The following is a 144,179-nucleotide window of genomic DNA, read 5'->3' as shown; positions in this document are numbered from 1 at the left end:
CTGGATTTGTTTAGGTTCATGTTCTTTATTTTAAAAGGCATACGGGTTAATGATGGCAGAGCTGATAAATGTTTATCAATGCTGGTGTGATCCTCTCCCCAGGAGACAGAGCATCCTTTTGTGGGGTGCTTTCTAAAGGCAGTGTGAGGGACCCCAGGGATGATGAACGTTTGCATCTCCTGCCAGGTCTTCCATTACCTCCACCCTCAAGGGCCCAGGAAGGGTCGAACTGCTCCAGGCTCATCTTTGCAAGATAAATAAATAAGCAGCAGGCAGAAGGCTCCGGGGGCTCTGCTCTGCTCTGCTGGAGGCCCTGCGCAGGATGTGGCACGGTGGAGGTCAGCGCTCGCTCTCCACTGCAGCTTGTGCAGTTCCCCACCGAATGCCCCGGGCCATCAGAGCACTACCTCAGCAGCCCCAGCGCCTGTGTGAGGAGAGCAGCCCAGCGGCCACGTGTCCCCACAGGGCCACCCCCCCTCCACCACCACTGCCTTGCTGCAAGCACTGGGATGGGGAAAAGCAAGGAGCCCCAGGCAGGGGCCAGCCCCTGGGCTCAGCAAAACTGCTCCCAGGCCTGCCTGTCTCTTGTCCCAAAGGGCTTGGGGATGCTAAAGCTGCATCCCTAACTTGCCAGCCCTAGAATGCTGGCAGGTTTTTGTAGCTTCAGGAGGTTGCTCGTCTTTGCCTTTCTGTCAGTAAGAGTCCCACAGTAATGGCCAGGAAAGACACAGAGAAACTCAGAGGAGTGCTCTGCTTGCTGTTCTTGTGGAGAAGCATGAGGATTTATGGGGCAGATTTGTTTACATTAACGCTTCTCCTGAAATGGGATGGGATGGGATGGGGTGGTGGTTCCCACCTCCTGCATCAGCTGCCTCCCCAGGGACATGTTTCTGCCCCCCCCAGCCAATGCAGCTCAGTGGGGGTCTTCATCTGGTGGCCTGGAGATCTCCTGCCCTGTACAGTGTTTTCATAGCTCAGGTAACACCATCCTGATTTGATACTAGGGAAACAGAGGCAGCAAGATTGTGCTTAACTATATTAATTGTCCTTCCCCTTTGCATGCCTGTGTAACCCCATTTCAGTGCCAGCCCTGAGGTAACCATCCAGCTCTCCTTTACTGGGGATCTCTGTTTAACCCTTTCCTGAAACACAGGCTTCAGCTCTGTCTTTTCAGAAAACATTACACAGACCTTAGCTTTTGACTAAAGATGTCAATAGTCCCCATGAACATCAGTGAGGAAACACTGTAGAGTTCCTTAATAAATAAGCATTTAATATACTATAAAAACCCACATTAACTACTATTTGGTATACCAGTGCTTTAATTTTAAGTAAAGCCCATTCAAGCAGTAAATCCTTTGCCTTTTGTCATGCAGAATTTCCCCTTTGTTACCCTTACATATACTTGCTGTGCAAGGCTATACCAAAACAGTTGTACTTCCATACTTCAGCACACACGTATAAACATAGTCCCCTCTGAATGTCTTTCAGAGATAATTTTTCTGCCTTTGTAGCACAACCATTATTTGCAGTGCAGTACCTGAATTCCTTAGACTTGGACAAGAAAAGCACCATCTTGCTTGTTTTCTAAACGCTTCAAAACCCTTTCAGCAAACAGTCTGGGGCATTATTCTGCTGTTATGATTTTACTCCCCTCTTCAGCTGCAACAAATCTCTGAGGCTCTGCTTGTGCACCTACACCAATATGAAATCATTTGGCCAATTTGTGCACACAGCTGAATTTAATTTTAGATCTATAACCTCTCTCCAGGCGGAGGCCTGGTTGTGCCACCAGTGCAGTGGTCAATGAAGAGCAGGTGCATTCACCTGGTTAGTTTCCTGAGCTGGACAAACTTGTTAGAAATTGGATAGTATCTTTACTTGGGCCCTTCCAGATGAATTGTCCTGGCAGCCACACACTCAAATAAAAATGCCTCAAGTAGTGGGAGCAAAAGCAGCCATTGCTGTGTTTCTGTGAATGGGAACATCATGAACAGGAATTTTTAAGACAAATTAACCTCTTCCTTTCCTTTCTCCAGCTGAAGCTTTAAGCTAAGCACCCGTGAGCTTCTCTTTAATAGTAGAAACCTACTTGGCAGCCACCTTTTCTTGTCCAGTTTCCCATCCTGAGTATTTAGAAGAGGATGCCATACAAAGGGTAGAGGAAAGCAGTCACTTTAAACTTTCCTTTCTGTATTCTATTTGTCAACAAAAGCCAAAGCAAGATTCTTGTTTACTGTCTTGGGAACAAGGAGGAGGAGGTGTTTAGCCCAGGTGCTGTATTCTGTCTACATAATTTTAAATCACCTGCATCAATAACTTTATGATAATAAAGAGCAATTTGTGTAAAGAAGAAATTCAGTCTGCTTTGCTCTTCTCTGAAGTGAATCACCCAGCATCTCACAAACATATGGTCTCTTAGGTGTAAATGATACTCACCTGCTTTAATGTCTTTAACAGAAAGGAACTAAATATACAAGAGATGCTCAAGTACCTTGAAATTAATGCCTTGTGCAAACAGAAGTGTCATCACACCCCTTGCAGTCACATTCTTCACCTGTTGTATGCTTGTTTACTTGTAGCTTGCTTTGACAATATGTTACATGTTTTTTTAGTAGTTTGGAAAACTTCCAGTTTCAGAGCTGGGCTCATATGTGGCATTTTCAGATGCAGATTATTCACTCGCTACTTAAAAACCAGATAAATGCATTACACTGCTCCCTCTTTTTTTACACACTTTTTAAACTGGGTTAAACTCATGCTTGGCAACAGACAATTTGGCAGATAAAGGTGTCTAATCTTCAGACAGCAGAAGACTTAGTCCTTTTTAGTTTTACTTGCAATGGATCCAAATATAAAGTCTGGACCTGAATTTAAATTCCTTGCATTTCAGAAACTCTGAGATCAGACTTCAGGTTTAGACCATCACAAAACACAAACCAAAACATACATTCTGGCTCCTGATGCAGATTTGTTTTTCTTTCTCCTATCACTTCCAGCAAGTAGGGTTTGGATGAGAGTTTTGCCTCCTCTCATGTTCCTCTTTGCTGAATTAAAGCCGTGTCACATCAGCAAGTGAGCAAGGGCCTCAACACACAGGCTTCAGAGGGTCTTGTATGCTGTCAGTTTTCCCTGTTTCATTAAACTTCTTCATAACAGAAGGAAGGCTCACTCTGGTGTTTATGGCCTTGGTTCTTGTGACCCTGCTTCAGTCTGAAAGTAGGTTGGTACTACAACTGTCTTGGCCCTTATGACCTCCTGTGGATTGCTTTCCAAGGTCTTTACCATTGCTGGGATGGCAGTATAAGAACTGGACCTATCCCCTCCTCCTCACCTGTTTCATGGCTGACACAAGTTCACAGCTGTTGGCTGTGCTGCACACAATGTGTGACAAGTGTAGTACAGGGCTTACCCACCCCAGGGCTTCTCTTGTGGAAACAAAGAGATAGGGAGATTTGTTTTCTCTCTATGTGTATAAAGCTATGATGGAAATGAGGCGTTTATGGCTAGTTTACTCACATGTAGGGCAAGATCTCTGTCCAGATGCCCAATATAAACTGAGAGGTGGCAATGAAGATTTTGGCTTGCCTCCTCTCTAGAGAATGTCTGAAAGCCTGTCTCCCCAGTGAAGCCAAGTCAGAAGAACCAGCTTTTCCCCAGGTGAAACAGTTCATTCTGATAATTAAATGGGTGGAGAAGAAAAGCTCGGTGAAATCTGACACAGAGCTGCTGTACTTGATTTACTGAGTAAATTTTCTGTCTTTTTGGTCCACTTTTGCTCCAGCTTTCCAGCCTTATCCTGTTCTTGTGCTGCAAAAGAAGTAGCTCTTGCTACAGGGACTATAAAAACCGCATTGCTCCCACATCTGATCCTCACTGGAAGAGCACCTGGGCATGTCTGAAGCCGTGACGGCTAGAGAGAGCTGTACCTCTGCCTCCTGTATCCTCTGTTCATCAAACAATGTGCCATTACAGGATTTATAAAAGGGTGCAGACAGCTGTGCCTAGAGGGATACGGGCGCTGTAGCTCCAAGGGTATGAATGTCAGATGAAGATAAATCACTCCTTTCACTGCAGGAGATGTTTTCTGAGTACACAGGGAGGCACAAAATACAGTGTCCTGAGTGTTTTGTAATTGCTGTGCAGGGTTACTCCTTACCCTGCAACTTGGTTTTCACCACTTGTTATTCATAGGTGCTTGACTCCCTGCAGTCATATAGTATGCAGAGAACTTAAGGACATAACTCGATGGGTTCTTCTAGCTGGCAGGTAGGGTCTTAAAAACCTTTTTTGTGAATCTAACCCTGAGAGATGTGTGCCAAATGCATGGTGTTAGTAGGAGTTCATTTTTCATGCTTACAGTCTCCTGATCCACAGCTGGCTAGCACTCAGCATTAATGCATGCTAGGGTAATTTTTAAGCACTGTACATTGTGATTGGGACACTTAGTCCTCAGCACAGGAGGAGGCTGCCAGAGTTCTGCTCACAGGGGAGATGGCACCTCATCTGCTTCTCCATGTACCCACCAGATCGATCAGGTCTCAGAAATGGTGCAAAGGCAGCTCTGCACCCACGCAGTCACTGAGACAACACTCAGATGTAGTATCTGGGCTGTGGAGGAGGAAAGATCTAATGTTAGCACACCTGCGGTCCAACTCCTCTTTAGCTGCCTCAGTAGCTTCAGTGGAAAGACAAAGTGAGCAGAGTCTGGCCTTTGAGGTGAGAAAGAGGCATGTCTTAATCCCAGGCTTTCTCCTGCTGTTCTGTGTGTCATCTGAGAAGATTCATTTGCATGGCATGAATTTCCTCTTATAACTTGTTTCTAAACAATGCCAGTTTCATCTTAAAACGTAACAGCTTCCAGGGCCAACCACTGCCACCTCTGGCATGAGGAATCTGGTGAGCTTAGAGGTGCGGATCAGGAGCATGGACCACACAAGAGTGGTCTGTGGGCAGAAGGTGGAGATTTTCTCCCTGCAGCCCCCTGCTTTGGGGCTTTCTGTGCTCAGGTGGGCTTAGGTGTCTGTTGAGGTTCATTATGCAGTGGGCTAGGAGCCTGAATTTTAACCATCTGATGTGTGACAAACAAATCACAGCTTAGGTACTGAAAGTTTCTCTGTTTAAACTAAAAGGACTGTGTGTTTTTTCCAGGGATTTGTTCTTTTGTAAGACTTGAATGTCTAGAAGTAACATAATGACTGCGCACATCCTCATGCCTTGAAATACTTTGAGGATGAGATAAAACAGAAAGTCTTCTATTAGTAAGAGAATATTTTTAGAAGCCAGAAATTTTTTTGAGAGGAAAATGGAGATAATATTCTGTGTGTGTGCTTTATAAAGAAATTTTCTAAGAACAACTCATATTTGGAAAGCTGTTAAGCTATAGTACCGTAATGGATAGTTAAGCTTCAGCCAACTTCCAGGCATATGTTACACCGCAGAAATGCTCACCTGTCTTGGTGCCTGGCCTGTGCTCTTTCAACTCCTTCAAGTTGCATCTCTCCTGGGTTTTGTGTTCTTCATTAAAGGCAAAACACTCTGAATCCCTCTTGATTTTGAAGAACCCATGACACCTTACTGCAGTTTTGCAAATAAGCAGAAGTGTTAATACTTCTTTATTGTAAGACCACAACTGTAGAAAATTGGGAACATTTGTAAAGCGCATTATATTCTGGATGAATACAGCTTCAATGGGTGATTCTAAATTCAAGTAAAAATTACATAACTTAATCTGACCCTCATTCTCACCTATAATTTGCTGCATTTTTCCAAATGTAGATTTCTGTGCCTATAGTTTAACAATAAATTAAGGCTAATGTTGGACAACACAGGTTTGAATACCAACAAAAATATACCTAAATACAACTCTCTGCTAATCCTGAGGGGCTGCAGCTTGCAGATGCCTTACTGTGTTGGCCTGATGTGATTTACTGGCCTGAGACCAATTTAATGAGCAGGGAGTAATTAAGTCAGCTCTGACAGCATCAGCATGAGTTTGATAGCAGAGCCTGGCTGCTGAACTGCATAGCACCCTCTCGTGGGAACTTGCACTGCTCCTCTACTCCCTTCTGACGAACTGGTGCAAGCATCGTTTTGTTTGCAAACCTGGAGTTTGATTTTTCATCCCTAACATGTCTAATTTTCAAAACCCATTATGGTGCACCTGCAGATGTCAGTATAGCCTAAAAAACATATCCTTAAAAAGGGGTCCTAATTCGTGAAGGTTAAGCAATTCACACAAAGCTCATGACTTCACTTAAGACTTGGGGTTTTCATAAGGGAAAGGGCTCCTGCAGCAAGTGTCCATATGTTTCAGTCCACAAAATAAAGACAATTGAAAGGGGTCAAATGCGGCAGAGTCTAGATAAAGTGGCTTGCACAGCCCAGGTAGGAGTGGGTTGGGGCTTTTAAGTGTATGGAGCAGTGGTTGCAGCTCTGGACAGAGCATGCTTGACTTGCCTTCACCTCTAAGGTCTAAGAAGTTGTCCATCTCTGAACCTAGGATTGCTCTTTTGGGCATATTTCTAAGAGGAGCACATGCTGAAATAATGCTTCAGGACACACTATTTGCTTTTAGAACCCATACCCAGCTGGGTCAGCCTGTATTCTCAGCCTAATACAACATTTGCAGATAAAATATGAACATTTTGCATCATCTTTGTGTGTTTGCTGGAGATTAAAATCATGCCTTCGGGTGAAAAGCTACCTCAGCTTTATTTCGTATGATTTCTTCCTTAGAGAAGGCAATTGCAGAAGTCAGGTTTCATCCTCCACTCCAAAATTTTAGGAGAATAATGAAAATGGGATTTCATAATTCATGAATTTAATCCACTGTGCTTGAGGCCACTGCCTGCCTTCTGAGCTGACGGCTGTGCATCAGAAGTGGTTCTTTTATAACCAGCATGTGAACCGATTGTGGATGGACATGCAAGGGTATTGCTAGCACAGTGGTTCAGGGAGGACATGGGAAATAGGACTGCATGAGAGGCAAGTGGAGGAGAGGGTGCCCACATGAAGAGGTTGTCATGAAGGCTGTGATTATGTCTTGCAGCAAGGAGGTGGCTATGGCACTGCACCAGCCTCGAGGCATGAACATGGCATTCAACAGTCTGCCAAAGCAGCAGTCTTGTCTCTGCCAGGGAGGACAGAGCACTTTGCAGGAGGGTTGCAGAGGCATTTGCTGGGTTTTCCCTGCAGGCCCAGTGGTGAGTCCCCAGGCAGGGCTATGTTAGCTCTGAAATGTAAAGCTACACGTATTTACATCATACCTTTGCAACCTACCCAAGGTAACCTTCCCTGGAACAGAGCAGCAGATGAATGTCAAATAACTTTCTTATAATGGACTTCAGGCTAAGCCTTTTAGGAACCTAGCTTATAGCAAATACCATGGGGATGTAATACAGAAACAGACAGCCTGTGTAAAGAGCTGGGACAATTTAAGCATGGTGTCTCCAGAGATTACTCAGAGGAAAAAGAAAAAGAGCATATCTGGCTGAGCCCCTGCCTGGACAAGAAAGTGCCTATGTATGTACATGTGTCACTCTTTCCCTTCCCCCAAAAAACCCAGGGCTTTTGGTTTGTCTTGGGTTTTTTGTTTAAAGGCTGGGGGGTTGTAAACATGAGTGTCAGCCAGCACCCTTATCCTGCCAGCAGCCCGCACACTAGTATACGGTCTTTTGCCTGTTTAAATCAGTGCAGGGATGCCTGGTAAGGGTTTGTCTCATACATAAGCTCCACCCTATGCCAATTGTCTGTTGTTGGCTAAATGGGGCCCCACATAAATGTACGACTCATAAATGTCTGTGTGTCCTATTTATAGGTTTTCGTGTCACAGGCGTTGGGCTGACTTTGCCTAAGGCTTTTGCCAGGACACATTGCAAGTACTCGGTTGGAGTCTAAAATTATGGCAGGAGATCTCAATGTAGATGCAGACACAGACCAAACAGGACAACAGAAATCTAGAAGAAGGTGAGTCCAGGGAAACAGAACACAGATATAACTTCTCATCCAGGTGTGTGCAGTGTTGCTTGCCCCCATGAGTGTGATGCCCCAGAGATAGCTAAGACAAACCCATCTCTATACCAACAGTAGTATGCGCTGGGAGGACCAATGCTCCCAGGTATGGAGGCCGAGCTGGCATTGTGCACTACACCACCATCTGCTCCATCCTTGCGGAGTTCTATACTTGTTTGTGGATTAGTTTATCCCCTTAATCTGTGTGTTTTAATCCACTAAACCCATACATGCAGGAGCCAAAGACAGCTGAGGAGTGAAACAAAAGCTATTTATTCGACCCAAAACCAGTCACACTGAGCAGTTTCAAGTGGACAGCACAACAGTAAACAGCCAGTGTCTTTGGCTCTAGAGTTTGCTCTAAACAAAATGGAGCTAATAGGAGTCCCCTGCAACTGGGTTTGTTTTCTGCTTTGGCCACCATCTCTTCATGGGACAGAGAGTTAAAACTTTGTGGTTCCTCTTGCTAACATCTGTCCCCTGATGTGGGAGATTATCAGCCCCTGCTGCTCTCAGGCTGAGTTGAAACAAAGAAATGACTGCTGTAGAAACAAGAATCTGAGTATGCCTTGCCTTGCTGATCTACTTCAGATCCCCGTTTTGCATATGAATAACATCCAGGTGTACATCAGACCTAGGTCATACCCCTGACCCCAGATCTATTTAGAAAAGCAACCCCTTTGCTCTCTTCTAGTACCCACTGCCTTATCGTTGAAACTGCTCTTGTTGAGAGTTTCTGAGTTTGTAAGAAACTGGGGACCCACTGCACCCTTGTGCTCGAGGTTGGGGCAGCAAAGGAAAGGATGTCAGCGGAGGCTGAAAATACCAGTTGCATAATTCTCCGAAAAGTATCATTTTCTCTCCCTGAGCCCCAGCAGAGCAGCCGGGACTGTGCCTGCAGCTGAAATGGCTTTCTGGGAGACATCTCAGATTTATGCCTTAGAATAATCCCTGCCTGAATTTGCCAGCTGCTTGTGGTTGGTGACCAATAGTAGATGCTGAGGGTAGGAATATGATGAATCTGTCTATACTGCAAGCACTTGTCATTTATTCCTACCTGTTATTCCCTCCCTGTGTTTGGAGTCCTCCTTGATGTCCTCAGTAAACTTCAGTTTCTGTCTCTGAAATCATCATTTTTTTTTCTGATAAACAACATAATTTGATGAATACCAGCAGTGCCTAGAAGTCAGGTTTTGCTTGAAGTGCAGCAGATCAAAGAGGCAAAGGGGTGCTAAGCTGTTGCATGGTCTTGTGTGTATAATGCCAAAATGCCTCACCCTGGCTGCTCTCTGATGGCTCAGGTCCTGACGGGACCTCCAGCAGCTCAGATCCTACCACTCTTGCAAGCAAGACTTGAACCAGAAAAGCTGCAGACAGGCGAGAGTGGGATTCCCAGAGGAGCACTTCCCAGCATGGGAAAAAATGTGCAAAAGAGACATTCCTAATTGGAGCGCTTTCCTCCTATTGGATTTTTGAATAACAGCTGTTTCCCTCTGACATTTCACAAAACCTCCTCTGTGAGGTTTCTGTTGCTTTCAAGACAGTTTCCAGTTAGAAGAAACTTACAGAATTGCCTACTGTTTAACACCTGTTTAGTATCAAGGCTAGTGAAAACTCATGAAGACTGTGCTAGTGCTAAATGACCACTCTTTAAACATGTCACTTCCAGTTTCAGCTCCTGCTGTGCTGTGAACCAGGACACAGCAGCGTCTTTGATCTCAGATAGGGATGGCGGGATAGTAAGGATGTGTGCAAATACAGAAACTTGCAGGAGAGTGAATTTGCTGTAGTGAGTGATCTGGCTATGCCAGTATGTGTCTGTAGCAGCAGTCAGATGTTTTAGAGTTATTTCATGGCAGATAATTATGGAATAACCTCACTAAGCCTTGTCACTCAAAACCTGTTTGTATCTTAAAATACATAGGCTTAAATACCATGAATGAAGTGGCCTTTTATTTCTTTAATGATATAAATATACAGCATGTTAACTTGAAGGGTTTTGGCACAGCAAGCCTGTGACTTTGTGGGTTAAGCCGCAGGGAACAGAAAAACACTGTTTTCAAAATACAGTACTGGCATAAGAGCAAAATGACAATGTAATTGCTACAGTCTGCTTTGTGCTCTGCTCATGCTTATTGATCCTTCCCAGCTCCATTTGCCATTTTCCTTCTTTGTTCCCAACTCATACCCACCATGATCTTCTATTGCTGTGTCTTAGATACTAATTTCTAAGGCCAAACATGTCAAAGCCTTTCTTTAAAATCCCATATCTAAAGCAAATTCTTTTGCATGAACATAATTTCAAAGAGCACCAGCACATAGGAAAGACTAAACTCTTCTTTGAATAATTCAGTGTTGGTAGGGCCTTTTCTTTCATAGAATCAGAATGGTGTGGGTTGAAAAGAGATTTATGCTCATCCAGTTCCAACCCCCCTGCCATGGGAAGGGGTACCTTTCCACTGACACCAGGTTGCTCAAAGCCCCTGTGTCCAACCTGGCCTTGAACATGGCCAGGGACAGGGCAGCCACAGCTTCTCTGCGTAACCTGTGCCAGTGTCTCACCTTGCTCACAGGGAAATGTTTTTTTATAATACGTAAGCTATATTATTTCCTTTTGAAGCTGTTGAATCTACAGCCTTACTACTCCTCTTCCCCCTCTCACCCAGTGTGATCCTCCTTCCTGAGGGTGGGGTTTGTGTACAGGTAGGGGTTTTGTGGTATTAGATCATAATTAATGCAAGATTTCATGGCTTTTGTATTGCCCTTATGCTGACACATAACTGTCTTCCTTTTTTAAATCTAACAAGTGGTAGGATGTTCTGTGGGGGTCTCTCCAGTGAGCTGTTCTTTAGACCCTTCTGAAATACCCAGAAGAGGCAGTGAGACAGTAACTGAAGTCTCACACCTTTCTGCAGAAGATTTGTCATTTTGGATTTGTTCTCCAGTTCACCCTGTGCCCTATACATCAGGAGCTCTGAAAAAAATGCAGGCTTAAAGTCCAGCCATGCTTTGGTGAGGTTCCCAGTGAGCTCCAGTCTGCAAGCATCAGCCACGTCTTGCTCAGCTGGGATCTGAAGAACTTGGACTGCTGCATAGCTGCTTCGAAGGTGCTTAGACAGTTCTCTGACAACCTGCCACATCTAGACACATCTAGCAAGGTGAGCTAAGGATAGCTTAAGATAAACTTTCATTTTCCTCTTCCCTTATTTGGACTTACAGCACAGTCTTCACTTTGCTAATTACTTTCTTTGGCTTGGAAGATTACTGAGTGGCACGGTGCCAGGATGACATTATATTAATCTCAGTGAAAGACCAATTTAGGGCTTTATGTATTTTCTGAGATGTTCCCAACATTTGTGAACAATTTGGGCACGAATGTTCATTTTGTTTTGGCAGTGGGTACAGCCGCGATTCCAGTAGTCAATGAAGTTGTGATGGGAAAGGAGGATGCTGGAGACTCACTGCCTGCTAGCCACCAAGGAAGCCCGAGCAGGCTGGGTTTTATTCCCCTCTGCTGCTGCTTCTTTGCAAGAACCTAAAGCCTAAGTGTTCAAACCAGTGCCACTCCTTGCAGTAGTCAGTTGGCAGCCCTCTGCAATGTAAAGGCCTTGTTCAGGTCTCCTTTCCTTATGGTACTCATGTGGTCACCATATAAAAGGACAATCCAAGGAAAATTGCATGACCTGGCACTCAGAAGGTGTATTGCTTAGGGGAATGGATCCTGCCATTTGGGGGGTTCACTGCCTAGACTTTTCCCTGAAGTAGTCACTGACGAAGGGCTGAATGAAAGACTTTTCTTTACAGATCTGGCCAAAGGAAGACAGGATGGCTCCAGCACCATGCTGCTGGTAGAAGCACCAGTTGAAGAAGTGGGGTTTAAATGATAATTCCCCCTGTCTGGAGTGGCTGCTGTTGTTCCCCTGTGCTCTGGTCTATACCAAGTCATCTGCCAAGGTGCCCCAATCCCACAGGCAGAGCACCATGGCTATCTAGAGAATGGATGAGGAGCAAGAAGAGGCACCATGCTATGTTGTCTGTGATTAAAGATGACCACTGTCACTGCAGCTGTGGCCATCACATGATCAGCAAGTGGAGAGCATTCCCAGCATGAGGGCCTCTGGTACTTTCTGGGCCAGGCAAGGAGCTAAATGACAGGCTCGTCCGTGCTGCATGAGTGCTTTGATGGCAAAGCTGGAGGAAAAGGGAGGGAGGTACCAGCAGGACTGACATTGCCATGAGTGCTCATTTAGTGGGAAAGGGAACTTTCATGCACTGATTTCACACTCTGTTTTCTGTAGGATCTGAACTGAGTGCAGAGCAAGTCTCCTAGGAGTAGCAGCTGTAGAGGGGGAATGCCAGGTTTGGCACCATACTCTAGGTGTCCCTGCTTGAGCAGGGGACTATACCAGATGACCTCTAGAGGCCCTTTCCAACCGCAGCTTTTGGTGATTCTGTGATTCTGAGACTGTTTCTAGCAGGGCAAAGCTCCAGAAACCCTAAAGCCACAGATGGCAGTGCCTCTGAGGGGTACCTGTTTGGACCACCAGGCTCCTGTAATGCTTCTATGGCTCTTAACCAACCTACTGGAGTTACAGCTGTAGCAGGAATGCTTCCTGATGACCATCAATGTGACTGGCGTTTCCAGAGCAGCTCAAGTTAAACATGCCAGCCCGGGGTTACACGCAGGGCGAATGCTCAGGAATGTCCCTCTGGGTCTGTGTGTTTCAGTGCAGCCTGCAGTTTTTTTGTTCCTTTCTAATTTTTGTAACGTGGAGAAAGCAAACATGGAAAATCTTGCTTCAGTGCCCCGTCTGTTGTAAAAGATCAGGAATGTCAAGGCTGTGTAGCTGTAGCTGTTTAGAGGCCTAGAGGAATCTATGCTGACTTAGAGGTTTATCCTCTTTCTTCTAAAAGTTTTCCTTCTGCTCTGTTGGAATTAAATAGAAACAAATTAGGAAAGGAAGCTTGCAAGGAGTACAGCAGGGAACTTTTCCTTTTGTAGTTTTTCTGTAAGTAACCTTGTGTTAACTGTACAACATTTCTTCAGGTGACTTACAGGCATTTCTTTACCTGGGCTGAGTGGGACCTCGCACTTGAAGGCTGTGGCTCTACCTCAGCCAGGCACCTTTCACCATCCCTGCTCAACCTTCATATACCTGACATTTCAGAGGGTGGCTGTGGCAGACTGCTGTGCTTTTTAACCCTTTTTTGCAGGCCAATTTCTGCAGCAGCCGTGGTCTCTGTAAGCTGTGAAAGCAGCACATCACCCTTCCTTCAGTCAGGGTAAACACAGCCCTCGCACAGTCAATGCATGAATTGCAGGGTGCAGGGGTTGGTGGGTTTTGTTTAGTGAGCTGTCTTATCTGCAGAAACATTTCCTGAGCTACTCTCTCATCCTGCCTTGGAGATACATTCACTTCCTGGTGCGGGTATTTTTGGTTTGTTTTCTATTTTTTTGCCTTGTTATTTTTATCTCTCACTTCACTTTTACAGAGTTTTGCTGTGCCTGGTTTCCAGGCTGCTCGTGTGGAGAAACTCGTTTCTGCGAGGCTCTCACCCTTCTTGGCATTCCCCACCCCCAGCTTTAGCCTGCTGGGGTTATCTCCTCCTGACTCCATATCCCGGTAATTTAATATTACAGACAATCTGACAGAGTCCAGCCAAGATGAGGCTATGCCAATTACACAGGCTTTCTCTATAAAGACCTCATCTTGCTCTGTAAAGCAAGTCTGTTCTTTGAACAACTGTGTAAATCTCAGCAATGCAGTGTAGATCTATAAATAATTAAACAATTATTTTGATGAACATAAGACATTCTTTGTGACATGAACATGTTTCTCGCAGAAGCCTTAATTTTTGCATATTTTAACTCTAAATACATTCAATACTAACTTCTCCAATGGCTCAATTACAGCGGGAATTGTCTGTCCGCACAGCTTCAAGTAGGGTTGTTAAGCCAAGCACTGAAATAAAGGGAACTCCAAAATTCAGGTTGCTAAAATAGCTCTAATTTGTCCTTTGGCCCCCAGTGCTTTTGTCCCATGAGGGGAGATGTGGAAAGCTCAGCTAGTATTTCAGCTGGAGCATGTTCAGTGCAAAGATATTTTAGCTGGCAAACTCCAGCTGGCATTTATTGCCTGTGTGCAGTCTGAGAGTTTTTAGAGGCTCAAAAATTGGCCAAATTTGGTCAGGCTGCATGGAGATGACAAAGGCCTGTCACTAAAGTGAGGGTGATCTCAGCAGGTTTCTAAATGTCTGCCCCAAACAACTGATTAATGTTCCCTAACAAAGGATCTGTCACCCCCAGGTCTTCCCCTAAGCTCCTCCTGAGGTTCTCAAAACAGGTTTTGTGATGGCTGCTCTCAAAGATTCCAAACCAAAGCAGAAATCCCACATTGCAAACCTTGCCAAACTTTGCCCCTTTTGATGGTTTTATAATCCACTGGAAAATGGTCTTGTATCAAAGAATTTTGGACAGCCTGAACTGTTTGTAGTTTTAAATACTGAGACACTTTGGGAAAGGGACGGGGGAAGATCAATGATTGTTGCTCAATCTTGGGGATCGTAAAATGAAAAGTGAGGAAAGAGAAGTGGAAGGAGATGGAGAAAACCAAGAATTATTAAAAATTACTAAAGGTGAAGGCAAATTGTAGCCTTTTCCATATATGAAAAAGCCCAGTGGCTGAGCTTGAATGAAACACCCCTAAGCATTTCACCTGTGTCCCACTCTGTAGCCCTGCAGCACATTCAGCTACTGCCGGGTGCTGTGATGTTAGAGTAGTATTTGCCTACTCTGATGCAAAGCTCATTTTAAGCCCTGTGTGTGAGCAGAGGCTGCTTTCAACCCCCTTCTAACTAGATAGCTGCTCCTTAGCCCAAGCTGGGTACTTCCTCCTGTAAGGGTGAGCTGGGATGTGAGGAGGATGCTCTGCGTGTGAGACATGAACACGCTTCACAAGCATAGTCTGTGTCTCTGTCACACTCCTTCTTTCCTCCTTGTTTCTTTAGCTTATCATGTTGAACAGTACACACATCTTTTTATCTATTCTTCCCTTCCCTGCAAGCTGCTATTACTTTGGTGTCTCATCAAATACCCCTGTTAAGACTGGCAGAAGGTGATGATGAGTTGCTAACTGGAGTGGAGGGAGCAATGTGCACAAAGTATTTTCTGCCTGAAACAATCTGAGCAGCACTAACCAAACCAGGGTTCATTCCTGTCCAAGACAGAAACTGCCTCTGCTTGGCTCTGCACAATGGCAGGGTGTTACCAGAGACCTCTGTTAGGGACAAAGATGAGGGCCAGAATGTCGTGGCCGCTGTGTGGAGAGGCAGCATGAGCCTCAAGGGATCCTTTTTGAACTTGATGCAGCAACTAAATGAAATGCCTCCCTACAAGAGCCCCTTTATATTTCCTATTCCTGCTGACTCCTGGAGCTGATGCAGTACCTTATTTCAAGCAGGTCTGCTCTGTTAGGCTGCCTTTCAAATACATCTTCCCTACAAAGATAAAAGATGTTAATAAGTAAGCCTTACAGCTGCCTTTCAGATTCCACTCTCTCCCATATTAATCCAATAACATGTAGGATGCTAGATGGAAGTTCTCAGGAGATGTCATACAAAGTGTCCACTTTAAAACAAACATAAACCAGTTCAGTTTTCAAAATGAAACTGTTGTAACTCACAGCACCTCTGGCCCCAGGAGCTCTGGCAAGCCTAACTTGAGCAGAGATTAAAGACTAAACAGTGTTTAAATACAATGATACATGAGGTGCAAAATGTGGATCTAGATTGTGTGGCCACCCAGACCCAGGGCCCAGGCTTGGGAGGGATGGAAAAATCAGAACTGGGTAGCTGCAGTGACTTGAATGGGCCTGAAGCTGTTATTCTTCCTTCCTGACTTTTGGGGCCTTTTAAGTATGCAGGAGTTTAAATATAATGCTTTGGCATCATCACACTATTTTATTACTAACCAGTTGGAACGGGTGGTGGTTGTTTATGACCATAATGAATCTGTTCTTCAGGAAGGGAGGACTCCATGGGAAGCTTAATTAAAATTTGAAAGCATTTTCTGCCCCTGAGGCCCCCGAGCTGCTGGTGTGATGGAGAAGGGACAGAGTGGCCTTGCTGCCGACTGCAGATGGTGGAGATGAGGTGCGGAGGGTAACACCCATCTGGAAGCAGCAGCAAGCTCAAAAGCAACCCAGTGGGACTGTAAATGTGTTAACGTCAGAGCTGAGGCTGCTTACAAGGCGGGGCAGATCCCAGGTAGCCAATCCAGCACAAACCTTTCAGCACCAGCCAAGGGCAACTTGTAAAAAGCTTGGTGTTGCCGTGCACTGCATTAATGCACTTGCACGTCATCTTCCGCCAAAAGGGGAAAGAAAGGGACAAATTTTTAAGATGTTCTCTATTTTCCATATTTGCTCTGGGAATGGACAAATATTTCACATTAACTATGCTCTTCTGCCAATTTTTGTCATGAGAGCAGGGTCTCTGAATTGTAGAGCCTGTGAATTACAGTGGTAAATGCTGTATTGCTTTGACCTTTCGAAATGTCTCCGGCATGATTGGCTGCCTGTCCTCCCCTTCCCCCAGAGGTCAGGCAGGTTGTAAATATAGGCGAAATGGAATAGCCAGATAATGAAATTGAACCTATTTCACTGCAGTGTGGTGCAATCACAGCGCAGTGAAATTCCATCAGCTTCGAAGGCTGCATTTCGAGTGCCATGGAAATCGCTTTGTAACTGTCCACGCGACTCAAGGAGCAATGTTTACCGTCTGCAACACTGTGGGCTCTGCATTTTTAAGCTTCCTTTAGCAAAGAAAAAAAGAAATCCCAAAGACACATAAAAAAAGGAAGGAACAGGCTGCCATTTAAATAAAGCACATTACCTGGAAAAAAAATGCCTTTGACATATAGGATGATTGATAAGTTTTATTTGCCTTTGTTTGTTCTTTTTTCCTTTAAAGACACTAAATGATTCCTCTGCTCCAGCACAGATAACAGAATTGCTTGCTGCATCACCTGAGCTCAACTTTTTCAAAGAATAAGTACGTTAGTCGTTATTTTAGCAACAGCATTGAAGTAAACTACTGAAGCAGTGGTATAAAACGCACCGTAACTCTAGCTATGTATGGGGGTAATGTTTAGGAGAAATGTTCTCTGACTAAGCAAGATGAAAATCCGTATAGGGGATTTTCAGAGGTGGGAATCAAATGCAGCACTGTGCTTCTGTTGCTTGCAAGCCCAACGATGCTAGCAGTGGGGTAGCAGGGCATAATTAATGTTTACTTATAATCAGCATCTTTCTGTGCCAGCAATCATGGCAGACTGAAACTAAGCAGGGGAACCAGAAACCCTGCTGCTTTCAGCTGTCTGGAACAATAATTACACAGTGCCACGGCACCTCTGGGAGTCTGGCACCATTTATCCTCCCTGACTCTCGGCGTTGGTTACCTGCCACAGAGCAATCCCCAAAGCAACCAATCCTCAGCATCATTTTCATACAAAAGGTGGAGAGAATGATAATGGCTATGCTATTGCTCTGCCTTCAGAAAGCGGGGCTGATGGCTTAATTGAGGTTAAAATAAGCTCCAATCAGAAAGTAAAAACTTAACAGGGCTACTTAATCTTATATAAATACAAGAGAGATACAAGAGCATGAGAAGAGAATAATAACTGATTCTGGTAGGGTTTCTATGGAGAATAATCATTAGCCAGGCAGTGAACAGATTGGACTCGAAGCAGACTATTTAGCATTCATGCCCTGGTGGTAAAGGCTTTGAGCTGTAGGCTAATTTGAATTTTAGGGTTGGGTTTAAAAAGGAAAAAAAGAAAGCCCCCTGTCTGGAGCAAAGCAGCATCATACTTGCTTTTGCCCTAGACTGTGCTAACAAAAATTGACTGACTTTTACTCCATGACTAAGTGCAGAGTGTCTAATAAAAGGGAGAAATAATTGCAGGACAGAAAGGCATTCAGTTGACTCAGGAGCAGGGATTTACTTTGCCCACGGCAGTGTCCCCAGCCCTGTTTGTAACCCCAACCCCACTGTACTCTTTGTAAAGGGGAGAAGCAGCCCAATAGCCTGTCTTTCTTCAGCACCACTGGGAATGCCACCAAAAAAATAAATTAAAAGAGAACTTTTGGTTTTTGCTCTGCAATTTTGTTCTCAGAGCTCATTCCCTCTAAGAGCCTGAACTAAAATACTCTTTGGCAAATCACTGGACAGGTTTGGCAAAACTCAGATGTTTTTATTTTTCAGGCTTGTAGGTTGTTGCTCATCTGTTTTGGTACGTTAAATTAGATGTTAGGTTTCAGAAGTAAGTACTTGAAAACACTTCTTGTTTGCAAAAACATTTCAAATCCAGACTAAAATTTCAACCCTTTTCTGCTCTGTTTGCTTACCAGCTGTTTGCAAGAGTGGTTTCTGTTACAATTACTTACTTTTAAACAGACCATGTGAAAGAATGCAATAACTAGCTGGAGATGTGCAGATCCTGCCAAAGTACAATTTCTAGGCTCTGTTTTTCTTAGTGTGCATCCCAGAGATGAAGTGATATCTTTCCTCCACCAGCAGCTTAGCTGACACAGTCTCATATCAGCTGCAGTGGGGTTGTGGCCTCTAGATCTGTAGCTGGAGACAGATAAAGTCAGAGGCATGCATGATATTGCTGACTGTGTTTTGGAGTTCATTTATTTTAATGTAATTTGAGATCTCCTCTCTACTGCTACTTTTTGCTTACAGATTAGTATTTGGTAAAGTGTATCTTCTTGTTGTCCAATTTCAAAATCATGTAGAATCTACCATGAAAACTGGTTTGTTATGAGCTTCTGCAATAATTTGCTTCATAGCTTTGCTTACACCTTCCCAGTTTCCCAGTCTGAGCTGGAAGTCCTTTAGCATGCGTCCATCAAGAGATAAAAATGAACTCTATGCTGCAGCTCGGTGCGGCTGGATGCTCCATTACCATTGTGAGGTGCAAGAGTCCTCAGGAAAGCAATGAAAAATTACACCTCTCCAGGCAATGAAAAATGTCAGGAGCCTCGCTGCCTCTGAGGCTTTAACGGAGAGCAATTATGCTGTGCACAGATTGCTGCTGGTGGAGACCTCACAGCACTCTCAAAGAGAAGACTATGAGACCCCTTTAAAGGGGAGACCAGAGAACTTGCACTGCACTTTTGTGAAGAAAGCAGATGAGAACAAAGAAACCATACATCCAGACGAGCTGGCTTCGCTGAGGTGAGTGGTCCTGTGCCTTCCAGGACTACTTGCGGCCAGGAGAATAAAGAATTAATATGTCCCAACAGATAATTGGATAGGTATTTTTAACAGACTGATCTGTGGCCTTAATTCTGCTGGTAGCCAAGTCCTTCAAGACAGTCAGACAGACAGAAGTGTGAGGTCTCAGGCAAGGAGAGGACTTGGACAGAATTTCCCTGGAAATTCTGCCTCTCCCTGGGCTGGTGAGCATCTCCAGTCTTCTTCAAAGCACTCTTCAGTCAGGGGATCCAGCCCAACCTTGGCCTGGACTGTTTCCTCCTGCTTATGCCCAGTGTGGCAGGGGCTGTGATGGGACGAGCCATGGCCACCCCAGGAGTCTTGTTGCAGGTTGTCATGGATAGCTTGGCAAGCAGCCGGGTCCTTCTGCCCATGTGGAGCTGCATCCAGTGTATAGCTCAAGGAGAGGGATAAGAAGGGGGATTTTTGCTTTCACGGTAGCATTCATGCATGTGTTGCTCTGAGGAGAGGTAATGCGGATGATGCCCAGTACTAAGGACTACTGATGTGATCAGGTCAAGGCAATTCTGAAGTGATTTGTGCTTAATGGGTAACAGGGGCCAGAATCTGTTGGATATTTCACCTCCCTAGGAAACAGTCTGCCAGACCCCAGTTCATTATCCTGGGAGAAGGTGACAGCGCTGTTCTGCCACATTAAACAGGAGCAGGCTTAAAGTTGCAAAAAGAGGACCAGAGTCCTCCTAAATATGTGTTCCCTCTATTTTCTGCCCTTTAACTGTAAAGGGTGACTGTGCAACAGTGTGAGATGCTCTTGGCCAACTTAGCGGGGAGTAGGGCTGCAAGGGAGGACATAAACTTCGCCAGGGCTTGTTTGCAGGCAGGTGGGAGGGGGCCCAGATGGTGGTATCAGAGGAGCAGTAACTCAATCACTGTGACTCCACCATCTGCTCTGCCCTGGATTGTAATTTCCAGCTCTTCCAACTTCACCCAGAGTTTTGTGGCTTGACTGGAGAAACACTGTGTGAATAAGTAGGGAATTGAGACTCTGATTTTGCAGACCTTGAGCTATCTGTCAGGAAGGGGACTTGGGCGTATCTTCCACTCAGCAATGCATTGAGGTAAATCATTACTAGTCTCCAAACTACCACTGCATGGTTTTATAATACTTGCTTCTCAGGGTTTAAATCACAGCTTTTCAGTAGTGTACAGCCTTTTATGGGTGTCTGGAAACAAAAGGAAATCCAGGCTTTGCCATGTTCTTCTCAGTGATGCAGCTGAACACCAGCTCAGGTGAAACAGTAATAGGTATGTGCTTTTAATTTGTCAAATCTGCTAGACTAACCCAAATCTGCCAGTATCTTCTTTTTCCTTTAACCTTGGTTTTTAATGTGCAGAGCCTTGATCTTTTGTACATAATTATAAGATGCTCAGAACCTCTCCAAGTTAAATAATTCGTTGTCACAACAAGCTTTGTCTTGAAAATTATAATCAAGCTAAATGTGTTCGGTACTTCCGTCTTGAAAAACCTCTTCCAGCTGCCACAACATAACTAACTGTCTTTCAAGTGTTGGCTTTCCTGCCGTGAGTAGAAATGTAATTCCAGCTTTTCCTAGTCTCCCTGGTGCACAGCTGGCATGGCAGCTCTTGCATAGACAACCTGACTTATGGAAGCTATAGGTTAGGGCAGGACAGCATGACAGCAGCCATGGGTACCACAGAGGCACAGAGGGATGCTGTAATGATGGCAAGCCAGGGAGGGAACTCCCAGGGTCTGCCCCAGTTGGTGGCACTGATCCTATCTGGGATGTTTATGAATCTTTGCTCTAGAGACAGCAGCAGGTTGTGCTGGGGCTGCTGTTTGTGGTGACAACTTCTGAAAGCAATTCTTCTTCTTCCCTCTCCAAAGTCTGTATTCTGGGGGTCAGTGCGGTCCATCTGCTGTGCCCTGGGGACAGCTAGGCAGGCAGCTTCTAGTCTTCCTTTAAGCTACATGGCCCTTGCACACAGCCCAGACCCGGCGCAGTGCTTTCTACCAGTGCTCTGGTCCCTGGCTCTTAAGCAAAGCTTTTGTTCACAAGGACAGCAAGAGTTGCAGTTACCTGGTATTGATATCACCCAAACCTGTAATTCTGGAAAGGAGTAAGAGTAAACAGCTGCCTAATCCTAATGTTGCTGCCCATGATGGTTTTCACTTTCCTCCCTGTTACTTGACTAAGGCCAGTTTTCTTTGCCAGCACTTCTGAGCAGATGTGTAAGTTTTGGAGCACTTTGAATTATCAGCTCTTAATCAGAGCTTTTGCGTCTCCCAGCGATGCGTCCCTGCAGGTGTCAGGCAGATTGACTTGCACACCTCTCTCCCTCAAAACCCCATCAGGGCAGGCCTGGACTCCCAGCCTGGGGTGTGGTAGCTACAGCACATGCCCTTAAGCCACCCTGCTTTATCTAAAACAGGGTACAGGGGCCTACTTGCTGGTGAATTGCTTCAGGAAGCAAAATGTGCCTCGAATACTGCATAGCTTCAGGGGTTGTAAGGTCTCTAGTTCCATAAGTAGCTGGAAATCGGGATTCAGGGATGGATCCAGGGACACCCATACCAGAGCTTCTGAGTCAGCCAGCAGTGGGCTTGGACAAGCACATAAAGCAAAGGCTGGGGTTGATCTGGAGGGTAGGTATCAAAGAGTGAAGAAGTGCAACTTATTTTTATTTAATAGGAGGATGCTGAAGGCTTCTCCTTGAGGGGACATGAACTCACACTTCCCTGTGCCATGCAGGAACCAGCAGGCTGCTTGACATCCAAGGAAAGATTAGGAGGATTGAGTTTGCTTAGTCTAGAGAAGGAGTAAGTGAGACACAGTAACCTTTCATAGTTCAGTGGACTGCTATTGCATACATACTGATGCAAGGAAGAGTAACTTGCAGAATGGGATAAAAGCAATGGATAAGGACAGAATAAGGAAAAAGATGAAAGCAAACTGCAGCAAGGGCTACTTAGATGTGCAAAAAGAAAAGCTTTCTGAGTGGGATGAAGATTACATGCTAGATAAGACTGGGAGACTCTACCCTCTCCATCAGTAGAAGTCTTTAAGAGCAGCACAAACTGCTGCTGGGCCTGGGAGAAATACAGCTCTTTATCTCCCAGCCCTGACTTCTCTCTCTGCAGTCTCCTTTGATGCCCATGCCTATGGCCAGGGACTGCTGCATGCTGGCTGTGCCCAGGCAGGGATGGGCAGGAGTGCTGGGTGCTCTGCAGGCTGCCTTCTAGCGCATTCTGCCTATTTATTCCCAGAGAGGCATCCATTGTTGGGCTGGAGGAGAAACTGCAGTGCTGGTGCCACATCCCATGGCAGGACTGTGCTGGTTGGGGCTGCAAAGGTTCATAGCTTTGAGGATTTCTTTGTATCTGGTGTGAAGCACTTACAAGACTGAAGCCTTGGTGGCTACAAGCACCCAGCTGGTATTTCAGGCTGTGGTAAAGAAAGAGTAACTTTAACAGGGCTTTACTGAATTCATGGTCACTAGCTGGGACTGTGGCAGTACCTGGTACCACCACAGCCATCCCAGTCCCCAGGAATGCTCCAGCACAGTGAGGCTGCCAGTGCTGCAGTGGGTGATAAGACAGGTTTGTTCCATTGAGCAGCATCACGTTAGGAGAGAAACGGGAATGAAGCTTTGGCCAGGAAAAGCGCTTTCATTTGATATAGGTTGTGAATGGCCAAGTAGGAGCAAGGAATGACTAAATGGAAAGCCACGCGCCAACTTCATTCATAGATTCTTTAAACCAGAGGACCATTGTAATTGTGCTGTCTGGCCTGCAACATGCCACAAGCCTTAGCTCATAACTTAGTCAATTAGAAAGGCAGCAGGAAGGAAGGAAAGGCGCGAGTCCCCACCTCTGGCTTGCACAGCACAGGCATCGCTTCTAAGACCTGATGATGGCAAAATGGAGTTTGCCTTGACAGCAACAGCAGCACTCAACCTTTCATTGTGCAGCATCCTGCCCTCACATGCTCAGGCTTTCCTTTTATCTCAGGGATGCAAAGAGCCCAGAGCACATTAGGACAACCACCTGGGGAGTTAGTTATGATATTTAAGAGCTAATGATGCCACCCACTGTTCAATGTTTATAATAAACTGTCTTCTCCCCCTCTTAACTAAATTGTGTATATACAGGGGAAGAAGCTGTACCCATGGACACCCTGAGCACCTGGCTTGCTGGACACAGCTTCTGTAATCTGCAAAGAGAAAAGGTTGAGAGGTTGAGAGAACATTACTTATTTTCATGCATTTAAATGGGGCAGGCTGCGAAGCTCAGGCACAAGTATGACCTTCGCCTATAGCCGCAGTGTTTTAATGCAAACCTGGAGATTGTGCCATCTTCTTGGCAGGTGGCTCACAGCTCAGCCTACACAAGCAATACGGATGGTGGAGGTTGCATAGAATTACATTGCTTTCCTTTACTCTCATGCCAAATATAATACCTCATTGCTAGGCTTATATACATTGCTGCAACACACAAGAAGAATGGGCACTCTGGGAAGTGGGGGAGCAGCACTCAGCCAGCTTTAACTGTTACCTTGGAAAGACCATTATTTTATTCTTCTAGTCTGTGAGGTTTTTCCTTTTTTAATTTCTTTTCCCCTATTTACATCACCATTTGGCATTAACGCTGCTGACTGTGCCTTAATGAAGTGTCTATGGCAGAGTGGCTGCTATCTCAGCCTCCGTAGGCGAAGCGGCACTCTGGGCAGAGCACAGCGCATTCCAGTCCCCAGGCTTCAGGCTGTTGTACAAATAAGGAAGCAAATGATCCAAGTCGGATTGACTTTCAGTGCAGCAGGAATAGCAGGTGGGTGGATACAGAGAAAGGGAGACATTAATAGGAAAAGGAGTTTTCTCCTTAACACTTCAAAGAGAAAACTTAGAGCAGGATTAGTATATTGATGAGAACAGCACCTCAGCTATGAACCTGCCATTACATAGCAGGGAATATGGTGGCATCCTTCTTTGTATATTATGGTTTAAGGGCATGCCAGAGGACCTCTTGCACAGCCATGTCCCCATTTTGTTTCACAGAAGCAAGCACAAAGTTGAGCACGTCACATGTGTGTTGGCAGGGGCCTTGCCAAGGCCAGCACCCACAGGCAATATACTCAGCCTCAGGGAGAGTGTCCCTGCAGCAGGAAGGTGAATCCTCTTGGTAAAGAAAAGGCAGAGGGCACTGGCACATTGGTGGCCAGGTAACACACCAACAGTGCTTTGATTCAGCCATCGGGCTTCAGCACATGATGAACAGGAGATTGATGTGAGGGTGGTGAGGCACTAGAACAGGCTGCACAAGGAAGATGTGGCTGTCTCATTCCTGGCAGTGTTCAAGGCCAGGCTGGACAGGGCTTTGAGCAACCTGGTCTAGTGGAAGATGTCCCTGCCCGTGGCAGGGAAGTTGGAACTACAGGATCTTAAGGTCCTTTCCAACTCAACCCATTCTATGATACTATGATAACCAGACGAGCTGATCAACTTTTAACAGTTATCTTCCAGTGCCAGATATAAAAAATGACAACTTTAATTAGTTTTGTTTGGTTTTGTTTTTTGTTGGTTTTTTTTGTTTTTTGTGAGGACAGCTGTTTCTTTCACACTATGAATTTTCAAACTATTCTGAGCAGATTGATACCATACATGCAAATCTAAACTCTTTGTGGGGATAGTTTAGCTTTGGGATTTATTTTTTCTGCATACTCCCACTGTTCAGTTTCATACATTTCTTTCTTCCTGTGTGCTGAGTTTGTAACAGACAAACTGGTGCTCTTCAGGATCTGGTTCTCATCTTGGATGGGGCACCCAGTGCCACCAGCACAATGCTGCCAAACTGAGAACAAGTTTATTTTTGTATCACGCAGATGCTAGTTGTGCATTCATGATTATATTGAAGGAACATACTTCTTGAACCCCATTAGCACTCAGGTGTTTGTGTCAATTGAACCTGAACAGAAGCACATCAGCTGACACAGAAGCTGCTATGGAAAAGTCTAGAGAAGGGTGGGCACTGCTGTTTTGCAATGTCACTTGAACTCCACCTGTTTACAGAGCAACTTACCCCTACAGAACATAGCCAGGCCTCCATCTGCATTGCGTGAAGTGGAAAAAGAAAAAACCCAAACCCACTCTCTTGGCAGCTTGGCTTTTTCACAGGTCTCTGGCTTGGATTCCTGCAGATTTTCTAAGTGACTGTTTCTTTGCCATCTTGCTTGTCCATCACACCTGCTTTGTCTAGTTGCCTTCAGTGCTTTGCATTTACTTATTCCCACACTAAGGGGCCACTCTCTGCTTCCTTAGCCAACTACGTTTTGGTGCAATAAGCTGCAAGATGGGCTTCTATGAGAAATAAACCCTGCCTGTTCCAGTTTTCAGTTCCAAGGTTGCTAAATGAAACACAAGACTTCTTCTGAAAGATATTAGTGAAATTCCTTAACAAACTCAAATCCAGTTATGGAAGTTGTAGGGAACTCTAATATTAGAGCTGCTATTTAATTCTCAAGGCAGTAAAAAGAACCAAGAGGCCGGCTTGCCTCTGAATGTCTTTCATGTTGGTCTGTTACACAGTGTGATCTTGTTTTACAAGTGCTCTGTTTACAAGAATGCTGGGGGGGGGGGGGGGGGGGGGGAGATGTTCATTTAAGTCCCACACTCACATAGGGCTACTTTTGTAAAGGTCTGATCCAGTCCTACCAGCTGCTTGCCCACAAAACTTTGCAATTGTGGAGGCTAATTAAGATTCTTCAGAGAAGCTCTCCTCTCCCCAGCGGCTGCAGAAGGCCTCATTAGACATGCTGTACCTCCCCCCTTGCCCAGCAGAATGCCCCACTGTGTTTGGTTTACGTTATGCCTTATGAATTAACCAACTGATTCAGAAAATATCATTACTTTGGGGCTAAAAAAAGCTGTTCTTCACTACGGGGAAAAAGTCAGGGCTCTGCATTGGAGTAAACTGATGTTGTGTCACCTACAAACTCCCTTCTCTCTCACTCTGCAAGCCAAGGATTCCCTTGCCAGGGCAAAATGGGTTCAGTACAAAGGGAATTTATCATACCATTCTGTGAAGATGGAAAGTCTGGGCCTAGGTGGTCAGGGTGACCCCGATCCACTTGCACACAGGAAGCCTCACTTACATGCAAGTCTGATTTAAAAAAAAATTAGTTTACACAAAATGACTCTATTTGCCTTATCCTTTTTGTGCCCATTCTCTCTCAAGTTTTAAAGTGAAGAAACCCACAACTGGTATAGATCAAGTACAAGTCTGAGAATTTCTTGGTACTAATGTTGTGTAGCTGATCTACAAACACAGCTAGAAAAGAATTTCAGCTGGCACTGATACATGACATTGGACCTCCAGTATCTTTGAGTGGTTATGGCTGCAAAAGTTTGTATTTACTATATATTGGTTTTAATGCAGAACCAAACCTGATTTAAAACAAACTGAGGAATATATGTTTCATGTAATACAAAGAACTTTCCCCTGCTATCTTTGTGCAAAAATCTGGGTTTGAATTTTAAAAGAAAGCTAACTGCAGGAACAAGCAAGGTATTTCGACTAGTGAATAAACCCAACGTGCTGATACACACAGTTTCAAGTTGGTCACAAGAAGCATATCATCAGCTTGGAGAGCCTCCTCTTCCTGACTGCCTCAAATGTTTAGCTACACCTTTCAGTTAAAAAAATACTCTCCCCACCCCAAAGTAAAAATGAGAACATGAAAACATGACAACTTCACTGCACAAAACCATAAATTGTCATAACAGAATACTTTATTTTGGGGGAATACAAGGAAATGTGTGACATCCTCATTATCAAATTGTTCTAAAAAGGCATTCTTTCTTTGAAAAACATAGCACTCATACAGAAAAGGTGACCTGTGGATAAGCCCCCTCATTTAGCAGTGGGAATTCTTTTTCATTTCACAGCTGAAGCTGGGATTTGAATAATCCGCAGCAACAGACTTCAGCTTTGCTGATACTTTCTGGTAGCCTGAGGCACACCTGCCACTCGGCACTGCTCCAGTTTGACAGCCTACCAGGAGCTGACAATGCAATGGGAGACGGAGCTTTCACAATTCTCACCCAGGTCGCTTTGCAACAAACCACAAGACTTCACCATTACCACAAGAAGACAGTGAGAAAGCCACAAGGTAACTCGTCTTCTCTTTAATCTCTGAAGACTTCTCATGCAAGCCCTATGCTCATGAAATTCTCGTACCATTCAACTGGTTACACCTCAGTACTTCACTGCACATCCCCTCTGCTGTAAACCAGAACTGTGTTGTGAAAGGAATGCAACAGATCAAAGGCAAATACAATTCTTTCCCCAATGTACCTGCTTTCTGTACTTGGAATCTACTATAAGCTGGGATAGGTTTTAAAGAATTTATATCAATAAATTACTTCTGCCCTCTCCAAACCTTGTGTTAGAATTTAAGTTGTTAAAGAAAGTGACTGGGAAGTTCCTAAACTGTCAGGTTACAAAGTAAGCATTCATCTTTTAATCTAGAAAGACAACCCTTTGTCACAAGTAGTATCCATGCCAAGCAGTAAGATACATTGGTCTTACTGTTTAAAGGGGTTCATGTTGTCTGAAGCGGGAATGGCAAACTGTAAAAGAACTAATGGTTTTCTTTATTCAGGTTAGACATAACAAATATGTCAGATACAGCAGTTAGTCTAGAAAAATACATTTAAAAAAATCTTCAGCAGACCATGCTCCCTGTAACAAAATCTTTCAAAACCAATTTTACAAATTATTCTACATTAATGTAAAAAGAAAATCTTAAATTTAGCATCATGGATTCCATCGAACATCTATCTACCAAAACATGAGTTTCACTATTTGTCAATGTTAGAATTCATAATACGTTTTTTCTAACATATCCTGTACATATTAAATAACCTAAAAGGCTCCTCTTGTAGTGCATTAACAATGTAGCAAGCACACTCAGTATTCCTCCAGTACCATTTGCATTACAGTTATTTGCCCGCAAATGTAATTAACATCTAAAAGTGCACACAGTTAGCCCCTCCCTCCCCGAAACCTGTTTCCCCGCTGAAACCCAGACATCCACTGGTAACATTATGCTACTGTAGCTAATCTATCCATGATTAGAAATGTGTGACTAAAGTGTTCTTAAACTATACAGGACCTGAATTATATACAAGAATCAAAAGGACATCCTGTATTTACATCAAGAAACTTCCACTAGCACAGCATTATACCAAGAACTCAACACTGTTACAGTCCGTATTTACTTAGGATTTTAGCTTTAAATCAGTATAACACAAAACTAAGCTCAGGAAACACCCTGAAAAAAAATGAACATGTTTATTAAATATGACTTCTATTATGCCACAAAACAAATATCCATTGCTGGATATTCTTACAAGTTCAGTGTTTGAAATAGTGTGCTGTTTTATAAAGAAACTAAGAAGTTTCAAAAAGTTTGCTGGGGAATAAAGGGTAGAAAAGAAAAATGGCGGGGGGGGGAGGGAGAGGGGAAGACAGCAGATATCAAGTGAAGAATTAGATTTGAATAACTAAACCAAACTGTTAGCACAAGTTTGAGACAGTCACTGCATGCAGAAACCCCTTGGAAAAGTGTTATGCAGATCTGAGTAGGTTGTAATACACAAGGTTAAGATGTAACTTCACAGAATTCTTCCATACCAGTTGGTAGGAATTTTCCCTCTAAAGTGGAAGAATTTTAAGATTAAATTCCAGATTATCCAGTTTGAGATTAATAGCTTTACTCTCCAAGAAATCCAGTGTATGAACCTATATTACATTTTTCCAATGCTACTGTAAAAAAGGCAAACTATAAACTTTTCTATTCACTTTTTACATTGAACTTTTCAAAGAAAATCAAAGTGATGTCTTTAATTTGCATTAAAGTGGTCAAACATTTCTCCTGTTTCTCCCCTCCCAAAAGTGCAAAAAACAAGTTGCTGCTTGGTCCACAAACATAATACATCATATACAGCGAGAGATTTTCCTCCTGATGGAGTACTGCTGCCAATCCATCACTTCCAGTTTCTACTCCAAGAAAAATGTCAGCGTCCAAAGATGGAATTCAATTCCAGCAGAATTAACTCTACAATCTGATTCTGGTATACTGTATGGACTGCTATGTTACCAGTCTCTTTCTCTGGTTTTAATAAGGTTGGACCAAAAACTATTGCTATACTTTGATATGTCATTCGGTTCTTTTCTCCATTTTCTACAACTCTGAAAGAGAAAAAACAGATACATAAAGAGGGATTTATCAGTGCTAGAGTAAAAGGATAATAGAAAAAGACACAGTCCTAAGCAAATGAATATTCACAGTATTTATTTAATGAGTAGTCTTGTTATCAGGACCTACAGCTGCTGTGATTTCCTCTATGGAAAAGTTTTATTTTGAAATGCTATTCCTGATCCCCTCACAATCCCTCAAACACAAGGGCTTGGCAGTGAACACCGCAACCATGATGTTTTCTCTGAAGTCTGTTTGGGGCTCTGCAAGCTTGTATAAATACAGACTGATATACTGGTTTCATCAAATCAAATACAGGTAAGAAATATGCATTAGGAACAGTCACCTAGTACTTTTAATTGGACTAGTCAGCTTTAGGAGATGCTTCACAATACAAAGCCTTTCCTTCTATCTGCTACTTACCTCTTCAGATGTTTAAAGAGTACCTGCATAGTGTCCTGATTTGGTTTTGGCAACTGTTTGATTAAATCTTTAACAGCATGGACACGCTGCCTTGGTTCTTGTTCTATAAAAGGATGAGGTGCAGAAACAAAAATTCAGTTTGTTTAAAACTTCAGCATAAAATTTAACAGACTGAGAATAAAAGCAAATGTTTTGCAGTGCTAATATGAGATAAAATACTGACACCTCCTGGCAGGACTGTGCATTACTGACAGGCAAATTTAGGGAAGCCTTACAGATGTCCATAACCAAAACATTCTTTTTACTGTTGAAAGTTATATGTATCGAGCAGAACTTATATAGAAATCAAGTACACACAGGTTTTCCAGACTTACTAATTGCATTGACAAAGTCATTGAAGTGATTGTAAGTGAACAGTGGCTCCGGCAATTCTCTGAAAAACATCTTTAGAGCTCCTGTGATGACATGTATGTCTTCCCATTTACTGTCATTCAAGTCTAACTTCTCATCTGAAAGAGAAAAATGAATGGTGTTAACGTTAACAATTTAGCTATAAAAGCTTTTTTACAAATAAACTGAAATACTCTTCTGTTCTTATGAAAGTGAAAACTCACAGCCCTGCTGCAGTGTAAAAGGGGATACAAAGCTCAATCACTACAGCTCAACCATGGCCAAGGTCTGCCTACTGCACTGCATGTAGCTCCCCTACACGAAGGGCATTTTTCAGAGGGGAATGGAAGCTGCTGATGCAACACAAAATTTACTGTTAGATCCTGTTAATCAGGAAATGAGAGGTCAGATTGTAGATGGGCTAGTGTCCTCTTCCTAATTGCAAGCTGTCTATTGATTCTCACTGAACACTGAAATGTAGCCGTATGAAAGGGTTTCATAGAGTATGGCAGAGGAGCTAAACACCCACATATTAAAAAGGAGTAGCAAACCTTGCTACAAAGCATTAACTTAAAATTTTAATGCTAGTGGATGTTTACTATGCTTACTGGTTTTCCAGTCACTTCAAAATAATCCCCTCCCTTCAAATTCAAATATTAGGAAGAAGTTCTTCACTGTGAGAGCGTCGTGAGGTACTGGCACAGGTTGATCAGAGAAGCTGTGGCTGCCCCATCCTGGCAGTGTTCAACGTCAGGCTGGAAGGGGCTTTGAGCAACCTGGTCTAGTGGAAGGTGTCCCTGCTCACTGAAGGGGGTTAGAATTTGGTGGTCTTCAACACCCCTTCCAACTCAAACCATTCTGATTCGAGTTCTATTAGCTTCTATGCTCCATAGAACACTAAACCTCCAGGATGCAAGGTTTTTCAAATGATGTGTATTACACACTAAATTCTGCAATTCTGAAGTAATTTTACTTTAGAGATGACAATCACTTCTTATGAAAGACAGCAGTTACACATTAAGAAAACTTTTCCCTGAACTTTCTATGAACTTCAATAATCCAAAAGCATATGCAATTGTAATACAGTTGAAGGAAACTTACCATGATTGACTGCAAATCTTAGCTTCTGTATCACTGCAAGATTGCCACTAACTCGGTATAAGCCATCAACATCTAATCCTAAAACAAAGGGATTAAATCTGTTTTAATACCTTGCTCATGCATGAATTCTGGAATCATTATGTTGCTTCTTTATAGGTCTACCCATGAAAATTAAAAGAAACACATCTTGTAATAAAGAACACTCAGTTGAACGACAAAACAATAAAGTTAAACTAGTTGTTTTAATGGGGAGGGCATATCAGTGGAGGTTTAGTTTGCCTGCACAGGTCTGGCAGCATCAAGCTCAAAGCAATTTCTGAAACTTCCTACACAGTAGAACAGTAGTAATGAGGCAACAGCTCTAAGTTTCCCCAATGAGACAAGGGTCTCTAAGATGCTCTTGGTGGGTGGGCAGGGAGTATATGGGGCTCCAACATGCAAGAACCAAGTATTTTGTGGATGTTCAATTTTTTAATGTATGGTTAAGAAAAATTAAGTCATGCATAGAGAGCATCTCAAAGTTGCCAAGTGACTGGTCTGCACAGAAAAGTAATGATGTGCATGCATACCCAACAGCCTACAAAATAAAATGGGTAGTCCTTTGCCTTTACAGTATTGCACACTCTACCAGAAATGAAAACTGTGTCTGTGGTTGCTACTGCAGTTACTCAGAAGTGATTAGGAGGTAAAGAATTTAATTGAAATGCCACTTGAATGCAGCATGTGAGTCAGTGCCACTGAGAGGGTGAGTGTTGCCAGAATACCTGCAAGTCCCTGTAGCTCCTCAAGGAGTTGTCTGATGCAACACAGCACAGTTACCAGCACCATCTGACATATCCCTTTTCCCCATAATCCACTAGTCATTCCTTTACAGAAAGAACTGATTTGAAGTGTATTGGCAGTAGGAAGAAGAGTTGGAGAAGCAGGGGGGTAAAGCTGTTCATTTCTGTCAGCTTCCCCTCAGGTATTTAAAAAAGGAAAACTTCACCACTATCTTCACTGCAGTCCTGCCTTTAAAATAAAAAAGAAATAAAAAAGAACAAAGCAAAATATCCCCTTTCTCACAAACTGCAGATCACAAACGGAACAAAGCCTGCTGTTACAAACAAGGGGGCAGTTTGTTGAACTGGGGTATGGCAACAGAAGCAATTATTTTTCCCTCCCAGGCCATAAGACAGCAGCATTGACAAAGAGCACTATGGGCTGCAACAAAATCCTAAATGAAGTTCCCATGGAAAATGCCTTAAAATTCTCATGTAGTATCCCCCTGTAACACTTACCCTGATTCTCAAGACAATATTTTCAGATTTAAAGACTGGTATATATCTGAATGATGATTATGGAGATTCCATAATCGCCTCTTGGTCATCTTTTCCAAGAGATAGGGCAATGACAACAGCAAGAAAGAAGCAAGAAAACCAGCACAGAGTACAGCCATATCAGGAGCCATAACCAACGTATTTTCAACAAAAATGTGGTGATGTCGCTTGTATCAGACAACCCTGGAAATCACATGTAACTTTCAAATAATTTTCTCAGTTATTAAGTAGGAGTTACTTATTTTCAATGAAAGCAATCAAAAATTGAGTAAATATGTGGATACTGATAATGTCCAGAATTGCACAAAACTTCACATAGCAATCGGTGTAACTGGCTGAAGGGCATCAAACCAATAGATTTGTCTTCTTCAGGGCATATACAGAGCAGGAATACGACTTTTTCCTAGAAGTTTGTTTCAAGGAAGTTTTCACATAAACGACTGTTAGTATGCTTAAACCTTCCAAAAATGAATGGTTGTGTTCTGACAGTCTCTCTCTTTTCATCTGGAAAAACGCCTTGATGGGCTGAGCTCTTCTATTATTTCTTGTAATCCCTCTTTCCTTAGATCCTTGCTGCCAAGGAGGCTGTCCTGCCTTCTCCCGAGTTTGAAATATACCGAAAAGGATCAGTTTCTCCAAAATGAGATTTCCTTCCCTCTCTCCATTTTGGATCACACAGACACCCCCCCACCCCTCCTCATTGCTAACTACAGGTGCAAATTTCAGATTATTTTCCCCAAATAAATCTAAAGCATTTTAAGGATTGAAACTTTCAAAATTAGATCGTGTGGTGAGCAAGAGAGATTTGGAAACAAAAAACTTCAGCCATACCATGTTCCTCAACATGCTCAATACACAGCTTCACGAACTTTGGCACCGTGCTGTTTTCTCTTTGACACAAGCTGGTGAGATTGGAACCAAACACTTGATCTGGAACCAAGTAAAGAGACTGATTTACAGTGGAACAGGACTCAAGTGACAGAACTAGTTCAGATTAAAACAAACCTCTACACAGGGCAAAGACTACTGGATACAATTGTCGCAGTATTAGAGAGAAAATAGGAAAGTTCTGAAAAGAGCTCCCAGCAGTTCCCAGCAAGAAAAAGCTCCCAGCAAGAAAGAGTGTCAGCAGTTAAACATGAGTCTCTGAGTAAGGAACTTCTGCTACTGAAATTACTTTAATCCTGCAGAAGACACCTGTAAGAGTCATACAGTCATTACAGTAATAAGAAATACAATGGATTCAAAGCCTTGTTACACTCCTGTTCCAAGTTCAAAATATATTTACTGTAACTTTTGTTCAAAATCTGAATAGAGACAATAAACTTTAACCATAGTGAAAGCTGTTGGCATTGTTTGGTGGAAAACCCTGTAAAATTTCATCTTTCATTGCACCTGCTGTTTAACTCAGCATTACATATTTTCTTCAACATAGTCTTTAACTAATAGAAGCTCTGACATGGATTTGTAAATGAGAGACCTTTATATCAAAGAGCTCTGAATGGACTGAAGTATGACTATGCATAGGCAACCTGGCCTCAAGGTTGGAATGTCAATATAGATATTTATGGACAAAAGTAGCTTTGAGTCTTGTTTGCAAAACTACACAATTCAGTGGGAGTGTTTTCTGTCATAAAGTGGAGCAAATTAAAAATCAGCTTGGGCAGAGAACAGGTTCTTGCAACATTTCAGTGTATTTCAGTAACATGTTAACTCCTCATGTTCACATTTTGGTATCACCAAAGTCCTTCCAAGACCCATTTCTATGGTTTTCATCAAAGATGACCAAATAATAGATGTCCTCCCCTGTTCAGATGCATGAGACTGAAATAGCTCACACTCCTAAATGGAAGAAAGTTTTTACCTTATTTCAGTATGTTAAATAAGGTAGCAGGTAAATAAGTGGCAGTCTTTGCAGCATCTAGTAGATCTTACTTCAGAGCTTATGCAAGATAGAAACTGCTCTTGCATTTGCATCATGCATAGCATCTAGCCCATTTTTCATGTTTAGTAATCTAAATAGATTCATTAACAACACTTGCATCTGACTACTGCTTTGGGAAATGCAAACAGCACACCAAACCAATTATACAGTATGAAAACTGGCACGTAATGGCATTATTAGCTGTATGTGTACAAGGTTGGTGACCCAAAACACCTCAGTGCTGCTGTTGCTACTCCAGCAGAATCTGTAGCAAAGGACTGGAAAAGCCCACACAGTAGAAAGCAAGGCTAGCATGCATATAAAGCAGATAGAGCAGATAAAGCAAGGCAGATTAGACAGCACAAGAAAATACTAGGTAGTAGCAAATTGATTTGCTACAATTACTTCCGACTTTAATAATTTCCACGTAAGGAATCATACTTTTATCCCTCATTTTAAAGTAACCTTTTGTAATTTTGTGTTCCCACAAAACTTCACCACAGTTACTTCTCTGCTTAGTGCATGCTGTTTCAAGTGGGGCTTTTTTTCATTATTTTTTCTGCTCAGACTGTGTTTGCCAAGTTTTCTGTGTACTAAGCTTGTTCTGCAGCAGCCACAAAAATACACTGGGCTTTTAAATAAATACTTCTGAATTAATTTTTCATTCATACAGTAAATGTAAAACTGTACAGCACAGATCCAACTTTTAAAATCTACACCATGCTTTTAAATAAAAACAAACTCTTAATTCCTTAATGTCTTTATTTAAAAAAATCCAATCATCAGCACGCACGCGTACAAATTAAACTTGGCTTTGTGTTCACTGTTGCTTATGTCAGAAGTTATGTCACTGAGCAATGACATGAATATTAAGCTGTAAAGCAGAGCAAAACGAAGTTTTGAAATAATACTTCCTTATCCAAAACAAAAATTCCATAATTTACAGTTAAATTATATTTGCAGATACACAAATATATCAAATGCCACATGCAACAGAAGCACACCTGTTAAAGTATGTAGTTAGGCAAATCACAGTAAGATTTGGTCTGATATTTGCCTACCAATACACTATTCTGACCCTAGTAGAGCACCACCTACAACTCCTGCCAAAGCATACAAATAAATAAATAAAGCTTTACAATGACTACCAAGCCAATAATTTACACAAATACATTCACTTAAACCTGTGCAAATACTGTTCTCAAAATTTTAACAAGTGTGACAAACGGAAATCAATTCTTTCAAGAATATCTTTAAGACTCATTGTGAAACAATTAAAAAAGGTACACATTCAGAAAAGGTTACGGGAGAAAAATATTCAAGTTAGGATTCCTTTACCCTCATCCTGGTTTGCCTAAATATTTCCTTTCTTAGGAGATGGCACATGATTGTCTGGTTCTACTCAGACAAAAACATCCTTGTGAAACAGGTGGGCACAATTCAGCTTTGTACCCAAAGTACTATGCTTTCCCTCATATGGACACATGATTATCACAATAAAACACCAGTTCCACTATACATCCAAGATTTTTGTTAAACTAGCTATGTACATGTGTTTTACTCTAAAGCTAGACCATTTCAGCCCCATTCTACACAGACTCCTAAATCCAGTTTTCCAAATTTTTTCCGTTGTTAAAAAGGTTCATTTACCCTTAATGTAGCCTTTTTCACGGACAGCTTGTAATGTAGGGCGCCGTGTAAGGAACTTCTTGAGCTTTGTTTTGGTCTTTTTCTGATCTGTGGAATCTATATTGCTAGGTGCTTTCACTGCTGAAAAGAGAAACACATTTAGCATGAATATCCAAAGAATCAACACTGCATTTATCTGTCAAGGAACCAATATCAAAAAATTAAGCTCAAAACTACATAAAAAACCCTATTCAAATTTGCAATACATTCACTTTTTTTCCTTTTGGAACTCCAAGTAAATAGCATCCATTTTTCACAGCACCAAAAGACAACTCTCCCACAAGAAACTTGCAAACCAAGTGCTGCCTATGAAACTAAGTAAATGGTAGCTGACATATGGAATTGATGTGGAATTTTTAAAACATAGCTATGTTTCAAATCCAGTCCTGCCTTTCCTTAAGTTAGCCATTTTGGAAGAAATAGACACTTCCTTGCAAACTACATATGAGGCCTGGAAGTAAAAGACAGAAAATGGTCTCACTAATATATTTCTGTGCATAGGAAGAAATTTCTGCAGGTAAGTTAAACTAAGCTCTAAAACTCTGAAGGTGCAGTTAAAAATGCTTAGCTTCTCTAAATAAGCCAATATAACATCATTAGCAATTTAGCAAAACTGTAGGTCCTGTTAATAGTGCAAACATTTACAGACATTGTACCTCAGACAAAACCCAAGCAATCCTTTCACATGTTCCATTTAGAACATGCAAAAGGACTAAACAATTCTTAATCAAAATCACAGAAGTCAAAAAAACCAAATGTTTAATTACTTCTGTGCACTTGACAGCACCTCAAAAATAATCTATTTCATCACTGCCTATTTTCTCCTATTTTTCATGCATCATGCAGTAGGAGCTAAAAACGTGTATATTTTTTTTCCTTTCTATTTCCTTTGGGTTTTTTTTAATGATTATTAAAACATGGAAGAAGACCTACTAACTGGCATCAGGATCTAGAATAAACTATATAAAACCCTGTCCCAAAACTGAAGTAGTTTCATTTCTAGCTGTCCTTTTGAATTCTTCTCTACTGACATATAATGCTGAAGATGCAAAAAAATGAAAGTGGGCATTGCAAAAACAGTTAATGGAAAATTTTTAACTCACAACGAAGTTTCTTAGAGTCTTTATTCTCTTTCTCTTTGTCTTGTTTTTCCACCCCTGGGGAATCTGGAATCTCCTCTTCTAATGCTTCATCAGACTCCACTACCTGTTAGATTTAAGGAGATAAAGAGTGATCAGTTTCTCAATTCACAAAATAGAGCATTAACAAACATTTCCTGCAGGCAGTTCTAAAATATATTTTTTACCCTATAACGATATTCAGCTGGTTCTTTCCTGAACTCTAGATGGCTAAAAATATCATCAGAAATTATACTAATTCTCACTGGCAGAGTAAATAACTTTGACAAACACTATTTGACTATAAGACCCAATAAAGTAAGGTCTTCTGGACACTGAACAAAGTACAACCAGCCTTTTAAAATATTACTTAATTACATCAACCAATTAGCAACAGAATTCTTTTTTTTTTCCTAAATCCAGACTTTGCTACAGAATCACCTGATTGGTAACAGTCTAAAAAAAACCCCACAACATTTCTAAAGCATTTACACTATTTCTGATCTCTACAACTCAAATTTTCTTAATAGAAAATAGAACCACCAGCTGGAAAATTTCACCACTGTCAAAACATAGAATGAATTCACTTTGAGAAAGTAGATACACTATCTATCACCTGAAATTCTTGCCGTATGTAATTGCTGTCAGCATACTGTCATTAAACGCAGTCAAGTGAAAATGTAGATCATGTGGTAGTGTGGCAGCAGCTATCAGAGACTGTTAAAACTCCCCACCTGCAGGCTCATACCTGTGCTACACACGACTGCAGGCATATCGGAAAATAGGGAAAGAAACTTCTTCTGGTCTCACTGCATCATATTCCCTTCCAAAACTGCATATTTCTTACTTCACTTCTTCTAAAGTAAACTTGACTTTATGCAGTTACAAAAATCTGACTATCCAGTGTCATCTGTTACAAGGAAGACATTTTAAACGCAAGGCAAGGTAGTGTATTCCAGAGCACTGAACAAGCAGAAGCATGACTTCATCAGCTCATTCTCTGTTGCTTTTCAAATGTATTGGATAGCCTTTTTACACATCAAAGATCAATATGTTCAACTGCCCAGTTAACATCCCCTCTAAGGATCCCCCTGCAGCTGAGATCATTTGGACAGTATTCTCTTAAGAGGCTCAAAGCTTTTTCAGACTGATAAATTTCAAAACCATTCATTGCCTTGGAAAAAAAATAATCTGGGATCTAGTTTGCATCACAGAACAAGTCTAATCTAGTAATTTGGACCTTCTTTATGTAAAAAAGAGCAGCCACATCCTTCTCAGATAGCTATTCCCCTTGTACAGCATATTGTCACAAGAGCAGCCTGAAAGAACAGAGATCTGAATCCAATCTGTACATTCTTTTGAGGAAGATCTCATCACACTACAACTACTGTCTCTGTCCTGGGAAAGATTCATAGCCCCTGTTACCATAAAGATCCCAAAATTGAAAGCTTGCTTCAGATCTGATGCTTCAGTGTTCAGAGCTTCAGTGTTCCAGCTTATCAGATGGTCTGATAATGTACTTATTTAACATTTTCCTTGTCATCTTGGGTCTCTTGGCTATCAGCTCCCAGGAGCAACATCACTTCCTCCAGAGTGTTGATAAACTCTCCCTACTCCACCATTTACTTTCTCAGCCTAACATGTAATGCCTCACTTTCACCTCAACATATCTCAACCTTTCTAACTTCATTTGTATTTAAGCAGGGAAGAAGTGGCCCCAGTTGCCTTACACAGCACAGACAGCAGGAGGGCACTGCTGAGTCACTGCCTTGCCTGGTTATTAAGAGTCATGACATTTTCATACCAGGAAAGGGCAGAAGATAGGGAGCCTAAACTGTGAGCACTCAAACAAACCAAAACATTCATATTAGCTGCCTGTGTTTGGGTAGAAAACACCCATATGTGGAAAACACTATCAGAGCCAACGGAAACCAAGGTCACTACATCAAAAGCAACATAAATGCAGGATATGAGCAGTAACCAGGCTTGTGACTATAAAAATTAAGAATATACATGAAGTCAACTTGGTATGAGAGGAATATTTTCTCCAAGATCTCCTCCAACTCCTGAATTCGAAGATGGTAAATCCTGTTTGGCAATATCAAAAGCAAATGCTTGAACACTTTTCTGTTGAATAAATAGTTGGCATTATACTGCCTGATAAGAAGAGATAATACAGTGTTTTGCCAGGGCTGCTAATTTGCACTTCAGTGCAGCCTTATTAAGTGAACAGCAGTATTAAATGCTGATTAACACATGTCATGAAGCACTCCCTTGGCCATCCTCCCCCCCTTCCTCCCTCTTTGTCAGAGATAGAGAGTATCCTCCCTATCTCTTTCAGGTCACTGAGACAGAACAAGTATTTGGCCACAGAAGGAAACTCATTTCCAAACTGGAGGTCAGCCCACATCTCCTGCTTCTTAATGCAGTGCACCATCCTTTTTCCTTTGATGTTGTTTAATTGTATTTCACTTGTCACCACCAGAAACAATCATATCCTCAACCCCCTGCTGCACCAAGAATATCAGAAAATTAAGATGCATGCAAAGCACTAGGAGTTGTTACACAATTATTTTACTAAATAACATCACCCTGGAAATAGAGCCTTCACAAGTCAAACACGTACCTGATTGTTAATGGTATAGTTAAGAACTTTATACCATTCATTAATAAAGCTGTCATTATCAGATTGAATTAAGAGCTCAGTTCCTTGGCGGGTTTTTAGCTTTAAAGAAATAAAAACAGATGATCATCAGAATTGATAAACACACTAGAATTCAAAAGTTAAATTACCTAAATCAAATTTTTTCCATGGCATAACTTTTAGGTAATATATAGCCACTCAAGAACACTTCCCAAAGAAAAACAGTAAATAACAGTCTGCTTAGAATTTAAAGACATATCCAATGCAGACATAACAAAAATGGACATTTCTTGCAGGTGCTAACATACATTTACATTTTAGCAGGAAGAAATGTAGACAACGCTAATGTTTTTAGATAGATTATATATATGAATACACAGAGAGAGTGCCAGAAGGGGAGGGAGAGAGTGACGGAGCGAGAGAGCGACGGAGCGAGAGAGAGAGAGAAAGAGAGAGACGGAGAGAGAGAGAGAGAGAGAGAGACGGGGGAGAGCGAGAGAGAGAGAGAGAGAGAGAGAGACGAGGGAGAGAGAGAGAGAGAGAGAGAGAGTGAGAGAGAGAGAGAGAGAGAGAGAGAGAGAGAGAGAGAGAGAGAGAGAGACCGACAGACAGAGAGAACAGAGCGAGAAAGTGACGGAGCGAGAGAGATAATTCTGCATGTAAATCACATAATTCACCTCAATAACATTCTTTTTGCTGGATTTGTCTTTTGAGGCCCAGTCAATCAATGCTCCTTTGAGATCCACTGTAAATTCTGGTTTAGATTGATTGACACCAAACTTCTGGAAAAAAAGGAACAATGATGACAAACTTAAAACAAGCAAAGAAACTCCTAATAGGTACACAAGTCTTGCAGTCCTCTAGTTAATAACACATTATTTACAGTCCATACAACTTAACCCAAATACAATACTTCACCACAAATCAACAGGCATGATACCAGGAAAACAAAATCCAAACAGAAACCACAAAAAACACCCTTTAAGCATGCCTATTAAAACCTGTGCAGCTTAAAGGCTTTAAAAATCCATAACATTACATGCCAAGTTGCAGCAAAGTTTTTTTTCTATCATGAATGGTAGAAGTCCATACAGCATTTGGCTGTAGCTTGACTTTAGTCAAGATAGTCCCAAGCTTTAAACAAAACTGGCTCAGAAGTATCTGTACAAAACAGCCCCATTCTGTCAGTTAATCAATGGCTCTAGATAGAACAAAAAAAAACCAATAAAAGAAACAAACAAAAAAATCAAACCAGAAATAATATCTTTGCTAGAGACGAATCACATCCCTCCTGCACTGGAAGAGCACTTTCAGGTTTTACATATTTGTAGCATCTATATATTTTGTGCATGCATATGTATTTCCAATAATGCCTTCCATGTTATTTCATACTTTTCTGTGATTCTTCTACTGCAGTACTGGAGTACAGCCTACCAAGTTAACAGAACTCAATTTCAGTGTAGCTACTAAATGAAAAAGCAAGTAACTAAATAAAATAAAGCATCTAGCCCACAAGTAACCCTTCAAACAATGTGGAGGAAGACACCTGGGAGCTATTTTTACCAATTACTTTTACATTTACACTAAGTATCACAAAGTAATTGTATTGGGGTTTCCACCTACACCACAGAGCTCTGAAATCATTCCTCAAGGAAACCAGTTCAGTGACCCATACAAACAAAAAGCTGTGAGTAAAACGAGTAAAACACAAAATGGGGAAAGCCATAAGTCACTTGGATGTAGGCACAGAAATTTCATGCTGTAGTTCTAGGGGAAGCTTGTAGCATCAGATCCACCAGAAAGGTTCTTTTCTATTTATTTAAAGTGTCTTTGATGTGCAAATGCTGTTCATGTGACAGCTCTGGGGGACATGAGCCCCCGGACAAGCTCCTTGATGCGAACACAAGTTTCCAGCCTGTACAAGAACATCCATATCCAAGGGGAGAAAAAACAGTTCAGAAAACAGAACTAATCTGCTGCTTCTGATTAAATTCCCAGCATGTATGTTAATTAATGCTAATTGTGCTTTAGAAGGGCTGTTTACCACTGGAAAATCTTCCTGTCTTGAGTCTAAGAGCAATTAAATGCTGAATGGAAAGTAGCATCTTAAGTTCTGTATTTTGCCCATGAAATATTAGAATTGGGGAATATTTCTAATTTACCTAATGCCAACTAACACTTGGGGTCCGGAGGAGGGGGAAGATATGGGAAAAAAGAAAAACCCCACAAAACCAAAAACCAAACAACCACCACCAAAACCAAACCCCCACAACCTTTTGGCTTTCTAACTTAATTCTCAGATATCTCATCCAAGAACATTTCCGATTAATTATAGCAGAGCTTTTGAGAGGCCCAGCTCAGCAGTGGAGACCACAGGAACCACCTCTGGGCCTCTGGCTCTTACAGTTGTAGGTGGCTATGCCTATTTAAGAGAGATTCACATAAATACTACACATACAGACAAGGCGCCCCAGCCACACACTTCCTGACAGCCTGGGTCAATCTTGCTGCATGTTGGGAGGAGGAAAAAAGATGAAAAATAAATAAATTTTTAAAAAATTTAAATAACCCCCACCACATTCCTAGAGTTTGGCACTGGAGACAGTTGTGAGACTAGTGCCAAAATCAAGTCCTTTAAGTCCTCTGCAGGATCCAGGGGGATTCATTAAAAACACCACTCAGATGATGCTGAGAAGCACAGAAGACCTGCTACAGGTGAAATCAGCTAACAGTGACCAAAAATACCCATTAAATCTAACAGTCATTTCTGTTCTGAGCAAAAGGAAAGCCCTCCAACACATTAGCTTGCTGAACTCTCCACCTTACAGATCACAAAACAACCCCAAACACCTCTGTACCCTCCCCATGTTTTTGGCCTGACTCCCTTCAGCATTTCAGAGAAGCACAGAACAAACAAAAAACTAGAAGCTAAATTCTTCAGAAGGGAAAACATCTTCCTTAGCTCCTTCACACAAATAGAGCCGAAGTTTCCATGCCAGATCCAAGGATGGGGAAACTCACACTAATAATCCAGACTCTCTGTAAAACTTCTCTGATATACCAATATGTTTATCATAAACTTAATTTCTTTATTCAAAGAAAATCTAAATTTAGTATGCTGCCTGTCTTATAAGCTTTCCTGTCAAGGTTCTTTTCTGCTCCTGAAAGAAAGATGTATGAAACAAGATATCAGCAGCAAGTCCTGTACAGGGCTGCTGAGACACTGCATACAAAGGTTAGCTAAAGGCAATCAAATCCTCCTGAAGCAAGTAGATTCTGTTGAGAGCAGCAAAAGGAAAACCTTTTGCTTTGGCAGTGTCTGCTTTCTCCAAACAAGAGTGAGCTATGAAGTCAGCACTAGTCAGGTTAAATTTAGGTCTCAGTGAGTAGACACCTTATTCTTACTGGATTTCTCTTTTGAGCTATCTGGGAAGTTTGGAAAGGGCAGCAGTGTGAGATGGAAAGAAGGAAAGGTCTATACATGGTGCTGCCAGCTGCCCTAGATTTGAAGCTGCCCTAGATATGAAGCTGTCGTATCACCATTTGTTGTATTTTATGAAGCCCTGCAGCTTAAGTTTGGCAATTGCTATTGCAACTCATTTATATCAAAATGAGAAACACCTTCTTTCAACAGTCAAAAAAGGACATTTTTGTGAAAAGGGATATTAAAAAAAAATAAAAATTTATATTTCCTTACAGAATGTAGCCCTGTAAAGGCAACCAAACTGTGTATAAATTGCCTGTTTTAGGCTTCCACATACATAGCAATGAATTTGATAAAGTGGTCACATCATTTTTAGCACAAGGTTAATTGAATAAGCCTAGAATTACTTCCCTTACAAGAAAAAAAAAAGGTACTGGTTATTAAACCGGTCATTCTAGAAGTCTTAGGAATCATAACTAAACTCAAAACATACAGCTCTCCCACCACCCTTCAGGAAATACAAGCCAAGACAACAACATAGTTTTAAACATCACTGACATACTAAAATCCTCAAAAAGTTAAACTATTGAAACATTGCTTTTAATATCTTCAGCATATGATTTTTTTTCCATGAAATCTTTAGTTCGATTCTGACAAGAGTGCCGAAAAAGCAGCATCAAAAACCAGTCTGACAACCAGTCAAGCCTGTTTGTTTCTTGTAACATGAGTATCATGATCTGGATTCCTCCTCATCCACCTTGAGCAACAAGCTAACATACTAGCTACTAACGTTTTTATCAGTTTCTGATAAGCAGCACTTCCATGCTTGGCATCTATACTTCAAAATATGACTAACAACAGACACTTAAATTATTTACAAAGAGTCCTACAAAGTTACATCAGCTTTCTGTTTATGGCATCTAGCCAGAACATCCTAAAGCTCTCTTCCTTTCAGCTTTTTATGCATAACATTTACATTTTCAGATATTCAAATTATAGCTAGAATTAACATGTACATCATTGTATCAAAAGTATCATGTGCACCTTATAAACATCCCAAATTAATTGTGTTAGAAAGAATTAGACATAAATATCTGTTAAAAAACTGATCATATCATGCTGTTTATTAGTCAAGTTACTAGTGGCTCAAATAGAAGGTAAATTTGGGATTATAAATCTGGCACTGATGAACCAGATACTCTTTCTGCTTTGTTCCATTGGAACAATTACACAGTTATTGCACTACACTTATGTTAATCTGCATCTTGGATGACTTCAAACAGCAAACAGGATATGCAAGTTGTTATAGAAAATGACAAAATATGGACCTTGGAAAAATTCAAACTGACTTTCAAGATTAGTGGCAAATAGCCTTACAGCAACAGGAGGCATGCAACAAGAACACATACAGTGATAGCTGAAACTTGGTCAGAGTTTACATAGGTGACAGCAGGTCGCCGACTGAGAACATTTTTCCAAGAAGAAAGCAGCGAGAGCAAGAGCTCAGGAATTGAGCTCCCTTGGCAAAATGACTTGATGAGAAAAAGGAAAAGAAGTGATGAAGTCACAAAATGCACAAAAGAAGATATGGTTATATCAATCACTAGACGAATGCTAAACACATTCTTCTCTTAAGATGAAGAAATGTGATGCTTACCACATGTCAGACTTGACATCACCTTACTAAAATATTGACACAGATCAATGTTTGAGGTGAAGTGGAATTTTTGAGACCTACCCCCACAAAAAGAAAAAAATCCTATACAGACAGCAAGAGTGTGTGCTAGATATTAAATTATGTATTTCCAAAGCCAACTGCAAGTATGCAGCTATACAACACAAAGTCCTTGAAAGAGATTATCCCTTAGTATATCCAGCTTCACTTTATTCTGTCTATATTGTTGATATTTTTCTGACCTTGCTCCAATACTCCACAGTACTTAATGCCTATAAAACTAAAGTATGTTTTGGATCCACAGCTATGAAAGTAAATAGCAGAAGTCACCAAGTCCATTTCCTACCAGACAGCTTAATTTACCTTATCTCACACTTTTGATCTTTATTCTTTTTCCTTCCCTTCTCTTTTCCTTCTGCTTGACCATCTTGCCCAATTTCACTCTTTCATTCTCTTCTACCCCAAATGTTATTTACTCATCCTCATCCATTTTTTTCCCCAACCACCCCTTCTACAGCAACAGTAAGGCAAAAAAAATTCGTTTACAGCTCTGAAATAGACTCAATGCTTTAGAAAAGAATTGTCAATACCAATTCACTACACAAAAGAAGCACAGCAGGAAAAAGTGCGCCAAGCAGAAAGACCAGCAAAGCACAGCAAGATAGCATATATCTGTAAGATGCAATTTTGCTGGAATTCACATGATAATACACTGAAATAATGAATACTGATTTTGACCTCTCCAGTTATTATAGGAGATCCACACTGTTTAAAGTCAGACCTCCAAATTTAAACAAGCAGTAGATAAAGAACCATTTTTATACCTATTAATTTATAAATAGCTGGATAAATATAGCACAGTTAGTTATAGTGCTATTAAACTAGAGGTGATATAAAAATTGAACAATCATTATCTTCAGTGTGATGCTTCCCTCGAGAGTTTCATTAGACACCAAAATAGATACAAAATACTTGTCAAGCACTACACAGACATAAAACAATGTAAAGAATCTGGCCAGGCAAAGACTAAGACAATAATACCAGATTATTCAAAGTCTAATGCAACTAGGCAAGTGTCAGACTGTTTTCTTCATTATATGTATTACATTCAAAATTACATGGACTGTATGAAAAAAAAATGAAAAAGTAAAAATGCAAGAACAGTGAAACAAATGTTTTAGATAAAAATACTAGTGAGGAACATAAATATACAGCTTGGAGCAAAAACTTAAAACTTACAGGATTTCTTCTCATTGTACATCATAACTGTTACATTAAGCTTTTTCCTTGATAACTCATTTTTTCTAAATTATGCATGCATATCAATATTTCTGCTCTATAAACAAAAGGACTTCATTTATTGTATTTTATGCAATTAACACTTAAATGAGGATGTGGAGTTGTTCCTGTGCTTACCCAGCCAGTTCCACTTCCTTGGGTTTTTGTGAACAACAGTGATGAACCTTGTAACACTGCCCATGATGACATCCAATTCTTTCTGTTAATATTGGTAAATAAAAATTAGATAAATTGACCTTGACAGCAGATATTTAAACTGTCAATCACCGTTCCCCAGCTGACCTGTATGTTAATATACTTAGCCGTATATACAGTCATTTGTGCCATCAGTAAGTCTTAATTGCTATTATATTTGTAGAAGAGACATGTTACCAGTCTCAGCCTGACCATCACAGTCTAAATCAAACAAAGCTAATTAGTAGTGGAAGCAGTTCACAAGGAGAAACACCATACAATTACAATTTCAAAGGGGCTAATCTGGAATGCTCAGCCTGCTGTGTACTTAGTAAATTATGCCAAAGTACTGCATAACTCTAAAACTGATTGTTCACATCTAGCTGGGATGCGAGTGTCCCACATCTATGGAATAAGCTCATTTACACTGGCAATAAAATATATGCTACACATCAAAAATTTGCAGAAAGAATAAGTAAGTTGTTCCAGCTGTCTGAGTATTTGATTTTATGCCTGAGTACCTGTCCTCCTGAGGTTAACAACATAAGTCTTGACAAGCTCTGACAATTTCCATTGTCCAAACATGAATTATTATTCAACAGCTCTAAAAGCGACAGGATGGCCATGTTGCAGCTTTCTGTACAGCAGGGCAGTAATCCAGATCAATGATTCCAACAGATGCAACATAAATGGTGAGAGCACACTACCAGTAGCAGCTTACATGAGCCACTGTCTATCCTTTCCTACCAAGATCTTAGAAGCAGCAATGAGAAACCAAGCTGGTGGTCAGATGTGCTGCCCAGCTGCACTGGCCTAGGTCAAGGGGGTCTGGAGTATCAGCTAGGTGCCAATTATTAAAGCCTCAGGGAAAGTGCTTCATATATAGGAAACACTGAAGTAGATAAATATAACACAATATTAGATCCAAAATATTAAATCTTTTAAAAGTAAAAAAAACTAAATTAAATCTGAGGATATGGCACTCTTGCACAGTATTTAGCACTGACTCTTTTCAAAATACCAGAAATCTAAGTTAGACAGCATTCCTTGATTATATGTTACGATAGATAATGTAAATGCCTGCCTGTGAAGCAGAGAAAGGAAAAGTTAGAAATAAGGTCACCCATCACCTGTAGGGAGACCCAGATTGGTCAATACATTCTGCTTTAAACCTTTCACAAGCAGAGTGAAGGAAGAACTAGAGAGTATGTGACACATACACTCCTTGGGAATGAAAGATCAAATGAAAGCCCCTCCTACACTGATTCTATCCAAAGAACAAGACTATCACCTATACAGATCTTCTCTGCAATAAATCAATCAATCCCATTTTAAAAAGCTGCCTCTCACCACTACATCTTCATGAAATCACTACCCTGTGTTGAACCCTGGCATACATGAGCCACTGTCTCTCTGAAGTCCATTATCTTTTGCTCACCAGGAGAGACACATACTTTGGGGTAAGAAAATGTTATGCCCTACATGAAAAACTTTAAGCCAAATTAAGACAAAAAGTAAGAAACTGTAAAACCCGGTACGCTAAACTAATACTGAAGTCAGATACCTTACACAAACCCTTATGCACATGTATTTCTGGAAGTCCAGACTTACCGAACTTTCTTCCCATTTTCTGTAATTTTTGTCACATTCAGTAGCCCATACTTCTCTTGACCCTGTAAGGTAAGAGCAAGACATAACAAATATAAAAGAAAATCTGCTTTATTGCTATCATGGCACTGAAGCAGTCCTCAAAATAATCAGTTTCTGGCAATGAGCCGTCTTTGTTATAACAAGAAACTGTCTTATGTATATTTAAATATGCTGACATCAGCAAAATCAAAATTCCTCTGGGGAAGCACTCATTACCATTCAGAGGGTAAAAAGCTTTCCTTCAAGGCCTAGGTTATTTGGACAAGCCTACCTAAAACATCTGTGGTACTAGACTGGAAATTTCACAACATAAATGAGACTGATTTGTGTAATAGCACGTTTATGTTTGTGTCTTTTACTGAAAAAGGAGATGGCTGACAAACAGCCTAAATTCTCTGACAAAATTTTTCCAAGTTATTTTAACATAACTGCATACTTTAAATAAAACATGGTTGAAATGCATAAAAATATTAACATATTCATTTTAAGAACAGATAAGTGAAACGTTTCTTTGATGTCCTATGTTTTTCTATCCCCAACCAAAATGCTAGAATTTTAAACTACTTCATTATGTCATGTTGATTAAAATAATTTATATTGGCATGCCTCTGTACAAATTTGGTGATCAGTCAGTGAAGTGGTAAAAGACAACTGACGAACAAGTTTCAAATATTGGAAAACCATCAATTTACACATTTGCGATTCTCAAGATGAGGTAACAAATTCTATCATTTGCTCCCGTCACCTCAGCTTTGTCATACCAACGAACAGTGTTGAAAGAATATTAAGTTATTTTTCCAATCAATTCCTTGTTAGTAACAGCTTGTAACAGAGCTCCCAATTTAAAAACTAAGCCATTACTTGAAACAATCAACTAGGGAAAGGAACCAAATTAGTTTTATCATAACAAAAATGTCCTCAATTCTCGATCTGATGAAAATAGAAGATGTATTCTCTTCAGCATTCTCCTCAATCTCAAATTTAACTGGACCATAACTGCAGAATACAATATCAAAGAGAACTTTTTTTCTGGAATACTGAGACAACATTCTTACCAAAGACATAGATCTGGTTTTCATGAACCTTAAGAATTTTGCCCACGTGTTTCAAGCACAATACAAAATACAAAAAAGACAAATATGTTTCAAGGATAACAGTGTTTAGTTGGTGATTAAGATGTTACTTCACTCCAGTGGTAACTGCTATTCTTACTCCATCTAGTATCTCCATTGGGCTATCACACTTTCCCAAAGCCAGCAACATATATTTATTTTATATATATATATCTCACATATTATATATATAGCAATATATATATTATTTTCCAAAAATGATACTTTTAATAGAAGAAATTAGTCACTTTCTTCCCCCACACCCCAAAAGCCCCTAGCCTATTCTTTATATTACTTTATTTGTGATCCATGTAGACCACCACTAACAATCCTATGCACTGCAGCCTTCCAACAACCTTTGGCTTTAGCAAGTGGAACAGCCTGTTACCATCTTTCACAGTGACTGAGCAACCCATGCCCACTTTCTCAAATAAATTATGGTTTTAATAAATTACTCATGGTGGAAACTGTGCAAATGCTCCAATAAAGAATTATTCAGAAAAAGTATCATAATGCCCTACTTCGCAGCGACACTAGGGGGTACTAATGGGAAAATTACAGTAATCAGGGAAATGGAAGTAGAAAGCAAGTTAAGGATGAAAAAGACACAATTCACCAGCTTGCTTTGTAGTACTTAAATCCTACAGGACAGCTGAAGAAATCACAGATTATTTTTTTTCTATTATCAAAAGCAGCAGTGATTTCTTCTGAAAAATACAATTTTAATAATTCAAGGTCTGAACCATATTTAAAGAAATCAGAATATATGCAGCAATAATTGCTTGTGTATAAGGCTATCAACTATGCTTGCTTAATAAACAATGTTTGCTTTATTGTGGAAAACTGTTTTAAGTGCTGTAAGGATGGATTAGCATGAATAAGCCAGACAAAGATTCCTCTGCGTGCAGAGTAAGCATGAAATGGAAGTTGTGCCTTTAATGCCCTGAGCTACCTACTAAAGGGTTGCTAAAATTGATCAAGGCACATATTTCAATGCTACTGTAGCATTGTACAGTTCAAATTTTAAATATAAAAACTATTTAACTATTTCAAACTGTTTAAAAAGAAATAATCACATTTAAAATATAAACTGAAGCAAGAAAGTCTATGAAAAGTTCACAGCACCTTTATCAAGCTTAAGTTTTTCTCCCAATAGTTATTCTACTAAATCAAAAAAGAGATAGTTTATTTATGCGAGGTTCTCTATGCCTCTTTAAGAAGACTGAAACAAGAGAAAAATAGAGATATCAAGTCCTAGAAACTATTACTGCGTACTGACAGTGAGGAATTCTATAGAAATGGGGAGTTTATTTCTGCATTGACCTTCCAAGTTGCTAGATGAGAAGACGTGGCTGTTGGAAGAAGCAAACTGAGTTCTAAATAATCTGACATAACTTTATTCTACAATAAATTTTTACTTAATTTCCTATCACCAAGCTCTATCTAAACCAAAGACATTTAATTTTTTTTCTGAAAGCACAACTGGATGCAATGCATTCCTTTTAAAATGTAAAGCCTTCAAATAGCTTTATCCCATTATTTTTCTCAATACCAAGCAGGCTTACCCTCAATTCTCTGATCATGAATAGCCTAGTTTCTACAACACCTACTTATCTATTCAAACACTTTGCATACTGACCGTGGCTTGATGCTTTGGTGAAGAAGGAGAGGTCTCATTTTCAGGAAAACTGGCCTTAGAAGCAGTTGATGATTCCTGTAAAATTCAAATAGACAACATAAGCTATTGTCTTTCTTACAATTATTTTTTTAACCTTAAAGATATTTCTCTTTATATACACACATTACAAAAATAATACACTTTCATCAAGCATTTGTTGTATTCTTAGATAGTTATATTATAAACCTGCTTACTAAACAGTAGTTTTATGCATTAATGTAAGATGATTACGTTTATTAAGGTGCAGATTTTTTTATGCCACTGCTAGCAAATTAAGAAACACACAGCTAGTATTAACTTAATAGAGGGCACCATACAAAAAATACTAAAAATAAACAAGAAATTTTAAAAATAGATTATGTGTCCGTGTAGTCAGTAAGTAAGATTAGTACAACAAATTGGTTTATATGTAGAAAAGCATATACCAGCTCTATTAATTTCTGTGAGTCATGATCATTAGTTTCCTTATAATTAAGCACTGAACATTTCTATAGATTCAGGTATTTCTTTTAAACTAGACTAACTACAGACCAAAAAAAAAGCACTAAATCTCTGAAAACTAGGAAAAATTGCCCATCTGGAACAAAAAAAGGCACGTGCATTTCCTCTCAAGTAATGATTGCTTTGCACAAATACACCACTTGAAAATCTGGTGAAGAATTTAAAGCAGAATAAAAACATCACTTGTTCTCTGTTACTGTTAAACCATTTCTCTCCCTCTTTCTTCTTAATCCTCTTTGTAGCTATCCCAAATTCAGTTTGCTTTTCCAGCATTACATGACATTCTTCACATCCATGCTTTAACATACACTTGTAAATCTCCCTACAGAAGTGGCACAATAGTTCCTTTTAGAAGCGTAATAACAGAGAACATCAGCAGTTCTAAGAACAGCCTAAATGCTTCCTATGTTTGTAATAATTTTAAAAGTTCAAATTAAGGAAATCAACATTGTCTTCCAGGAAGGTATTTTTTCCAAATTTTTAGCGGACTGCTATGTACAGCCAATAAACAGTTAACAAGTACACTTGATATCATCAAATTCTGATCAGCCATGGGAGCTCATACTTTTACCCTGACACATTTCAAGCACTCTTTTGACAACAGGACAATGTTGATTTTCCAGGAAAAACAAATAAGTAAGTATAAACAAAATAGCTTTCCTAGGAGCCAGCTAAAAAACTAACTTGAGGCTGATGTACCTATCCTGACAATCCCACCTGTTTTTCTTTCTGTCTCATTCTCAATTTGAGATAGCTTTCAGAAACTGAGCAACTCTGAAACAAAAATAATTCCCTTTCCACATACTAATTTAAAGCAGGATGTATAACAGTGTGCCTGACAGTGGTAATAAAACAGGTGCATCAATGCACTAAACAAATCCTATCTTCCCACAGAACACTAGTTTATTGTTCCACTACACATTTTTAGTATATTTTCAGAGCATTAACATTGTGCTGTTATATAACTATATATAGTCTTTACCATTTAAAAAAATGTATGCTGCCTGCACATCTTGAAGCTGTTAAAAGTAACTTTAAGCTACTGACTTAGAATTAACAAATGTGGCTCATATATACAGTTTGTTTTGGTTATTACACTAGGCATTTGTATGCTTTCATGTTTGCTTCACTAGGTTTAAGGTGTCAGTGTCTGAATATTGAGTCTTGAAGAAAAGTAAACCAACATGTTCAGTATTTTAAAAGAGCTTCTTCATTCACTGCAACACTACATAAAAGTCGTTCCAGAACAGAAGTAACTTTTTTATTTTTTGGCATAAAGTTAAGTCTTCAGAAGTGAGGCCAAAACTTTAAGCCATCTCCAAAACAGAATTGTTCATTCTCTTTCTTACTTACTCCTCATACCTATAAAGAGTAAGGTGCACCAGCCTGGAAGTGTTTACCCAGCTTTGATTTATCAGGACTCCTCCATCTAGACTGTCTCTCATGCAATATCACAACACACTTGATAGAGGATACATAAGGACAAGTAGGGAGGGGAAAGGAGCTGTATAGGGATCTCAGAATCACTCAAGTTAAACTAATATGTACAGGTGCAAAGCCCAAAACAAGCATGGTCCACTGCTCCTCAACATCACATTTGATATCTTCTAAATGGACAGCTCAAAAGCTTAAGATCAAATCCAATAAATCCTATTCTAGGAATTAAGTCAGCTCATGACAACCCGCTCTCCAGAAGCAACAGGTCAAGCAAGTAATATTCTGGGCAGCAGATCCATTTTCATTACAAGTACTGTGTTTTGCCCATTTAAGTTTTCTTTGACATCTGTGATTATACTGTCCCACTTCCAGGCTTTTCTTCATACTCCCAAATCTAGATTCATCCCATTTTCCCCTGTATCTTTAGAAAAGGGGAGCTGCAATGCTGTTTCCTGGTATCTCATTCTGAGTAGTCTGTGATATGATTTCAGCATTACAAAGTGTGTGTTTCCAAGAAACTCAGGAAGGATTGCTGAGAAGCTACAGAAGCCAGCAAGTTACCACCCTACAATAACCCATATCAGTTCCTCCCCACTCAGCTCATATTGACCCTCCCCACCCCCAGGCTGAATGTCTCAGCAGAAGCAGAAACAGCTGGGACAAAAATCAAACTGGAGAGAAACAGGCAAGGGAGAGGCTCTGTCTTCTTGTTGGCCTAAACAGTATCTATTACTGTACAGACTATCAAGAACATGGCGTAAGAATGGGCAGAAAACAGCTTTTGTTGTTACTAACCAACAGCTCTTTTCAGACTAAACTCCCAGCTCATCTCCGGACAGGACCAAAGCCAAGTGTTTCAGCACTTTCAGTACTCTTGTCTGTCCTTCAAAAAAAATATTGCAACTCTGCGTAACCACACAGAGCTTTTCTTCTTTCCTTAAGATACTACAGTGGAGGTCAGTGAAACAGTCATTAATGGGATAAATCCAGTATGTAATACTAATACTTATATCTTTTAGGCATAGTTTTTAGTTTAGCAAGTGCAACTTTTATTTCAATTTATGAATATTTCAGTTATTCATCTGCAATCTTTCAAGTGTATTCCTACTTGGTGTTTCCTATAATTGAAAAATTGAGGCATGACATTTCAGCATACTTTACATGAGCACCTCGCCCACATCCATAACTCTTGAATTCAAATATTAGTTACACTCCATAGCCTAAACTGAATTAGGAAATTCCAAATTATAAGTAAAACAGCTGTGCACACCAAACCCTGAACTAACACCACTTAACATACTTGAAGAATAACAAGAAAAGAGCTACTACTCACAAAGTAATAGTAGCAAAGTTGTTGAGCAGCACTTGGTTGCAGTGTATATTATACATAATGATACAACAGAAGGAAAATGGTATTTCAGAAATACATGCATACTTATTTCTGTTACATTAAATATTTCACATATCAAAAGCAGTTGGTATTCCAGGATGCTGTTTAGCTTGCTCCTACCTTATCGTTGGTATCCAACACAATTGTGCTGTGCCTCCATTTTGTTAAAACTATTGGTTCTTGTAGCCTCCTGTCCAGACTCCTACTCTTTATTATATCTCTCTGCTGCTGTGGTGAAGCATTATACTAAATAAGAGAAAAAAGAAAAATCAAATTATATGTAGAATCTAATTCATGTAAACAAGACTTGAACATACCATTCATACATATTAACACTGCAAACTTTCAGATTCCTGATGTCACTCAAGGCTGTGAAATTGGCCTTGGTTTGAAGGCCACTGAATTTTGCATTTAGTCTTGAAGAACTGTTCTTTCTGCTGTAGTCCTCTCCAATGCAGTAACCAAGACTGGCCTATTGGGATAATACTGTCCATTGGCAGATAGAAGTTTGATTTCTTGTGCAACAGCTTACTGCTGGATTTGCAACCAACCAGTGTATTAAGAACTACCAAGGAATTAGAGTAAATAAAAGATTTTAATGCTCATTCTTTGTGTTGCACTGACAGTACCATACCACCTGTGCAGCTCTTGTGCAAGATAAGGAAAACCCTACTATCCTGCAGCAAGGTGTTTAGATCAAGTTTAAGATTCAGCAGAGCTGTAATAGCCAAGGAGAGAACGGATTTATCATAACACAGGCTTTCTAATAACAGAGGAACATCCAAAGTACAGTCTGAGAAAATGTGAAAGAGGTCACAAGAAGGACCCAGCATTTGATTAGATACCAGCATTGCAGCATACTTACTAGCAGCATCGCCATTCTAAATTATATACAATTACAATGAATTACACAATAAAATAATTAATTTTTAACAACTCTGCTAACAAAGTTTAATACTAAAAACACAAACAAGACAATATCAGTATATGGCTTTTTCAAGTCATCAGAAATTCTTTCTACTCAGCAACAGAAGACTAAAATCTGCACAAAAAGAGAAACGTAAGGCAGCATTTGCATAATCATGTAAAGGACAAGAATCCACTGGGTGAGAAGTAGCAAAGGAAAGTCAAGTGTCCTTTTTACTTAAAAAGGCTAAAGCACAATCTTTGCAAACACACTGAACTCCATAGTTTTTTTGCTGATTCCTACCATAAGCTCAGAGCCTCACGTCTTAAAAGACAACCCTAGCCTATACTTACACATACCAACAAAGCATGGCAAGGTTTAACATAATTAATAAATGCTAAACTTAAGCTAAGTTGCAGAACAGAGTTACATTTATTGCCCAAATAAAGAACCAGCATTACTACCATGGCAGTAGTACACTTGTACTACTACGTAACTATGCTTGTGTTAGTTTGTATTTTGCTGTGAACAAAGAAAGTTAATGCTCCAGTACATCAATAAGATGCTGAAAAATTAAGTAACTTTAGCATTTCATTGAATTATTTCAATATGCATAAGAATAGTAAAATATTCCTAGGTGAATGAATCAAGCAGTACTGAGAATAAAACCTGGTAGATCTTGTACATACAGAAACGTATTGGTTATCATTGCAGAAATTCACTTCTGAGATTGTACTGACTTCATATTGGGCTCAGCACATCTACACCCACATGACAACTGCTTCCTTACAGTGGTGAGGATCAGTAACTCTCTCTTTGTCCCCTTCTTATATCAAAAGCTGAACCATCATACATGCTGCAAGCAATCTAATACTAGTGTACTTTCTTGTTATGGAAACATCCACTCTGCAGATGCTCCTACAACTCAAAACTGTGGCAGAAAGCTAAGCAATATGCAGCAGAACTGCCCACTGGTATTACAACTAAATCTAAACAGTTTTCAGTGAAACCGTATCCAAATCACAGAAGGTTGCCACAGTGTTCCTTGCAGCAGTTCTAACATATTTAAGTGGGCATTTCAAACCTATTTCTTGCTATGAAACAGAACCATTTATTTCAGAAATAGACTTACACTTTAGTGACACCAGTGAATATTATTTATGAAAATCTTCTACACACTTTTCTTTTGAGTAACTGGAGAAACTGAAGTTTAAATAGTCAAAGATTGTTGTCTTGAATTTAAATCTATGTTAGCAGTTAGGATATTGACACAGGCCTAATTTAAAAGGTGCCTGTGATAACATCACAAGCTGTCAGAGTTAACTTATCTAATAGACAACCCCATCTTGAAGAGGAAAGGACCTATAAAGTAATACAAAATCCTAGTTTTACAAAGCATATTTAACAAGAAAGCAAATCAACAGTGTGTGGAGCTCATTAACAAAGCACTGCTAACAACTCAGGAACACTGAGCTATATATATCTTAGCAGTTTAAATAATTTGCATTGGCAATATAAACAGTGTTAATAAACTGATGAGTCTTTAAAGGGAACATTTGACATTTTTGCCCCATTTTTCACCACAGAGGTGTAAAGTAAACATCTTTCACGCAGGTGTTTATGAGGGTTTTTGGGGGATTTTGTTTTATTCATTGCAAATAGTAAAACAGTACTAAGCGGGGGGGGGGGGGGGGGGGAGAAGGGTGGGGGTGGAGGTGTAGACGAAGCCTGTGTATTTCTGGGCCCAAGAGAAGTCTCCACTTTTAAAGTAAATGGACTGATCCGTGATCATCAAAGAGAATCACAGTGAGATACAGATACTGTTGCAGGCTCTGCATTATCCGACTGAACTAGCCATCCTGTTGATCAGATAGAGTCTTCTGGCTAATGAGAAGCAGCCAACACCAGTAGCCCAGCCAAGTCAGATGACACCACCCCTGCTACTCTTTGGTCTGTCGCCAATCATCTTAGTTCAAAAAGACTTTCAGAACAGTTTCAAATCAGGTTGACTTATTGACACTCCATACTACTCCACCTGCAGACCTGTTGCCTCTGCTACAGGCATTTACAATATTTCCCACTGTTTATCAGTAACTATAAACAACTAGGCTGGGCTCTTCTTCCCTCACACAAAAAACTTGTTTTTCATAACTCCAAGCAGGCTTTCTGTGCCTAAGCCTTGCTGTAATCCTGAAAACAGATTAGGCAAGGGCTGTACACTGCAATAAAACTGACCCATTCAAGACTATGCACTGTCTGATAGAACAATCTCTGCTACACTATGTACCTTAACATCACATCTGCTACACCATGAATGTTAACAGCACCTTTTAAGGGTCTGGCATTGTTTTCTTAATTCTAAAGCTTTTGATACTGCAGCACAAAACTTCAAACATACATACTACCGCTCCTTGAAAATCCTCCACAAACTCAAATTTGTCCCATTACATGAACCCATTACTGGCACATCCCTTCAATTTGTTCCCCATTTCACTGGGGGCATCTCCTGTCAGGAAGGGAGGACACAAGTCAGTTGTTTATACCCTGACTGCATACATCAAGTTACAGAGAATTCTTGGTACAACAGCTCTTGGTGTAGGGTAAGGACAGTGGTGGGATACATTTAGGTTACACGGGGTTATTTTCATTGCTGAATTTGTCCAATGCCTTCACCAGCTACTTAAAAGCTTTCTTTGCTTTGGTATAAAATTTTCTAACCCTCTCAATTGGCCGAGTGATTTATATTTAATTTTAACCTCATTTGTGGATGGCTCAAGGCTCTGTCCTAGCCCAATTGTGTCTGAAATAAATGTAACAGCCCCAAGTTATTTGTAGCAGTGACACAGATCTGTCAGCTTTAAGAAACAGAAAAAGATTCTTCTTAGTTTGCATTAACAACATCCTCAGCCAGATGAAAGGAAATGGGTGGGTGAAGGGAGAAAAGAGTGGGAAGTAACAGATACACAGTGAAAAGTTTGTAAAGCATTTTACGTTCTTGCGATCAAAGATTGAAAGAGCAGCATTTAAAAATACTCTGGTATCCTAGTATGTTTATCATCTTGTACACTCTAACATGTTATTTGCAGCTGTCCCAACAAACTGCTTGAAATCAAAAGATTTAGAAGGAAAAAAAATTACATGTTGCTTCAAAACAAAACCACTCTTTAGTGCTACTGCTGTTACTGGCTTTGAATAACTTTCTTGGTGCTGTGATGAACACAACACCGATGTTACAGCTTCTGTTTTTCTTACCAGCTAAATCAAAAACACTTTTCTTACACCTACATAAAGAAACAACAACAACAAAACAATAATTTTTGTCTAAGGACTTCATTCCCTTTTTTCTCTAGGGAAAGAAAATTCCTTATTCTCTGCCATGGGTTGTCTGCTGGCAGCAGTTGGAGGAGTCAGCTACGCTGAAGGAACAGAACCTAAACAGAACACATGCAGAATGAGACCACTGGCACCAGTAGGTTTGTCATATCACTTGCACTTTCTTCCTTAATAAACATCTAGATCCTCAAATCAGATGAGACTGTCTCAACTTTCACCAAGCAATCCCAAATTTTATGACAAAAATGTGAACAAGATTCACTATTGCTAATGATACTGTTTAGTGCATAGACTTACAGTGGGTATGAATGCCAACACACAGTATATTACCTTCAAACCAAGTAGCACAGCTCAGAACAAGACAAATTTATTGTAAGACAACTAGGCCCCATTTACATGTTTTCATCTTTATTTTCTTTTCCCATTTGATTGCACAATATCTTCCTGGTATTATCTGCATCATGTTCTCATGGTTTACTGAAATTTTTCAGATAGCATGCTCTGTTTGACAGCATTCAGGTCTCCAGCAGGAAGATAATTCACCTGAATATCAGAACTGAGTCCCTGAGCTCATACTCAATATTGATAGTGCAGAGCGAATTAACAGACTGCTGGTCTATTAGGACTGCCAAAAATTAAGCTCTTCTATCTTTTTCTGTGGATACAGCAAGGAGAGGTAATGCCACAGGAACTTCTGAGAAGAGAAAGTGTAATTGCAATAGAACACTATATAAATATTAACACCAAAACTATGAGTTCAGTCCAGAGGCTTAGAGTATATGCATTTTCTTTCAAAGTCTCCTCTTGAATCAGAGAGCTCATCACAGTGCTGGCCAAACATCATGCTAGATATCAGCCTAGGAACACATTTTGAAAAACAGAGATATTTAATTTCTATTTTTTATTAGCTTGTCCTCTTTATCTCCCCTTTGAGCTATTTAATTCAATACTTATTACATAGTTTTCCACACTTTTTTGGTCACCTTGGTATATTACCTTCTTTAGATGTTAGAGAGGTCTCATTCCTGAGATCAATTTAACTTTCTCCCCACTCCTTAATACAGATTCCTCATTCGCTTAAATTATAAAACTCTCATTAGAAAAAAGTAGGTTTCTAGAATAGGGTTGTAGCCTCTCAACACAATTTAGGTATTATTAATTCACTACACAGGAAATAAATATATTTTATCATAGTGAACTATGCAGGAATGAACTTCTATTTGCTGGTTTATTTCTTTTTCTTTTTTAAATAATTGGCAAGAACCAACAACTGAATGTAGCAGAATGCACAGACATAGAAACCTCAAAGTCTTTTGTAAGATATAGTATAAATTATGGTTAAAGATTATTATCCATTTTAAAGAATAATTCTGTATGTTGTTCTCTGTGTCACACTCCTTATGATCCTTAATAGACTTTCCAGCAGTTGTTAAAGCTACTCCATCTGAGACATTATTTTTAGCCAGAAGCATTCATCTATCCCTAGATGTTACTTAAATATACATGACTAGAGAGCTTTCTATGAGACCGTCTACAATAATTTGTTTTGCAACTGTGCCCAGTGCCTGGTATATCACCTCACCATTAAGACATGTTCAGGAATATCAGAAATGTTTTTCCAAAGCATGTTCACATTTACAGTTAATGCTGCTACAGTAAAAAATTTTTATGTTTTAGTATTAGCTCAGTTAACATGCTACTTCAATTTTTAAGTTCTAACAAAGTCTAAATTATTAAGAAACATCTAAGGAAATTATCTTCTTTTTCTGTTTTAACAGCACTGCACAACCATGCAATTCCATCACTTTATTTCACAACAAGTATTGGAAGACAGTATTTGAACTAAATCACTGGGGAAGAAACTGACCAAAAGTAGGGGTTTTTCTCTAGTATCCTCGTTTAGGCCCAGTTGGTAACACAGCATCATGCAGCCATTTGCTTACCTACCTCACACACCTCCCCTCCTCCATGCAGGATGGGGAGGAGAATTAAAAGAATGTAAAACCCACAGGTTTAGATAAGAACAGTTTAATAACTAAGTACAAAATACTACTACTACTACTAATAATAATAGAAATGACATGGAGAAAGAATTTAAAACTAAAAGAGGAAAGGGAAAAACCCCAATAAATGCAAGTGATGTATAATACAATTGCTCACCACCCTCCAACCGGCACCCAGCCAAATTCAAGCAGCCCAACCTAAGCAGCAATCTACCCTTCTGGGTGATGCCCCTCAGTTTATATATTTGGCATGGCAAACTGTGGTACAGAATACCCCTTTGGCTAGTTTGGGTCAGGTATCCTGTCTCTGCTTCCTCCCAGCTTTCTGTGCACCTCCCCACTGGCAAAGCATGAGACTGAAAAGTCCTTGATCAGGGTAACAATTAAAACACTGGTGTGCTATCAGCATTGGTCTCAGACTAAAGCCAAAACACAGCACTGCACCAGCTGCTAGGAAGAAAAAAAAAAACCAACAAAACCAAAAACAAACAAACAAACAAATCCAACAAAACAAACAAAAAACACAACCCACAAAACTGTTACATCTGAAACCAAGACACTTAGTAACTTAATTTTTATTTAAACAAGAGCTGAAGTCTTCCTACAATTTTCTTTCAGCACTCACAAGTTTTCAATATGGATTATTTTAATAACTTTTCTATGGTTTACATTGTCTTTTCAATTCACTTGTTCCTAAGCACTTCTGGAACCAGCTTCAGCAAGATTTGAGATACTAATCTTCAATCATGCTTTAGTTAGAAGAAGTGTAACAGTTCTGCTGGATGTTCTCCAGGTACAGATACTTTAATTAATGTTGTATTTGTTGCCACACAAGATTTACTCGTTTCAAGAAGTACATTCTGCCCAAATACCTCATGAGAAGTAGTTTTCAATGAAAATTTGTAACAGCAATACACGATGATTTTCATATAAGCAAGAACTAAATCAGAACTCCAAAACAGATGTTATGCTTCATTCTGTAAGTAGTTATTAATACAGTGGAGCTCTGATGTTTGTTTAGAACCACTGTTCAGTTAGAATTTCATGTACTAACACACAAATACTAGCCCTTATGCTAATGTGCCTCAAGTAGCAGTTCTGGATTACCTTTATGCTTTACTGTAGTTGGATTAAAGCAAACTTAATTTGCTGTTTAGTTCAAATCAAGTCAAATCTATTTTCATGGAAAGTAACTTCACAGTCAAAATTTTCTGCATTGCAGAAGTCACAGAATGAAGTAGCCAAAACATTATTCCCCAAAATTAACTGCAGTTATACAGACAGAACAAATAATTGCTTCTGGTAAAACCTGGTCTAGCAGATTTTTCAGACTTTTAATCTAATAGCTAATCAATAAATAAGGAACCTTTAAAGCCAATAGTTATAGATTAAATTGTTAAGTTTATGTATCTTACAAAACTTAAGTTACTTAACAAATCATATGAACACAGGAGAATTCACAAATCTAACTCTTCAGTAACTCCAATACAAATTCTCTTACTGACATAATAAAACAGCTTAATTTATAAATTTCAATTGTAAGTATTTTTGTATTAAAATTTTATATTAATATTATGAAAGCACTGTCTGCTGAAGTGGGTCCTTTCTAAGTGCAAGCCACTTAGGACACCAGTTTTGTACTGAAGGAGCAGTAATTGAGAAACATGTTCTTTGTATACTTAGACACACATTGTACTTGAAGCTTTCTTTTTAATAGTCATCTTATTATGTAGGATTGAACTAACAGCCTAGTGACAGGAAAGACATACACAGTTACATCATTATGAAAAACATCCAGTACTTTTTCAAAGTCAAAATGAGAACTAAACCATATTAGGTACATCCTCACATACCAAGTGTCCCTAGCTCTGTTATTTTCCTACAAATTGCTGGTTTACTTACATAATTAATAAATACCAGAACACATTTCTGGTGAAACTGTGTCATCCTCAAAAATACCACAAAACTCTACTGAAAGTTTTGGTTTTCAGCACCTGTCTGTATGAACATAAATAGACTACAGTTTCTCAGGAACATTTTGTGTTTAAAAAATAATAATATTTTTTCCTACAGAACTTTATCACAGCTAGATCACATACATCATTTTGCAGCCTTGCATGAAAAGCTCAGCAAAGATAAGATCTTCTTTGACATCTGAATAGTTACATACATCCATTTTTCATGGTCCTTGAGAGTATTTTTTTTTCTTGATCAGAAATTCCACAGATAATGCAAGAACTAACCAAGTGCAATATGTAAGACCTCTTCTTGTGAATAACTCACATTAAAGGCCCTAGGGAGCATTTACTGAAGAGGAGCTGAAAGTCCCGAGTTGTCAAAGTTCCTTTTTTAAGTCACTCACCTTAGGTAATTCCCATTCTGATCGGGAACCATCAGCACTGTAGTAGTATGGTCTCCCTTGTTCATCTGCATGTTTTATCCACTGTAGGGAAAAAAAAAAAAAAGAAAATGTACAACAGGAAATGTAATCAGCATGACAGTCGTAACACAGTAAATTTCTGACAATTGGGATTTAAAGTTAATTTTCAATGAAGTGCCATCCACTTCAGCAGCATCTAGTGCACAACCTCCATTAGCTAACCAAGGTTAGTTAGCAGTGACAGCAACACAATTTTCAGCTTCCTAAATTGGTTTCACTAATATTTTTTCTCTATAACTCTTCAGAAAATAGTCCTGCAATATCACCCAGAGATTGTCATAAATAGGTATTTTTGAAGATGCCATATCTCATTCTTGTACAGAGGCACAACCTTTGCATCAGATCTGCATAAGGATTTATGCATCCAATTACAGAATTACAAGAAGCTCAGCCAGCAACTGCTGATAATTTAAGTAGTTCACTTCGTGAACAACTCAATTTTTAATATGTCAACAGGAACATGAGATGCAGTTCCTAAATAAATCATGAAAAAGATATTATTTACTTAACCTCTATATACAGCTCCCACAATTAGAGAGTTAAAACTACAAAAACTGTAACTAGTTATGCAGAAAGGGAAAAACTGTAATGAGCAAACATCGACAAGAAGATTACACAAGAATATGAACAGAAACACAACAAGGCTCTTGGGTGATGCAGACTTCACAAGACTGCCTACCAATAAACTGTGATAGGAAACACTATTTTCTATCAATCCCAGTGCAATTTAAAAAAAAAAAAAACAGTTTGCATGCTTGCTAAAACATAGGAAAGTGACCTACAGATATTCAGCAGTATGTTAAGCAGGATAAGATTCCCAAATGGACATAAAACACAATTCTTTAAAGACTTCAAAACAAACTTGCATACATCAACTGCAGAAGAGGTGGTGCTATAATACAATAAACTACTGTTTCAGTGACCACTTTTTGAAGTTAAAAAAACAAAACTAAACACAACTTTGGTGAACAGTTACAAAAAACTGACTGCTTACAAATATAAACAAGAAGTCATTTATCCTATGCGGAGCAGATTTTAATGCCATACCCAGAATCACACTAAGTTGTCAGCAGTAATTAGATAATTAGAACAGAACATAAATATGCTGATACAGCTGTAGTTCAATTAAGAGGTTTGCCTACATCTGAAAGCAGTACTGAAAATCTTTGGTAAAGGATGAAACTGATAAAGCAGTATTATTTTCATCTCGAAACCATCCTAACAAGAACAACTTTTATAAGACAGTAAGAAAAACATTATATTGATATGAAGCTCATTCCTGAAGTGTAACTAAGAAGATGAGGAAGGGCAGGAATCAAAAAAAATATATATACATAATATGTTCATTTAATGTAATTTAATACCCAGCTGAAAATAAGAAAAATTTCCTAAGTAATAAAGAACATACATTAAAAAAGTCAGTTCAGTTGCTACAGTTTCATGCATATTTTAAAAAACAAGAGGATACTGCTGAGGTATGCACTTCTGGAAAAGAAGTCTGTGAATTAGTGGAAAAGATTTAGAACACATGATGAGAAGAAGGAAAAAGTACCTTTTCATTAGTATAGTCATTGGTATATAAGGTTTGACCATGTTCATCCAACTCTTCTGACCAACCCTTTGGAGGAGAACCATACTGACTATCTGACTGGCTGTAACAAGAACTGTGGTCGTTTTCTTCTGATGAAAGATGCTACAAGTAGTTGGAAACATACAAGGCAATTTTGAGAATGAAAGTGTTTAAAATCTGAAAGATCAAATGTTATTTGACTAGAAAGAGAATAGTAATAAATTCAGGGAGTTCACACTTTTATACCTTACATCAGAGAGCAAGAGATGCATTTTTACAGTACAGAAATATTTGATAATTGCTAGGCAATTCAGAGTATTTTCAGAACAACTGGTTTATACCGATATCATTTTTAATTCTAATATACCGGATTTCAGCTACTCAATTTTAAACTCTGATCTAAATTTTATTCCCACAAATTTACATTACTGAATGAAGAGACTTGGCTTTAGTAATCTGGATTGCCTCAAAAATCTTGGGAGACATGCTACCTTGGTTTTCTGCCAACATCATAACTTTATACCTAATCCCTTTTCTTCCATTCCCAAATAGTATCTGGAAACACAATAATCATTAAGGACAACTTGAAACTCCAACTGCACCTTTGTAGAGCCCAGTATTTTACAGTATTTATACAACAGGTTTTGTATAACAGGTACTGTAGTGATAGGACAAGGGGCAATGGTTTTAAACTTACACAGGGGAAGTTCAGATTAGATTCAAGGAAGTTCTTTACTGTGAGGGTGGTGAAGCACTGGAACAGGTTGTCCAAGGAAGTGGTAAATGCTCCATCCTTGGCAGTGCTCAAGACGAGGTTGGACAAGACCTTCAGCCATGTTGTCTAGTGTAAGGCATCCTTGTCCATGGGAGGGGAATGGAACTAGATGATCTTAAGGTCCTTTCCAACTCAAACCAAACCATTCTATGATTCTCTGAATACCTCCCGAAATATTACAAATTTCTACTTGCTCTCCTCCTTCTAACTCCGATGCATGTCACAACAAGCAATGCAAAAGCAAGGCTTTCTACCAGGCACAGCTAGCTGAGGTTTAAAATTATTTTCTGAAAGTAAAAGTGAATTATAAGGAACAAGTTTGGTGTGTAGAGTAGAAAAGATTTTTGCACAGACATGTCAAACAATTTGTTTTCTTGTACACCTTGTTCATCTCCTTACTGACATTGCAGTATTATTCAAAGCATCCATTCCATGCACCAAAGAGAAAAAAAAACCTAAAACCAACAAAAAAAAATTAAAAAAAAAAAAAATCTCCCTGCATTCATTTCCCGAAACAATATATATGCCACAAACTCCTGAGGAATTCTGTGCATGCTGGCTTTCACACTACTTGGATCCTTGGCTGGTAGAAGGCATTAACATTTCAGATGGAACACATCCTGCTATTCCGAAATCACAGTACTTAGATATTGAAGTATGAGTACAAGTTGGAGTGATCACCTGCAGATAAGGAAGATTTACTGGAAGTCCTTCCATGAAAAGGAGGAAGAATGGTAACAACAGAAAGCCAGGTACACTTACTACAAGGAGAGTAACCACTCAAAAAAGCAATCACCTTATCCATACTAAAAACAGAAGTCTTATCCAGCAAAAGGACAGCCAGTGATAAATTAACAGAGATATCAAAGTAACAGCCACAAACATTTTATCAGTTTACCTGTTGCTGCCACTAGCCTATAGCAAGAAAATATGGCTGTTCAAATCCTTGCAGGTGTCAGGGCTCCTACGAAGGGCATTGCCAAAGGCAATAAAAGGGTCCGTTTTTCCTTTCTCTCCTGTTTCTGGCACTACCATTCCAGAGGTAAACACCTATGGCAGAGCTTTCAGCAATCTACAATCTTTGAGCATTCCACAATTAAATTTTAAAACTAAATACTGTAATAGGCTCCAGAGGAAATCCACATAAACTATTCATATTTTAAAAGGTTGTAAAAGTGAAATATTTAGAAGATTTCTTGATGTTTGCTTTTTCTTTCAATCAGAAAACTGATTAACCGAAGTACTGTTTAAACACAAGAGCACAACTTTAAGCATATTTAAATAGTAATATCCATCTCCCAACTATTCCTTTGCTTTATCTGAACCACTGTAGTTCAGATAAAACACACACCAGTGCCTGGCTCTCCCTAGCAACTGGCTGCACAGAATATATCTGCACCTCAAATATTAGCCAAAATCTGCTTTTAACATCAATAACTTCATGGTACACTTCAATGCTCTTAATCAAGGTCTGCAGCAAAGCTTTGCCCAAAGGTTTTGAAAAGGGTTTGCATAATGAAAAAAAAAAAAAAAACCAACCCATTCATACATCTACAGAACATGTTCGTGGCCTGAACATGATATAGTCAAAAGCTTCTGTGGCTGATTTCCAAAAGCTGGGGTGGATATCCTCCCCCCACCAGCATTTGCTACCTTGGACCTAGACACTTGGCTAGGCAGAGCTTCTAGCACAGTAATTTTAACGATTTTGTCTTCTGTTCTCTAGGGTGTCATTCACAGAACGAAGAAAGGCATTTTCTCAGAGTTAACACAATTTGACAACAAAATATTGCTCCCTTAACTGCCCTTTCTCCCAGTTTGGTCTACAGCTTTCCAACGCAGAAATCACTGACAAGTGAGTAAATTCAAATCTCTTAAGCAAATGATCAAAAAAAAAGCTACAACAAAGTATCCAATTAAACTGGTTTTATATTCATTATTATTTCACCTTTTTAATAATTCATTCAATAGAATTTGAGTTCGAAGTCATATTTAAAAAATGTTTTAAAGGCATTATAGAACATATTATTAATGTATGTATAAATCCAAGTACAAATATAAAATCAATCTATTTTGATAGAAGCTTCAATTATGTCCTTTTTTATGTGGGAGAAAAGTGCAGTCAATCTCTAAGTCTGGTTTTGACTTCAGAACTCTGGAGTTCTCTACATCTATCTTGATCTCTAAATCCATCTTAATTCCCCTCTACAAAAATACTTTCCTCTAAGAAAAATATATCATACTTAAAATTAACTGCCACAGCAATAACCCAGCAGTAGCAAACACCTATATATCCCTTGCCTTTCTTTTACCATTTATTTGACTGATCTTGATAAAAAATAAGTAATTCCCCTTGCCTTTTCCAACATGTCCCCATAAATCCTGCTCTAAGAAGCACTGCCACATTTCCCCTCCTCCCCCTCAAAAATGTGCCAAATACATTGGGAAAGAGAACCCATTCTCTGTCAGAGAAGTTACAAACATTGCCTTATTCTACTGTCATTTATAGTCCTATTAAGTTTCAAAATATATTAGTTCACCTTTAAAAGAAAAGCTGCAGTACCTGTTTACTACTTACTTATTACTCTCGTAAATAGTTCATGTACTCATTCTTGCACACAAAAGCAATTAAAGAGCTAAACTGTTTACAACTTCATACCAAGACACATGACCAAGTAGACAAATGAAGACATTCCTTGACACCCCGAAACTCAGCAATACCAAATTCCACAGCAAAACAGCATTCACGTGCATTACAATCTCACTGCTTGTGGTCTCAGAACAACTACCTCATGATCTGCATGGCTCTGGGCATCCCCTTTATTAATGCTTGCATCTCGGCCCCACCGTGGAGGTTTCCAGGTTCGTTCCTGTGATCCTCTGTTGTAGTAATAACAGCGTCCTGTCGTATCTTTATGGGTTTCCCATTCCCCATTTATTTGGACCGGAGCACTTGTAGGTAGTGGTGGAAGTGCAGACTGAGATATTTTCAGTTCTTGTAAATTAGCATAAACTGGTGAATCAGGCCTCCCTTGACTTGGTGGAGTAGTTGGCTATTGAGAGAAAATATGTATTGTTAAAGAGCAAACAATTTTAGAATGCTCCCTTACAAATCAGAATATATTACAGTAGTAAAACAAACCAACAAACTCCCTTTTTTGCTGTTAGATACAAAAGCACAAAGGACAGCCACGAGATGCTGGGGCATGAAAAACATTAAATTGTTAACTGTAAGGTAGATATCACAAGACATTTATTTATTACCGAAACAATTTTTCAGCATCTCTCAAGATGACAGCTAATTATTATGTCTTACAGTGGACTTAAAATACACTGGAATCATCATAAAAATAATTATATGCTTGCCTTGTTGAAAAACTTCAACTTTACAATGCAAGTATTGCTCAGGAACCATAAACAATGCAATCTTGTTCAAGACAAGACACAGTGTTTCTGAGATGCCACTTCTCAGTCAAAGACAATACGCTTGTAAGGTGGGCTGATGCCAACAACTTCATGAAGTTTAACCATGCCAAGTGCAAGGTCCTACACCTGGGTCAGAGCAATCCCAGGCACAGCTACAGGTTGGGCAGAGAAGAGATTCAGAGCAGCCCTGTGGGGAAAGACTTGAGGGTGTTGGTCAGTAAGAAACTGAGCATGAGCTGGCTTCAGTGTGCCCTTGCAGCCCAGAAAGCCAGCCATATCCTGGGCTGCACCAAAAGGAGGCTAACCAGCAGGTCGAAGGAGGTGATCCTGTCCCTCTGCTCTGCTCTCCTGAGACCTCACTTGGAGTATTGTGTGCAGTTCTGGTGTCCTCAACATAAAAAGGACATGGAACTGTTGGAACAAGTCCAGAGGAGGGCCATGAGGATGATCAGGGGACTGGAGCACCTCCCATATGAAGACAGGCTGAGAAAGCTGGGGGCTGTTCAGCCTGGAGAAGAGAAGGCTGCATGGAGACCTCATAGCAGCCTTCCAGTATCTGAAGGGGGCCTATAGGGATACTGGGGAGGGACTCTTCATTAGGGACTGTAGTGATAGGACAAGGGGTAACGGGTTGAAACTTAAACAAGGGAAGTTTACATTGGATATAAAGAGGAAGTTCTTTACTGTAAGGGTGGTGAGGCACTGGAATGGGTTGCCCAGGGAAGCTGTGAATGCTCCCTCCCTGGCAGTGTTCAAGGCCAGGTTGGATAGAGCCTTGGGTGACATGGTTTAGTGTGAGGTGTTCCTGTCCATGGCAGGGGGGTTGGAACTAGATGATCTTGAGGTCCTTTCCAACCCTAACTATTCTATGATTCTATGGTTCTCCAACCTTTCCCCCTCACTTCTAGTACAGATGTGGAATGTAAAGCATCACACCCAAGCAGACAGTTCAGCTGGAAAGATGAGTGCAGTGTTGGGACTAACCCTAGAAAACACCTGGATGGTTTACCTGTAAGCTTTTTCAAACAGATGCTTGTTTCAAAATATTTTAGGCAATAGCACCGAGTGTTCTGGTTACCACTCCTCTAACAGAAGTGGGCAATCTTATTCACCTAATTTTATCTATATACATGCACTCAAGCAGAACAACAAATAACTGCAACAAAAACAAAACACCAGTGACAAGTTCTCATTAATAAATAGTTTGCTAACACAGAGGCCAGCAGAAAGCATAGTTATAAGTCCAAGGCACTCACTGAAACCATGAGTACTTTCAAATAAGTCACTAAAATGTTTAGTAGAGAAATACACTTTCAGATGTTCAGTTTTTGAAGCATAATACACATATACAAAACACACCATGCAGAATATACGAGATTGTGAAAGTAGCTTGTTATTAAACCAAACTGAATAATTTCCTGGTAATGCACTGCCATCTCTATTTTAGGCCGTATTATTTAGGCACTCTAAAGGAAGGAACTGTGATTTATACCATCCCTTCCCCCTGCTTGGTTTTAATTCAGCAGCTTTGCTGCAGGCAAGTCCTTTTGCCTCTTGTTGCATCTTTCACAGGAAAAAAATAACATATTGCATTACATAAAAGACCTTTTATAATGTACTTTTAAACATTAAAATCAAAAGCTGCTAATCTAGGCCACATCTATTCATAAATTAGACCAGGGTTTGCTCAGGCAAGGCAGCATACCATACCACACAATCAGATATAAACTGATTGCACCAGAGCTAGAACCAAATATGGGCAATATCCCCAACCAAATGGGGAAACAGCTAGAGGGGAACTTAATAAGATTAAAACAGGCACAGACTTGTTTTCTATGCCTTTGAAAGAGAAAAAACAGCTTACTAGATATAGCAAGTACACTATGTTTAAGGCAAACCACAAAGGACAAAAAAAAAATAAAAAGCTTCAGCACTGCCAAAATCATAGAGCCAAAACCAATTAGTATCCTCCTCTACCTAATTTGAAAGAAAAAAATCTGTTACAAAACTTGATGGGCAGTAAAAGACTATTCTACTACCCAAGCCTTCTCCCCCTCACCCCTCCTTGTTTTGTTATGAGGGTAGAATGGCTGCCCTTGAGAGAATTCTACTATGAACAAAACACGACTTCACTGTCTTTGAGGATTAATATCATTTTCCTGGGATGCAAGGAGAGCAATTTGAGGGCTCCCCATTCAGGATCACAGTTTCTGCCTTGGTTGCCTGATCACAGAATCATAAAAAGGTTTGAGTTATAAGGGACCCTAAAGATCATCCAGTTCCAACCCCCTGCCATAGGCAGAGACCTCCCACTAGACCAAGTTGCTCAAAGCCCCATCCAATCTGGCCTTTAACACTGCCAGGGATGGGGCAGCCACAGCTTCTCAGGGCAGTTCTTTCCAGTGTCTCACCACCCTCACAGTAAAGATTTTCTTCTTAATATCGAATCTAAATATACCCCCTTTCAGTTTAAAGCCATTTCCCTTTGTTCCATCAGCCTGCAGTACTACATTTCCCACACAAATCATCCTACCATTAAACCACTGGGCTTGTCATTTGAATCTACAACATACACCTGCACTGGGAATGCACAAAGCCTCAAGTTCTTCCTCTATTTCAAGGAAGTGTCAAAAGCAGCTCCATCAAGAGCCTGGCTGCTGCAGCAGGAAGCTGGTGGTTTGCACAACACTCTTGTTCTCCTAAAGCTGCTCTTCCCCACAAGACAGTAAGAATGCTTTGCTATCTGGCCTACACCCGCCAATTGCTTTTTTAAGACAGACAATGAGATGCCATTATTAAAATCTGTGTATTAATAAAAGTGTTTTCCAAATAGAAAGCCTATGAAAAACAACACTCAAAATAGTTCTTTGAACATTTTCTTAAACCTTAAACACACAGGAATATGGCTCAGAGGTTTCACACCGACTTTTTCAACGCTTTAAGCATTATAACCAGAACAACTTCAGATAAAACTGCAGGACATGTATGTATTAAGCCAATACTGGAAGCCCACAGCCAAGATACTGCCATGTAATTCATACTAATTGAGTTTTAAACAATAATATGTAATCAGGGGTTTTCTTCTGAATGCTTTTTACTTCCAAACTCAATATACTGATTTCCGGTTTAAGGGAAAGCCAGAACTTCCATCCTCAACAGCAAAGAAGACAGCTAACTGTCCTGCCAACCAAGCCTCCAGCTACTCAAGCCCTGTTGCTTGCTCTTCTGACAGGCTTCTCAGGGAGAATTACAGCATGTCCGAAAGGCACCTGTAGGTTACTGCTTTCAGGAAAGCATAAAAAAAATGCAAAGCCATTAATCTACCTACAACACCCAGCTTAGCTCATAAGTACGTCTCTGAGGGATACAACTTTCTTAAATAAACACAGAGCACACAGTAATACTTCCTCATACCTCAAGCCACACAAATAAGTTACATTATTGTGTCTTTAATAATGCTCAGCTCAAAAGCACCCAACCTCATCAAGGCTAATTTTGAAGTATTTCTCATTTACAGATGAGGAAACCAGCTTTTAGAAAGCTCAGAGTTTCCTGAAATTAACTTTGGTGTACTTTTTACATCGGTGTTGGCAGGAAGGTCATCTTCCCCCCAACCTGAGAAAGAGAGCCCTGCAAAGGCAGGTCACACCAGATGTCCCTGTAGAGCTCCCAGGCCGTTTCATTACAAATGCGTGTTCAAGACTTTGTTCTGCAAAAACCTTTAATAGTTTCAAGCCAAAAAAGCATTTGACTACATTCCTTTTATTTACCAAATCCATTACTCATTACCAAGGTATAAATCCAAGTATGTAAAGCATTATCTATATCAAAGTAGCTTCTGACTACTTCCGTGGCTGTTTTCCCGAAACCAGACATACACAGTTAAGGGAAATTTAAACATATGCTAATCACTGAACAGCTAGTATGCACATAAGGACTTCCATCTAGAACTTCATTCCCCGAGTTTTGTTTTTGCACTAACAAGCTCTGAATGCTCATAAACATGGAAATAAATCTACTAAAAGAGACACTGTCTTCTTACTATCAGAATCAGAAGAACACATCCTTCAACGTGCCCATGCATGAGCACACAAAATGCCTTATACTCAAAACATTTCAACATTCATTTGTTATTTGATATGCTTTTCAGACTTTTTCATGTTGCTTTCTCCTGCTAACAGGCAAGGACTCTTACTAAAAAAGCGATGAACTAGAAAGAAATACTTCTATGGTGCTGCAGCTTGAATGAAAATTGTACAGACATTAAGCATTATGACAACTTTATTAATATAAGGACCTCTTTCTGAGCTCAATAATGCTTTGTATTAACACTTTAGAAATCTGTCATATTTAAGTTCAGTCTCACAGAAAAAATTTGCTAGCTCTAAATCCTTGCAAATCGACCAGGAAGAGCTTCCTGCAGGCAGGGCAAAGTTTTCTGGATGAACACACAACATTCTTCAAACAGGGACTGTACACACAGCTTTTTCAGAAGCTAGTTTTTTCACTGGCACAGAAGGAAGCAGATACGTGCCTTTAAATAAAACAGCCTGTTAATCATTCATGAATGAACAGTCAACATTTTCAACAAAGGCCGCAAATACTCTATCAGGCCTCTTAACTCTTGAGCTCAGTGCAATGAAAAGCAAACTTAGTAGACTTCACGAGGCACTTTTCATCACCAAAATGCATATCAACTTCTCAGAGGATACCTTAAATTTCACTGTTACCTTACACAAATGGCTTTTTTCAGACGGCAGTATTTGTTTAAGCATTCGAAACGAAAGCAAACTTTAAAAAGGTTCAGCACATTGAACATTTTGTTCTGGAAGAAACAAAGACAACCGATTTTCTCCCCTATCCACCACCTAAAAATGCTTTTGGTTTATTTTCATGCAATGAGAACATACTGCATTGAGGATGCCAGCAATTAAAAGACAGAAAACAAAGTTTCCTTGAAACTGACAATTACTTGTTTCCTTTTACAGCACTTAAATCCAAGACAAAAAATTCTGTTTAAGGAACTGCAGTGCTAGCCTGCAAAACATGACCTACCACACATCATTATCCCTCCTTTACAAAGAAACTGCTTTAGCTGTTGTGCCTCTGCAGCTTTTCTTAGTGTAATGAATTTGAAATTAAAAGCTTCCATTACAGAGCAGCATTTGGATTGCTGAAACTAGCTGCTAAAAATGGGGAAAGAAGAAAAAACCTCAAAACAAAAAAACAACAACACTAATCTCATCTTAATTCTCTTATGTACAAGAAACAGATTGTCCACATTCATGTGAAGGAACAGTATCACACTTAAGGAAAACGAGGGAATACTAGCTCTTTGCAGCAGCAAGCCTAAGAAAGGCAAACAGGCACATCCCACAGCATCCCAAGACAGGGAATGAAGCATCCCAGTTCCCCCAACAACCAAGCTTCTTGCCAAGGAATTGCCACTGTCCTTTTAGAAGGCCTGGGACTTCAATACCAGCTTTATTCAACAGGAATGATCTAAAAGAAACCTCAAAAAATCTACAGTTTCATTTTCACGAAGTGATAGCTTCAACTGGAAGAATTAGCTCATCCCCTCCTTCCTCTTTCTGCTGCTGGCTTATGTTTTTACAAACATGTTCTGAACCCTACTTTCTAACATATTCAGGCACATTTAAAATATTCTGTAATACCCAAAAATCCATGAGAGGGATTTTTCAGCAAGTCCTCTACTACCTCAGATGTGAAGACAGCAACTAGTTTAAAAAGCCAAACTGAAATGGGAACCCAAACAATTTTTTATGTACTAACCTTTTCCAACCTTAACTGGATAATTCACTAAGCCAAAGAAGTACATAAAAAAATGACAGTGAATATTATATACCTGTTAATATTTGATTATAAAGGTCAGACAAGCCATAAATACTATTTAGCTGCACCAAAGCTCTCACATTCAGTTGTTATACCATTACAAAGTGAGAACTAAAAATAAATGGCATTGCAAAGTAATGCAAAATTAAAAACATCCTGTACAAATCATTCAAATATTGCTTCATAAAGGCTGTTCACCAGTTATTCTAAATACCACATTTAAAAATTAAGCAGTCACATTCAAAATCACTTTTTAAATGCTAGCTAGTAACTTTGTTACATCAAAACCAGTAAAATTAGGCATCTGATCTAGTTTGCTAGTTCTAACTTTAGTCAATTTTGCTTTTTACTTAGACTGAATTACAGGCTGAGCTATTACTTCTATTTCTGGAGACATTTACATATAATTCTTTTTAATATAAATACATCTATTAATACTTTGTTTTATGAAACAAAGAGTCTTAGTATATAGGACATCATGTTCTGCCAGAATGCGCTTGTGTTATTTCAGCTATTTAAGTTCCCTTCTGCTTCAGCTCCCCTCTAACACAGGCAAAATGTAAAACTCCCAGAGTTGCCAAAAATATAAATGTTTATCTGGTGATATTATAAATCCCATCAATTAAAAAAAAAAAAAAGATAAAAATTCTAGATGTGTAGCAGAAAGCCTCAAACTAAATATACTCCCTATTCTTGGCAGCCCAAAGGAAGTGACTTTAATTACTTTCATACTCATCAAGGCAATGATTTACTAAATGACACTGCAAAAAATCCCACAGCATGGAAAGCCAAGAGGTGGCTTCTCTGATCACATTCACAAGCTCTTACATGAACAGAAGTGGAAAGTGGCTGTGGCAGCAGGGCTCTCCGGTAAGCCTTTGCCTGCTACAGAGGGGAGTAGCTGGCTGGGTCTCCGAGGAGCAGAGATCATCCATCGTAAGTGACTGATGAAAGAAAACTGATGGAAAACTTTTTTTTCCCTTTACAGTCTACAGGTTTCCCATTCACACTTTTGCAGTGCTCATGACCATCTCAATGAGCAAGACTATCACATATGAGTTTAAGCAGTTTATAACAAGAAAAGAAAGTATATGATTGATTGAAGGATTGTACCAGTAACGTCAAATATTTTAAAAAGTGGAAATAAGATCTTACAATGGGATCCTTTGTAAAACATGCACAAAGATGACAGTGTTTACCGTACTTGTACTTTGCCACTTGCACAATCTAGCTTCTCCCTTCCATAAAAAAGCTTTTGTCCAAGGATATAGACAAAGCTGCTTTTCCTATAGTAGAAAATCTAAATACCATATGAAACACTTTATTTCATAAATGCTCACACAGCAAGCTTACTTCAATTAGGTAAAAGTGGCCAAATTTAATAATATTGAAAAGTCAGCCAGTAAATGTACTTCACTGCTTTTTAATCCTGTCCACCATGAAAACTACTGATATGCTCAACATACAGAAATTTAGCTGACATCTTGAACAACATGGACATGTCATACATTAGTAGATTTACACATTAATATTTTTTCTCCACCTTCATGGAAGTGGTATGAAGCTGATTCTGTAATAAAGGATGTTTCAACAATACTAGTCAAAACACCAAGTTTATTAGGTATTTTGGTTTCACTGTTGTTAATTCTTGACCTCTGGGGAACCCATAGTACACGTTCAAATGCAGATTTATGAGGAACAAAGATGTTGGGAATAATCTGGGATGTCTCTCAGTGATTATTTTCTATAAAAAAAACTAAGTGCACTAAGAAAACATCAGAAAAACCTAGGCTGCTTTCCCCAGTACAAAACTGTCCTGTAATATGCCAACAACTACTGCTTTCAAGGACAGCATCATAAAAGTATGAGTCTGTTTTGGAAGTGTTACAGCAGAATAAGCAATACAGGAGCCATTAATGAGCCATTCACTATTTTAACCTATAGCTAGACATCTCATTTGCTTCATAAAAGATAAAGTTTTTAAGACAGATTGTTAGCATCTTCTATGCTCTCACCATTACAGTACCATAGCATATCTAAAACACTAGCTCCTATGAAATGTAAGTGGGAGGTAGAATGATGCTACTTGAACTCCTCATAACTTAAGGGTCAGGAAGTTTCTATTAGCATGTGTCACTTCAAACTGAATAGCAATTTTTCCTACATTTTACATTTTCTAAAGTACAGATCCCATCGCATTTAAGCATACTTGGTGGAAGTCCAGTGCTTACACAAAGCAGTGCAAATCTGGGCAACCACTGAAAGTGCAGATGGGAAAGTAAGCATCACTTCTGGTAAGATTCCCAAACTACTCAAAAGTTACTGAATTTGCTCAAAAGCCTAAAAACCCTCAACTTGAGTACCATTTGGTCAAACAGAATGTAATCTAATTACTACCGTGCAAGTTAGCAAAAAATTATACACTCAGTAGAGCAAAAATCATAATATCCTAGTCTTTGAAAGACAAGGAAAAATCCAGAGCCGTTAAGAATTTAAAAGCTATATATGTGCATATTAGTGGCTCACTTTACAAATATTAAGTTGAGGGGGGTAAATAGAGAAAAGAATAATTTGCAAGAGAAAGCTCTAAAACACAGCAGTCATCAACTCTGCATTCTGTCAGACAGGCTATTTAATTCCAAACACTTGACAAGAAAACTCCCACACCATTTACAGCTGTTGTCCTTTTAGTCTGCTGTAAAAGCAGATTTCACTTGTGTGAAACTCTGCTTCGCTAAATGTTGCTTGTGGCAGCAAATACTGCAAGCATTTGTTATGCTAGTATTTCTTTGTTAGGTAACAGAATAATTCCAAAATATCTTCCTGAGCTTATGAACTTCAACACTTAAAAGATTTTAACAACATATACAGCTGCAGAGCTTTACCAGCATTCTAAAAGTATGCACAATACTGAAGTACCATCACACTTACTGGTATACTGGAAATATAATCTGGGAATAAATAAAGGTGACAAACTCTCATGAATAACACAGCTAAGTGGCCTAGAAGGAAACCACAGCATAGTATGAAATCAGATATTAGAATAATTTCTGTTGGCTTGCCTTACCAATTTATTAGTAAGGATACACACTGCTGTGCAACTGTTAGGCTCTATCCTTTCCTGAATACCCACCCAGGCAGCTGCTATGCTCCGCATCTTGTTTTCAGAGCTTTCCCCGTGTTTATTATTACTGCGCTACTCATGTGCCCCAGATCTCTAGTGGGCAGTTCCCTTGATTAGAATGTCCCATTAGGAATAAACAGGCAACCCCTTCAGAAAACAGCCAGTGTAGCTATTGACATAACCTTCCATAAACATTATATTAAAAACGAGAAACAAGTCTCAATACTGCTCAGTTTATAAACAGAAAGCAACATCTGAAAAGTACATTCTAGGGATCCTGACTGGCCACTCAATTCAAAATACATGATTTGAAGAACCATATTTTACATAGTGTCATGCTGGCTCTATACCTCTTCAAACAAAAAAAAAAATCAAATTATATAGCCAAAGTCTAGAAAAATTATGACTAAATCTGTCCAAGTAATTTATTCATACTCTAACACAAAAACAGACCTAAGGTAGGGAAACACAAATGTTGGGATGTTCTTAAGTCTGACTGTTTCCATATTCAAAATATTTTTCAACAGCTATCATTCTTAACACATCAGAATAAAAATCTTTTTTGCTCTTTTTCCTTTTGGAAAAACTGATTTGCTCATCTTAGCAGAAATGAAAGCCAAAAGTAATCTGCCATATTAAATGAGTTAGTTACCTTAATTCCCCATGCACACAAGGAAAGAATTTCCTTTGTGCAGAAAGGCAGAAGCCACACTGACACTTCTGCTTACACGAGAAGTCCAGCAAATGCTTTTGCTAACCCTGTTCATATCACCAAATTAATAAAGCACACAGTTCAAAGGACTTGGCTAACACTCAGATGTTTAGAAAACAAGAACCACCACAGTTTTAAGAGGTAGCTAAGCTGGTCTGCTGGCCACCCACTACTAAGGGGAGCAACCCCATCTCCTCCCCCTGGCCTCTGGTGCTGATGTGACCCTGTAGCAGCTTATGGGAAAAAAAACTAGAATGGCAGTAAATTAACCCCACTGAGACTTAAAAACAGAAAACAAAACAAACAAACAAAACCCCACAAGCAAAAAAAAAAAAAACCCCACCATGTTTAGACCCTTTAGGTGTTTGCAGGTAGCTGTAAGGTCAGTTAGAAATGCCTTCAAAGTGTCTGACTTAGGAGACCGGAAAGGACCTCAAGACCTGCTAGCTCTTAAAGAGGTTTAGCTGCTTCATTAAACCCTGTAGGTGGCTGGGAGGAAGGAATTATCTTCAAACACAGAATCACAGAGTGGTTAGGTAGGAAAATCTAAAACAGACTCAAGAAAATAAGGAACTTTCCTAGCAGGCTGAACTGCAGGTTAGTCAAGAACTTTCAATGGCATTTTTGGTATTCTTGCCTCTGTCCCTGTGCAATGAGAAAGAACCATGTTGGGATTTCTCTCTAGGTTTATTACTCTCACAAGGTTTTATATAGCTGCACATATTTGTAACCCTCATCCTGAAAGGCAGCACATTCACATCTTAAGTTAGAAACAAAGAGAGCAAAATATTAAAAATATGCAGTTGGAAGCTGGTTTATTGTACAAGTATGAATGAACACCTGGAATGTTCAACTGAAGTCCCTTTTCCTAAGAAAAATCAAGAGCCTATATAAACAATTAATATACTACCACAGGGATCCAAGCATTAAGGAACATACCTAAAGTAGAAGAGGCCTCCTGCCATCATCAAAGGAAGAAATAAGGACCCAAAGTAGCTCAGACAAAGAATAACAAAGATTTTTAAGCTGATTAAGGACAGCTCTTCCGGTCACCTCAGAGTACAGAACACAGTAGTAGTATGAATAATAAGAATGAAGAGAGAACTACAAATCTGCTTAGTACCATAAATCCTCTACTTGTAGAGAGAAAGAAAAAAAAAAAAACAAAACAATAAAAAACCCCATTTCTGAAGAAAGCGTTATTGTATTTTGAGAAAAAACTATTTTACACAATACTTTATACATGCAGCACAAAATAAAGTCTTTTTCTCACAGTCACCCAAGCCCTTCCAACCTCAGGAAAAACGGTATCATACTGATGATTCATGTGCCTGTAAGACAAAACCTGTTGATAAGCTTTACTTATCTCAGGCAACAGGTAAACCAAGGTACTTAGACATACTATGGTATGAGTTGCTCACTGACCAGTGAGGCATTCACCCAGTCTGGCAATGCTGAAGGTCTTCCACCAGTTTGCGTGGACAAGCATGACCAAATGCCTATCACACTGCCATCTAATAAACTGCCTCACAGAATAGACAGAAGAGAGATACTCTCACCACAGCTGTCATCAAATGAGATGGAATGGAAAGTGTAGTGAAGCAAAGAACTAGTATATAGTCTTAACTATGCTGGACTGCTATGTCTGTCAATTTTCATTTTATTTTTCTTTAGGAAGAACAGTACATTTTTCAGAGTACTTATAGTCACTTCTTGTAAAATTTAAAAAAATTACTAATACTAACTCTTAATAGTAAAAACTAGGTCAGGCATGATGGGAATATCTTAATCAATTTAAGCAAGAAAAGATGTTACGTTTTCCTCTCCTCTGCAAACCTTCAGGGTATATCAATACCCAAAATAAGTCACAGCTCAGAAGAGTTATAAAACATTCAGAAATACACCAGTAATGAAAGGGAAAAACACCACCACCCCATCACTCAGGGAAGAAAAGGCGACTGAGGACAATTTTCTTCAGCACGTACCAAAAATGACATGGATAAAGAAGTTTCCACCAGCCCTAGACATGCTTCTGATTTCAGACATTCTCATAGATATGCGAGATGAGTTCTGCATCAAGGTGCTTCTGAATCAAGAACCTCAAATTTCAGAAAAATATGGACATGCACCCATTCACTCACAGTCATGTAAATCCCATAGTGGCTCCTGTCCTTTCCACTTAACATGGTTAGCCCAAAATTTTAGTAAGATGCAAATCAAACCAGGCAGAAAAAACATACACAGTGCTGTACTTTGTGGGATTAATATCTGCTCTGAAAAACCCATGCAAGTTCAATAATGATAAACCCACTTCTGTGCTTAGAGATAACCACAAAGGCAATGAAATCATCCCTACACCAAGTGGCTTTCCAGCACAGAATTTAAGTCATCTGAAACAATAACCTGAAACGAGCCTGATGACTGGAAAGTCTTCCTTGACTATGAATTATCACTTCACAGCCCTCAGAAATGGAGTGGGCAAGTCAATTCCCAGCTATAACTTGAAGGGGAAAAAAAAAAAAAAAACAACCAAAATGTTACTATTTAGATGGCAAACTCCACACATTTAATGAAGGGCAGTTTTATTGAGACCTATGGCCATTTCCCCTCTTTTGCTTTCACAGCTGCAGCACTGACAGGAAACTTCAAGTCAGATCTCTTGCCTGAGAAGTTGCAAATAAGCAAATGACGAAACAAGCTGCATTTTGTAATACAAAGTAGAGGTCTTGTAAACTAAGTGAACTGGGCATAGGGGCTTTTGTTCAGCACTAAGCTTCTGAGTAACTGTAGTTGAATCTTAGATTCAATATTCATCTGTTTGAAAGCAGTTGGTTGCAACTGCTGCAGTTCAAATACAATCTCAATGTGGCCATTAGGATAGAAAGTTCTGTAGATTGCATGCTACCATAATGGATAGAGAACCACAAAATAGCATCAGTGCATACAGCCTCTCATGTATCTATCATATCTTCAATAAAAGAATTGATGAAGGAACTATAGCAGTGTCACATGGTCTAGAAACTTACTTTTAAGAGTATGCTAGGATATTAGAATGATAATCTGCTCCTCAACAACAGACTAAGCCTATCTCCAGAAGCTTGGCACAGCCACCCACCCTCAAGACCCAAAACTAAATCTGAGCATCTTCCCTCCTCCAACAATTTTCCTTAAATGTAACAGCTCCAGATGTCACACAAAAAAAATATTGTACTACGTTTGCTGGTATGTGTTACAAAAGAGATGTCAGAACAGGTTCCAATTGTCCCTTATGCCCTACATGAACTACTGAGCAATTCAAGTAAAATAAATAAATAAAACCAAATCAAACCTTAATATTCAACTGAAGACAAAGGATTCAACTATATGACAAAGGAAAAGAAATCAATTTAAAACGCATTGAAAGTATCTTCCCTTTCAGGCTTGTATGATTACTGTTTGATAGAAGGCCATATGGATCTGTGGTCAAGCACCGTGGGTATCAAGATGTTAAAGGCCCACTCCATAGAAAAACTACCTGATTTTAAATATGAAATGAGGTATTTAGAGAATTAGCATCTCATCAGCTTTTCAGTAGCCAAATCCAAATACATGTTTTATTTTCTGACTCTTCTGATCTAGTTAATAGGAAGCAGCTCCACGTCAATACTTCTAACCGTACAGTGGAAGGAAAACTGAAACGAACAAAAGCCGAACAGTACAGCATAGCAGCCAAGCTCCCCATAACACAGTTCAGGATATTATTATTTTTAAACACTCATTTTAGGGAGGTTATACTGAGGTGAAAACATTTATAGATTGGATTGATCATTATAGATTGGACTGACAGTTAACATGGTACACAGGCACATTTTTCCTCTGTTTCACTATACTTTTTTCTACTAGTTTTGGTATATATCAGACTATGAAGTCACCACAATTACCCCTGACTGCTGCAGCCAAGTCTTTTGATAACTAATGAAAAAAAGGAAATCAACTTTTTCTGCTACTGAACATTTCACATCCTAAGTTGAAAATTCTCAATTAAAGGCTTGGAAAGATTTGCTCAACGTAAAATGCCATGTTTGCTGTAAAAGCAAACTGTGTAAGTAACAGTTTGTGTATGTGGGCGCTATCTTATTCCAGCTTTCGGCAAGGATTTCATTCCTTCAGACAAGGATCAACATCAAATTGTAATTACATGTGTAACTGAAATCCCCCTGTTTGTTTGCAGGTCCTTCTCAAACACAGCTTTCCTAGGATGAAAGACCTCTTATATGAGAAGTTAAAACAAAATGGTACAGCTTGCCACAAATAAGGGGGGAGATCAAGTACTTTGGTATTTCAGGTACAGCCTCCATCTCCAAAAGCCTGCTGTCACAGTTCCAGACAGGGCCTGCTAAAGATGCACTTAACATAAAGATGGCATCTGGTCCTCCCACATATGGTACCACATTCAAATTAGAGCCATTCTTACTACGAGCAGCGTTGCTGGATTAAGACTGTAAAAAACATTCTCGAAGTCAGGCTCCAGGAGTGAGATAAGACTCTTAGATGTAAGAGAAAAACAAGAGAACGTGGCTGGAAATGACCTGTACCCTGCAATAAACACAGGAAGCTGCACTCTTCTCTACATGAGTGCCCTCACAGATTGCCCATGCTGTCTGCCTAGTACCAAGGTGGGAAGTGGGGAAACACAGCGACCCTTCCCATTTCTCCCATGATTGTAAGACATTCACAGATTATTAAAAGTAGTAAAATAAATTTACATACTTGAATAAGCTTTCTGCTATGCAACACCATTTTTCACTGCTGACAACCAAAAATTAAAATTGCCATAGTCCCTAGATATCAGACATCCATCCCGATTTATCAGTGAAATGAAGAAGTTATTAAACTGCACTAAAAAAAAAAAATAAATTAATCCTGTCTCTAAAGCAAACAGCGAAGAGGAAAAAGAAAACGACAGACTCAGATATCTGCCACTAGCTCTCTCTGGAACTTGCGGCTGACGGTCTGAATGAGAGAGGCCACATTAACCCCTGTGCACTGTGTACCTCAGATTACAAAACACATTCTAAAATACTGGGGTTGAGGGGTAATTTAAAAAATAAAAATCACAAAAGTTGTTTGGGTTTTTTCTTTTTTGACTAAAGTTTTACAAAATCATCTGACAGATATAAAACTAGCAAAATTAATAGAGTGCATTAGAATGGGTTAATTATACAGGTACTTTTGTTGCCAGAAATCTATTTTATATAACACATTTGAATTTAGAATTATAATAAAAAGTTTCACATAAGAAAACTTTCATTAGGAAAATACACAGATAAATACCAGCACTTAGTACACAGGAATGCATTTATAGTACTTGTTATAAAGTGTGAGGGAGTTTTGAAATGCTGTCATACTTCATTAAGAGAAACGTTATGCTACTTCAAAATTACTAAAATATTCCAGGCTTTTTTGACTATCCTATGCAGTAAAGCAAACCTATTAGCAGTAGGTTATAGCTGAGCTGGCAAGAACTTGCTAATAGCTTCAGGCTGATTAAGCAACATGCCGTAAGCAGTGCCCTGAGCTCGCAACGGCCCTCCCCCATGCAGCTGAATTCCAGTTCCCTGCTCAGCACTCAGCGGACCAGCTGGAGCCACCACCCTTTAGAGAATACATTCTCATTCAAACTACAAGTATAACAAAGTATTGCAGCACTATCTGACAAGCTACTGGGGAGGAGGAAAATTAAAAAATGCTTTTAAGGACACGTAGGCATTAAAAGTCTCTATTACATAGCAAGGCTCAGCACATAAAGCTGCTCTTGAAAGCTGACAGGAAGCAGCTGGTCAGCTGCAGAAAACAGGTTGAATGGAAGCTGAACTTTCTGGAAGTCTCAAAGAAAAACATATGCTAGGGGAAAAGGTGTGCTATTTTTCTAGTATGGTCATCAGTAAATCATGCACCTTTAGATGTCTGTTGCATTTGTTTGACTATTTAGCTAAAGCAGACTATCACAAACTAGTGACAATTAAAGCACTACTATTTCTGGGGGAAAAAAAAAAGAAAAAGCCACAATAATTTGCCATGAATAAAGCAAGCAGATAAACAAGTGTACAAGAATACTTTGCCATCAATTTCTATACTGTTTTATAGAGACATATCCATTGAGCTTCTATTAAAAGGTGCAAGCATTGTAGGAGCTCCAGGTTCCAGGATTCACATGGTCTGTAAAGTTACACTGCTGGAAGTTGACCAGCCCACTGCCCAGATAGCTTTCTGCAACAGCACTGTCAACAAATAGCTCATTCTGCTTGATGACTGTTAAGACTTTGCTGTTCAGTCGTATCTAGTACAACAGCTGTATTAAAAATACTTACTGAAAAAACTGAAAAATTTGAATACCTGAACAGGCTTTAATAACAATACTCAAAATGCTTTTGTCTTCACAAGAGCAGCAATTGAATGTGTAGGGTGATTAACTACGTCTTCTAAGTAACACTTACTGGAAGTATTAAGAGCTGTGCTTTTTGGATTGCCACTGAAATGAGGGATTAGACGATGGGCAAGCAATCTGGCACTGACAGTACAACACTCATAAAACCTGCAACAAAGCCTCAAGGTACAATGAGCCTCACAGCCATCATTCTCTCAGAAGGAATACAGGATAAGAGTTATGGGAAGATATTAAATTTATAAACTCTGCTAAAACCACATGTGCATACTTTATATTTTAACATACAGAGTCATCTGTATTGAGCAAAACCTGACATTTTAGACCAGCTTTTGCAAAAGGCAGCACAAAGCTTTTGGCCATGCTGGCATATCATAACAAAATGCATCTAGTAGCTGGAAGAAGTTACAAATATCAATTTTTTAAAAAAAAAGGTACTTGTCCTAAAGCATGCCTTTATTGAGATGCTTAGTGCAAAAAATTAATATGAAAAGATCCTGCAGCTTGAAAAGTATTTGAAACAAGAAGCTGTTTGGTATGTTTTGATAGATTGCTTCTGTAGGCTTCTTTCTCCACGTAAGCATCAAGCATCACCAAAGCCATTTTCAGATACATAAACATGATTTCAACTAACAAGTAATCTTTTAAATAGTTAAAATAAAATTATATGTGAAGCTCTTATTTAACTCACCATTAAAATAGATTATCTAAAATTTTGGTATTTTAACAACAAAACTGATATTAACCTGGCAAGGTGGTGAACAGATCAGACTTCCCCATCTTTAAAAACCATGAGTCCCTGTAGTGGATTATCCTTTACTAAATCTGCATTCAGATCCAGCATTTTCTCACGTTTACTGTGTAACACTGCATGTAATTAGTGGGCTCCATAACAGACAGCAAGATTTTGTATGAGGTGCAAGACAAAGTCACCCTACAACAATTTCGAGCAGGGACTGCAATTTCATTTTGAACGAGTCTTTGCTATTTTACAATACTGCATTTCTTTGACATCCTTGCTGTCTTCAGGTATGTTGGAATAGGATATTCACCAGCCTGACTAGAGCAAACAAACCTTGGAGCAAAAAGCAAAGGAGGGAAAAACAAATGTGTGGCATTAAAATGAATATTTGTTTTTTCAATATTTTTTATGTGTTTTGTGCCTGTAAACCACTCTCACTAGGAAAAAAAATTTCTGATTCTGGCACTTATGGAAATTAAGTTCATACCTCCACTGGAAAAGTATTCTAAGATCAAATTCCTGTTATAAGTTGGGCTGTTAATAGGTCGAGAAGCTGTTTATGTATTGTCACCTCCACTATACCTATCTACTCAGCTGTTTAGTTTGTGTGTTAAAGTTTCGAAATAAACCATAAAAATCCCACACATATTAACATTTATATTGGAGGGAGAGAGAGACATCAAGAATTAAGACAAAATGTCACAAATACTTCTAAATTCAGAAAACACTGCCTCTCATGATACATATGCTTCAGCACATCATCAAAACTTTGAAGTTTTGTTAGGGCTGCTTGAACCCCCTCAAACTCATGTATTTTAATGACTTAAGACAAAGAACATCTACTATTACATTATGCATCATCTCTTTTTTCTCCTGGTAATGAAGGATAAAGGAGAAAGCCAATTCTCATGCCAGACAAGATATACACACAGCAGTTTAATTCAACACTTTGGTTTTAAATTCTGGTTTAAAAAGCATAAGATGAACAGTAAACATTAGTAGTTTGCATATTTACACAAGAGTTATTTCAGCATTTGAGCAAAACAGAAATACTGGGAGGAGTGGCTGACACACCAGAAGGCTGTGTTGCCATTCAGCGAGACCTGGACAGGCTGGAGAGTTGGGCAGGGAGAAACTTGATGAAATTCAACAAGAGCAAGTGTAGAGTCTTGCATCTGGGGAAGAACAACCCCATGTACCAGTACAGGCTGGGGGTTGACCTGCTGGAAAGGAGTGAAGGGGAAAGGGCCCTGGGGTCCTGGTGGATAGGAGGATGACCATGAGCCAGCAATGTGCCCTTGTGGCCAAGAAGGCAAATGGCATTCTAGGGTGCATTAGAAAGGGTGTGGTTAGTAGGGCAAGAGAGGTTCTCCTCCCCCTCTACTCTGCCTTGGTGAGGCCGCATCTGGAATATTGCATCCAGTTCTGGGCCCCTCAGTTCAAGAAGGACAGGGAATTGCTTGAAAGAGTCCAGCACAGAGCCACAAAGATGATTAAAGGAGTGGAACACCTCCCTTATGAGGAGAGGCTGAGGGAGCTGGGTCTCTTTAGCTTGGAGGAGACTGAGGGGTGACCTCATCAGTGTTTACAAATATATAAAGGGTGGGTGTCAGGATGATGGAGCTAGGCTTTTTTTCAGTGATATCCAGTGATAGGACAAGGGGCAATGGGTGTAAACTGCAGCATAGGAGGTTCCATGTTAACATCAGGAAGAACTTCTTTACTGTGAGAGTGACAGAGCACTGGAACAGGTTGCCCAGGGGGGTTGGGGAGTCTCCTACATTGGAGATAATCAAGGCCCGCCTGGACAAGTTCCTGTGTGATGTACTCTAGGTTACCCTGCTCTTGCAGGGGGGTTGGACTAGATGATCTTTTGAGGTCCCTTCCAACCCTTGGGATTCTGTGATTCTGTGATATTGCCTTTAGCAGCTCTTAAAGACCACACAAAAAAAACCCTGTAAGTAATTATGCCATGGTCCTTTCCAATTCTCAACTTTTATCTGAGCTACAATAGGCTGCAATCACTCCAGTTTTAACATCGTGATTCCATTTTGCAGAAGTGTACCAAATACTAGGATTAATGTTTTTAGAAATAGACCCAACCCCCCATTACTAATTTAAAAATGATCTTAAAAAAATAAATTCTTAAATTATTTTTTTAATACTAAGAGTATACAATTGTACTGTTAATGACAACCTTAAAACCCCAGAAATACTCAGCAATAGGCTACATATACTGCTTACAGCAGAACTCAGCAAAGCAATAAAATTCTCATGGGAATCTTGAACAGGTTGCATCTTCCCCCTCCCTCCTCCCCTCCCCCAACTAAAAATAGATATATTTGTCCTCTGACTGTATTTCTAGCCTGTTTCTCTCTACTTGGAGACAGTTTGCTGGCACTCAGTTACAGGGCAGAAAGCACGAAACACTCAGCCATGCATTTCTACACCCTTTCTTCGCATTTACTTTCCTTACACTAGCAAGAATTGCTTTCAGTTTTAAGAACAATTATTTCTGCAATTCAGTATCCAGAGTTAATAGGTCTACTTCTGTCACTTAATGTGCTTTAACATTAAAACAGATGTTAAAGTAAGTTTGTAACTACCACTTTACTTCGATAAAAATAGATATTAAACAAGTTTGGGGTTTTTCAGATGATTTAAGACAAAAGCCAGGTTAAGGTTTTACATACAGGTGGAAGGTATATAAGTAAATAAATATAACTGAGCACAAGCACATACCCAAGTTCTGCTCAACCAACGGTTACTATAGGAACTCTGGAGCATGAAAAGGCAAAAAAGGATGAATAGTTTTTACACATACTATTAACAAAAAGTAAACAAGCTTAAAGGAAAATTTGCACCTTGGTGCATCACAACCCACAACTTGCTCTAGGAACAAGTCATCTCAAACTTGGAAAAAGAAAGAACTGAGAGAGGTCTTTCCTTGTGAGAGCAGCATAGAAGAACAAGCAAAAATATCTCTTAAAATTTTACTTCCCCCACCCTAAATGTCCTCCCTTCTCAGGCAGTCACATGAAGAACATAATCCTTCACGCTGGCAAAGGCAAGAGGAAGGAAAGCAAGCAAAGCTGAAGGCTGTAGCTTGCTACTGTGGATAGTAGATTAGGATCTCCCACAGGCACAAGCACAAGCAAGAAGCTGAGCTCAGTGAGTGAATGAACAATGAGTGACAGGTCTGAAGGACTAGGACAGCCACACTGCATCTTCTCTAAGAGCTCTGGCTCCAGCTCCCAACCTAAAGCAAGGCAGCCACAGAGCCCAGCTGTGTAACCATGCCTGAGAGAAAGCAATGAAGTCCTCTGGCACAGCTTCTGGGCCTGAGCACTAAAGAGTAACATACATCATGGTATGGAAAGTTCAGGGCCTTGAGGTAGCATGAAGATGCTATTAAAAGTTAGAATGCAGCACCTAGGAGGGAGAATAAGGACAAAGTCACATCTAGGATAAAGGGGCTTGTTTGGAGAATTTAACACCAAAAACAAATTAAACACAGACACAAAACAACACACCACCCACACAATAAACCCACTAGATGATCTTTAAGGTCCCTTTCAAACCCAAACCATTCTAAGATATGCATAGTGTCAAGCATGTTGACAGACCACAAAAGCAGGGCAAGAAAGCACCTTTATCCAATTTCAACAGGAAAAGCAGTCAAACCAAAGTCGCTCAAGAACCTTATATTTAACGTTACAACACTGTGCCACAGGGTAAAATTTCTTCTAAAAACTTAAAGAACAAACAATGATTATGTGCAGCATGATACAAAGCTTCTGTTGTAGCATGAATCATTTCTAAACAATATCCTGGCAATCTGCTAAACTGTCTAGAAAGTAAATGTGTATGCAACACTATTAGAGCAGTTAATAACCAGCTGAGAGTCCAGAAAGTTTGTTAACAGCATTTTTGTTTTTATCAGACATAATATTATAATATTTCTTTACATTAGCAAATTTGTTGCAGAAGTCCCATCACATCAATAGGACTAAACACGCAAGTGTGTCCTTCAATCCATCAGATTTGCAGACTTTGCACTAGACTCTTTATGACTACTCAAGTTGTGATAAAGGAGCATATACTGGCTATTGACATACTTGGATCACAATACCACTTAAGACAGTACCACTCCATCTCAGTGCTGTACTGACAAACTTGTCAAGCGAGGTGTCAACTAGAGCAAAGTGATTCAACTGAATGATAATCCTCAAAGGCATAACAAAGATGTAGAACGTATAAGAAAGAAAGTGCGCTATTCCCTGTGCAGAACACAGGGAAGTTACTTAATTTAACTGGATGAACCAAAGATCATCCAGAAACCCCAAGCAAAGCATTAAAAAAGGAAACCATTAACATTATGTTCATTAAATTCAGAACTTAATATGCAATTTGAGATTTAAGATAGGAGCCAGTAAGTTCTACTGATGAATTTGATTACAAATAGAACATGAAGCCATATAATGCAACATTAAAACCTAACATAGGCAATAAGCTCAATTCATTCAGACAACTCAACTTTTAGTTTTCATTTATGAAACTTCTAGCAGACAGAGAACTAGAATTAACGGAAATATATACTCCAAACACCTATGCCAGTCTTCAGAGCATCACTGTACACAAGCTCTAAATCTCTGTCAAAAGACTTTACAAAAGAAAAGGCAGGAGAAGCAGATAAAAACTAGGTGAGGAATTAAGATTGCTTTAACTTCTCAACAATATCTCAGCCATTTCAGCATCAATAAGTAAAACAGTAACTTAAAAATCAGTAGTCTTCTGCATGCAGTACTAAATGTACACCCACTAGCATGTAAGGCTTGTGCAAAGCCTTCACACAGGAATTATTCCATGTCTCTGCTCATACTTCTTATCTCTTCTATTCTACTTTGAGCACTATAACCTCCTTTTCAAGACGAGAGGTCAGCAACTGCACGCTACTTTAAAATACAGAAATACAGTGGGCTTGGAGTTCTGCATTTTTGTTTTGCTCCATTTCCTACTAACATGCTCTATTCTTGATTGCTTCTCTGCATTAACCTAGCACTCTCATAAAATAATCAACTAAAAAGCTACTGTCTATCCCAAGAACTAGCTCAGAAGCCATATTAAGATAAAAATTGCCAAATGCAATCTAACACAATATTGCCCAATTACCATCACAAATGTCTTTTGAATATTGCCAATTCTTATTATCTTGAGAGATTATTGTCTTTTTTGGAACAAACCCCCACACAAGGGCAAAACCCATTTCTCTCAGGTTTTTAAATCAAACGTATCTGGTGAGGCACGTCAGAGAAATATCAGCTGTTTGAGAGCTAGATACACATAGATTTTGCTTTCATTTTTTAAGAACAAATGTCTACTATTCCAGAGAGAGCTGCCTAAAAAAAGGAAAGTGTTCTGCATTTTATTCTACCGAGTCATACGTTCCCTACTGTTTTGTCACACTGCTGTGAAACAAATGATACTTTCTTTAGAATTCTACAAAAGAACAGCACATTTATTCCATAGGCAAGCACTGCAGTGTTAAACAACTGCCTAGATAGTAACTAAGTAAAGATATACCAAATGCGACTGTTTATATTCAGAGCTATGTGCAAGAACAAGATATGATCAAATATTCTCAGATTTATTATTACAAAGCAATTTAAGTTTGTTCTATGTCTGGAGGTTCCAGACTTAAAACCAACAGAAGCACTGCCAACAGAGAACAAGCAAGCCCCCAGTATCTCCAGCTGCTTTCAGTTTAGGCAGCAGTCAGACAAAACACCCATTCCTTTTCCAACGGCTGCTCTTCTATTTAAGCATTCACTCCACCATCCCTAAAGATTCTGCTAAGGGTGGTATTTTATACTTCAGAAGAAAAGGCAGGTGGGACAGCAGACTCCAAAAATCATACTGCACATTAGAAATTATACTTTTCTAAATGAAAAGAAAGAAAAAACAATTCCATATTATGATTGTTATTCCTTGAGCTTTGCTTGTGCTATTAAGAGGTTCTACCAGGATGAAAGACTTAAGTTTATTGGGCAAATGAATGAAAAGGGAAGAAGAAACAAAAATACTAAAAAAAGCATTAGATTTCTTATAATAGAAACAATGTAAAAGCCATTTATTTTAGAAGTTTAATATTTGACCAGCAAGGCAGTCTAACACTAATGATTTGCCACCAGTCCTTCACCTAGGTGACACTGTCAAGAGCACCAAGACCACAAGACATGCTCTCACATCTTCTACAGAAACACAAAGTTAAAAGGGTTTACTCAGTTAAGGTTATGGCAATCCCACAGAAACTGCAGAGGTAAGGCAGAAAGATCTCTTTGCAAGATCTCTACTCAATTTATCAAAGCAAAACAGCCATCCTAGTGATAATCCCCTTTAGTGCTTCACAGTTTATGCAATAGTCAATTACTAAAGAGGATGAAAGATAGAACAATCTTTGCAAATAGGTCACTGTCTATATTTATAATGATTAAAACTAGCCTCCTATTAAAAGTAACTTTTCATAAGCATAAATAGTAACATTAAGACAGTGCATGTATTTTATTCTTAAACACATTCCATGTCTACAATGACAGTAGTTATACTCATTAGAAACAAAGTTATTTCACGTAGGTGAAATACATTAGCATTGCTGAAAGCTGATTTCAATTTCTGTCTGTAACAACTTCATTCCAAAGCACCATATTCATAAAGGTGACAACCTAACCATTCTTGATATGAACTCTGAACTTACCCAACTCTTCCTCCATCTGCAAACCTTCTTTCTCAAAACTCATTAGTAGATTTTACCTACAAACACTGCCCAAAGCTCCTTTTCAAGACCGCTTTGAATGTCTTCCACTTTTGCTTCAACTTCTCTTTCCTGTTCAGGTAATTCTTACACCCAGCTGCACACTCTTGAACATTCAATTCCAATTCTACATGCAGTTACTGTCTCCACCAGAGACTGAAATCCAGTTAAATTGGAGCTTGTTTCCTCTCAAGCCCTACTTCCTCTAATTACCTCCAACCTTCCTACAGTTCAAGTCCATAAAATGTCACCTGATTCTTACAAAGCCTTATGCACAAGAGTTTCACCCAATAGTTGGAATATTTTTACATAAAATGTCAACGGAACTCATTACCCAGTCCTGACCTTTCCCTTGACCAGATCATTTGTTTACATCTTCACTAGCAAATTCTTCATCTCACACTGTCACATCTCTTTTCTTTCATATAATATTTCAGCTGCTAAAAAAAAAAAATCCTTTATGCAGCACTTTGGAAGCTCTGGCTCTTCCAGTATTTTCACAGACAGTAAGCCCGAGCTAGAGATTGTACAGCTGCAGAACCTGCACTTCATTTACTGGAAGGGAGAAAGAACATAATCTTCAGAGAATAAATAATGTAACCACCTTGTAAAAGAACCTAATCACAGAAACACTTCTCTTCATCTCATATATTTCCATTCAGGATACTGAAAATACACGTAAGGTTGGGCTAAGGCTGAATACTAGCAGCTCTAAAAGCTCCTCCCCAAAATCACATACACAAAGACATTATTATTGAGGTTATCCTAGCTTCTAATCTTACAAATTTAAGGGAAAACACCTGTAGCTTACAGTTTATTATAATGCAGAGTGCATAAACTGCAGGCAGGGGAGGGAGAACCACAGTCAGCCTTGTGAAGTGAAATCCTGTTTATGCGTGAAAGCCAGGAACTTGATGTTCTCACTACAGACTAAGAGCAATAAAAACAGCTTTCTGAGCCATTAATTTCTGCACAGCTGATTTCTACTAAACAATGCTCATTATTGAAAGAATTCTAAAAAACCCACAAGGCTGTTCCAGTGAGAAGGCTGGCACTCCAAGTATCTAGACTGAGCTAACAGTGACATCAGTGCTACTACAGCTCTAATCCCTATGGTTACTAAATGTCAAACATTTTCATTGTATTTAAAGAGCCTGTGATTGCGCAGGATGGCGAAGTTTTAAAACAAGACAACTGCAAGACACAGTGAGAACCCATGCTCTTGTCACCCAAGACCACAATAATGGAAAATTATTCAGTGACATCAGTCAAACTGCCATGCTTTTTCCACAGCCAAAATGTAGCATTTTTAGGATCTGAAATTTTTAAGCACTGTGAAAACTCATCTTCAGACCTTCCATAACCCAGTGAAGCCTACAGATAGGTGCACGGCTGCCACACACAAATACAAACTTATTTGTGAACTGTAGCACTGAGTCAAATATACTTGGGAGGGTGGGAAAAAAGGGAAAGGTGAAAAGACTAAATGTCACTGTGACAGCAGTCACAAAGTCCAGTGGAAACTGAGCAGCAGGACATCTATTTCTTAATGTTTGACAAAACACACCCATGTAACATTAATTTCATCTACTTTACAGAAGGAGATGCATTGACCTACAGTGAACACAACAAAAGGAACCATCTTAACATACAATATAAACTCTAGTGTGGTGAACTGTTTTAAGTAGGATACATTCTAAACATTTCTTAGTATTTTCATGATTTGGGTGGCAATCGATTAGTATGGTATGGATGAGCTACTACACATGCTACTAAAAAACAAACACCTAATAATGATTTTATCCTTCCAAGTTTCAAGTGGCTCATGTCTACTACAGTGAGATAGGACATTACTGTACAAAAGGTGCAAGAAAACTGATCAATCTTCATACTGCGTAATCAAGAAATAAATTATAAAAATAAATAAATTCAGTAATCCCATTTATTCATTTGGGAGAGTTGTTAAAATTGACATAAAAATGCAAATATTAGACACATGAGCGAGTCAGCGCTCAACACTGTCCCACACGACATCCTTGTCTCTAAATTGGAGAGACATCAGCCTGATAGATGGACCACTGGGTGGATAAAAAACTGGCTGGATGGCCGCATGCAAAGAGTTGTGGTCAATGGCTCAATGTCCAGCTGGAGACCAGTAAAGAGTGGTGTCCCCCAGGGATCAGTGCCGGAACTGGTCTTGTTCAACATCTTTGTGGGTGACTTGGACAGTGGGATTGCACTGTGACCAAGCTGTGTGGTTCAGTTGATATGCTGGAGGAAAGGAATCCCATCCAGAGGGACCCTGACAAGCTTGTAAGGTGGGCTGATACCAACCTCATGAAGTTTAACCATGCCAAGTGCAAGGTCCTACACCTGGGTTGGAGCAATCTCAGGCACAGCTACAGGTTGGGCAGAGAAGAGATTCAGAGCAGCCCTACGGAGAAGGACCTGAGGGTGCTGGTTGATGAGAAAAAGAACATGAGCTGGCTTCAGTGTGTGCTCACAGCCCAGAAAGCCAACTGTATCCTGGGCTGCATCAAAAGGAGCATGACCAGCAGGGCAAAGGAGGTGATCCTGCCCCTCTACTCTGCTCTCATGAGACCTCACTTGGAGTATTGTGTGCAGTTCTGGTGTCCTCAACATAAAAAGGACATGGAACTGTTGGAACAAGTCCAGAGGAGGGCCACAGGGATGATCAAGGGACAGGAGCACCTCCCATATGAAGACAGGCTGAGAAAGTTGGGGCTGTTCAGCCTGGAGAAGAGAAGGCTGCGTGGAGACCTCATAGCAGCCTTCCAGTATCTGAAGGGGGCCTTTAGGGATGCTGGGGAGAGACTCTTCGTTAGGGATTGTAGTGACAGGACAAGGGGTAACAGGTTCAGACCTGTTAGATTGGATATAAGGAAGAAATACTTCACTGTTAGGGTGGTGAGGCACTGGAATGGCTTGTCTAGGGCAAGCTGTGAATGCTCCATCCCTGCAGGTGTTCAAGGCCAGGTGGACAGAGCCTTGGGTGACATGGTTTAGTGTGCGGTGTCCCTGCCCACAGCAGGGGGGTTGGAACTAGATGATCTTAAGGTCCTTTCCAACCCTAACTATTCAATGTTTCTATTCTATGATTCTATGAAGTCTTATAGCTAAAGAAACTGAATTTCCAGAATAAGGCTAAGAGTAGAGCAGAATATTGAAAAAACTACTAATTCTGAGTATTTCAATAAAAATATATGAACTCATACATTTCAAGACTACATAAATCACCCAATCAATATTGTATCTTTAAGATCTTCCCACACTCACTCATTAACTAAGCAGCTTTGTCTTAATTGTACCTTATAAGCAAAGTACTGATTCACAGGTCTTCATAAGTTTTATTTCTAAAGTCAGCATCAACTTTTATTTGAATAGCACACTCGAGTGAGTACCTTTGACACTCTGAATACATGCTGACAAGTGGGATTTTACTTTAAGGATCAGTTTGCACCCAAGCAACAACAGTTTCACATTACAGAGTAAAAAAGTTCAAGCCTAGGGAGCTTTTAACCTTACAATTTAACTAATTTAGTATCTCCCTAGACAAAGATGGGGAGTGGGGGTGTCTCAGTGGGGGGCATTATCTGTATACACACATACATTACCGGTTCAAGAACCAACCTGGATTACAGTAGACTAATTACCAGAAATGACCTGATTATCTAAGGCAAAGTACTAATCTTTCACTGGGGGTGGGGGAGGCCTATAAAATAAGGAAAAAAAAAAAAAAGGAGTGAGAGAAATCTCCTTACTAAGGAAAAAGGCCATCAATGCTCAGCTTGAGCCTAAAGTGGGAGTACATAATTCCTGAGATTTTTCCATACTAATTAACAAACTCACATGTTTTGAGTTTTAATCCAGAGTAAAATCATGAGAAGCAGCACTGGCAAGGCTGACTGATTACAAGAAGAGTTCACAAACAAAATACCCAAGCCAGAAATTAAACTCCATATAAATCTTAAGTACCATTTTTAAACTATTAAACCCACTAAATACATCAATTTGTAACTCCCAAGCTATCTATACACATACGTAGGAAAAGCTGACAGTAACTAGCAGTATTATCTCAACAAGCGGGAAGTGAGTTACAGAAGTGGGTTCCCTTCCTCTGGAAAAAAAAAAATTATAACCCAAATTCAGTGTCGTCTCAAAACAATCTTACTAAAGAATGAACAAAAGCATTTCTGTAACATTCAATCACAGGATAACATAAATAGAATTAATCCCCAAAGCAAAGTATTTCTGCAAGAAATAGAGTTATGAACATCAACTATTTAAACTTTTATAACCAGCTCATGCTGATAAGACATTTTTACTTAAGCTGATCTTATTAGGAATAATTCTGAAAACAGTAGCAAGCAATTATGGCAATAAGGACACAAAAGGGGGAGGAAAACAAAAACACACACACACACAAATTTACAGGGACTATTTTGTTTTTTTTAGCTTACCTGCACTTGTTCTGTGGAGCTACTACTGAGCTCATCTCCAGACTCTGAATCTTGGTGAATTTTTTCTGAGCCTTCTCCTGCCGAATCACAAGATTGTTCATGCAAAAAGCTGGTCTTCTCTATTTCCAAAAACTCTGGACATGGGAAATGACCCATGGAAATGGTTCTAAACTGATTAGAAACCTTGGGAGATTGCAACTCATTGTTAAGTTTTCCATTGTTTTGGGTAAGGTCCAGACTCAAACCAAGAGTCTGACTATTGTTTGGTCCCAGATTTTGATTGGCATCTCGAACTAAGCAAGACACTTGAACTGGAGAAGATTTTCCAAAACTAGAAAGCTCTGGTGACTTATTCACATTTTCTGTTGATCTCTGTAATCCATGTGTCAACTTCAAAGTGTTATTTGGCAGAATGCTTGCCTGTTTAACTGGTGGCATCAGTGCTTTCCGTGGTATTTCCTTCACATACTGTGCTGGCACATAAAAGGGTTTGGAATTTTCATCTCTTTTGACTTGCCACCAATCATCATTAGTCTTTTTCACCAAGATGTATTTCTCCCCTTGCTTAATCACAATTTTCTTGTCCTTGGCCTCATATTCATAGTCGTATTCCACTTCAATGTACAACTGTCCTGGAAGGATCTTCCCACCTTTATCAGCCATTTCTATTTGAAAAGATTTCACCTTCTCAGGCAAAAGGTAAGCCACATTCTGTTTCAGAAGTGTTATTTTCCTGTTATCAATCAGAGCTGTAAGAAAAAAAAGCATACATATATATATGTAATAAAGTAATTGTATAAGAGCCCTTTAGATGAAAATAATTTAAAAAATAAACTTATAACCTTGCCTATTCAACTTACACCAACATCAGACTAATCAATCAATGGAAATTGCAAGATTTTCAGATACTTTTCTCATCAATAAAACAGAAAGTCAGTAGAACAATTCAGTCACTGATTTAACCCTCCTTGTCACACATTCTTCCTGCTATCCAGTGGCTCATTAAGCCTGTTTCTGCTACAAAATAATGTCGACTGATCATTAGGGGCTTGGGGGAAGGGGGTGACTAGTCTGAGTCTACCTCCTACTTACCCACTGGCTTAATTTCCTCATGGAACTGTGTTACTACATTGGTTTTAATCAAAATATTCACAAAAAGAATATTATTAGTTTATTTTGATTCTTCTTGCTGTTAAAGAATCCCTTCAGAGTGCTCAAAATTCCATACAAAATCCTTTAAATCTTCCTCCAATACTACACCACAATAATCAGGTTTAGCACAAGCTGAGTCTTTGGCCCACGTGCACGTGCTGCACGCCCTACAGAGCCTGCTAACCTTCACCAAGCCAGAGAAGGAGCTGACTAGGGAGGTACCTGACCCATGCTACAGAGGCTGCAGATCATGTTGCCTCTGCATCTAGCTGTTGTCTACAAAATAGGTGGTATAACTTTACAATTTATTTCTTTAAATTGCTAGTATAACTACAACACAGAATTTTATCTATAACAATAGTAGCATCAGATAAAAGCACTCAATGCTTCCAAGATACTCTGGTTTCAGTGATTTAAATTCTGCGTTATTTACTTTGCTCTTAAGTGAGCTTTTTGGGGTATTTACCTTACAGAAAACCTGAACTAACCAAGACTTTAAGGGCTACAACAGAAAACACAAAAAAAAAATAATAATAATGAAACACAACTATGAACCAAACCCAAAAGTGATTAATAAATACATTAACGTTTTGAAATAGAATTTCTGCATCTTATAATTCAGACAATCATCACTGTATGGGCATTTGTGAACTACAAGCTCTCTCTAACCATGCAGCATCAATGTCACAATTCATGAGTGCATAAGCATCAGTCTTGCCAACTTACACTAAACACAACACAGTACATTATCATGAACGATATGATTTCTTGATCTTGAAAAAGCATGTAAGGGAAAAATCTCTAGCATTCAAACAGAACCTGGGAGAATTCAAGTAAAATACTGCCACATTTAATCTTATAAAGATCAACAAGTTTATTTTTTTAATGCATGTTTCATGAAAGAGAAAAAAATATGCAGGAACTTGCAGCTCTGCAAGTTAAAACTTTGTGATGAGATCTGTAGCATTTACCCTACCACAGGGTGGAACTAATGCAATTCCATGCAAGCACACACATGCAAGTGAACTCAGCTACCCTCAACAGGGCTATGGACAGAAACCACAACAATAAAGGACTTCTAGGGAGAGCTGAAACTGAAAGCCTAACAGTTCTTCAATTTTTGCTTCACTATTCCTGCTATTTGGTTTTAATCTCATAAAAAATGCATTTCCTACATAACTTGTTAGAAAAATAAGCTAAAAAGCTAAAGTATGATGCCAAGACAGAAGTACTCATCTTAAAACTGTGTCTCTCTCCCACAGTCTCATCTTCTTATCCTTCCAAGAAGCATTTCCTACAGGTAACTTGAAAGCTATCCTCATTTACAAGACTCTAAATGCAATCATAAGGTCAGACTTACAATTTTATCAAGGACTTGTCAGGAGGAATGATGATACCACATTCAGCAAAACAGACAGTAGGAAGACAAAGCAGCAGAAAAGAATTCTGGTGCTCCTTTCTGGTGTTTACTTTCTCTACCATAAAATGGCACATCAAAATTCACAGCATTATAGTCTATTTACAGCCTCAGTACAAAACAACTTGTTTGCCTACTGTTCTACATAAATAGGTATTTTAAGCACAGTCCTGCAGTTGTTTAGCAATTGTGACAGAAGGTAAACATGAACAAATGGCAGCTATTCCCACTCTCTTCCTAGTTTTGGAACCTCTGCCATGTGAATGCTATTTTTTTCCTTGTTACTAAACCTGACTCCTTCCAACTGCTATCAGCCCCTTTCACAACTTCAAGGTCATATACCAGAAAAACATAAGCGTTTCTGAGTTTCAGTACACCTCTAGGTTTTGCTACCTTGGAAGCTGAAATGTAGGACGAGGACACATTTACACTTTTTCCTTCTCCCATACAGAAACCAAAAAGAGAACAAAAGCCTGTGGTTTCCCACAGGGATACCAAGTGTTTAAAAGCTTGGCTTTTTCATCTCTCTTTTGCCAATTCCATATAACTATTTATTGAGAATGCATGTTTAACATAGCTTCAAGACGGAATCCATAAGTTGCATTTTATGCTTACAAAACCCCCCAGAATTTTGATAAATAGAAGTCAAATAAATACAGTAGCTACAAAAATGCCTCTATCCACTTTTGAAGTCAGTTTTGCAACCTCATCCCTTTGCAAAACAAAACGAAAGAATGAACCAACAAAAATAAACTGCAGGATTTTTGTTCTTTCATCCAAGCTGCAAAATTATCAAGTCAATAGCAAACATTTGGTAATGTTGAGCATACGATCAAAAAGAGCCAGGCTGTGTTCTCTATTTGGCCTGAACACTAAAACAGTTTTATAAACAGATCACATCATCAGGATCAAGCAAGGCTCTAATTCTCTGCCTCAGCAGAGAGAAGCAAGAGATACCTACAGTATAGGTGGGGAACCTTTCTCAGCAAGTCAGCATTAACCCTGCAGGTCTGCAAACAGCTACCACCACCCTGATTTCACAGATCCAAACCCATTATGTTTTAGTTGGTTTGAATTCTTTTAATTCAGCCATTGTGCCACACAAGGTAGACTGCCTGTACCCTAAGCGCAGCCCATGGGACAGGTAATAGTGATGTCCTCCAGCAGCACATCACCGCCTGGCAGCACTCACCTGAACTGCACAGCCATGTGCTGAACTGACCCTGAAATGATCTTCCAGAAGCATGTCCCTAGCATATACAAGCATCGAATCACAAGTATGGCCAAAGGTGATACGGAACCACAGAGTAGTTAAGGTTGGAAAGGATCATCTAGTTCCAACCCCCTGCCATGGACACCTTCGTCTAGACCCAGTTGCTCAAAGCCCCGTCCAATCTGGCCTTGAACACCACCAGGGATAGGGCAGCCACAGCTTCTCTAGGCAACCTGTGCCAGTGTCTCACCACCCTCTTAGTAAAATATTTCTTCCTAATATCTTATCTAATACATACATGTCATATTAGATAAAATCACCCCTAGCTTCAACTTCAACATTATCCTAGTACTCAAGACCAAAAATAAGTATCAGGAGGCACACAATAGGTGCTTGGTATCTCTGTTTTGAAACTATCATGCTCTAGAACCAGATAATTGAAACTTGAGAGGTACTAAAAAGATGTTTTGTTATTTCTTTTATTTTTCTCTAGGAAAAAGCCTTACCATGGCTATAAAATTGTTACTTATTTTATAATACAAACAGATTATAAACTATTAAAAATGCCACCAAGGATATTAACCAATCGCCTTAAAATTCTTCATGTGACCTTGCTCATGGTGTCCTACAAAGTAGCAGCAATTGACTTGTGTAATCTTTTTCCATTTTCAGCATCGAACTTCACCCACCACTGAAATGAACCCTTCTGCAGTGCTGATACAGAAATAAACTCTATTACTAAAGCTAAATGAGGATAAATTCTTAACAGTTCAGGCCAGATGAGGCACCCTGACTGCAGCTCACTGCATTCTGAATCTCTGCTTCTCCCTGGGTAGTTTTTTAGGGGTTCAAGCTGCACTGCATGACCACTAATTGAGAGAGTGGTCCCACCATAACCTTATCAAAACTCGATTCTGTTCCTACCTTCCTTCATGAGGAGCACCTCTCTTTGTTCAGCACAACTAACTTCTCAGCTAATACTTTCACACAGACCACCAGCCCTCACCGCTGTCTGCAAACCATGCATCTAAAGCATGCAAAAGTTGTGTAAAAATAGACGCGAAGATGCAAATGCAAACAACAGAGACAAAGCACAACGTCTCAGCTTTACGAAAACAAGCTTAATACTTTACTGCTTCCTCAAAGATTACTAACACAGGTTAGAAATGGGAGCACCAGTTCCAAATAAACTGGCTTCCCCCGGATCACACGTCCTTTAAAATTTAAAGGCATAATAAGTAACCACTTAATAATTGCCTATGACTCAGAGCACTGAACAAGCTATGCCTTTCAAACACAGCTGTCGGGACAACTTCTCCAGCCACGCCGCAGCTCCCGCACCTTGTCGTGCCCCGGGCACATCAGCAGCCCACCCGCTCCCCGCTGCAGGCTTCTATCGAGTCCCGGGCTCCACGGAGGGCAGCAAACCCGTGCCACCCACCGCAGCCAAACCCCCCCCCCACGATAACCTACGGTTGCCCCCCCACTGGTCACCGGGGCCGCCCGGGGAAGGCCGCGCCGCCCCCCTTTGTTCCCCACCAGCCCCACAGGTGACCGGCGCTGCGTACCCACGGCAGGTCGTGCTGCGCGGCCCAGCCCCGGCAGCGCCCAGGTGCAGACCTGCCTCCCGGCGCCGCCGCCAACCCGGCGCTCCCGGCGGCGACCGCGGAGCGAAACCGCCGTGGGGGGCACCGCGAGGCGGCACCGCCCAGACCCCCACCGGAGGCGAGGCGCGGGGAGCGATCCCCGGGAGAGAGCGGGCGGGCGGTGCCGGGGGGCAGGGCCGCCGGGAGCCGGCGAGGTCGTGCCCTCCGCAGACACCCTGCGCTGCCCGATTGTCCCAGCTCCGCCGCCGCCACGCTCCTCCCCGCTCCCGTCGACCTCCTCCTCCCGGCCGCGGAGCCAAGAGACACGACGCAGCACGGCCCAGGCCCGGCCCCTCACCTGCTCCGACGGCGCAGCCAGGCCCAGAGCCCGCTCCAGTTCGCGCTTGCTGCTGCGGCTGCTCCCACTCCCCGCCCGCCCCGCGCCCAGTGTCAGCTCCGGGGCACGGCGGCGTCACCGCTCCCCCGTCACGTGCTGGGGGCGGGGCGCGGCGGAGGTGGGGGTGTGGCGGGGGGGGGGCGGGCGCAGCGCACACCGAGCCCCGCCGGCCCGGCCCACCCCACCCGCGGTGCTCCCCGAGCCCCGCCCGGCGCAGCGCTGCTGCCCTGGTGGGCGACGTACCCAGGCCTGATGGTGCTTAGCGGCCCCTGAGGCTGCTATGGGAAGGGCATCGGCGGGTGGCTGAGCCCCGGCCCCTCGCCGGCCCCAGAGTTGAGCTTTGGGGCCCCGGGCAGCGCTGGGCATGGCTGGAGCCGGGGGCTGGTGCTGCCGCCCTGTCACTGGAACAAGAGGTCGAGGGGCGGCTAGTGCTGGTCCTGGCCCCCGGAGAGCGGGTTGCTCGTAATTTCAGGTCGGTGAGCGTGATCCAAGTTAGTCGTCTGTTGTGCTGTTCGTCTTTGTTAGAGCCTGCTAAAGTAATCCGGTGTCAGAGTGATAAGATCACTTTCTAATTCACATGGTAATGTGGAATATCTAGGCCTTTCTGCTGTAATAAAAAGAACAGATGGAAAGCAAAAACCACAACCCTTTCTCGTTGCAAACTGGGGGTTGAGTGTTGAACAGCTGAAAACTGAAGAAACCACAATTCCTAAATAGTCTGACCAAAAAGAAACAGTAAGATATAGTCCTATTCAGCTGTTCTGAGTTAATTTGCTTGATATCTCATATTAGTAAAAGTAGCCAAGCATCCAGTTTTGGCATACTTATGTGGCCTTCCCAGCATTTTCACATTGTAAGTAATCTTATCTTTCTCTTTTAAAAAGCAAAAATGGTATCTAGTCCTCATGGTTGCAAAGATAACTTGGAAAGCATGAACTGACTGTAACTGATACAGCGGTACCTGAATGAATCTGGGAACATCCTGACACAATGGCACTGAGATGTGTAAACTATCCGGGCTCCATTAATCTAATCAAGACTAATGTTCCCCCTAACTCTTTCTTTGATTATTTTAACACACAGAAGAAGGAAGAAGACAGTAAAATCCTCAAAAGGTGGGAAGAACAGGTTTGCTGAATGGAAAGAAAGGCAATGGGAAGAGACCTGAGGAGTGCAAGGAACAGAAAGAGAGAAACGAAACTGAGACTCTATTTGAGGAACGGATAAAAATTGACAGATGCTGAACACGTGGACACATTCATATTGAATGATATTTTCAACATCAATATTTCCTTGATGGCTTGTATTAGGAGGCATGTGACAACATGCAGGACAAGTAGTAAACACTGTGAATACCTTAAAGCTTTGCTTCTGAGCATCTGAGCTTGAATACATTGTGAAAATATCCCCTCAACACCAAGATAGTTTGACCTTGGGCTATCTGTCCACAAAACATCATTATTAAAATTCTGTTGGTGTTGTGAGGCTGATACCACTGTCACCTTTGTGTTCAACAGCTTTTCACAGACAGGAAAAACAGACCAGAGGCTAGTATTTCTGTTGTAAGCAAATTCTCTATATAGCTCTCTACTATTTATCATTGAAAGGCAAAAAAAAATGTAAAAGGACAGTAGTTTTGTAGTCATACTTATTATTTTGTAAATTATATGTATGGGGAAAAGAGATAAATTGAGGGTATGTTTTTTGTCTAACAGGTTTTAGCTTTATGCCCAGTTTTATGCTAGAAAATAGTATATTTGGGACACTTGGGTATTTCTAAGCAAGCTGACTGCATTTTACCTACTGACATGCCTGAGGTATACATAAAACCATCTTAAAAATCAGTCATAGTAACCACACTGTAATTATCCTTCCTCACTGCCAAGGCTTCACTGGAGTGCTGCAGGACATGGCATTAGTGATTCAGACTGAGGCACTCTTCCCTCTGAGTCAGTGTTGAACCAATGGGCCCACATAGTATCAACATGCATAATAGAGATGTAGGTGCCAGAAGATATGTAATGTTGAGTCCCTGCCCAAATGCAGTCATGAAAGATTCCTCATTACAAATAAACTGTCCAGCCCAAGTTCCAATTTTAGCATCTGTCGCGTATTCTGCCTGTGGAGGATTTCTCTACCATCTCACTGGAGTAGAAAGCGCTAGAATTCACAACCCTTACTCACCATGACTTGGTTTTCCTGGAGATGTAGGACAGCTGTCACACTGACAACTCAGATGGGACCGTATGTTATATGGAAAGATCTAGTACATGTAGTAACCTCACAAATTTCAGGTTGAAAGAATTGCCAACTATAATTGCTTTATGTGGTATTTGTGAGCTATGGTAGAAACTACAGGACTCTTAAGCCATGTATCTATTGTGTTTGAACACTTTATATCATAACTCACATGCACACACGCATCAGTCTGTGTAAGCTGATTCCTTACGAAAAAGTCAGTGTTTGGACTGTGTCCCTCTGTCCTGTTACGCCTAACTTTCAAAACCTTTGTCCATATTTAACTATGTTTGCCAAACGGGAGTTGTCTCCAAGTAATTAAGCTCTCACAAGTTTTCTGAAAGCAGGCAGCTGTATAGAGGGGCAGGAAAAGCCACTTAAGAAACTGACAGTAAAAATGACATGGTTGTGGAAAAAAGGTTGACCCAATACTTACAGTCTGTCAGAAGACACAAATCCACGGAAAACAAGTTTCATAGTTCTGAAAATCCAGTCTTGGAAGAATCCATTTTTGGTGTTTGAATTAGACATAGAAAGGATGCTTCCTTTCCGGAGTTACAAAGTTCTGAAATACCAAGGTCATGGGTATAAAATCTGAGCCTATTAAATTTGAATGGCAAACTCCCATTTTACTTTTTTGCAGGTTTTTTTTCCCAAGTCCTCCATTTCAAACCTCTACAAGTTCAGCTGTCCCTTGTTTTGTGCCTCAGTAATTCTAGATGCACATCATGTTTTAATTTAATTTGAAATGTGTATCTGAGCTTGGACATTGCTGTCCTGTTACTCATAATACCAGGACTGATGTTAGGTAACCGAGAGAAATGTGCTGCTTACAGCAGGATCGGCATTAAATCCGGGTTGTTTATTCATTGTTTGCCACCCCACCTCCCCCACCCCCCCCCCCCCCCCCCCACCCCCCTTGCCAAACAGACTAATCTCATTCTGAACTATGTTGATTCTTTGTTTTGGAAATAACTGAGAAGGTAAATACACATCTCACAGGCAGATACTGCAGATACCTACCTTGCTCATTTTGCTGTTTCCTTCTGTTTCAGTCCCATTATTTCAGAGTCTTTGTCTCTCTGTTTGGTCTTATATAACCTCAGTAGTGATATGCACTAGAGAAACCTAAACTTAGTCAAAGAAATGCACTTAATTAAGCAAATGGTTCTGAAATGCTGGTTCTAGAAAATATTTTTGGTTTACTTCTAATACTACCTACAAGTGCATTTTATAAATTTGTTCAACTTGCCTTGATACCTGGTGTATCTCCTGTCTAATCTGCTCCTACTCTCAGTTTTTTGACAGCTTCTAGCCTCTCACCTCTGTCTAAAAATACTTTTCCCACCTACATATCTAAACACAATCAATTCCTCTCTTCTGTTCTTTCTTGCTACTACAAAAGCACTTTCAGAAAAGTGCAGATACTGTGGGTTTTTTGCATGAACTTGTCAATTTACACCCCATCTCCTGACTCAAGTAGCAGATGAGCCACCTTTATTTATATAACTGTGCATTATAAGGCAAGTCAATTGACAAGGGAACAACGAAAATAAAGAACAGAGAAATAGGAACCCAGATTTCTCAGAAGTTCAGTGAAGAACTTCTTTCACCATGACACTGCAAAGGAATGTTCCCTGCCTTAAGGAGGAACTTCTATTCACAGTTCTGAGAAGATTATTTGGTTTACTGTGAAAAAAGCAGAGAGGAATTTGTAAGATTTTTCTATCTTGCCAGCAGATTATTTTTGTAAATCCTATTAGCCAGAATGGCTTGGCATCAGTGCCTGCTTTTTTACTCCTCTCTGTTCATTTGCCACATGGTCACTGTGACGATGTTCAGTATTTATCTCTCCCTGAGATCATCCAACAGAATCTGTGACAAAAATTCGAATGTGCTTATTGTTCGTATTATCAGTCTCAGTTTGCAGCAAAGAACCATTTTTTACAACTATCTGATTGTCAGCATTACTAACGAACAAAGCGAGGTTTGTTTTGGCCCAACTGATCCTTTAATTCTGCTCTTGCCAAGGCCAGGCTCACTAGTTACCTGTGTAGTTAAACTGTTTATCACTTTTCTCTTCTTAAGCATAGCATTCCAAACTGTGTCTCTTCTGTGTTGAGCATGAAAATACACCTCTGAGTCACAACACAGAATTAAAAGCAGAGAAAGGTATTTCTGACAGGATTGCTAAAGCAGACAATGGGTGAAGGAGGACATTTCTATATTCTACCTTGACTTAAGACCTTTAGCTAAACTAAATCTTAGTCAGCTCTGCACTAATCATGTCTTGATCTAGCCACAGTCTGAGCTAACAAGCAAAATATAGAGAAGGCACAATCAATCCTTTAAATGGTAATATCACTTTCCTGGGTTAAACCCATAATGAAAGACATTGATATTCAAAAAGCACAATGTTAATGTGCATTTATACCTTGGAGAATTAAGGAGAGTCCTGCACCAGTGTCTTTTATTTCTAAGTAAGTTATTTTTTGTCTAATGAAAAGAGGAAACTGTGTTTATGAACCACTGATAAGCTGAATCAAAATAAAGATATTACAGAGCTGTGGAAAAGCAATAAAATAAAACTTTGTATGTTAAATGTTTTATTTGTATTGAAGTTCTTTTTATTATTGCATGAAATTCAGACTTAGAGGAGATACACAAGGGAGTTTCAGGTTCCCCAAATGACACAGGTTCAGAACTCGCTCCAGTTCAAGGGCCTGGCATGGCCCAGCAAGCAGCACACTTGCTTCTGGGTGCTCTGAAACTGGAAGTTCAGACTTGTACTGCACATTGCTAATCCCACAGAGGCTTCTCAAGGTCCAGTGAAGTTCCCAGTGGATGGTCAAAGTGGAGTTATATGACGCTGTCCAGTTTATACTGAATGCTGTTTCTGAGGAAGAGCAGAAATCCATGGACCGGATGTGATTCAATCTCAGCTTAACAGGCATATTGTAAAGCCAGAGAAGTGTTTTGGGTGTCTACTAGTCTGTATCTACATCCAAGTTAGGTGTCTAAACTCCCATGAGAATCAGTAGGGTTGTATTTGTTACAGTCAAAGGAGTCTGGAGAATAATTAGTCTCATCCTAAAGTAGGTGCCTGTATGTGATCAGAACAACTGCACTCTGGAGTCTGTTGATGTAGTTAAACAGTGGAAATCATTGCTACTGGAACTGGTGAATGGCAGAAGTTTGCCATGTTCAAAAATAATTATACAGAGAAAAAATTCATTAGAATTTTAAATTTCAGCTGCCTGAAGTGAATTTAGTCCTACCTATCCTCAGAAAAATATACATGTATGTGTTATATTTCAGAGTTTCTCTGAAATCGTTTGTTCCATAAGCATGATATTTTCTTTTAAAGATGTTGCTTGGTCACCGTGGAGTTGGTCTTGAAGAAAACTGCTGGAGAGGAGAGTGGTCCTAATGGAAGAGGTTTCACTCTATGGATCCCAGTGACACAGAAAAATATTTCATCTGGTAACTGTGATGTTCAACTCAGTAAACATTCTTTCAAATCACAGTCCAAGGCTATGGCTGTGCTGGTAAACAAATGAGGCCACCCACCGTGTTCAATTGTTAGCATGTTCTCTGGCATGGTTTTGGTCTAACTGCATCTTCCCATGTTCAAGCAGCTTGAGAAATAGCACAGACCAGAGACTGTGGAAAGGGAATTAAGCATTTTGGATGTACCTACTCTGTTTCTGAGGGTGAAAGAGTTTAGCTGATGGATGCTGTCAGCTCACCAGGGCCAAAGGACAGTCTTAGCCTGTTTTATTTACTAGTACAGACACAGCTGCAGCATCCAGGGCTGTCTGTGTGACTGGGCAAACTGCTGCTGCGTGAAATGTTGTATGTGCAGGGTGTCTTTCCTGTTTGAGCTGTGAAGACATGTGAGTTGGAAATTAGGAGGTGCTTTCTACCCATAAGATAAATGAGAACTTGAATAGCCAGTAGTAGGAAACTAAAAAATACTTTTTTATCGTTTCACATGGAAGAGACTATTTGAAATATTTGAACAGCACACTCCATCTTTTGTGAGGTCTCTAAACATTTCCATGCTCTATAGTTAAACACAACAAAGGTGAAGAGGGATTTTGCTTCCTCTCTGAAAACATGTCAGGGCAAACACCAACAGAAGCTATTCTCTCTAAACCAAATAGATGCAAAATGGCTTTTATTATTATTATTATTATTATTTTCTTTAAAAGCTCTTTGTCATCAGGAGGGTGGAGATTTTGAATGACTTCAGAGAGAGCACTAGAATGAGGAGAAATCATAACTCCTTTCAAGATGCTGTTAGATACATTTAGAGAAAAGATGTGACTTCATTGCTTATGTCAAAAGAAGAAGAATGTGAGGGGCCCTGAATTCTCTGTAACTGTGCCTACACCTGTGAGTTAAGCAGGCCCAAGCAGCTCTCAGATGGTGAGGCCAACTGGCCCAGAAAGCCCCACAGCCATAGAGCTTTTACTGTTCAAAATCTGGAGTTTGCATCTAGGCTACCTGTTGGGAAAGGTCTAATTGCAGGACACACATGGGAGATGGCAACCTAGCCTCTGCCCAAAACCTTGGGAAGGACTGTTCTAACAATTTCACAGTATTGATGATCAAGTTCTAGTGCCTGTGACCATGTTTAATTTACTAGTGCAGATGCCACCTTTTATTCTTCCTACTCCAGTTCCTCTGTTGATTATACCCCCTGCGCCAACTCTATTTAATTCTGCTTCATAACAGAGAAAACAAAACTGTGCCAACAGCTACTGCAGAAAGAATCAGGTAGAAGGTTATGACATTTCCATGACATGCTGTGTTTCTTTCTTTCAGTTCTGTGCTTTGCTTGTGACAAAAACATTATTTCAAGTCCCTGAGTGGGCTGGTATGAAGGAAACTATGTGCTGGCTCAGAGTTCTTAGTAATTTCAGCATATCATAGCCATCTCCAAGGAGTCACTGGACTTCAGAGAACAAACCCTTTCCAGTCCTGTTACTCTTTCTTCAAATAAAGATATCTTCAGAAACTGAGGCCCACATTTGGTCTTATGTTTGCTTTCCTGCAAGTTTCTCTGCTGTTTTCCTTGCTCTTCCTGTTTGCCTAGTCGTCTTCCACTGAAAAAGAAGAAACCCTTACGAAGTATTTCATTGCTCTAAGGCTGGCATAGCAATAATGTTGCAGGTAATGCAGTCAGTGCAACTGTTAGTTCTGCTGCCTCAGCTGTTTCTAGCCAGGGAGGAGTCACTCAAGTTTTTCACTAGAGAACAAACCATGAGAGAAACTAATCAAAAGCAATTGGCCAGGTCTTTGTTATTTGTGTTTTTTAAATAGTGAAAGTGATGTGTCATTAGAAAGAATGGAAATCTGTACTGTTTTAGCTGGACCAGCATGGGTTTACAACCCAAGATGATGTGAAGGATCCTGTGTCACATGTCGGATAGATTACAGCTTGACTTTACAATTGCTCCTTTTTCTATAAAGGGGGCAAGAAAGAGGATGTTAGCTGTGACTCTGCATTGCACCTCTTCACCATAGCTGTTGTCCAATGCCTTTACCCCCAGTGTCAGCCACTCACTGTGCTGGCATGCTCTAAAGCATTCAGATAAAATTCTTACCTGTACCACTGTCACTAAGCCAATCCCCAGTCTCTTATTTTCATCAAACTAATTGATTCATGTAGTCACAGACTCCATTTGGAAAGTCAGGTTTCAATTTAATAAATGCTAAACATTTCAATGAAAATATTGATGGCAAATACAAAGATTTTGTATTGTAATTAGCTCATTTTGTAACTGTAAAGTCTAGAAGCCTTGTGCACACTCGGTCATGGCTGTAGCAGTACATGATATGTATGATCCATCCACTGTTTTACATAACTGAGATCATGATCTCTTCCTGCAGAGTGGGAAGAAAAATGGTGCAGCACCTGTCTGCTCTAGTGACAGAGTGAACACTGTGTAGGATGTTGGTTTCGGTCAGGATGAAACTATGTCCTGCAAGGGAGGAGCCCCAGAGCTCCTGCAAACAGCTGAGCCAAGATAAAAGCTGTTAATGCTAAGGCAGCTTCACAAGGAAGTAGTAGTAGAGCTGTAAGTATCTATTATACTGCTGATAAAAGAATACCTAGAAGGTGCTTCCAATTACAAAATAATAGCTATACCTTAGGGATGAATAAACTCCAAAGCCAAGTGAGAGGTGTTTGTTGCCTCAGAGTTCTGTTATCATTATGTTTGCAACTAATGAAAAGGGAGTGAGAGTTCTCAAGCTTCCTGCTGAGACAAAAAAACAAAAGGGGGAGGAGGAATTAAAACCAGGGCCTGACTTGGGTCAAAACAAATTTAAATGTGCTAGTTTTTAGAGTAAAACAAAGAGCTTGTAGTTTAGTGCAAATGAAGCAGAAACTGGATTTAAGATCCTGTTTACCATCTCTTCTAGATTAGCATCCTTACCATGAGACAGTCACTCTAAAGTGGGCCACTTTCAGTCCCTCTGCCTGGCACAGTGTTAGTGTGCGGAAAATATATGAGCAGTCATTTCAACAAAGGATGTGAATGTCTCTCAGCCTGGAGCACTCCTCAAGGATGGAAGATATCTGAAGCTCAGTCCAGATTTAATTATTAATGCTAAATGGAACAGCAGCAACAGGATTGTAGGCACCCCAGAATATTTAATGGTGTGGCAGTTAGCAATGAAGAACTAAGAAAGAAGTGGTGGAGGGGGCTTAAATCCCCTCAAGCAGACACTGAACCTGAGTTTTTCATGCTGAGAGTAAATGTTCAAAGAGAGACAGCCCCTTCCCCCAGCTCCGTGATGGGAATACAGTGACATCGCTCTTCCTTTGCTCTCCCTAGGCAGCATCGTTCAAACGAATTCAGATCAAACCTATGAAGTTTTTAATGAATGAGACTGTATTTGTTTTTTTCCAGTGAATTTACTATGTACTGGAAAATACATGTTCCATTCCTACTCTTGGTTGATGGAAATTGTTTAGTGCATCAATAACCACAAGTTATCACAGAAAGAAACAGTTTCTGTAGACATCTTGTCTCTTGGTCAGAAAATAAAGCACATAACAATTACTTCTGAGCAGGTCTATCAAACTGCAGTTTTCTGTGCTAGTCCATCTGGCACTGAAAGATAATGCTGGCATTCACCTTCCTGCATCAGCTTTGTCAATAGCAGAACAGTAAAATAAACACAGAGCTGGGGATCTGGACCACATACTCCATGCAAGCCACAAACTGAATGTCTTATTAGATGCTGAACAAATAATAATTCAAAAATAGGCATGAAACAGGTTGTGGTGGAGGCTGAGAAGCTGTCTTGCCAGCAGAAGTTAGAACAGGTCTGCTGATACAGTGGTAGGTAAATAATAAACAGTTACAAGTTTCTAACATACAAAGCCTTCAACTGTTGCTCTTGCAATTACATTGTTATTAGAATCTCATTCAGATACCTATCCAAAACAGCTACCTTCTCATCCCTTCTAGTTTCTTTCTTGGAAAAGGGCAAGGGAGACATCAAAATGAGAGAACTGACTTCTCTCATGAGAGTAGCTCAGTATTTTTCTGCATGAGTGGTCATTACCCATGCTTCCCACTTTATTATGCCTTTTTTTATCAGATTGAAAATTAATTATCTTTGGAAGAGACTAGAACAAGGAAACACTGTAAGAGAAATATAACATTCCAGCAAGGAGAAAGTAGATTAACAGTTTCTGAAATTTCTTTTATAAAAAGAAAAGAAGGGAACATTCAGTGATACTGAAATGCTACAGAGTAGAAACTGAGAAAGATTTTGACACAAATTGGAACATGGCCAAAGTCTTTCACTCAAGCCAAGAGCTTAGCAAGATGACAAAACAAAAGGAGATTTAAGCAGGTAGCTGTGGAAGGGCAGCAGTTATAAATGATCAGGTTTTACAACATGGGCCAGACTTTTGTACTCCCCCTCAGTGAATAGGAAACCAGGGCAGGTTGTCTTATTTGCTATTCCTCCAGAAGAGCTTGACGTTTTTGACTTTCAGGAACGGGATGTTGGCACAAACAGAACTGTGAGCTGGGAGCATGGGTCTGTGTGTTGCTTTCTGTAATGCCAATTTTTAAGACATTTGTAACTGACAAATACAAGTAAGTTTATTGCACAAAATCATCACTTCTAGACACACCTCCTGCTAAATTCCCAAGGAAATATCCTTTATAAACTTCAGGTTAGCCAACCTGTGTTGCTCTCTCTTGTTCTCTCATTTATTCTGGAGAAGCACAAGAAAGTTAAATGGTTTCTGTTTGCTGTGACAAAAGCAAACTTCACACGATTTTGATGGTTTGAAAAGTGAGCGGGATGATTCACGGTGAATCACAAGATAAAAATTCCTCATAAGTATTTTCAGGAGCTATCAAATAGCCATCAACAAGATAGTATCAGGATTTTGTCACTGTCTTTTTAAGATGCATGCTCTATGCTCACCACTTTTTTGCCTGCAGTATTACAGACAACAGTCATTTTTAGATCATGCTTCAGACATGCCTTGGCACCGTGTGTGTGTCCAGCAATGTCACCTGACATGGCAGGACGGTAGCTGGGTCACCTTTGAGCCCTAATGCCAAGATGGGTGAATAAAAACATATTTCCACCACTGGAAAACTTAAAAAAAGAAACAAAGGGAATGTGCAGTCTGTCTCTCTATTTTAAATCCCCTCCTCGAGCAATTATAGATGAATTATGCACTCTTCCCCTCTCCTGTGTATGCACTTTCTAGCTGGCTAGATTTTAGTAATCTATTATTCATCGACTTGCTCTCTCTTCCCTGCTTTTCCCTTCTCACAGTCAGTCGACCGGGATTTGGCAAGACTGCTCCTGCTCTCCCACTATGGGTTATTGCCATCTGCTGGAAAACCAGGCTGGACTGCCCAAGACATTCATCCCAGTTCCTGGAAGTCATCAGGCCCCTTAAATTAGGTGGCTGAGCTGTGCACTGGGGCTCGCTGCATCTCAAGTTGCATGTTTGGAGGCATTGGGGGAACCCCAAAACCAGCCACCATGCAGCAGCAACAGGATTATTGCATAGAACTATGTTGTCATGCCATTGGTAGGCTTCCTTTTAAATACAGATCTTTTCAGGTCATTATATTAGATATGCAGGAAGACTTTCTTCTCCCAAGGGTTAATGAATCTCAAATACAAGTGAGAAGGCTCACATTTAAAAATCCCTTAAGCAAGCAGATGTTTTAGGAACAGTGACACCTTCAATATCTTGAAAAATAAAGCCCACTCTGGAAACAGGGATTCACTCTGATTTCAGAAACCCCTGAGCCTTTCTGCAGCCTCTGATGAACCACTTAACAGTCCTGCTGGGTCAAATGTGGGGGAAAATACTCCTACAGTACTTTGTAGGATCCCAAGCAGATGACTATCAATATGCTCTTATAAAAGAAGCTTTGCTGCTTTTGTATCATGTGTCATTATATTTAAGCTCAACTGCTATCACTGCCGAAGGAAAAATAATTATCTCTTAATGGGAGATGAAATGACAGTTCCAGTTTGCTGTGGTACTTTTTATTCCTGACTATACATTGCAATAATTTAATGTTCCCCAGATGGGTGCTTTTATAGAAGTATACAGATTACTTTTTATAGCTCTAAATATTCTACTTCTTTATTTACAGCTTCAAATAACTTTTTAATTGGCTTGTCAGATAACAAAAGGCTAAGTAAAGTACTCAAGGGGGGGTAATAATCTTGACCAAGGAAAATGCAATGTAGAGGGGAGACAGTTACATTTACCAGACAAGCTTATGGTGTATCACAAAGATTTAGTTCATATTATAGACATAATTGCAGAACAATTCCAAATAACACCCTAAAAGAGGGTGTATCTGAGAATCCAAGCACCTGTTCTAGGACATTTTTAAATTAAAATCACATGTCTAAATATTTTCATTTTTGTAATCTGAACATTTGCTTTGGTGTGAGCACTGGGAAGTTTAGCAAAATTACTGACCACAGACAGTGCTCTGATTAACTTCTTAGGCTGAGAAAACCTGACAGTTATTTCTCTCCAGACAAATTGTCTGACAAGATGATGTGCTGATGACTCTCTATTTTCTGTAAATTCTGCAATTTTTCATTCTGTGATTGAACAGAAAGAGAAAGACAAATGACCTTATTAAAATCAGTGCTCCCCAAAGTAAAAGAAGTCTTTGATTTGGTCAAGATCTTCCCTTGTTATCTGGCATTTACATGTGATGGCTGTTGAAACTTCATTGTACATCGATTTTTGAGCAGCAGAAAGAGAAACAGGAAATGGATCTGTGGTGACAGCAGGGCCTTCACACTCCTGACTTTTGTCACATGCATTTCTTCCACAGATCCATTCTTGGTAATTAAATTTAATCTTGTTAATAGTAAGTTTCAGATTATTATGATCTAATTATCCACCTGTGTGCTGGGGAGTATATAATGAGGAAAGTGTAGTACTCAGATTTGCTCACATTCACAATCTATACTGCTGTGAACAAGTAATAGATCTAACACATCAAAAATGTGGCTTCCATGCTGGAGAATTAATACTAGATAAAAGAAAAAAGTGGTACAGGGAGAGAAGAAGCTGATGTGGGAAGTGGGCAGCCTTGCTGCTGCAACTATAATGTGTGACAAAGAAACTCATGGTGAAGTGCTGGAGCTGTGGGAGGGCACTATGTTTCCTCACTGTCCTCTTCAAGGAATCTATGGCTTTCGGACCACAGAAAATACTGCAGTTGAATGTCAGTGTTGGTTGTACTGCTTGATTTGGAGGTGCTTCACTGGAGTGTTTTATTGGCTTTTAGCAAGAATTAATCAAGTGGTGTGCCAAGAGCACACCAAGCCTATCCTGCTGCTGGTCCATGTAGAGGTGATTTTTTTTTTGTTTTTAGTTATTGATTTTAGAACTGCTTTAGGGTAGGAGGTAAGGGAATGCAGTCTGTGCAGCTGATTCTCACAGTTATATCTGTCTTCATGTGATTTAGGGGCTGGCTTGGCTGATGCAGAACTCTGTGACAGGAGGGTTTCTCCCTCTCTCCCTGCCCACTGACCTATAGGGTGCCTTCCCTGGCTGTCCTTACTACATCAGGGAATGGTTCTCTCTTCCCACGTGATGCCCAGGACTGGGTGAATGGTGAGTACTCTTCAAGCCTCTTCCCAAATCCTAAGGGGGATTCCAGCAGGAACCTGACCAGAAACCAGAGCAGGAGGTCCTCAAGTCCACTGCCCCATGCTGCTTACACCCAGGTAGGTTCAGAGAAAGGCTTGGCTGGGAGGGCTGGGTACATCAGAGGAGGCTGAAATGGGACCAGTTTCCATGAGTGGAAATGCTGGTCATCACCTGTCATGGGTTTCTCTACCTCTAACCCAGGAAACCACACAAGTTTCCATTCACTCCTCAACAGGCAAGATTTAGCAGTGCGAGGCTGCTGCAGGACAAGGGTTTAAGACAGTGAAGACCTATTTTTTTACAGGCTTCCATTTCAAAACTTGTCAGGTTTTATATAGCAGGGTAGAGTTTTTTTCTGTCAAGACTAATCCAGGCCAATGCCACACCATAATCTCCTAATTATACTATGCAGTAGGATCAGTCTTTATAATCCCTAATTATGTCTTTGCTTGGAAAATGTTTTGTCTCACTTTTGTCTCTTCTATACAATCTCAACCTGCCAGAAGGATCCTCAGAGCTGCTAGTAGTAATTAACAGGTAGATCTCAGCAGTTTCTCAGAAGGAAATTGCAAATTGTCCTCTAAAAGTAATCCAGTCATCTTAAAACTGTTCATAAATATAACCCAGATAGTTATTTCTAGGGAAAAAAAACAGCCAAACAAATCCATGATTAATTTTTAGTGACACTTCTCCCCACTGCAGAGGGGAGCTAGCTCTTAAACCCGCTCTTCCAGTTTGCACCACTGAAAACCACTCACCTCTAGGCATCAGGAACTCACATCTACTCCAAAAGAAACCTCACCCGTTAAGGAGCATTTACTCAAGGAGCAGTGATTCCCCCACTGTTCAGGAAGTCATCTCCAAACAAGACATGATCTATTGGTCAATTAGACACAGCTGCAACATTTTGGGTCAGCATGACAGCCTTACAGAGCCTTGTCCTTCACCCAGCACAATGGGGGCACAGCTGCTTTCTGAGGGAGGGCTTGGCTGGTATCCTCCTCTCCAGCTTCTCTCCATGACCCTCTCTCCTTTATCCTCACAGAGGCTTTTATTCACATGATTTTCTGGGTTTCCTCATGGAGGGGAGAAGAGCTGGGGGAACAACTGTCTCTCCCAAGGCATTTGGCCAATATATATTGGCATATATGTCTGCCCCAACCTCCCTGGGCCAGCCCACTCCTGGGGAGTCTCCACTGATTCTAAATGGCAGATGTAGGTTTAAATTTCCTTTATCTTTTCCACCTGCTATGTGAGGTATTATCAGTAAAAGATAAGTTTGGATGTGTAGGAACAGATCTGTGTACAGACTTTCTCTTTATTTTTGTTCTTATAAATGCAAGGAAAAAAAACCCATTTTGCTTTGGGTGACATGGCATGGTTTATGTGGACAAAGCTTTTTCAATCTAAAATAAACACCTGCGAAATTCACCTATTGCCCACTCCTCTGATCTTTGTTTCTTTTATTAACATTTTGGTTCAGCTGCTGAACTGAAAAGATAATCACTGATTTTCTCAGCTAGTCCATAATGCTGGGATGGAGCTGCATCCCTGTTCAGAATAATAATGGCAGTGCAGGGGTTGGTTTAGTGACCTGTGAAAAGTCTGCAGTGACAATAGTACCTGGTCCTTCTTAAGTGCCGTATGGCTTTCACAAAATGAAAGAAATCAGTGGTCTGTGGATCTAGCCCTACCATTCTAGCAGCTGGTAGAAGCTGCTTGATAATACCACATCAGGATTCAGAGATTTAATAACAAATACTATGTGGAAAGGATGTAGAATTAATCTCCCGTTATTCAAAGTAGAAGCAGTAGATATTGTAAGAGGACCATTAAAGGGTGAAAGGTTAAAAAAGCTGAGCCAGTACAGTACCAGTAGAGCTTGGGGACAGGTCTGAAAGCAGCATTAGTTCAAAATGCTTTAGAAAAACAGAAGCAGACCATGAAGAGTTTGGAGCATAGATGTGGGAGGCATTTGGTGAGAAAAACCAGGTTTGCTTTCTCAGAAATAAAAAAGAGCGAGCAGGAGTGGTGCTAATGAGGAAACTGGGAGCTCAGTGTTCCCTTCTCTGTCCTCCCTCTGACAGGCACAGGGTGCTGAGCTGTCCGCACGGTCACTGAGCTCTCTCTTTCATTAACTGAGTACCTTAGCACATGAAAAACAGTGTGATTTAAATTTTAGCCTCAGCTGAGTTTGTCCCTGCTTTGTTCAGTAGGCAGTTAGTCCATCCTTTCCCTTTTGGAGGTGACCATGAAATGCCTCAGTGTTCACCATGACTGAGAAAACCCAAACACTGGAAAATCCCAAGTTGGGTCCCCAAACTAAACACATCTGGCAGTGCCTCAGTGACAATGGAGAGAACAAACATAGTGGCATCAGCCAGGAAGGGCTGTCCTTCCAGATGTCTTTTGCAATTGCAAATGTTCATGAGAAGTGACTCATGAGCTTAGTCATTGCAAACGTGTCTCAGATATGTGACAGGTATTTTGGATACACACAGACAAGCTGCATAATCTGGTGGTTTCAGGCACCAAGGCAGGCACAAATCCTTTTGTCCACACATCTTCAATGGCATGGGCAAGTCTGAGATCTCTTCCCCAAACTGGTAGGCAGCAGGCAAGGGCTGCTTGCAATTGTAAAACGGGCTGCTTGCAATTGTAAAACTGGCATGTTTGTTTCCAAGAGCAAGAAAACATGATTTTGTGAAGCTTTCAGGCTTCAAGTCCCTCTGGCAGAGCACAAGACTTGTGGTGCTCTCCATGCTCTATGTTTGTAGGACAGGTGAGGAGATCCTTTCCCCAGTGCCATCAGAAAGAGACAGTCACTGTCAGTCTTGAGCAATACCCACATAAGCTGGGGTGTTTGCGGTGGAGGGAAGTGCCGCTCTTTGTCACTGCTCTTTGATGGGTCTACCTCTTGCATGTCCACTTCTCATTCTCTGTGGAATGCAAGAAACTCATGAGGGAGGAAGGAAAGAAAGATAAGCAGGAAAACCTTCAATGTTCACTGGTTTTGTTTTTTTTGTTGTTTTTTTTTTTTTTTTTTTTAAGGGAGAGAGCTGTCTTGCAGCTGGGCTCAGGGTTACTTTAGCACATAGAGAGACATGTTACAAATGAACTGCCATCTCTTTGGAGGCAGGGTTGCAATAGTTATGTGAGATGCAAACAGCCCCTCTGCTTGATGCTACAAAATGAATTGATACTGCTGTCCTGGTTTTGGCTGGGATAGAGTTAATTTCCTTCCTATTAGCTGGTGCAGTGCTGTGTTTTGTCTTTAGTCTGAGAACACCGCTGATAACACACTGATGTTTTAGTTGTTGCTAAGTAATGCTTACCCTGATCAAGGACTTTTCAGTCTCATGCCCTGCCAGAGAGCAGGGGTAGAAGAAACTGAGAGGAAGCAGAGACAGGACACCTGACCCAAACTAGCCAAAGGGGTATTCCATACCACAGCTTGCCATGCCCAGTATATAAACTGAGGGGAGTCACCCAGAAATGCAGATTGCTGCCTAGGCTGGGCTGGGTATCGGTCAGCAAGTTGTAATTTTATTGTGCACCCCTCATGTTTATTGTTTTTTTCCTTTCCCCTTTTGGTTTTTATACTCTCCCCCATTGTTATTTCCTTTATTATTAGTAGTAGTAGTATATTGTACTTTAGTTATTAAACTGTTCTTATCTAAATCTGTGGGTTTTACATCCTTTTAATTCTCCTCCCCAGTCCTGCTGGGGAGGGGGCAAGGAGTGTGAGTGACTAGCTGTGTGGTGCTGAGTTACCAGCTGGGTTTAAACCACAGCTGCCCAGGACAGTTTGTACAAGCAGAGCAGGACTTCTGGCATAGCAATTGCCCTAAAACTCTGGAATTCCTAATTACCATCACAACCCTCTCATTGCATGACTGATACTTGGTACATGACACAGTATTAATTGTGTGTTTCAGTTCGGAAGTTGCAACTAATTACTGTTGTCCTGACAAGCGCTTCTGTGCTTCCTTCTGTTCACACACCCAGGGTTAGTAGGAACACATCAAAGATCTATTCAAGACAGTCATTCAAGAAGTATAAAATTGCAACGAATCTTAGGCAGGTGGTGCTAACAAAAGGCTGAGGGCCAGCTGGAACTACATCCCCATGTCACAGTGTGAGAGTAAAATTCATACAGGTAAGAAGAGCATATTTCAGCACCCTGACCGGTTAACCTTGCACCTTCCCTGGCATCACACTCACCTTGGAGGCTTACCTAGTGAAATATGACTATGAATAATACTCCTTCCAACCAGCTAATTTCATCACTTTTAAAGAGGAACAACAGCAGAGGCTCCTTCAGGAAGGAGCGTGGCAGCTGGTTCACACCCACATGCAGCAGCTCAGTGGTGGCCAGATGCCTCGGGGATGTCAGCATTCTGCTCTGAGTCACTGCTCCTGGCAGCACCCCATTGTCATGGGCTCCTCCATGCTGAACACTGCCTCACACACCTCTGGAGTTACCCAGCCATCAGGCAACTAAGGTTATGGGCCTCCTGATGCTCTAGTCACTGTTAGCAACAGCAAGGAGCACTCAAGAAGGGCCTGCAAAGCAAACACAGCATTCCTGTCGAGTACCTGGTACTTGTTGAGTCTGGTACATGCCTGTTTTGCTGCAGGAATGGCAATGTGTGCTACAGCCTCGCTACTCGAGACCCAAACCTCCCATTTAGTCTAAACATGTCCACAGCTGCCCATGGCATCCACCAACATCCTGCTTCAGGTTCATGCCAGGGATGCTGCTCACAGCCACCAAGGCCATGAGTCACTGGGGAGCGAGTGAGCAGGCTGGCTCCCTTCAGAGCACAGTACCCTCTCCTGAGGTTGGGGGGTTTTGTTGTTTTCCTTTTAGTATTCCTTTTTCTGTGGGCAAAGGCCTGTTCCCCTTGCAAGGGGACATAGGGAGGGCCAGGGCACAGCTCAGCTAGTGCAGCTGAACAGGCTGTACAGGCAGAGGCAACGTGTTGTATAAATCTGTTTCAGGGCAGTTTAAAAGGCAGAGTAACAGCAAGGTGCTTTAGTCTGAACATAGCCCTACCACCCCTTCCCTCCATCAACCTCTTAGTTGTTAACATTAATTATTTAATGCTTAATTAATAATTGATATTCTACCTCTGCAGGTAACATGCTGTGAGACTTTCAGAAAATCATTCTGTACCCCCATGTGTGATCTTTACACAGGAAAAAAGTCTGACCTCCTTTAAGTGTTTCATAAACTAAGACCAATAAGAATGTTTTTCCCTTAGAAGCAATTTCCCCTGTCTCAAGCAAGACTTTTCCAATATTTGTTTCTGCTTTTCATCTTTAAAAAATAGTTTAAAATACTAGCAATAAGAAGTGCCACTGTAGAAATAAATGGTACATAGTCTCCAACTTGTGACAGTCTGCGGTAATCTCACTGACAGTATTGAAAATGCATTAGTACACACATAAAATGAAAATAATATTTTAGAGGAGAACATATTCCACATCACTCCCCCACAAGAATATTTCAGAGGACAAGAGAGACCTGCAGCTGTTTGGAAAGTATTAGTTGCATTGCAGAGTGAGCCAATATAAAGTGACATATGTTTTTCCAAGTAAATCTGAGTACAGGACAAGATCTTGCACTTTACTGATGCTCTGGGGATACTTGTGCAGAAAGTGAGATGACAGCAAGCAGCTTCCTACACCATCTGCCCTGGTGCAGAAGTGGCAGCACCTACTGATGTTACCTGACAGCAAGGTGCCTGAACCACTGGCTGCCCCCTCTCTCTGATGGCACAAGCAACCAGTGTGTTGCTGCTGTGAGCAATGCCATATGACCAGGCACAGTGTTGGAATCATAGAATCACAGAATAATTTGGGTTGGAAGAGACCTTAAAGATCATCCAGTTCCAACCCTCCCGACATGGGTAGGGACACCCCCCACTAGACTAGATTGCTCAAAGTCCCAAGATCCTGGCCTTGAACACTGCTGTGGATGGAGCAGCCACAGCTTCTCTGGGCAACCTGTTCCAGTGCCTCACCACCTTCACAGTAAAGAATTTCTTATGAATATCTAATCTAAATCTATTCTCTTTCTGTTTAAAGCCATTCTCCTTTTCCTGTCACTACATGCCTCTGTGAAAAGTCTCTCTCTAGATTTCCTGTAGGCCCTCCTTTAGATACTGGAAGACTGTTATAAGGTCTCCCGTGAGCCTTCTCTTCTCCAGGCTGAAAAAGACCAACTTTCTCATACTCCAAACCTTTAATAATCTTCATGGCCCTCCTATGCACTCCCTCAAGCAGGTCCATGTCCCTCTTGTATTGGGGGCCTCAGAGCTGAATGCACTACTCTAGGTGGGGTCTCATGAGAGCAGAGTAGAAGAGAATTGGCTCCCTCAACCTGCTGGCTATGTTCCTTTTGATGCATCAAAAAGGATGACACTCCGCATTTTCAGGGTGCTGTGTACTACTTAACAAATGTTCACTGCACTCCATGGAGTGGGCAGCAAGGAGCCCACAGCACAGGACTCAGGCTCTGCTTAAGAAGCAGCTGTATTAAATAAACCATGAGCATGTCTGACACTTGGCACCAGGCCTGATACACACGGAGATGGTTTATGCAGCTAATGCCCTCCTGGGGCAGAGTAGCTGCTCCCTGCCCTCTAGCCAGAGTGATGCTCACTTGCAGCTGCTCTGCTCTTTGGAGAGGGATGAACTCTGGCCACAGCCTCCCTGGTGGGGCTGCTACTGACCTCAGGCTGTATGGGTTTGGGCTGCACACACAGCACAGAACAGCCCTGCCTAACCTCACACAGCATAAACTGAATTAGGTCATTTCAGCTGGAGATCATCCACAAGGCTGTCTCTGTATCAAAGGATCAGCAGAATGTTAAGTGTCTCGGGGAATAAGAAATCCAAACATATATACATATATATGCATACATTCACACACATATGTGTAAATACAGATGTTTGGGGTTTTTTTCTATATATGTATATACGTGAATATATATCACATATATATGTCTAAATACTGCATACATCGAATAGTGATGTGAGTAGCCTGAAGTTTTAGTAGTAGCCAGCTTCTTTCTGATTTTAATGAGTATTTGTTAATGCATGTGTATTAAATGAATGCTGACTGAGTCAAATACAAATGATCGTATCAGTAATATATTCAGCAGGTAAATCAAACTCCTCAGCTAAATACACTGTTCTCCTCTAGCTGGCATTTTCACCCTCCAAGGCTAGAAAACAATACTGCTATAATCACCACAGATTACTAGTTACAAACAGGGACTGGGGTCACAGGGATGATTTAGGCTGCAGTTACACCCTGTTACTTATTTAACTTTCCATCTAGCATTTGTAACACCCCACTTACACAGGGGACCTAGAAGAGGCAGGTACCTCTGGGCAAGATGAAAAGCCGGTACAGGGAGTGGAGCCTGCCCCAGGCAGCTGTTGGAAAAACTGCTGGGGAGGGCAGAGTGCAGGCCTGCTTCCACGAGGGTTTAAATGCTCTTTGCAAATATTCTTTCTAATCTCATTTAAAACCAAACCAAACCAAATCAAACAAACAAACAACAACAAAAAACCCATCACAAAATAAAAACAAAAAACAAGGTGAGCTTTTTTCAGTTCTTTAAAGGTATACAGGAAGTGGGAGTAGGGAATCCTCTCTGTAGACCCATATATGAATCATGACTTTCTCTTTTGATTCATTAAGGTGTTGGGTTTGGTTTTCATTGCTGCTACTTTCACCCACTGGTTTAGTGGTTAAAATAGTCAGCCAAGATGTGGGAAGCCCTGATCCAGCTCCTTCCTGTGCCTAGGGCTCTCGCTGCCCTCTCAGCTCCACATGTGAAAACTCTCCCTTTTTCGTACCGAGTCCATAAATACTTCTTGGGTCAAATCAGCAAGAGCCTCTGGCCTCAGAGATCACCGTGTATCAGCAGAGGTCAAAAAGGCCTTTCCCATCCTCACTCCAATAATTATTGAATATCAAATGCCAAAACATTCCTTGCAGTGCATTCACTGGCACCAAGACTTCTTAATCTGGGTGTACAAGGTGTCAGCACCTCCCTTCTCCCTGGCTACAGTAGCTTGGCAGGTGACAGACATGCAGGGGCTTTGATGAGTGGGGGTGTGGAAAAGCAGAAGGTAACAGAACTAGATCCTTATAGGGACAGGGCAGGTTGCTGTGACTACATGTAAATGCTGGGTTACGATGTTGTCTGAGGCTCCTCTTGTATGTGTGTGGTGGTGTGTAATCTTCTGCACTGCTGTAAAGATACAACAGGGATTAAAATTAAAGGCAGCCTCATTAATCTTTTCTGAGATCTGTATTAGTTCAGAACTTGCCAGTAGATGCTGAATTTTCTGTTGATGATCCTGCTAATGATGTTGCCTATTGTTAGCAGCAGCACCAGACAAACTCTTCCAGCTTTGCTCTGTTAGAGGCCCGAACATGTGCTAATACAATAAAAATACATACTTAAGGTGAAAGTCTTTTCCTGAGATAGCATTCAGGAAATGTAGGAGCGGGGAAGAAATGAAATGGAGGAAAGAAAAGCTAGATACACATTTGGTATTTTCCAGCCCAACACAACACCTACTTCTCTGAAGAAGTCCCTTGAGATTCCCCCAACCACAGGAGACCTTTTGTCTTTGACATTCTTGCCAGGCACATTTGTTTTTTCTGCTCTTAGGGTTGTACTTTCCTATTTCTGCTCTCACCATATAAAATTGCAGACTCTTCACAGCAATGCACTTGACCAGCTTAACTTGAAGCAAAGCACCATGGATCCCATCCTTAACCACATGGCAGACTGGTCCTTCCCACTGATGTTGTACCCACCACCTCGTCTCCTGAATTTCTAAGCATTAAAGCAGCAAGGAACCTGCACCAGCAGGGAGGTACACTTCAACCAGCAGAAGCCAGTAACAGCAGAAGTAATTTTGCTGCATCAAATCCCTGGCAGCACCATAGCTACATATTTTCCTGATGGTTATCTCCTTTCCCAGGGTGCTCTCTGGGTGCAGCACAGGGAAACATGCTTCACCAAGTCAGCGCCAATCTGTGCCAACTCACACTTACTCAGCAGCAACAAGCATCTCTTCCAGTAATCAGACCTTGTTATCACCCACAGTACACCCTCTGCAGCTGTCTGGGATGGGATGCTGCATCTTTCCTCTCTCCTTGATCCCTGTGTTCCTGCTTTGCCCCAGACTCTGGAGGAACAATCCTTGCCTTGTTCACGCTCATTGACCTGGCACTGTCATTAACACACATGAGTGGCTGCATCATCTACACAGGGAAAAAATGCCAGGGCTGCAGCCAGGCATAAGTGGCCACTTGCACCCAGCCACAGCCACCCACTGGGATTGATGGACATTTAACATAACCCAGGGAAGACATTGGGAAAAAAAAAACCAACCCAGCCTGGGTTTTGAGCAGGATAAAGAGGCTGTTCTATGGGGCTTCTTGGGTGGAAAGAGCATCTGCAGGGAAAGCCTTGCACCACATTGCTGTGGGGCTGTGGGGAGGAGGACTACATAGAGGTAGGGGTCAAATAGGGGATATTTAGAGCCCTCAGATGACTTGTCCTCCAGCTGCAAGCTTCATTTCAATAACAATAATGAATATAGGCCTTTTTGGGGTGCTGTCAAGAGCCTCAGCCCTGCCCTAGGCTGCATGCCCCATGGACACCTCCCATGCCCAGAGAGTGACCTCAGTGCCATCTGGGGGAACATGTTAAGGCTACCAAAGCATATTACACTGATCACCAACTGGGGAGCTGATGGTAACAGTTTCTAGCCCCTATCTGGGGAGCGCTGGCAGGCCCCAGGGAAGGAGCCCTTTGTCTTCTGCCATTTTCTCAGGGCTGTGCTCTCCAGCACTTCTAAAGGCCCACATTTTTTTTTAACTGCTGAAAAGATGATGCCAAAGATTGAAACTCTGGAAATTTTTTAGAAATACTGTTTGTAGCCATATGTAGTTTCTTGCAGACCTGCAAAAGGAAGGCAGCTGCAGCTGGATCTGACTTCCTGCTCTGGCTGGAGGCTCAGGGTGGTTCTCAGCTTGCCTTGCTGGAAAGCCCTAAGGGAAAGCAAGGGAGGCAACAGCATCCACCCACTGCTTCATTTGACTGTCCCAGCATCACCATTTTCAAGTGCTAGCAGAATGCCGCTATTAGGCAGGATGAAGAAACACTGACCCAAAAGCTCTCAGAGCCGTACAGGGGAGCTGAAAGCAGAGAGAAGAGCAGTCTCGCAATGCAGGCCAGGTTTCCTGCAGGTCTCCTGGTTCAGAGGTGACTTGTGCCTGAGAAAATCCCTAGTAAGAACAACATGTTGGTGCCAACCTTCATAAAGGAGTCTTTCGGCATCAGAATGCACTTATAGAAAGTTATAATTTCTGTCTATATCACTTCACCTTAATCCTTAGGCACATTCTGGGAATGTCTTTAGCCCCCAAGAGCTGCCATGGGCAGTGTTTAAGACCCCTGTCTGGCTGCCTGTCTAGCAGACAGTGCAAAGACATGCTCCTGGGTGCCCCTTATCTGGGGTTCATGCCCCAGTCTGCGTGTGACGCCTGCAACCCACTGGAGTGTGGCAGCAATGCATGGTCAGCAAAAAGGACTCTCGAGACACCATTTTCATCCATGTCATTCTCTTTCATGAGTTTCCACAGCAGATACAACTGTCAAAAGATTTTGTTCCTATCCATTATTTACTGTATCAAATTAGTAAACTCAGAATTGGTTACAGAAAAAAAAAAGTTATTGGCTACTTAGTAATTTAAATTATCTGCTCCCCCTTATTACAGTTTTGGTGGAGTTACGTTGACATTTGAAGAAAGAAACATAAAAAATTCAGTTGCTATAGTTACCAAGATGAGTTTCCAGCCGTGAGATTATGATCAATAAGACATGCCAGATGTGGCTCCAAGAGCTTTCATTAAGAAAAAAAAAAAGCGTAATGAGAATCTTTAGAATAATTCTAGGGACATGAATGAGAGCCTTTTAAATAACTAATCTGATGAAAAGAAAAACACAACTAGCACACGTGAGATTTTATCCCAAGCTCACAGAGAGAACACATGCAGCAAAACAGCCATTCAGAAACATGCAGCACGTACAGCTGAACACAAGCAAAAGGGGAACCCTCTGCTGCTGGTCCTTCCCTTCCTGCAGAACTGCTGATGTGAAGAGCATAACCCTGGGACAAGTCATAATAACGAAGGCTGAATTCCTTGTCCTTGCAAAATCTCTCCTTCTTTACAAGTTGCCCCAAAGAGCTCAGTGTCTTGTTCTCTGCAGAGTATCTACCCATGTGTATTATAAATTCAAAAGAAAGATGCATTCACTGTTGGGCCTAATGAAAGCCCATCAGCTATGCATCCAGCAAGAGGGGACAAAAGCAGCAGAGGAGGAGAGAGGAGCCCCAGAGCTATGTCTTGCCTGAGGAACAGCAGCTCCCTTCCTGGTAGCATGGCAGAGTGCTGGAAGGCTCTGGTCACACTTCAGTTTTCAACAGCCTTTAGAGTCTCTCTACTATGGATCTGCTTCTCTGTTGTAGCTCTTTCATGTAATAGCTCCCAAATATCTCTGGGTTGGTTCTCTGCAGCTTTTACACATGGCCAAACTCTGCCCAAAGAGCATGACAAAGCCAAACTGTACCATTTTCCTTTCTGGCAGCCCAATCTCTACCAGCTTCATTAACCAAGCATACAAAACAAGGATCATCTTCTTCATCTCCACACGTACTTACACTCCTGCACGCAGGTGTGGATGCAGGTCTCCTCCCCTGACAGCTCCTGCACAGGTTTTAGTTAGAGCTGGATGAAGAGTAGAAGGAAAACTTTCATTAAAACTGACTCATACTTTAATGCTTATTTTTATGTGCTTTGGCTCTTTTTTATGCATATTCTCTCATTTCCAGGTTCCCAGCTCATTTTCACCAGTGTGTCTCCAGGTTAATAAACTCACTCCAAGCTATGTGGATGTTTTGAGTCAAATTCAAACAGCCTGCATCTTTGATTAGCCCATAACAGGCGAGGTAGTTTTTTTGTGGCCATACCGTCATTGAATTATCCTGTGCTGGAACTGGATGCCACTCTTTGTCACCATGGGAATGAAACATTAATTTAATGCTATCTGCATTTATTAGAGAGCAAGCCCATTGTACAGGCTGCCAAGGGAAACTAACAGTCCTCTACCATAACGAGCATGGGGGGAAAAAAATCCATTTCTCATCAGGAATGACTCTTCCCGCCTCTCCCGTGCTGCTCAAGTGTCTGTAGATCAATGGAGACAAGTCAGCTGGAAAATAGAGAAAAATACAAAAATGTCTCAAAGCTTCACCAATGAATGGATTTGATAATGATTCACCCACTGCACAAGTCTGACTTTTTGCATCTTATATCACTATTTTGCAGTTAAAATGAAGATATCAAAATTTTGCGACATTTCCATGTACCTCCCTGAAAAAAAAAATGTTTAAATGAAAGAGTGGAAAATGCCTAGGAGAATATTTTTGTACTTATTCAGAAATATAATGTACAGCTTTTCACAATATCTTTATGTCATGATTCAATTACATGCAGCTCTGTGGAATAGAAGTTTTACAGTCACTGCTTTACATATCATGATATAGAAAGATGCACAGAGGATCTGCTCCTGCTGTACTTCTTTGTGACAAATGGCTCTTGTTCTGCATGATCAACTGTATCCTGGGCTGCATCAAGAGGAGTGTGACCAGCAGGTCAAAGGAGGTGATCCTGCCACTCTACTCTGCTCTCATGGGACCTCACTTGGAGTATTGTGTGCAGTTCTGGTGTCCTCAACATAAAAAGGACATGGAACTGTTGGAACAAGTCCAGAGGAGGGCCACGAGGATGATCAGGGGACTGGAGCACCTCCCATATGAAGACAGGCTGAGAAAGTTGGGGCTGTTCAGCCTGGAGAAGAGAAGGCTGCATGGAGACCTCATAGCAGCCTTCCAGTATCTGAAGGGGGCCTACAGGGATGCTGGGGAGGGACTATTCATTAGGGACTGTAGTGATAGGACAAGGGGTAATGGGTTGAAATTTAAACAGGGGAAGTTTAGATTGGATATAAGGAAGAAATTCTTTACTGTGAGGGTGGTGAGGTACTGGAATGGGTTGCTCAAGGAAGCTGTGAATTTTCCATCTCTGGCAGTGTTCAAGGCCAGGTTGGATGGGGCTTTGAGCAACCTGGTTGAGTGGCAGGGGATTGGAAGTAGATGATCTTAAGGTCTTTTTCAACCCTTACCATTCTGTGATTCTATGATTCTATGGTGACAGTAGAGCTGATTGTGTGTTTAGCACAAGTATGAATTCCACAGTCTTTATTTAAGTGACTTCATGAAGGTTACATATCAGGGGAGTCCTCAGTGACTCTCCACCTGAAGGAAATCCATCCAGTTTCTCCCTACAGGTAGGCAGGTGGATGTACAAGGACAGGCTGTGAGCTCTGCAACAAAGGACATCAAGGCTCCAGAGGACACGAGGCTCTCTACAGGCCAAAAACATGAGGAAAAGGCTAATGGCCCACTGATGTACACCAGGAGAGCGGGGATAGCAGGCCCAAAGCCATTAGTGTTCTTACGTGCTTGGCTTTTCTGTTACCTGTGGAGGTGTCCCCTCCAAGATCAGAGGTGGGGAAGAGCTCTGTGGGGTGGGAAGGGGCTGTATAGAACATAAACACGTCCAAAGGAAGAAAACCACCCAGCAGCTTGAAGGAAGCCGGCAAAGCTTCAGCCCTCTGAGGGGACAGCTGCCTGCAGCTCGGCGGCTGCCTGCCTGCGAGCTGGTCGGTGTGAGGCACCGTAGCTCTCTGGCGGGACAGAGGGGCACAGGAGCACAGGCGGCAACGCGCCGCACACAGAGCCCGGAGCTGCCCAACGCAAACGGCGCGATCGGCCATTGAGGTGACTGGGGCCGTGGGTCTACACAACGGTCCCCTCAGGAGACCTGACCCTGAGCCCGCCCGCGAGCACATGGTGCCCCCTGGCGGCGCCTGCCTGCCACTGCGGCCCGTGAGGACGGGACTGAAGCTTCCCGGCAGCGGGGCACTCACAGCGCAGCGGGCTGCTCCCTGGGCGGCTGCCACAGCGCTGCCGGGTTAGAACTGCGGATCGAAGGCAGAAAGGAGGCACAGACCAAGGGAGAGAGCAGGGGCTTGATGATCCGTCAGCTTCAACCACTAGATTCCTTCTCCCCCGACAGCCCTGCCCTCTCTCTGTCACATCCGTGAGGTCCGGGGTTAATGTAGCATCCACAGAAAGGGTTTGCCTGGGGCAGGTTGGCTTCTGGTTTTTAATAACTAGCTCTGCATATCTGAAATAGTTATTTAACCCTAGCTGGACAATCCTGGTTTTACTGCCCAAAGTGGTGACACAGCAAGTGTGGCTCACCCTTCTTCATGGCCTTGTAGGCTCACCAGTATGATACACTGCCAGGGATGCGGCATCCATAGCTTCTTTGGGCAACCTGTGCCAGTGTTCCACCACCCTCTCACAGTGAAGAATTTCTTATGTTGAACCTAAAACCTCTTCCAGTTTAAAGCCATTGTCCTGTCACTACATGCCCTTGCAAATAGTCCCTTTTCAGATTTCTTGTAGTCCCCCTTTAGGCACTGGAAGATGTTCTAAGGTATTCCCAGGGTCTTCTCTTCTCCAGACTGAACAATCTCAACTCTCTCAGCCTGTCTTCATAGGAGAGGTTCTCCAGCCCCCTAATCATCTTCATGGCCTTCTTCTGGAATCTCTCAAGCACGTCTACTTCCCTCTTGTGAGGGCCCCAGACCTGAACACCATACTGCCAGCAGGGTCCCATGAGAGCAGAATAGAGGGGAGAATCACTTCCCTCAACTTGCTGGTCATGCTTCTTTCAACACAACCCAGCATATGGTTGGCATATCCCCACTACAAACCAGGCCCTTGAAACCAGACTTGTGCACATGGCTGACACTAAAACTAGAAAGGCCCTGCATTCGGCTGTGGTTGAAACCAGCTTTCCTAGGCAGCAAAGATCTGTCACGGTTTCCTGCAGTAAAAGCATTTAAAGGATCATTTACAACCTCTCTGAAAAAAAAAAATGGGCACAAAATACTCTGCAAATACCTGTTAATAGGATGCTGATTGATCATGTAAAAACCTGCCTTGGCAGCACAACTCCCAGGGGCTGGTCAGAACTGGCCACCTTGATGGAGGTGATAAGCTGGCAGGATAACACCACTTTGCTGAGCTAATCTACTTTTTAACAAACTTTTTTCAGTTGGCTGAAACATTTTTTGGCTGACAAAAGCCAAATCAGGCCTCCACTGGAACAGCAAGTGACTTCTTAGGTATCTCCCACATGGTGCTATCAGCTGTGAAGTGTATTTGTCTCCAGCTGCAGCACACAATTTGAATTGACTTACAACTGACATGGGCTCCCAAGTACTTGTTACTCACAAGACACACGTGGAAATAGCTGAAACACACACCTGGGGGCACCTCTGAGTCATTTCCACACCCAGGTTTGGGGATTAGAAATGTAAAGAATGTGGGCGATGCTGTTGCTCTCCTTACTTGTTGGAGGTGTGTATCAACACTTCCTATGTACCTTAGGTGAAGATGGCCGATGGGTATAGCTGCTTTCTGCAATACTGCTGTGCCTAAACTGTGTAGAGCACAACAAACCCTGCAGGAAGTACCCTGCTGAAAGGTGAACTTGCAAGGCACTCAGGGTGCAGATATGCCACACCATGCTGCGCAACACTCCTTTTTTCCACCTTTATAGGTATTAGCCTCTTATTTTCCTTTTCAAAAGCAGGCTAAATATGCTCTGCTACATTTCCATGTATTTTTCTTCTCCCTCTCCCCAGTATACTGGATAGCTTAGCTCATTGAGACCCTCTGCACTTTCAGCTTTCATAATGAAACACTAAAAGGAGTCAGCTCCTGGAAAGAAGTACAGCAGGTCTCCAGTCTGACTTCAGCTTACTCTGGAGTACAACTATTAAAAACAAAACCAAACCAAACCAAACCAAAACCAGTAAGAACTGTGCAGACATTGCTTCAGAAAGGAGGGTTGGGTGTGGGGCAAGGGTTGGGGGGTTATTTTTCAGGTGTTTTTTTTTTTTTTTTTAAAGCAGCTGAATACTAAGCCAGAGATCAGTGGTCTGGAAACAGAACAGCTGATTTTAGCAAAAGAGGAGATCTCTCCTTTAACAAAAAGAATGCCCATGTCTACACCCTTTGCCAAGGGAGAATTCTTTCAAGCACGTCACTTACTGTATCCCAGATGGATAGGGTCAAGTTGATGCTTAAAAAACAAAGAAGAAATAAAAATATAACCAAGAGACACCATTAAAAATGGCTATGAAATTGGCATATTTAAGAACTACACAAAGCGTACACCTTTGGGAGAGGTCCAAGTAATCCCAGACTTAAGGGGTTCAAATTCTGATATACTGTGGCTATCATCAAGTTCTAGCATTTCTATAGGCATCAACTGTTAGGTTTTTTGGTCTTCTGTTTGGTTTGGGGTTTTGTTTGTATGTTTTTTCTATCCTGAACAGTCTTTTGAAGGCTAAAACTTAAATATTCATATTACGTGTGGGAAAGTTTGCCTTGTAACTAAGACTGGAGTAAGAGGCTAGATACATCAAGAGATCACCATTCACACAGAGGTAACTGTTCATGAAACCTATCAAGCGAACAGTATTATATGGAGACAATTTCACAAGGAGGTGTGGAGACTGCATAAATGCACAAAGTTCAAAGATTTTTCTTCTCTTTATTTAAACACAAATACATTTACAGCATGCAGGTAAGTTAAAACTATATGGCGTCTTCCCCAAACCAATTGTTTTAATGCATCTTAAGTGTACTGAAGTTAAATCATATTACACAGGTAGACTTGTCCTCATGTCAAATTTAGAGTTACACAAAGTAGTAAGTCAGCATTTAAATTATGTAAATAATTTAGTTGTTCACCAGAAATAAATATTATTTCAACCAAGTTCCTACCCTAAACCATCTTTTAAAAAATATGATCTAGAGGAACATAAAAATAAGAACCATTCAAAGACTGCAAGTTGAAACAGCAGTGTTGAACATTTTCTGTATAGATTAAAGATTTTCATTTACAAAAAAGCAGTAATTGTCCTGTCCAGCTGACCTATGACAGCCAAACCAGAAAGCAAAAAAAAGTTGTGAAGTTGTGTTTTTTTTTTCTTATTTTTCGTTTTTACATTAAGAGGCAGTTCTTGGTAAACTCTGTAAGAGGTTTAAAATAAAAAAAAAGTTTAAATACAAAAAGGTGATGTATACTGGGCTACAGGCTAGTTACCATTTAAGTTACTTTCTAAACACAGCAATATTCAGCACCAAAATCCATGAAAATTATCTACAGGAAAGAAACCCCCATTCACAGGCATGAGAAAAAAATCCTGCTTCATCTGAATGCATGTTAAAGAAAATGTGGTTTTTTTGGTTTTATGATTGCATATTAACAAACGAAGGTCTGAAAACCTGTAGTTAATACTGAGGAAGATAACGTACAGTGCTGTTTCCGTTACGAGTAATTTCATTCAAAAGAATTGCTATTCCTTTATTGTTTTCTCCTTAGTATGTTGTCTTTAATAGTGCTCTAAAACCACTGCAAGTTTGGAGTGCGTGGCAGCTTTAATGAACAAAACAATCTTAAAAGCTGAAAACTCCAAAATAGTGAGATTTTTGACTGACACACTCAACCTTTAAAAATCAAACTATTAAAAATTCATACTACTGTAGACATAGAAAAAAGTGGTTCAAGGTCTAAAATCTGACTACACTCCACCATAATATAAATATTTTGTCTATCTGTAATATAAAAGTTGAAAGTGATTTGCTGTCTGAACAGTCAGTCTCTACTGTTCCCAAAATAACTGGTGAATTCCCAGCAAAGAATTCAAGCCAGAACACCAAGTGGTACCGACTGGTTCTGAAAAGCTCACCAAAAGCTTTCAGTAACACCAAGTTCCTTCTTTCTCAAAGACCTGGCAACTAATTTCTACCAGAAGGCAGCTGTTCTAAACATGGTAGTGGCTAAATCCTATGAATAAGTTAAGCAAATTATACTATAAAATTTTAACCCCCCCAGTTCAGCTAAGTGGGAGTACTGGAGCTCAAAACAAACAAAAAAACCAACCATGCTTCCCGTTGTTAGCCACTTTACAGGACTTTATTGCAAAGAGAAGAAAAATATTCAACAACTACTACTTTGGACATTTCATATACCTACTAACAAATGGATTACAAAAACAATTCAGGGTAGCACTTTATTATCTTTTTTAAACACATGTGCCTGGGATTTCCAGATATATCAGTTTTTAAAAGTTGTATCCTTTATTAGTGGATCTGAATTCATCAGCCAGTTGCTGAAAAAAATTGTTTCAATTGAAAGTTAAAATTTTAGTCAAAAATTCCAGTACTGTGTATGTAGTGGAATATCAAGTTAGATTTTTAGATGGTGCTCAGTTCGCTATCATAAAGTAGCAAAAGGGAAACATGATAGATACAGATAAATGGACAGACAGGCTCATCAGAATGAAGCAGAATGTTTTCACTCCACAAGACTGTACTGTGTGCAAAAATCAGGAAAAGGGCAGCTGGGATAATCCATTGCCAAAGTCTTTACAGTAAACTTAGGTTTACTCTTCTTACTGTACAATATTTAATTCTAAATAACCCAATAAATGGGCATTTAATGAGATAACAGTTAAACAGCCTAGTTCATATTGAACTCTATAGTTCTGTGGTGTAGCCATCACAATGCCTTATGGCAGTTGTAAGCACACTTCAGTATTCTTAAACTGTACAGATTTAGTTCCAATGCTCTATGTAGCAGTCCAAGAGAAAACTGTAACGTAGAGTGCTGTTTTAATTTAGTGGGACATGTAGTGTTATGTGAAGTGATAAAAATGAAAGTATACTTAAACACTGTTGCACATTCCCTAAGACAGTAAGATGAACACAAATGAAGCTAGAAAACTCGAACTAAGATTTTCTTAACGTACATTCAGCTTGGCACAGTGCAGACTAAATTTAAGACATGAAAGACAAACTGTGTAATGAGCAGAGCTACACTTTAAGTAACATGTCGTTTTTCAAGACGCCAAAATTGCACTCTAGGTTGTTTTTTTGGGGGGAATCAGCAGAATTTGGAGACGGGGGAAGAGCTGTACAGGCCAGGTATAATTTATACATTTTCAAAAAAATAATCCTACAGTCCCCAAAGGGAAAGATTATTGTCTTGGAATGACTCCCTCTACACGATATCCAATCCTCCTCACACTGCATTTACTTTTCAGCAACTGTAAATGAGAAAAATAATAAAGTTAAGTGCTTGTACCTCATAAGCCAAAAAGCCAAGTTATTTACATTTACAGTAGACCACATTCACTATTTACATAGCCTTTAAGAGCCCAGTTCTTAGACCGCTTATCTAAGTGCTAATAAAACATCTACTTCAGAATAAGAAATTACACAATTCAAAGCATTTAAGCAATGCCGTCTGTTAGCAAAAAAAGGTACAGCACAATAAACTGACTGGATATCCAGTCTTGATTGCCTTAATGGAGTAAACATCACAAACACAACACAATTATAAACCAGCTCCACTTCCCATGAGTGTTGCTACTTTTCCAGGCCAGTGAGAGCTGTCTGGATACCACCTACCAGCTGCTGCAAAGCTTTAACTTTGGTATTTTGGGAAGATGAAATGGGAATGGCATTTATCATCCTAGAAAACTTTGATTTGCACATGGAAATAACCATTTATCATATCTGTATTTTTTTTATGTTTCCAGAATAATTCATTAAATGGTGGTCTCCATATGTAGAACAGTACTTCATGTTCCACACTGTACCAAAAGTCCTTCTCTAACCAGAGATTCAGATGCTTTCTATGAAATACTTCCAAATTACTAAACATTTAAGAATAGGATAATTTTTTAACTTAATTTCTGAATGTTTTCTGAAGAAAACCGTATTAAAAAATGCTAGCAAGCCAGAAGAATTTAAAATGCCTACTCCTTTCCCAATCAGTAGCTAATGGCCATGACTAGTAACTACCTCCAATTGACTGTTTTCACATTTTGTTCTACTCCAGCAGAACAACTCCAGAACTACCATTTCACAACACACACCAGTTTTATAACAAAAGCAGCAGTGTTAGTCACATGTACATGTACACTGTTCCTGTGACTATAAAATTCAGTTTAAAAAGTTAATCTGATCATTCAAGTAATTCTATGCCACGGAATGAACTGTAATAAAACCAAAGCGGTTTAAGTTGTCCTACAAGACAAACTTACACTTTGTCTTGCCGCCCTCCACCTCCGCGCAGTGCAACTGGCTGGCTGTTCTGAGTGAATGCACCTCCACCACGAATTGCACTTGGATGAGTTGGAGAAGCTGCTGGATGCTGGCCAGGACGGATAGGCTTAGCTGCATGAAAAGAAGTATGACTTACAAATATATACATCACAATTTTTCCTTTGATTATTCAAATTAACTAATACTTTATTTTACAGTATCCCAAATGCAATAATAAAAGCTGAACGCATTTTCAATAAAATAAGTTTAGGAGATGGCATTCTGGGAACGGAACAGTTTAGTGTCAACTATAACAAGCCCTGATGAACGGACAAGATTTTTGTTTTATTGTTCCTACCAGAATTAAAGCTAGAAAAGCTTTAGATAACCACTATCTTCACATGTATTATCTACCCCACCTAATATATTTCCCTGTGAGAGTCCTATTTCTTGGCAGTAAGAACTCAATTGCTAGGCAAAGTTTCATGAGGCTTATATTCCTCTAGCATCGTGAAGGAATCATTATATCCTGCAGTATTTCCCAGATCTATTTGATCAATAAGCCACTAGTTACTCTGCTCTGTAAGTAGTCCTGCATACAGATTACTCCACAGAAAACACTGCTTCATCAACTTCTTGCAACCATATAAAAATAAAACTTGCCCTATTACAGAATTAAAAAACAGTAGTTTTGACAGGTAATTCACAAGCTGTAATATACTTTAATAAACAAACTATATTTTCAATCCATTCTGCACTAGCCTTTAATAGGACATGCACAACGGTATCACTTTACAAAGTTCTGTAGTATTAAACAAGCATTTAAAGTTTCAGCAGGTAAGAGGGGATATAAAGTACCTACAGGTAGCAACTGCATCAAAGAAACACTTCTCAAATTCTGCTTTATAGGAAACTGATCTCCAATAAGACAAAAATGAGTTCATCTAGATATTTAAGTACAAAAGGCTTTATACTTGTGATAAGCTCCCTATAGAGTTCTGTTTGTCTTCTTAGAGATCACTTGCAAAAAAAGTAAGACAGGAAAACAGTTGTCTTTGAACCACCACTTGAAGTGACCAAGAAGAAAAGCATTACAGCTTTATTCTGCAACAGCTCTTTGCAGAGAGAGTTGTCCCTGCCCATGGCAGGGGGGTTGAACTAGATCATAAGATTCTTTCCAACCCAGCTATTCCTTGATTCTATAACAGAAGATGGATCATGTTCATGCATGCAGTTCCAACTAACACTGAAAGATGCACACATGCACAAAGATGAAAAAAAAAAAAAAGGACACAGATGAAACTTTAGGGGCATGGGATTCGTTACTAACCAATTTGCGCAGAATGTCCTCTTCTGGCCATATTCTTGGATCTTACAGCTTCCTTTATACGATCTACTTCTTGCTGATACCGTTTACGGTCACGAGAAGCATTCTCTTTGGCTTCCTTCAGTGCAGACTCCAAAGCTTTAACTCTTTCAGCTGTAGCTCTAAGTCGCTTCTCCAGTTTAGGAAGCTCACAGCGAAGATCTGCATTGTCACGTACCAGCTACAAAAACAGAATTCTTTTGGTATCTCTCTTCAATAAAACACCCTTTCACACTTAAGCAGGCAAAGCAGTAAGAATTATTTTGTTGGTATCTCTCTTCAATAAAACACCCTTCCACACTTAAGCAGGCAAAGCAGTAGGGCTAGTGCATTTTTTTTTGCCTAAGCTTTTAGTAAATCTAATAGTTCAGTAGTAAGTTTGTCATTTGAAAATCAGTTATTGTGGAAGAATATGCTAGCCAACGTAGGCAATGTCTACATTCTTCAGTCAGACATACCCAAGACTGATATTAGCTCTAAATGCTAACTTGGATCTTCTTCAGTTTAAAAGCAGCTATTTTGTTACACATCCACATGTGTTTTTAGCTACTAATTTACTTTACAGGAAAACTTAAGTCTTGTTTTTTATCAAGAGACATACTCAATATATAGAAGTATTCAATTATAAAAGTTAATTTATGACCAATATGCATTTGGTCGTTTTATTATAAAGCGCCTTAAGTAGTTTGGTTTTAATTAAAACTTGAAATTAAGTTTCATTGTACCTGCTTGTGAACCTTTGTAAGCTGTTCAAGATTATTCTCAAGGAAGGAGATCTTCTGTTTTTGTGCAGCACTGCCTCCTGTATCATCTGAGTCAATCTCAGCACTCTGCAGTAACAAAGGCATGGGGAGGGAGAGAGGATGCTGAGTACAAATCTGAACTTGCATATTAAGATCAAGCCAGAAAAATTACGCTGCATAAATATCAGTTCCAATTTAGTTCCACACCAAGATTTCTGTAGCATTCTCAGAAACACCAAGTTTCACTACAGCACCACATTACCTTTTTCACTCTAGTAGCCAGATCTTGAACAAACAGCTTCCGGAGATTGTGAAGAGTCTGAAGTTCTTTTGCCTACAGTTAAGGACAAGAAATTAAAAAAAACCCGAAACAAACAAACAAGAATTGGAAAAAAAAAACGACAAGAAATTAAAAAAACCCATCCAAACAACAAACACCTTCCCCCCCCCCCCAAAAAAAACCCTTGAAGGAAAAAACCCCAAAAACAACAACAACAAAAAAAAACCCCACCCAAAACAACCCAAACAAATAATGTTTTGGAATATATTCTATCTTACCACAGTCTCTTCCAAACCCTTTAAGTCTTGCCTTGCTTGTTCCCGTCTGTCCTGCATAACCCTAAAAGAGAATAAATTCATCCTGAAACATCTGAGCGAAACTGGAAGCTTTAATGTTTTAGGAGACTATAGAGTGAAGAACACTATAAGGTACAAATGAAAAACATCTTTCAGTTGAAGTCCTCAACTAAAGATGTAGCCAACAGATGATATGACCCTCAGAAGTCCATGTGGAGTTGAGGTAGAAGTCAGGGAGTTGCAGGATAAAAAGAGGGAAGTACTTTTAAGGAATATAAGCAAGTACCTCCAGATGCATAAATTTTAAGTTTCTAGAGTAGGTAAAGAAAGACTCTCAGATGCAGATCCTAGGTGAATACGAGGGGAGAACTTGCCCTATGCATGTTCTTAGCTCTGATCAGCTGCAATGACAAGCATCCTGTGACAGATTATGAACCTTTTCTTTGTTTTGTTCTACCACCTCACCCCAACACAGTTGTCAAAACTAGCATCATGAAAAAAAATCTCAGTTTACAGGAATATAACCTAATAATGATCACTTCACAGAGCTTCTGTCTTCCAACTGTGAAAAGCATTTACTGCACTGCTAATGTTCTCTCTCAGAATTACAAGGGAGTGCAATTACTCAGATGACAGGATACATAAAAAGAATGCGGACTTTTTATGACTTGAGGTTCGAATAGAGGGCCAGGCACTGCATGAAAATGAAGCATTCCTGCTAAGTAGCCCAAAACCTTCTTTTCCTCTTGAAATTTCTCCTCACTTGGCCAGTTCCACTTTTAGTTCACAGCTAAATCATTAAATATTTACGGTAATACTCTAAAGAATATCTCAGCATTCTATCAACTTTCCAGACCTCATAATTTTACTTCCAATTTTAAATATGAAGGCAGTGCAAAGGCTCTCTTTTTAATATGTATAACATACAGTGACCACTTCATCCTATTAGGTCACTAGTTCTTAAAATGTCAGTGTTCCCACACACACTTGTTTTATGCATCATTTTCACTTACGTAAGTTCATGCAGCTTTCTACTTTTCTCCTGATCAGTTGCTTTCAACTTCTCATGCTCAACTCTAAGACGCTCCTGTTCAAGCATCATCTTCTGGTTTTGGCTGAACACAAAGTAAATTATGTTATGTATACATGTATCAGCTGAACCTGTTAGATATCACATTCACTAAAGCAACACAAGTTAGAAAGAGACTGTTGGAGGAGTGTGCCTTCCACACTCCTTCCCACTACACTGTGCTTCTATACTGACAGAGTCCAGAGACACGTGGCACTACTAAAATAAAGACAATTACTTACTCTTGAAGTTCAGTGATAAGTTTCTCCTTTGCATCAACTTCATCTCTTAAGCTACTGATTTGTTTCTGATGTGTCTCACGATGGCTTTGAATTTGCTGTTCCACAGCTTGCTATTAGAAAAAAAGCAGAATGTGTTATGGGTTTTAAGAAGTTGCCATACTTAAAACTAAAAAAAAAAAAAACAACCACAACAAAAACCAAAAAACCCACAAACACAAACAAAACAAAACAAAAAAAACACCCCAAAACCCCAATGAAATTAACTTACCTTGACTTCATTTGCAGTTTGAACCTTATTTAAGTGCTCTTTCTCCATCTCATGGACTTTTTCTAGTAGGGACAGAGGAGAGAAAACAGGTAACTAGGCTATCACAGGGAAGATGGAGTTAATTCTCCCTTCCCAACACCTTAAAATTGGGAAAAAGTCCCATCCTACCACAAAGATCGATTAAATCAATACCATCTTTAAATTAACCCTATCCACAGCAGCTCTTTCCAACAGCATTTTCCTGTTGATTAATTCTACATGTTCAGTAGCAAAAAGCCATTTAGTAGTTATTCCCTTCAATCTAAATAGAACAATTGTCTATTTATCACTATATACTTTAAAGATGGTGGTGGTGTAAGGAGGTAATCCCTACCCTGTGCTCGGAGCTGAACTAATTCTTCACTAAGGGAATCCACAGATTCTTCCAGTTGCCTCTTTTTCTGTTCCACATTCTGAAGATATTCAGTCAAAGACTTGATCTTGGCTTCATGCTGGAGAACAGAAACGTTAATTTACTTTGGAAGTAGGTATCACAGAATTACATCTGCATAAACAGTTTATACTTATTTTTAAACAACCTGATCTCAAAACAAAAATGGTACCAATTAAACTTTAAATATATGACTACTCAAGTAGATCTGCAATGCAGCCTCTAAGACAATGCCTTTATTCTGGATAGGAATGAAATACCTTTTTGACTGTTTTAAATGCTAAAGAGAAGCCCACTGTATTTAGAAGAGGGCACTGAGATATGCATCTGCTCTTTTAAAAAAATGAGATGACCATCTGTATGTAAAACAAAATACAGAAAAATTAAGTTGTGCATGTAGCTCACAGTTTTCAGAGGTGTTAGAAGTCACATTACTGATTTTTTTTCTAACAATTACATTAAAATGGCCTTTCTCACATTAGCAGTAAATTTAATGTGCTATGCAAGACTACTGTGATTTTATTGTGCTGTTGCTATCTCTTCCACTTCCAACTTGCTGTATTAGTAGGCAGAGTGCTCACTAGCCACTGCTTCTGTAAGACCTGTGTTTGTAAAGAAACCTGTGATGGAGAACATGCAGACCCTAATATTTAATGCAAGTGCTACAAAAGTATTATCAGGCTACAGTCATACTGCAGAAATTCTGACCTCCTGTCACACAATTACTCAGAAGCAATCAAATCAAAAAGAGTATTGAGGATACAGTTGAATGTATGGCTGATCACAACATACTTTGTTAGGTGTCAAAAAGAAATGGCAACTTTCTTCTTTTCCCCAGCAGGTTAACGAATTCCTAAGGACATTCAGAAAATCTCTTGTAAAGAAACATTTACCTGTGAGATACGGAGCTGACACGCAGCTAACTCTTTTTCATTTTCTTCCATTTTCTTATTGCTTTCAGTCTGTGTGCCTTCTAACTGCTTGCAACGTTTTACCATTGTTTTTACTTCTGATTTCATTTTGCTAATGTACAGTCTTGCAACTGTGAATTCTTCATCTATCATACCAGTTCCCTCAGGCTGCTGAAAAGTATGGAATGACATGTTTGGAGAGATCAGATAATGAAAACAAAGGTGAGCTGAAGCAACTTTGTGCCCAATACACATCCCCTGCCTTTACTGACAGAGCATTTAAACAGAAAAACGTAATTTTCAGATTGATTACTGAGAAGTTTGCATAAAGGTAATGAGTCATGTAAAGAGGGAAATACTGTTTGCTACAGCTTTCTAACGCTGCTTACATTCTTGTCCTACAGTGATCTTCTAGATTCAACTTTTATTTCAGTTTCCCATTCTGCTACTGTAGCTCAGCATTAGGTTTCCAAGATGATGCTGTTGATTATGACCACTTTAATTTAAAAACATGAATGAAACTACTACTTCAGAAAAAAAATCATACCTGCTCTCGTCTTATCTGCCTGATACGTGAATTAAGTCACAGCATAAGCAATAGCTAAGCTTCTGTTCAAACCATTAACATACATGAGGCTTCCTACAGTGGTTTTTACCACACTAAAAAAACTGACCCCACATATCCACAATGTATGTATGTAATACATGGCCTTAAAAATTACACTGAGTAATCCTTACCTTGACATCATTATTTCCTACTGCAATTCCTATCTCTGCAAGATCTTTCAGTAAGGAGGCCATCATCTCTGTAGCTCGTTTCTTCTGATGGTTGGTCATTTCTTTAAGTTTCTGAAGCTCTGCATCTATACTGGCTAGAGTAACCTATAGAAAGAAAGAAATTACACTTCAATAAACAAAACACGCTCTTGTTTTTAGAACTGGCTTCATATTAATTAAATACAGCAACATATGGTTGCCTACTGAAGTATCCCATTTTCATGCCTAAACCCAGATTGGTATCAATGTATATGAATATACCACACACTAAAAATTTAGAAGTCTTGGAGTTACATTTCATTCAGAAGAAATACTGCTAAAAGTGCTGGAGACAGAGGCCTTCAGCTAACTAAATATAATCTTATGGCTCTGCAACAAAATTTATGTCAACATTGTTTAACAGCAGTTATATACAGCTCAATACTGAAGAACTGAATTTTTTAGGCAAGAGGTATATGGACAGCAAGTCCAACACTCTTCATTGTATTTTGGTAAAGAAAAATCATATCAGCTTTTCCTGCAGAGCTTTTAATTCTCTCCTACTTTCAAATCACAAAAAGGCATCCAGCTCCAAGAATTCATAATCACTACACTTAATCTAGAGAAATTTTTCAGCTCATTTGACCTGCTGTGGTTCTAAAGGCTGCAGCTGAGCAGTTTGCATACTCAGAAATTGTCTGGTATTTGTTCTCCAGTTTTAAAAATATGCCAGAAATTTTACAGCATCAAAGTTTCAGCCAGCGATGATACCAAAGGATGACTGCTGCATGGTTTAGCTGTGACAGGCTGAGAACACAAAAATGACTTAATTTTACTACATCTCAGAACAGTTTTGCTTTCTTGGGGATCGAGTTATTCATGACACTCAGAGGACATTAGTTGTAGTATCTAGAATCACTTGACTATCTATAAACTAATTAAAAACAACCATACAACCAACCACCACCAAGAAAATATAATCCACACTTCAGAATGATACACACATACCGCTAGTCTACTCCACCAAGTTTTAAATGCTGCTTGTAATAAGACCAGAGATGACTTTCAGCCAACCTTCAAGTGATATAAGCTACCAATGAAGGTTACACAGCTCAAAATACCTTGAAGTTTAAAGAGAAGTTTCATGATCTCATGAACACCACTTTAATGCCAGTGTTCTGTCTAGTCA

The 144,179-nt window shown here is 40.2% G+C and overlaps 2 protein-coding genes across 5 annotated transcripts in view; both read right to left on the bottom strand.

Annotated features, from left to right (window-relative positions):
* Window positions 1-27,035: 27,035 nt before the first annotated feature.
* Window positions 27,036-102,921, bottom strand: ARHGAP12 (Rho GTPase activating protein 12). Of its 3 annotated transcripts, none has more exons than XM_034062140.1 (18): window positions 102,804-102,921; window positions 97,078-97,826; window positions 68,294-68,557; window positions 64,712-64,852; window positions 63,082-63,162; window positions 54,597-54,722; window positions 51,110-51,184; window positions 48,320-48,381; window positions 46,652-46,733; window positions 40,814-40,918; window positions 40,119-40,217; window positions 37,478-37,580; window positions 36,336-36,452; window positions 33,593-33,691; window positions 31,443-31,520; window positions 30,326-30,460; window positions 29,952-30,054; window positions 27,036-29,521 (listed from the first exon to the last, which is right to left on the bottom strand). In XM_034062140.1, the coding sequence occupies exons 2-18, from the start codon at window positions 97,738-97,740 to the stop codon at window positions 29,347-29,349; spliced, it is 2,508 nt and encodes an 835-aa protein (XP_033918031.1). In that variant the 5' UTR covers window positions 97,741-97,826; window positions 102,804-102,921; the 3' UTR covers window positions 27,036-29,346. The 3 variants fall into 3 exon arrangements, with proteins under 3 accessions (XP_033918031.1, XP_033918029.1, XP_033918026.1); XM_034062138.1 differs by having other exon boundaries at window positions 36,336-36,455; window positions 40,814-40,915; XM_034062135.1 differs by lacking the exon at window positions 102,804-102,921 and adding an exon at window positions 102,428-102,488 and having other exon boundaries at window positions 36,336-36,455.
* A 30,125-nt stretch (window positions 102,922-133,046) lies between these two features.
* Window positions 133,047-144,179, bottom strand: part of KIF5B (kinesin family member 5B) — a 32,585-nt gene continuing 21,452 nt past the window's right edge. Inside the window, exons 15-26 of one of the 2 annotated variants that reach the window (XM_031052439.2) lie at window positions 142,973-143,116; window positions 142,217-142,402; window positions 141,267-141,384; window positions 140,894-140,955; window positions 140,626-140,735; window positions 140,328-140,429; window positions 139,297-139,357; window positions 139,001-139,072; window positions 138,721-138,825; window positions 137,960-138,176; window positions 136,629-136,761; window positions 133,047-135,626 (exon numbers count right to left, since the gene is read on the bottom strand). In XM_031052439.2, the coding sequence (XP_030908299.1) occupies window positions 135,620-135,626; window positions 136,629-136,761; window positions 137,960-138,176; window positions 138,721-138,825; window positions 139,001-139,072; window positions 139,297-139,357; window positions 140,328-140,429; window positions 140,626-140,735; window positions 140,894-140,955; window positions 141,267-141,384; window positions 142,217-142,402; window positions 142,973-143,116 (1,317 nt within the window). In that variant the 3' untranslated portion in view covers window positions 133,047-135,619. Of the gene's footprint in view, window positions 135,627-136,628; window positions 136,762-137,959; window positions 138,177-138,720; window positions 138,826-139,000; window positions 139,073-139,296; window positions 139,358-140,327; window positions 140,430-140,625; window positions 140,736-140,893; window positions 140,956-141,266; window positions 141,385-142,216; window positions 142,406-142,972; window positions 143,117-144,179 lie in introns of both variants that reach the window. The other variant, XM_005153005.3, reaches the window with a different exon arrangement.

This window comes from Melopsittacus undulatus, chromosome 1 (assembly GCF_012275295.1).
Source record: "Melopsittacus undulatus isolate bMelUnd1 chromosome 1, bMelUnd1.mat.Z, whole genome shotgun sequence".
NCBI classification, from domain to species: domain Eukaryota; kingdom Metazoa; phylum Chordata; class Aves; order Psittaciformes; family Psittaculidae; genus Melopsittacus; species Melopsittacus undulatus.
Note: the sequence above shows the minus strand (reverse complement) of the source record. Positions and strands in the feature narration are given on the sequence as shown.

Coding starts and splice junctions, on each gene's coding strand:
- ARHGAP12 (XM_034062135.1), bottom strand. CDS start 97,740: ATGGCTGATAAAGGTGGGAAGATCCTTCCAGGACAGTTGTACATTGAA. Junction 68,558..97,077: donor GCTCCACAGAACAAGTGCAG/GTAAGCTAAAAA, acceptor TTCTCTCAATAG/CCAACTACTCCACCAAGTCA. Junction 33,692..36,335: donor TGAAAAAGGCTACATTAAGG/GTAAATGAACCT, acceptor ACTTGGTTCCAG/ATCAAGTGTTTGGTTCCAAT.